Genomic DNA, 105,338 nt, shown 5'->3' on the forward strand with positions numbered 1-105,338 from the left:
GATTGGGAGTGGGAGGGGGAGTTGAAATGCTGAGCCACTGGGAGATCAGGTAGGTTAAGACAGACACTTTCCTACACATTCTGTGCTCTCCAGAGCTTGGCGAAGAAGTCAGTAATTCGTCTAGAGAAAAACTTATGAATCTTAAGAGCAAAGGTTCAGGAAGGGAGCTTTAATTAAAAGGATAGGACAGGACAGGACAAGTTTAGAGGGATATGGGCCAAACGCAGGCAGGTGGGACTAGTGTAGATGGAACATATATAGGAATCTGAGAGGTGACCTTTTCACACAAAGGGTGGTGGTGCATGGAACAAGCTTTCAGAGGTGCTAGTTGAGGCAGGGACCATACCAACATTTAAGAAACAGTTAGACGGGTATATGGATAGGACAGGTTGGGGGACATGGGCCAAATGCAGGCAGGTGGGACTGGTGTAGATGGGACACGCTGGTTGATGTGGGCATGTTGGGCTGTTTCTACGCTGTATGACTCTATGACTCTAGACGAGATCAAGGATGAAGAGAGCAACAAGGATGAGAACTGGATGAAGGGGGAGGGACAGACTTCTAAGGCGTTTGACGTGACAAAAAAGCTGATTCCAAGTGGTTTGGAGGAAATGGGAATATCAAGAGGTCGAGTGATGTTGGGTGCTGGACTGCTTGGGGAGTTTAATGCACATACTGAATGATATTAAATGTTTATTTTTATAGAATCATCCATGACTCTGCCTATAAAATAAATACTTAAGTAGAGAGACTGGCATGGTGGTGTAGTGGTAGAGTTGCTGCCTTTCAGCGCCAGAGACCCGGGTTCGATCCTGACTATGGGTAGTCTGTATGGAGTTTGTATGTTCTCCCTATGACCACGTGGGTTTTCTCTGGCTAATTGGCTTCTGTAAATTGTAAATTTAGATTTAGATATAGATTTAGCGATACAGCACGGAAACAGGCCCTTTGGCCCACCGAGTCCGCGCTGCCCAGCGATCCCCGCACATTAACACTATCCTACACACACTAGGGACAATTTTTACATTTACCTAGTCAATTAACCTACATACCTGCACGTCTTTGGAGTGTGGGAGGAAACGGAAGATCTCGGAGAAAACCCACGCAGGTCACGGGGAGAACGTACAAACTCCGTACAGACGGCGCCCGTGATCAGGATCGAACCTGAGACTCTGGCGCTGCATTCGCTGTAAGGCCGCAACTCTACCGCCGCGCCACCTTGCCACCCTTGTCCCTAGTGTGTGTAGGATAGTGTTAGTGTACGCCGATCGGTGGTCGGCACGGGCTCGGTGGGCCGAAGGGCCTGTTTCCGCGCTGTATCCCTAAACTAAACTAAACTAAACTGGACATTTAAAAGATTGTAGCAACTTGACAAACTGAATATTAATGGATAAGCTGATTAAACGTGAGGGAGTTAGAGGCTAGGGGTCTTCATAATTTTTTTTAAATGTACGTGCTTGATGGGGCATGAGGCATGGAATGTTTGAGGTATCACAGGCAATGAATTCTATCATCTGACATTTAGATTTTAAGTGGTAAAGGTGTAACACTCCTTCCATGGAAGGTGGAACGAATGTCAAAAGATTTGATTGAGTGGACGAGCTGCTGGCATGTTTTGTTTATCTATGTGAATTTGATTTTGGGAAGCAGCATAAAAATTTATGGGCCCGTTAAATGTTGATCGTTTCTCTCAGTCGGTCTCGCACCAGTTTGTGATTGTTGGCAACCCACTGATGTCGGCAGGGAGAGAGGAAGACCAAGCGTGCAGGGTTGGTACAGCCCAGAGAAATAGAGTGCCATTGTTCATTCTTTCAATTTAGTTTAGTTTAGTTTAGAGATACAGCGCAGAAACAGGCCCTTCAGCCCACCGAGTCTGCCTTGACCAGCGATCCCCGCACATTAACACTCGGGACAATTTTTTTGGGCTTAATAAAATGGTAGTCCAAGCCAGGAGGTTAATTGCTAAACTTTAGATTAGTTTAGTTTGGAGATATAGCGCGAAAACAGGCCCCACCGAGTCCGCACCAACCAGCGATCCCCGCACATTAACACTACCCTATTTATTCACAAAATTCTGGAGTAACTCAGCAGGTCAGGCAGCATCTCGGGAGAGAAGGAATGGGTGACGTCACCCATTCCTTCTCTCCCGAGATGCTGCCTGACCTGCTGAGTTACTCCAGCATTTTGTGAATAAACACCTTCGATTTGTACCAGCATCTGCAGTTATTTTCTTATATTAACACTACCCTACACACATATTCAGCACAATTTTACATTGATACCAAGCCAATTAACCGACAAACCCCTTCGTCTTTGGAGCGTGGGAGGAAACTGAAATTCTCTGTGAAAACCCACACGGTCGCGAGCCGAGTGTACAAACTCCGTACAGACAAGCACATGTGGCCAGGATTGAACCCAGGCCTCCGGTGCTGGAAGCGCTGGAAGGCAGCAACTCTACCGCTGCACCACCATGCTCTTCCTTGAGCTCCTTATTATTTACAGAAGAATTGAGGGCGGCACGGTGGCGCAGCGGTAGAGTTGCCGCCTTACAGCGAATGCAACGCCGGAGACTCAGGTTCGATGCTGACTACGGGCGCCGTCTGTACGGAGTTTGTACGTTCTCCCCGTGACCTGCGTGGGTTTTCTCCGAGATCTTCGGTTTCCTCCCACACTCCAAAGACGTACAGGTATGTAGGTTAATTGACCGGGTAAATGTTAAAACAAATTGTCCCTAGTGTGTGTAGAATAGTGTTAGTGTGCGGGGATCGCTGGGCGGCGCGGACTCAGTGGGCCGAAGGGCCTGTTTCCGCGCTGTATTCAACCATGCAAGGATAGAAAGTGATTGCTAGTTTAGTTAAGTCTAGTTTAGAGATACAGTGTGGAAACTGGCCCTTTGGCCCACTGAGTCCATGCTGACCATCGATCACCTGTACACTAGTTCTATGTTATCCCACTTTCGCATTCCGCACACTAGGGGGCAATTTGCAGAAGCCAATTAACCTACAAACCTGCAAGAATCTAGAATGTGGGCTGAAACCGGAGCAAACCCACGTCTCACAGGGAGAACGTACAAACCCCACACAGACTCGCGGCAAGGGGTGATGTGGTAAACTTTCCGGGAGACATAAACCAGGATAATTATACCCAGATCAGGGACTCTTTATGTTTAGTTTAGGATTGAATTTCTGCTTACAGGGAAATATGCTTGCTATTTTCAATATTGCATGGAAGCAATAAACTTGCAGCAAATCACTATTCATTATTTAATATTTGCTACTTTTATCTGTATGCTCTAAGATGTTAGCAGCAAATGTTACATGTGCCTTCAGCCAATTGGCAACAAAAACAAAATAGTCCTGTTGCACTAATGACTAGTCCCTGCGGTGGCGCGGCGGTAGAATTGCTGCCTCACGGCGCCAGAAACACGGGTCGAATCCAGATTGCAGGTGCTGATGTATGTACGGCGTTTGTACGTTCTCCCCGTGACTTTTTCAGTCAGAGAGTTGTGAATCTGTGGAACTCTCTGCCTCAGAAGGCAGTGGAGGCCAATTCTCTGAATGCATTCAAGAGAGAGCTAGACGGAGCTCTTAAGGATAGCGGAGTCAGGGGGTATGGGGAGAAGGCAGGAACGGGGTACTGATTGAGAATGATCAGCCATGATCACATTGAATGGCAGTGGTGGCTCGAAGGGCCGAATGGCCTACTCCTGCACCTATTGTCTATTGACTGCGTGGGTTTTCCCCGGGTGCTCCGGTTTCCTCCCTAATTCAAAAGACGTACAGGTTTGTAGGTTAACTGGCTTTGGTAATAATTGTAACTTGTCCCTAGTGTGCAGGATAGTATGGAGATCGCTGGTCGGTGCAGTCTCGGTGGGCTGAAGGCCCTCATTCCGTGCTGTATCTCTAAACTAAACTAAACTAAGCCGATATTGATGATTTTTTAAAAAGACACAAAGTGCTGGACTAACTCAGTGGGTCAGGCAGCATCTCTGGAGGACATAGATAGGTGACGTTTTGGGTCGGGACTTCTTCAGACTGATTTTGGTGGGGGGGGGGGTGAGGAGAAAGCTGGAAGAGAGGAGAGCAGGACAAAGCTTGGCGAGTGATAGGTGTATAGTTGAGGTGGGGTGGGGGGGTTGGTTCATAGTTGGACAAAGGCCATAGATGAAAAGACAAAATGTGTGAGGTAAGGATAAAAGAGCTACAAATTGTAAAGCTAGATAAAGGAATATCGGTGGAAGGGGAGGGAGAAGGGGGGAGATGGGTGTGAGTCGAGGTGGGGTAGAGGGAAGTGGGGGGAGGGGGAAATGGTTGGTCGGTAGGCTGGTTACCTAGAATTGGAGAATTCAATGCTTATACCATTAGGTTGTGTTGACCCAAGTTGTTCCGGCAGTTTAAGTGTAGTCTCCTCATCAGCCAATATTGCTGATGGCCTTCAGATCTAGGGTTGCCAACAGTCCTGTAGTAGCCGGGACATTCCGTATTTTGGGCTAAATTGGTTTGTCCCACACGGGACCGCCCTTGTCCCGTATTAGGCCCCGGGGGGGCGCTGTAGGCCCGGACGCTGTAGGCCCGGGAAGCGCTGTAGGCCCGGGGAGCGCTGTAGGCCCGGACACTGTAGGCCCGGACGCTGTAGGCCCGGACGCTGTAGGCCCGGACGTTGTAGGCCCCGACGCTGTAGGCCCGGACACTGTAGGCCCCGACACTGTAGGCCCGGACACTATAGGCCCCGACACTGTAGGCCCGGACGCTGTAGGCCCGGACACTGTAGGCCCCAACACTATAGACCCCGACACTCTAGGTTTCCAACATTTTAGCTCCAGACACTGTAGGCCCGGACACTGTAGGCCCGGAGGCCCGGGCGCCGCCTAACGGAGGTCGCGTAGCAACCTGCCTCCCGACCCGGGCGGCCGCCATTGGTGGAGCGGGAGCATATGGCCGTTGGCTGGGTGAGGTCACATGGGGCGCGGGGCGGTGACGTCACCTTGTCCCGTATTTGGGAGTGAGTTAGTTGGCACTCCTGTGCAGATCTGTGGCCAGACCTCAAATCATTTCATCCCTCTGCTTACAAAAGAGGCTCATTTTACCAACACAATTTCAATTTTATAAATGTCCATCAAATAAGTAGAGCAGAATAGGTAAACATCAGTGTGGAATAATTGTGAAACCAGCATTACATTTGGTACTTAAACTCTGAGCCGCACATACAGTGACCCTGCTGTTCATACTGCCCTGCCATTGCAGCCTATCCATTGTCCAAGGACTCACCAATAAGTTTATTTACTTCACAAAATGCTGGAGTAACTCAGCAGGTCAGGCAGCATCTCAGGAGAGAAGGAATGGGTGACGTTTCGGGTTGAGACCCTTCTTCAGACTGATGTCAGGGTGGGCGGGACAAAGGAAGGATATAGGTGGAGACAGGAAGATAGAGGGAGATCTGGGAAGGGGGAGGGGAAGAGAGGGACAGTGGAACTATCTAAAGTTGGAGAAGTCAATGTTCATACCGCTGGGCTGCAAGCTGCTGTTCCTCCAATTTCCGGTGGGCCTCACTATGGCACTGGAGGAGGCCCATGACAGAAAGGTCAGACTGGGAGTGGGAGGGGGAGTTGAAGTGCTCAGCCACCGGGAGATCAGGTTGGTTAAGGCGCACTGAGCGAAGGTGTTGAGCGAAACGATCGCCGAGCCTGCGTAAATAAGTTTATTTACTTAATTTTTTTTAATGACCCCAAACTCGTGAGATTTGGATTATTTTATAAAATGTTTTTCCTCAGGGCAACAATGTCAGGGACAGTTTCTTCCCAGCTGTTATCAGGCAACTGAACCGTCCTCTCACCAACCAGAGAGCAGTCTGCACACGGAAGACCAACAGCATATTACGCAGGTGGTCATAATGTTGTGTGTTATCCAGTCAGCGGAAACATGACAAATGATCGCAGTCAAGCTGTCCACAGTATACAGATGTGTAGGGAGGAACTGCAGGTGCTGGTTTGTACCGAATATAGACACACAATGCTGGAGTAACTCAGCGGGACAGGCAGCATCTCTGGGGAGAAGGAATGGGTGACGTTTCGGGTCGAGACCCTTCTGAAGCCAAGACTGAGACCCAGCCTGAAGAAGGGTCTCGACCCGAAAGGCGAAGTGAACACACAACAAAAAAGCTTTCAACGGAACCTCGGTACACGTGACAATAAACACGTGAAGGACATGTGGTGCAACGTTTCGTGTTGGGAGCCTTCTTCAGGCATATCTTTGTTTTCTTTAATTCAGCATACTGGGTGAGTGTAAAGTAAACCCTTAGTATCAGAGCCTAATGGAAAACTACGATACCAGACAATACGATAGAACTTTATTTATCCCAGGAGGGAAATTGATCTGCCAACAGTCATAAAAACACAAGATACATGAAATTAAAGTGACAAGTGGAAAAGATTGGGGATGTGCAAAGTTGGGGGGGAGAGGGGAGTCAGTCTCAGTCTACCCCACGACAGAAGGGGGAGGAGTTGTACAGTTTGATAGCCACAGGGAAGAAGGATCTCCTGATGTGTTCTGTGTTGCATCTCGGTGGGACCAGTCTGTTGCTGAAGGTGCTCCTCAGGTTGGCCAGTGTGTCGTGGAGAGGGGGTGAGCCGTATTGTCCAGGATGCTCCAGAGTTTGAGGATGATCCTCCCCTCCAATACCACCTCCCATGAATCTAACTCCAACTCCGCCCCCAGGCCGGAGCCACTGTAACTTGACACACGGCTAGCTTTGCAATATTGTCCATCGTGGGTGACTGATGCAAACTCAGCAAAGTGATTAGCACATTGATCTACTTAACCTTGATAGAGTGCACCTTGATAGGCCCGGACGGATAGAGTAAATGTGGAGAGGATGTTTCCACTAGTGGGAGAGTCGAGGACCGTGATAAGAATAGATCTTATCCATTCACCTGCCCAGAGCAGGTGATTCGAGGACCAGAGGACATGGGTTTAAGGTGAAGGGGAAAATATTTATTAGAAATCTGAGGGGTAACGTTTTCACACAAAGGGTGGCGGGTGTGGGGAACAAGCTGCCAGAGGAGGTAGTTGAGGCTGGGACTACCTAGCTGGGACTATCTCCCTACCTAGCAGGGACTGTTTAAGAAACAGTTAGACAGGTATGTGGTTAGGACAGGTTTGGAGGGATATGACTCTATGACCAGAGGCTATAACCTCAGAATAAAAGGAGAGAGGAGATGAGAAGACATTTCTTAACTCAGAGGGTGGTGAATCTGTGGAGTTTATTGCCACAGATCGATGCAGAAGCCAAGTCAATGAACATTTTTAAGGGTGAGATTGCCAGATTTTTGATTAAGCGGATGTCAGGGGTTATGGGGAGAAGGCAGGAGAATGGGGTTGAGAGGGAGAGATAGAGGCGGGTTGCTAAGCAACCTCCGTTAGGCGGCCTCCGGGCCTACAGTGTCTGGACCTACACTGTCTGGACCTACACTGTCCGGACCTACAGTGTAGGTCCGGACACTGTAGGCCCGGAGGCCGCCTAATGGAGGTTGCTTAGCAACCCGCCTCCCGGCCCGGGCGGCCGCCATTGGTGGAGCGGGAGCACGTGGCCGTGAGGTCACGTGAGGCGCGGGGCGGTGACGTCACCTTGTCCCTTATTTGGGAGTGAGATAGTTGGCAACCCCTAGTGTGGGTGTAAGTGCAGGGAGGGGGGGGGGGAAACGAGTGGTTTGAGGGGAACATTTATTTGTGCTTTGCATGGGGGAGCAGCGTTATTACATTCCTTGTGTCTCAGATACTATGTAAGGCAAACCTCGATTGCTGCAACTCGACCCCCCCCTCCCCCCTCCCCCCTCCCCTCCCCCCCCTCCCCCCTCCCCTCCCACTCCACCAGACGCTTGTCAAGAAGCCAAGAATAGACACAAAATGCTGGAGTAACTCAGCGGGACAGGCAGCATCTCTGGAGAGAAGGAATTTGTGACGTTTCGGGTCGAGACCCTTCTTCAGACCCAAAACGTCGCCCATTCCTTCCCTTCGGAGATGGTGCCTGTCCCGCTGAGTTACCCCAGCATTGTGTGTGTGACGATCGACGGTGTAAATCGGCATCTGCGGTCCCCTCCTACACACGAAGGCAAGAGGTCCTGGCCGGATCGCCGCTGATCAGGAGGTGAAGTAGGAATGCTGCATGGAGTACAGACGGTCGATGGGATTTCCCACTCTTGCAGGCAGCAGGTTGGAGTCGGACGGGGCCGGGAGACATCCACGCAAGTGTCCGAGAGAACCATCCCGATCCACGCCAGGAAAGACTGCCTCCGAATCTAAGGGGTGGAAAGGAAAATAAACTCTTGAGATGGCACTTTTCCAAGGCTTGTTTGATTATTGGGTTCCTCATGATGTCCTCTAACTCCTAAACTCTTAGAAACATAGGAAATAGGTGCAGGAGTAGGCCATTCGGCCCTTCGAGCCTGCACCGCCATTCAATATGATCATGGCTGATCATCCAACTCAGTATCCCATACCTGCCTTCTCTCCATACCCCCTGATCCCTTTAGCCACAAGGGCCACATCTAACTCCCTCTTAAATATAGCCAATGAACTGGCCTCAACTACCTTCTGTGGCAGAGAATTCCACAGACTCACCACTCTCTGTGTGAAGAAATGTTTTCTCATCTTGGTCCTAAAAGACTTCCCCCTTATCCTTAAACTGTGACCCCTTGTTCTGGACTTCCCCAACATCGGGAACAATCTTCCCGCATCTAGCCTCTCCAACCCCTTAAGAATTTTATATGTTTCTATAAGATCCCCCCTCAGTCTTCTAAATTCCAGCGAGTATAAGCCCAGTCTATCCAGTCTTTCTTCATATGAAAGTGCTGCCATCCCAGGGATCAATCTGGTGAACCTTCTCTGTACTCCCTCTAAGGCTAGATCTCTGTCCCCCAGGTCCGCAGAACCTGGCGGACTGGTGCTCTGATAACAACCTGTCCCTAAACACCACCAAGACCAAGGAGCTGATCATCAGCTTCTGTAGATCACACAACGGGGAATACGCCCCGATCTTTATCAATGGGGTCAGTGTGGAGAGAGTGTCCAGCTTCAAGTTTCTGGGCACTCACATTTCGGAGGACCTAACATGGTCCAATAACACTGCTGCGCTTGTCAAGAAGGCACAGCAACGACTGTTCTACCTAAGAACACTGAAAAAGTCTGGTCTACCCCAACAGCTGCTGACGACCTTCTACCGCTGCACCATAGAGAGCATCCTAACGCATGGCATCCCTGTGTGGTATCTCAGCTGCACGGAGGCAGAGAGGAGAGCTCTTCAGCGGGTAGTCCATAGAGCTCAGAGGACCATCGGAACACAGCTACCAGCCTTGGAGGGCATCTACAACACACGATGCCTCAGAAAAGCCACCAGCATCCACAAAGACTCTTCACACCCCTGCAACAGTCTGTTCGAACTTCTACCATCGGGCAGACGATACAAGGCCTCCTACGCCCGCACCTCCAGACTCAGGAACAGCTTCATCCCCAGGGCCATAGCTGCTATGAACCGGTCCTGCTGAGCCGGATGGTCACATCGCACAGTGAACCGGCACAGATCTACTTGCACCTTATTCTGTTTTAAAACTGTTACAATTTTGTTTCACTGGGTTGTATAAATTTATACTGACTAGCTAATTAATTTATTGCATCGTATGGGAGGCGCATTCCCAATCTCGTTGTACCCCTGTACAATGACAATAAAGATATATTGTATTGTATTGTATTAAAGCGTTGGGCAGCACAGTGGCAGAGAGGTAGAGTTGCTGCCGTACAACTGGGTTCCATCCTGACCACGGGCGCCGTCTGTACGGAGTTTGTACGTTCTCCCCGTGACCTGCGTGGGTTTTCTCCGGGTGCTCCGGTTTCCTCCCACACTCCAAAGACGTGCAGGCTTGTAGGTTAATTGGCTTAAGTTAAAATTATAAATTATCCCGAGTGTGTGCTTAAGTTTAGAGATACAGTGCGGAAACAGGCCCTTTATCCCACTGGGTCCGCGCCGCCCAGCGATCCCCGCACACTAACACTATCCTACACACACTAGGGACAATTTTTACATTTACCAAGCCAATTAACCTACAAACCTGCAGGTATTTGGAGTGTGGGAGGAAACCGGAGCACCCGGAGAAAACCCACGCAGGTCACGGGGAGAACGTACAAACTCCGTACAGACAGCGCCCGTAGTCAGGATCGAACCTGGCTGGATCAAATCCACCTCGTTTCCTGTGTGTGGCTGAGTGTGTCGGTGTGTGTCTGTGTTTGTGTGTGTGCTTTCAAGTGTGTCTGTCTGTGTGTGAGAGTGTGTATGTGTGAGTGTGTGTGAGTAAGTGTGTGAGTGAATGAGTGTGAGTGTGTGTGTGTGTGTGTGAGAGTGTGTATGTGTGTGACTGTGAGTGTGTGTGTGAATGAGTGTGAGTGAGTCTGTGAGTGTGAGTAAGTGTGTGTGTGAGTGAGAGTGTGTATGTGTGAGTGTGTGTGTGAGTGAGTGTGTGTGTGTGTGAGTGTGTGTGAGTGAGTGTGTGTGTGAGTGTGTGTGAGTGAGTGTGTGAGTATGTGTGTAAATATGCGTGTGTGAGTGTGTGTATGTGGGTGAATGTGAACGTGTATGTATGTGAGTGAGTGTGTGTGTATGTGTGTGTGAGTGAGTGAGTGTGTGAGTGTGCGTGAGTGTGTGTGTGAGAGTGTGTGTGTGAGTGTGTGTGTGAGTGAGTGAGTGTGTGTGTGTATGTGTGTGTGGGTGAGTGAGTGAGTGTGCGAGTGTGTGTGAGTGTGTGTGTGTGTGAGTGTGTGTGTGAGTGAGTGTGAGCGTGTGTCCTGTCCCTGGACTCGGCCCTTCCCTGCCTGGGTCAGGTACTCACCATGAGGGTGCATGTGGTCACCCGGCAGCTGTGGTGGAGTCAGCCCCCGGCTGTAGTGGTCCGTGCTGTAGCTGCTGTGATCCATCGGCCTCAGCTGCTGGTGTTGCAGAGAGGAATAAGGAGGCATCATCCTCTCCAGTCCCGGGGCACTCTCTGCATCTGCACAGCCAGGGTGAGGGAGAGAGAGAGGGAGAGAGAGGGGGAGAGAGGGGGAGAGAGGGGGAGAGAGGGGGGGAGAGGGGGGGAGAGAGGGGGGGAGAGAGGGGGAGGGTGAGGGAGAAAGAGGGAGAGAGGGGGAGAGAGAGGGAGAGGGGGGGAGAGAGAGGGAGAGAGAGGGAGAGAGAGGGGGAGAGGGAGGGGGAGGGAGGGGGAGAGAGAGGGAGAGAGGGGGGAGAGAGAGGGAGAGAGAGGGAGAGAGAGGGAGAGAGAGGGAGAGAGAGGGAGAGAGAGGGAGAGAGAGGGGGAGAGGGAGGGGGAGAGAGAGGGAGAGAGAGGGAGAGAGAGGGAGAGAGAGGGAGAGAGAGGGGGAGAGAGAGGGGGAGAGAGAGGGAGAGAGAGGGAGAGAGAGGGAGAGAGAGGGGGAGAGAGAGGGAGAGATCTGGAACACCTGGAGCAGTCAGCAGTTGATGGTGTTAATGCCTGGTGTGCCAGAGTGGATCATTGCCAGCTGAGGCAAGCTCACCATCAGCATCCCTACAAGCACTTTGTACTTTGTGACTTTAGTTTTGTTTAGAGATACAGCCTGGAAACAGGCCATTCGGCCCACCGGGTCCGCACCGACCAGCGATCCCCACGCACACTGACACTATCCCACACACGCTGGAGACAATTTATAATTCTACCAAGCCAATTAACCTCCAAACCCGCACGACTTTGGAGTGTGGGAGGAAACCGGAGCACCCGGAGAAAACCCACGCAGGTCACGGGAAGAACGCAACTCTAGCGCTGTGCCACCGTGCTGCCTAACTTGGTCGGTGCCCTGTACGAGTGGCGCAGCGGTAGAGCTACTGCCTTACAGCGCCAGAGACCCGGGTTCAATCCTGACTGTGGGTGCTTGTCTGTACGGAGTTTGTACGTTCTGGGTTTGTAGGTGGATTGGCTTGGTGCAAATGTACAATTGTCCTCAGTGTGTGTAGGGTGGTGGTAATGTGCGGGGATCGCTGGTCAGTGTGGTCTCGGTGGGCCGAAGGGGCTGTTTCCGTGCTATCTCTAAACTAAACTAAAAACTATAGATGGTGACTGTTTGCATATCTTGTGTATGGTATGTGATAAATCATGTGATAATAATGTTTATCTATCTGTCTATCTATCTATCTATCTATCTATCTATCTATCTATCTATCTATCTATCTATCTATCTATCTATCTATCTATCTATCTAGTCTGAAGAAGGGTCTCGACCCCAAAAGTCACCCATTCCTTCTCTCCTGAGATGCTGCCTGACCTGCTGAGTTACTCCAGCATTTTGTGAATAAATACCTTCGATTTGTACCAGCATCTGCAGTTATTTTCATCCATCCATCCATCCATCCATCCATCCATCCATCCATCCATCCATCCATCCATCCATCCATCCATCCATCCATCCATCCATCCATCCATCCATCCATCCATCCACCTATCTATCTATCTATCTATCTATCTATCTATCTATCTATCTATCTATCTATCTATCTATCTATCTATCTATCTATCTATCTATCTATCTATCTATCTATCTATCTATCTATCTATCTATCTATCTATCTATCTATGTAACATTTATGCTATTAGCTATTGAGGTTTCAACGTCCATTTTTTAAATCTGTTTAGAAAGTCTTTTCTATGCCATTTAATTAAAAAAGGCTTCTTAAAATATTTCCAAAACCTTTTCTTTAAATCTTAGTTGAGTACACTGCACAAGGTCCTTCAGGTTAGTGTCCGTGACTGAGGACAAACTGAGATGGGCTTAAATGTACTGTATTTCCTCATGGCAGTCATTTCAAGACACACCAATGAGTCTCAACCTGAAACGTCACCCATCCCTTCCCTCCAGAGATGCTGCCTGTCCCGCTGAGCTACACCAGCATTTTGTGTCTGTCTTCGGTGTAAACCAGCATCTGCAGTTCCTTCCTACACAAGAATATTTAATTGTCCTACGTACCGAAACAGGACAATTACATTCTTGAGTCTTGACTCTCACGGTGGTGCAGTGGTAGAGTTGTTGCCTTACAGCGCCAGAGACCCGGGTTCAATAGACAATAGATAATAGGTGCAGGAGGAGGCCATTCGGCCCTTCGAGCCAGCACCGCCATTCAATGTGATCATGGCTGATCATTCTCAATCAGTACCCCGTTCCTGCCTTCTCCCCATACCCCCTGACTCCGCTATCCTTAAGAGCTCTATCTAGCTCTCTCTTGAATGCATTCAGAAAATTGGCCTCCACTGCCTTCTGAGGTAGAGAATTCCACAGATTCACAACTCTCTGACTGAAAAAGTTTTTCATCATCTCAGTTCTAAATGGCCTACCCCTTATTCTTAAACTGTGGCCCCTTGTTCTGGACTCCCCCAACATTGGGAACATGTTTCCTGCCTCTAACGTGTCCAACCCCTTAATAATCTTATATGTTTCGATAAGATCCCCTCTCGTCCTTCTAAATTCCAGTGTATAAAAGCCTAGTCGCTCCAGACTTTCAACATACGACAGTCCCGCCATTCCGGGAATTAACCTAGTTCGATCCTGACTATGGGTGCTGTCTGTACGGAGTTTGTGCGTTCTCCCCCTGGACCATGTGGGTTTTCTCCGGGTGCCCCGGTTTCCTCGCACACTCCAAATGAAGCTTGCTCACCTTCGCTGTCCTGGTCGCCGTGTCTGGACACTCGGTTGGCATGTCGTCTGGAGCCCCCGTGCTGGTAGTTCAGATGCTCCTGATCCTGCTGCTGTTGCTGCTGCCTCCGTGCTAGCTTCTTCATCTGCAAGTGGCAAGCAGAATTCCAGGAACAACTTTTAAGGTTCAAACTGAGCTTCTGTGCAGGAATCTAGAGCTCGAAAATATGGTTTTTCTCTGAGATCTTCGGTTTCCTACAGGTTTTCAGCTCAGAATTAATTTCAGCAGAAGGGGATCGTTCGGACTAGCCAACCATCCACCATTAGGCTCTCATTCACAAAATGCTGGAGTAACTCAGCAGGTGAGGCAGCATCTCAGGAGAGAAGGAATGTGTGACGTTTCGGGTTGAGACTCATTGTCGTGTCTTGAAAGGACTGCAATGAGGAAATACAGTACATTGAAGCACATCTCAGTTTGTCCTCATTCACAGACACTAAACTGAAGGACCTTGTGCAGTGTACTCAACTAAGATTAAACGTCACCCATTCCTTCTCTCCTGAGATGCTGCCTGACCTGCTAAGTTACTCCAGAATTTTGTGAATAAATACCTTCGATTTGTACCAGCATCTGCAGTTATTTTCTTACACCATTAGGCTCTCGAACACTACAAACACCAACTGAACTATAAGTTATGAACTATGTTTTTTTAATTTAGTTTAGTTTAGAGATACAGCGCGGAAACAGGCCTTTCGGCCCACCGGGTCCGCGCCGACCAGCGATCCCCGCACACTAACGCTATCCTACACACACTAGGGGCAACTTTTAACATTTACCAAGCCAATTAACCTACAATTAACCTGCACGTCTTTGGAGTGTGGGAGGAAACCGAAGATCTCGGAGAAAACCCACGCAGGTCACGGTGAGAACGTGCAAACTCCGTACAGACGGCACCCGTGGTTGGGATGGAACCCGGGTCTCCGGCGCTGCATTCGCTGTAAGGCAGCAACTCTACCGCTGCGCCACCGTGCCGAATTGTGTAGGAAGGAAGAATGAGTCTGAAGAAGGGTCTCGACACGAAACGTCACCCATTCCTTCTCTCCCGAGATGCTGCCTGACCTGCTGAGTTACTCCAGCATTTTGTGAATAAATCGATTTGTACCAGCATCTGCAGTTATTTTCTTATATATGTGTAGGAAGGAACTGCAGATGCTGGTTTATACCAAAGATAGTCACATCTTTGGTATACAGGGGGTATGGGGAGAAGGCAGGAACGGGGTACTGATTGAGAATGATCAGCCATGATCACATTGAATGGCGGTGCTGGCTCGTATTGCCGAATGGCCTCCTCCTGCACCTATTGTCTATTATCTATTGTCTATTATCTGCCTCTCTCATATAGACACAAGGTCGACATCTTGTGTCCATATCGCCATTATTACTATTCTTGGAATTTTTTACATTGTTCCTCACCTGGCAGACATGTCTGATCGAGCATTATTACTTGGTATTGCTTGGATGATCGGATTGAGGGTGGCACGGTGGCACAGCGGTAGAGTTGCTGCCTCACAGCGCCAGAGACCCGGCGGGTGTTCCATCCCGACTACAGGTGCAGTCTGCACAGAGTTTGTACATTCTCCCTGTGACCTCGTGAGTTTTCACCAGGTGCTCTGGTTTCCTCCCACACTCCAAAGACGTACAGGTTTGCAGGTTAATTGGCTTTGGTAACAGTTATAAGTTGTCCCTAGTGTGTAGGATAGTGCTAGTGTACGTGGGCCGAGGGATCTATTTCCATGCTGTATCTGTAAACTAAACTAAATTATATACTGGGATTACTCCACTAACCCACCTCTGAAGGTTATGGAGTGGGATATGAATCCATAATGCTCAGAGGTGGGGGTTAGTTAGGGTTGCCAACTGTCCCGTATTGGCCGGGACATCCCGTATATTGGGCTAAATTGGTTTGTCCCGTATGGGACCGCCCTTGTCCCGTATTAGGCCCAGGGGGCGCTGTAGGCCCGGACATTGTAGGCCCGGGGACCTCTGTAGGTCTGGACAGTGTAGGCCCAGAAGCCCGGGCGCCACCTAACAGAGGTTGCGTAGCAACCCGCCTCCCGGCCCGGGCAGCTGCCATTGGTGGAGCGGGAGCACTTGGCCGCTGGCTGGGTGAGGTCACGTGGGGCGCGGGGCGGTGACGTCACCTTTTGTCCCTTATTTGGGAGTGAGAAAGTTGGCAACCTGAGGGTTAGTGGAGTATTAGACTTTCACTTCAACACTCCTCACTGGAGGAAGATTATACGGGCACAGTGGGATGGGGAGTAAAGATGCCAGGAGACAATGCACAAGAGATTGAGTGAGGCAGGATAAAAGCAAGTCGTGATAAAAGGCCCTCACCTTGGCTCTTTGGTTTTGAAACCAAACTTGTACAACCCGTACAGTGAGTCCTGCTTCTGCCGCCAGACTCTCCCGGACCTGAAACAAAACAAAAAGGCACTGATAGTGAGCATCGCTCCTTCTCACGAGTCCTCGGAACTCCGTCCAGACCAGCTGTTTACCAAGGACATCTTTAACCTCTCCCTACTCGCATCCGAGTAGAGTTGCCAACTGTCTCATATTAGCCGGGACATCCCGTATTTTTGGCTAAATTGGTTTGTCCCGCATAGGATCGCCCTTGTCCCGTATTAGGCCCGGGGGGCAGCTGTAGGCCCGGACACTGTAGGCCTGGACGCTGTAGGCCCGGGGGGCAGCTGTAGGCCGGGACAGTGTAGGCCCGGACACTGTAGGCCCAAACGCTGTAGGCCCCGGGGGGCAGCTGTAGGCCGGGACAGTGTAGGCCCGGACGCTGTAGCCCGGACGCTGTAGTCCCGGACACTGTAGGCCCGGACGCTATAGGCCCGGACGCTGTAGTCCCGGACACTGTAGGCCCGGGGGCCGCTGTAGGCCTGGACAGTGTAGGCTAATAGAGTGAGTTCGGGGAGCAGGTCCGAGTGTGTTGGCCTGACGGAGGTTGCAGAGCAACCCGACCCCCGGCCCGGGCCGCCGCCATTGGTGGAGCAGGAGCGTGTGGCTGCTGGATGGGGGAGGTCACGTGGGGCGCGGGGCGGTGACGTCACCTTGTCCCGTATTTGGGAGTGAGATAGTTGGCAACCCCACATCCGCGAATCCCACCTGCTTCAACCACCATCAACCCGAAGCCAAAAAATATCTAACACAGCGGAGGACGTGCTGGCTCTGGAGAGGGTCCAGAGGAGGTTTACAACAATGATCCCAGCAATGAGTAGGGTAACCTACGATGAGCGTTTGTCGGCACTGGGCCTGTACTCGCTGGGGTTTAGGGGGAACCTCATTGAAATGTACAGAATAGTGCAAGGCTTAGATAGAGTGGATGTGGAGAGGATGTTTCCACTAGTGGGAGAGTCTAGGACTAGAGGTCACGGCCTCAGAATTAAAGGACGTTCTTTTAGGAAGGAGATGAGGAGGAATTCCTTTAGTCAGAGGGTGGTGAATCTGTGGAATTCTTTGCCAAAGAAGGCTGTGGAGGCCAAATCAGTGGATATTTTTAAGGCAGAGATAGATAGATTATTGATTAGTACGGGTGTCAGGGGTTCTGGGGAGAAGGCAGGAGAATGGAGTTAGGAGGGAGAGATAGATCAGCCATGATTGAATGGCGGAGTAGACTTGATGGGCCGAATGACCTTATGACAGCGTGCCTTAATGACACCGGCCCATTTCTCTGACATCCATCGTCATGAAGTGCTTTGGGCCGGCACGGTGGCACAGCGGTAGAGTTGCTGTCTTACAGCAGCAGAGACCCGGGTTCCATCCTAACTGAGGGTGTTGGCAACGTGTAGTTTGTACGTTCTCCTTGTGACTGCGTGGGTTTTCTCCGGGTGCTCCGTTCACCTCTCACACTCCAAAGACGTACAGGTTTGTAGGTTAATTGGCTTCGGTAAATTGGCTGATGTGAGGTTGTGTGTGTGATGTGGTGTTTCCAGTTTCCTGGTCGAGATGCAGTGATAACTGTCCCAACTTTAATTTCATTCTGAAGAAAGGTCTCGACCCGAAACGTCACCCATTCCTTCTCTCCTGAGATGCCGCCTGACCCGCTGAGTTACTCCAGCACTTTGTGATTCCAACTTTAATTTATTTTGGTTTAGTTTAGTTTAGTTTAATTTGGTTAGGTTTAATTTAATTTAGTTTAGTTTAGAAACATAGAAAATAGGTGCAAGAGGAGGCCATTTGGCCCTTCGAGCCAGCACCGCCATTCATAGTGATCATAGCTGATCATCCACAATCAGTAACCCGTGCCTGCCTTCTCCCCATATTCCTTAATTCCACTAGCCCCTAGAGCTCTATCTAACTCTCTTTTAAATCCATCCAGTGAATTGGCCTCCACTGCCTTCTGTGGCAGAGAATTCCACAAATTCACAACTCTCTGGGTGAAAAAAGTTTTTTTCTCACCTCAGTTTTAAGTGGCCTCCCCCTTTATACTTAGACTGTGGCCCCTGGTTCTGGACCCCCCAACATTGGGAACATTTTTCGTGTATCCTTTTTTAATTTTGTCCAGTCCTTTTTTAATTTCATACGTCTCGATAAGATCCCCCCTCATCCTTCTAAATTCCAGTGAATACAAGCCCAGTCTTTCCAATCTTTCATCATATGACAGTCCCGCCATCCCGGGGATTAACCTGGTGAACCTACGCTGCACTGCCTCAATAGCAAGGACGTCCTTCCTCAAATTACCTGTTTAGTTTAGTTTAGTTTCTCCACAGTGATCTATGTGATCTATATCTACCAGATTGATTCCTGGGATGGCAGGACTTTCATATGAAGAAAGACTGGATAGACTCGGCTTGTCCTCGCTGGAATTTAGAAGACTGAGGGGGGATCTTATAGAAACTTACAAAATTCTTAAGGGGTTGGACAGGCTAGATGCAGGAAGATTGTTCCCGATGTTGGGGAAGTCCAGAACAAGGGGTCACAGTTTAAGGATAAGGGGGAAGTCTTTTAGGACCGAGATGAGAAAGTTTTTTTTTCACACAGAGAGTGTTGAATCTGTGGAATTCTCTGCCACAGAAGGTAGTTGAGGCCAGTTCATTGGCTATATTTAAGAGGGAGTTAGATGTGCCCCTTGTGGCTAATGGGATCAGGGTGTATGGAGAGAAGGCAGGTACGGAATACTGAGTTGGATGATCAGCCATGATCATATTGGATGGCGGTGCAGGCTCGAAGGGCCGAATGGCCTACTCCTGCACCTATTTTCTATGTTTCTATGTCTGGATGGTCCTCAGTGTCCACCCCACCGGTTCCTACCTTCCTGCAGGGTTTGGATGACACCTCGAAAGAAGCCTTGAAGGCCCGTCGCTGCTGGGCGTTGAGGATAGTCCGTGGCCGCTTGGACCTCTTGTGCGCTCTGCCCTTGCCATCGGCCTTGTCCACGGGCAGCCCCCGACGCCCCTCGCCCTCATCCTCGCTTTTCACTGGCGGAAACACACAGAGGGGAAAGAGTGAGGCCGCAGTGCCCCCTTTTACCTTCACTCTGAGCAGCGAACATCTGCGCTGTGGTTATGGAGTCATAGAGGAGACGGAAGGACATCAATGCCCCCCAATTTCAGTCTGAAGAAGGGCTCCGACCCGAAACATCACCTCTTTTCTCCAGAGATGCTGCCTGACCCGCTGAGTTACTCCAGCACTTTGTGTCTGTCTAGGAGAATAGATTGACCCTTGAGCCTCTCGTGACCCTTTGGCCCAATTCATCCGTGCTGACTAAGATGCCCCATCTAAGCCAGTCCCATTTGCCTGCGTTTGGCCCATCTATATACTAAAACTCTCATTAGTTTTGGGGAGGGGAGGGGGATGGAGGGAGGGGGGGAGGGGAGGGGGGAGTGGAGGGAGATGGGAGGGGGGGGGGGGAAGAGGCACGGTGGCGCAGCGGTAGAGTTGCTGCCTTACAGTGGAGACTCAGGTTCGATCCTGACTACGGGCGCCGTCTGTACGGAGTTTGCACGTTCTCCCCGTGACCTGCGTGGGGTTTTCTCCGAGATCTTCGGTTTCCTCCCGCACTCCAAAGGCGTACAGGTTTGTAGGTTAATTGGCTGGGCAAATGTAAAAATTGTCCCGAGTGGGTGTAGGATAGTGTTAATGTGCGGGGATCGCTGGGCGGCGCGGACCTTGGTGGGCCGAAGGGCCTGTTTCTGCGCTGTATCTCTAAATCTAAATAGGGGAGAGGGAAGATGGGAGGGGGCAGGGGGGGAGAAGGGAGGGGAGGGGAGGGGAGGGAGGGAGGAGAGGGTGCTGCACCAATACAGGAGAGGTTTGGGGCCAACAGGTCGTACTCTAGACACACTCCCCAGTGTGTGAAAAAAAGTTGTCCCTCAGGTTCCTATTAAATGTTTCCCCTATCACCTTAAACTTATGCCGACTAATTCCTGATTCCCCTCGGGAAAAAGACCCAAATGCTCCCATCATATCATATCATATCATATACAGCCGGAAACAGGCCTTTTCGGCCCTCCAAGTCCGTGCCGCCCAGCGATCCCCGCACATTAACACTATCCTACACCCACTAGGGACAATTTTTACATTTTACCCAGCCAATTAACCTACATACCTGTACGTCTTTGGAGTGTGGGAGGAAACCGAAGATCTCGGAGAAAACCCACGCAGGTCACGGGGAGAACGTACAAACTCCTTACAGTGCAGCACCCGTAGTCAGGATCGAACCTGAGTCTCCGGCGCTGCATTCGCTGTAACGCAGTAACTCTACCGCTGCGCCACCGTGCCGCCTATGTTTGTGAAACATAGAAAATTGGTGCAGGAGTAGGCCATTCGGCCCTTCGAGTCGAACCATGAAACCATTGAATATGATCGTGGCTGATCATCCAAAATCAGTACCCCATTCATAGAAACATAGAAAATAGGTACAGGAGGAGGCCATTTGGCCCTTCGAGCCAGCACCGCTATTCATTGTGATCATGGCTGATCATCCACAATCAGTAACCCGTGCCTGCCTTCTCCCCATACCCCTTGATTTCATTAGCCCCTCGAGCTCTATCTAACTCTCTTTTAAATTCATCCACTGAATTGGCCTCCACTGCCCTCTGTGGCAGAGAATTCCACAAATTCACAACTCTCTGGGTGAAAAAGTTTTCTCTCATCTCAGTTTTAAATGGCCTCCCCTTTATTCTTAGACTGTGTGGCCCCTGGTTCTGGACTTCCCTAACATTGGGAACATTTTTCCTGCATCTAGCTTGTCCAGTCCTTTTATAATTTTATATGTTTCTATAAGGTCCCCTCTCATCCTTCTAAATTCCAGTGAATACAAGCCCAGCCTTTCCAATCTTTCCTCATATGACAGTCCCGCCATCCCGGGGATTAACCTCGTGAACCTACTCTGCACTGCCTTAATAGCAAGGATGTCCTTCCTCAAATTAGGATGTCCTTCCTCAAATTCCTGCTTTCTCCCCGTATACCTTAATTTTGTTACTCCTCAGAGCTAAATCTAACGCTCTCTTGAAAATATCGCAGACAAGCCGAACATGGAAGTATCAACTTCAATGTTATATCTTCACACCAAATTTTCCACTCCTTTATCAATTATATGTGCACTGTTGTTGATTGTATTCACGTATAGTTTCCTCTTTGATTGTCTAGCACACAACCAAAAGCTTTTAATTGTAGTTTGGCACCTGTGACAATAATATACTAAACTAAACTGAATTAATCTAAACTAAAATAAACCAAAGCAAACGAAACTAAACTCAACCAAATTAAATTAAATTAAATTAAACCTAACCAAATTAAACTAAACTAAACCAGGCTAAATTAAATTAAATTAAACTAAACCAAAGTAAACCTAACCAAATTTAACCAAACTATACTAAATTAAACTATATTAAATTAAACCAAACCAAATCAATTTAAACTAAACTAAACCAAATTAACTTAAATTAAATTAAACAAAACCTAACCAAATTAAACTCAACTAAACTAGACCAAACTAAATTAAAATTAAACCAAACAAAACTAAACTATAAACTAAACTATCGATTCTGTCCCTACACACAGCTACACCAACACACGCACAATCCACACGCACGCAGAGCTGAAGGAAGTTATCCTTTCTCCCCTCTACTCTCCTCTAATCCTTCGATGACTCATCTGGTTGACTGGAGCACTGTGAGTGAGCTGCCTTCAGTAGCCACTGGATAGTGGTAATGCTTTACACCAGCTTACCTCAGTGACTGGAGGCAGCTCATGAGAGGCGTCTGAGATTTATCGCTAGTCCCAGGTTTAGAGACTAACCTCTCAGGGAGATGGGAAGGGTGCGGGGAGTGGCAGGATGGGGTTAGCTGCTGGGAGTTATGGGGTCATAAGTGATAGGAACAGAATTAGGCCATTCGGCCCATCAAGTGTGCTACAACATTCAATCATGGCTGATCTATCTCTCCCTCTCAACCCCATTCTCCTGCCTTCTCCCCATAACCCCTGACACCCGGACTATTCAAGAATCTATCTATCTCTGCCTTAAAAATATCCACTGACTTGGCCTCCACAGATTCACCACCCTGGAGTTTTGTGAGTTCTGGAAGCCATGTTGTATTTAATGACACAAAAAATGTTTTATACATTTTTGGCTTCACAGCCACACTGAAGATGGACATGTATGTGGCTAAGGTCAGGACAACATGAGTATCACCTTCTCCACAGCCAACAATGGACCATTGTGGGCTCCACCTTTCTTTGATCGTCGTTGCTGACTTTGATTTGTCCTTTCATCTTTCATTCATTTGTTCTATGTACCTTTTCATATCTCTCCTTTCCCCCTCCCCTGACCCTCAGTCTGAAGAAGGGTCTCAAACCGAAACAGCACCTCTTTCTTTTCTCCAGAGATGCTGCCTGAGCCGCTGAGTTACTCCAGCGTTAGGTGTCTATCTTCGGTTTAAACCAGCGTCTGCAGTTCCTTCCTGCTCTGCATGAGTTGTTTCGTTTTCTAGTTCTGAGATTCAGCGCGGAAACAGGCCCTTTCGGCCCACCGGGTCCGCGCCGCCCAGCGATCCCTGCACGTTAACACTATCCTACACCCACTAGGGACAATTTTTACATTTACCAAGCCGATTAACCTATAAACCTGTACGTCTTTGGAGTGTGGGAGGAAACCGAAGATCTCGGAGAAAACCCACGCAGGTCACGGGGAGAACGTACAAACTCCGTACAGACGGCGCCCGTGGTCGGGGTGGAACCTGGGTCTCCGGCGCTGCATTCGCTGTAAGGCGGCAACTCTACCGCTGCGCCACCGTGACCGCCCTATCGTTGTTGGTAAAGATGGGGAGCAGAGTTAGGTCAGATTCCTGGCAACATAGGGGTAAATAAACTCAGAGACACAGCACGGACACTGGCCCTTCGGCCCAATTCCTCCCTGCCTGCCAAGAAGCTCCATCTACGCCTGTCCCAGAGTCAAGAGTCAAAAGAGTCAAGAGTCGAGAGTATTTTATTGTCATATGTACCAAAGTGGAACAATGGTATTCTTAGATAGACACACAAAGCTGGAGGAACTCAGCGGGTCAGGCAGCATCTCTGGAGAGAAGGAATGGGTGACGTTTCGGGTCGAGACCCTTCTTCAGACTTTCTTATATTCTTACTTCCTTGTGCTTCCTGAGTTTGCCCATATGGGTAGGTCAGGGGAGGGGCAATATAGCAAAGGGTGGTGTTGGAATGGTTTAAAGTGCTGGAGTAACATCACTGCAATGTTTCTTTGCCTGAACATCTCAGACTAGGGTTTGGGAGGGACGGAGAGAGAGGGGATGCAAGGGTAACTCGACAAGGCCAGCAGCATAATCAAGGACCAGTCGCACCCCGGTCACTCCCTCTTCTCCCCTCTCCCATCAGGCAAGAGGTACAGAAGTGTGAAAACGCACACCTCCAGATTCAGGGACAGTAGCTTCCCGGCTGTTATCAGGCAACTGAACCATCCCACCACAACCAGAGAGCAGTGCTGAACTAATAGGTAGACACAAAATGCTGGAGCAACTCAGCGGGTCAGGCAGCATCTCAGGAAGGCAGATTATTATCTGAATGGTGTTAAGTTAGGAAAGGGGGACGTACAGCGTGATCTGGGTGTCCTAGTGCATCAGTCACTGAAAGGAAGCATGCAGGTACAGCAGGCAGTGAAGAAAGCCAATAGAATGTTGGCCTTCATAACAAGAGGAGTTGAGTATAGGAGCAAAGAGGTCCTTCTGCAGTTGTACAGGGCCCTAGTGAGACCGCACCTGGAGTACTGTGTGCAGTTTTGGTCTCCAAATTTGAGGAAGGATATTCTTGCTATTGAGGGCGTGCAGCGTAGGTTTACTAGGTTAATTCCCGGAATGGCGGGACTGTCATATGTTGAAAGACTGGAGCGACTAGGCTTGTATACACTGGAGTTTAGAAGGATGAGAGGGGATCTTATCGAAACGTATAAGATTATTAAGGGGTTGGACACATTAGAGGCAGGAAACATGTTCCCAATGTTGGGGGAGTCCAGAACCAGGGGCCACAGTTTAAGAATAAGGGGTAGGCCATTTAGAACAGAGATGAGGAAAAACCTTTTCAGTCAGAGAGTTGTGAATCTGTGGAATTCTCTGCCTCAGAGGGCAGTGGAGGCCAATTATCTGAATACATTCAAGAGAGAGCTAGATAGAGCTCTTAAGGATAGCGGAGTCAGGGGGTATGGGGAGAAAGCAGGAACGGGGTACTGATTGAGAATGATCAGCCATGATCACATTGAATGGCGGTGCTGGCTCGAAGGGCCGAATGGCCTACTCCTGCACCTATTGTCTATTGTCTATTGAGAGAAGAAATGGGTGACGTTTTGGGTCGAGACCCTTCTTCAGACTGATGTCAGGGGAGGGGGCGGGACAAATATTTCCCTCAGACTTACTTTGATTGGACTTTGTTGGTTTTATCTTACACTAAACGGGATTCCCTTATCATGCATCTGTACACTGAAAATGACTCGATTGTAGTCATGTATTGTCTTCCTGCTGACTGGTTAGCACGCAACAAAGTCTTTTCAATGTATGTCGGTACACGTGACAATAAACTCAACTGATCTTGAAGTTACTGGTTACTGGGGGATTTGGCACTTGCAAGATGCAGCGGTAGAGTTGCCGCCTTACAGCGCTTACAGCGCCAGAGACCCAGGTTCGATCCCGACTACAGGTGCTGTCTGTACAAAGTTTGTACGTGACCTGCGTGTGTTTTCTCCGAGATCTTTGTTTTTTTCCCACACTCCAAAGACGTTCTGGTTTGTAGGTTAATTGGCTTGGTGTAAATGTAAATTGTCCCTAGTGTGTGTAGGATAGTTTTAATGAGCGGGGATCGCTGGTCGGTGCGGGGTCAGTGGGCTGAAGGGCCTCTTTCCGCGCTGTATCTCTAACCTAAACTAAAGGTAACTTGAAAGTGAAGAGAATTAAGAGTGATATGTGGAAAAAGGAAAAAAGCCAGTATCTCTAAATTAAACTAAACTAAAATATGGAAAAAGTAACGATCAGCAAGGAAAGGTGGAGCCCACAATGGTCGATTGTTGGCTGTGGGCTAGGTGATAACGGGTTATGCAGACGGTGAAACTCAGTAGGACGACAGTGAAACTAGTACGTCGACTATGGTGGGGGAGGGACGGAGAGAGAGAGTTTAGTTTAGAGATACAGCTCGGAAACAGGCCCTTCGGCCCACCGGGTCCGCGCCGGCCAGCGACCCTCGCACATTAACACTATCCTACACACACTAGGGCCAATTTTTTACATTTATACCAAGCCAATTAACCTACAAACCTGTACGTCTTTGGAATGTGGGAGTAACTCAGTAGGTCAGGCAGCATCTCAGTAGAGAAGGAATGGGTGACGTTTCGGGTCGAGACCCTTCTTCAGACTGATCAAACGTATTATTGAAACGTATAAAATTATTAAGGGGTTTGGACACGTTAGAGGCAGGAAACATGTTCCCAATATTGGGGAAGTCCAGAACCAGGGGCCACAGTTTAAGAATAAGGGGTAGGCCATTTAGAACGGAGATGAGGAAAAACCTTTTTCAGTCAGAGAGTTGTGAATCTGTGGAATTCTCTGCCTCAGAAGGCAGTGGAGGCCAATTCTCTGAATGCATTCAAGAGAGAGCTAGATAGAGCTCTTAAGGATAGCGGCGTCAGGGGGTATGGGGAGAAGGCAGGAACGGGGTACTGATTGAGAATGATCAGCCATGATCACATTGAAGGTATTTATTCACAAAATGCTGGAGTAACTCAGCAGGTCAGGCAGCATCTCAACAACATCCGCGGGGCCTTCCATCGCCCGGCTCGGCCGCGGGATGTTTCAGTGCCCGGTGCGACTCCGCCGCGGGGACTTCCATCCCCTTGCGGGGACTGTGCGGGTCGGTCGGGGACGAGCTGTCTGTCCATGGGCGTGGGGAAGAGAGTGGAAGTTTTGTTGCCTCCATCACAGTGAGGGGGTGTTTGGAGTCACTGTGATGGATGTTTGTGTTGGGGTCATGTGTCTTGTGTTCTTTTTTTTTTGTGTGTGACTGCAATGTAATTTCGTTCGGTACCTCGGTACCGAATGACAAATAAAGCTCTGTATTCTGTATTCTGTATTTCTTACACTGGAATGTGGGAGGAAATCTTGGAGAAAACCCACGCGGGGAGAACGTACAAATTTTGTACAAACTTTTTGTAGAAACTTTGTACAAACTTTGTGTACAAACTTTGTACAAACTTTGTACAAACTTTGTGTACAAACTTTGTACAATTTTTTTTGTACAAACAACGTACAAACTTTTTTTGTACAAACAACGTACAAACTTTGTACAAACTTTGTGTACAAACATTGTACAAACATTGTACAAACATTTTGTACAAACTTTGTACAAACTTTTTGTGTACAAACAACGTACAAACTTTGTACAAACAACTTTGTAAAAACAACTTTGTACAAACAACTTTGTACAAACTTTGTGCAACTTTGTACAAACAACTTTGTGTACAAACTTTTTGTACAAACTTTGTACAAACTTTTTTTGTACAAACCTTTTTTGTACAAAGTTTTCTTGTACAAACTTTGTACAAACATTTTTTTGCACAAACTTTGTACAGACAGCACCCGCTGTCGGGATCGAACCCGGGTCTCGGGCGCTGTATCCGTTGCAAGGCGGGAACGCTAGCGCTGCACCACCGTGACCGGGCACGAGATGGCAGTTGCTGGCGGCCGCGCGCGCGCCTGCTGGCGGTACCTGACTCGCTGTGTCCGGGGCTGAGGCCGCCCAGTATCCGCCGCTCCCGCTCGTGCTCCCGCTCGTGCTCCCGCTCGTGGTCGCCGCGGCACAGCAGCCGCCCCTCCTTCAGCACGAACTCGTCGCCCCGCCGCAGGGCCCGCCCGCACTCGCAGCAGCGCAGGCACTCGACGTGGTAGACCTGGCCCCCAACACGCAGCACCAGCTCCGAGCGGCCCAGTGCCCCGTCACACCCACCACACCGGGCCACGAAGCGCCTGCAACACAACAAGGCAAGGTAATGTACTAAACTGAACTAAAACTGAACTTGTGGTGAATCTGTGGAACTCATTGCCACAGAGGGCTGGTGGGGCAAAGTCAGTGGATATTTTTTAAGGCAGAGGTAGACACATTCTTGATTAGAGCGGGTGTCAAAGATTATGGGGAGAAGGCAGGAAAATGGGATGAGGAGGCAGAAGTCAGCCGTGATTGAAAGGTGGAGTGGGCTCGATGGGCCGAATGGCCTCATTCTACTCCGAGAAACCTGTAAACCAAGAATCTATCTGACTCTGCCTTAAAAGCATTCATTGACTTGGCCTCCACATCCTGCTGTGGCAATGTATTCCACCGATTCAGGACCCTGCAGGAATGCAGGGCTTACTTGAAACTAGAGACATCGATGTTCATACTGCTGGGTTGAAAGCTGCCCAAGCGAAATATGGGTCCATGCCAGACCCTCCTGTACAGTAAATTACAGAATGTAATGTTGAGTACAATCGGGAGTGTGTCTTAATATGTTCCTTATGTCAGAAGGATATTCTTGCTATTGAGGGCGTGCAGCGTAGGTTCACTAGGTTAATTCCCGGAATGGCGGGACTGTCGTATGTTGAAAGACTGGAGCAATTAGGCTTGTATGCACTGGAATTTAGAAGGATGAGGGGGGATCTTATTGAAACATATAAGATAATTAGGGGATTGGACACATTAGAGGCAGGAAACATGTTCCCAATGTTGGGGGAGTCCAGAACAAGGGGCCACAGTTTAAGAATAAGGGGTAGGCCATTTAGAACGGAGATGAGGAAGAACTTTTTCAGTCAGAGAGTGGTGAAGGTGTGGAATTCTCTGCCTCAGAAGGCAGTGGAGGCCAGTTCGTTGGATGCTTTCAAGAGAGAGCTGGATAGAGCTCTTAAGGATAGCGGAGTCAGGGGGTATGGGGAGAAGGCGGGAACGGGGTACTGATTGAGAGTGATCAGCCATGATCGCATTGAATGGCGGTGCTGGCTCGAAGGGCTGAATGGCCTACTCCTGCACCTATTGCCTATTGTCTATTACATGACCCTCTCTATGACTTGCACGATTGGGCACCCCACCATTCTCTACATTACAGTTAATTTTCCAATCTATAAACCACTCTAGAATTTTCTCTTTAATCCATTCTGGAATCCACTCTGCAAGTTTCACAAGTTCATAAGTGATAGGAGCAGAATTAGGCCATTCGGCCCATCATGCCTACCCACGCCCTTCTCCGTGGGTCGTCACCGTGTGGTGGTGGAGAAGCTCGTGTGGTCCTGAGATCCTGAGAGCGATGCCGTCAGGAGCCACGCTCCTGGTAGGGTCACCCATGGCGGTAAGGTCGAGGGGGAGGTCCCTGACAAAGAGCGATCCAACCAAGACCTCAACGGTGGAGCAGGCGGAGGGAGGGTGACGGCTGACTTTAGTGGAGCGTCACAACGGCTGGGAAGGCGGATGGATGAAGACTGCAGCAGAAAAGGGTCCCCGGTCGTCTTGGACTCCATGCCACTGGATCCTGACCCAGATCTGTCAAGGACCGTGTGGTGGCTGTCTGTGCACCAGTCTCCCCACGTTAAACAAAGTCACGCACAGGGGTCCTAAATAAGGACAGCCATGCTCGCTTCGAGTGACTGCCGATGATGTCTACCCTGCCATTTAATCGTGGCTGATCTATCTTTCCCTCTCAAGCCCATTCTCCTGCCCATAGCCAGGTTGCTCTGCAGAATATCATACAACGTGCCCAGTCCACATTCTGTGCTGCGATGTACTCATTGTCCAGCGTGTGGCAGCTGATGCATGCATTACTCTGCGATCCATGCGACAATTCAATGTTCCAGCCTGCAGTTCACTCCACAAGGCCCTCTATGCAACGCATACCACTCACTGCATCATCCAGTCCACAGTCCACCCCACAATCTGAGCGATGTTCTCCTCTACATTCGACATCACAAAGCTTTGTCAACCAGTCTGCCACAGAAGGCAGTGGAGTCCAAGTCCATGGATGTTTTTAAGGCAGAGATGGCTAGATTCTCGATCAGTACGGATGTCAAGGGTTATGGGAAGAAGGCAGGAGAATGGGGCTAAACATAGAAAATAGAAACATAGAAAATAGGTGCAGGAGTCGGCCATTCGGCCCTTCGAGCCAGCACCGCCATTCAATATGATCATGGCTGATCATCCAAAATCTGTACTCCGTTCCTGCTTTTTTTCCCCATATCCCTTGATCCCTTAAGAGCCCTAAGAGCTACATCTATGCCTCTCTTGAAAGACAGATCAGCTATGATTGAATGCAGGAGTAGGCTTGATGGGCCAAATGGCATAATTCTGCTCCTGTCACTTATGAACTTATGAACAGTCTAGGGTGCAGACTATGTTTTTACTTTACGCAGCATCTCTGGAGAGAACGAAAGGGTGGTGTTTCAGGTCGAGACCTTTCTTCAGACTGAAATGTCAGCCGTTCCTTCTCTCCAGAGATGCTGCTTGCCCTGCTGAGTTATTCCAGCATTTTGTGTCTATCTTTGGTGTGAACCATCATCTGCAGTTCCTTCCTACACAAATGTTTCACTTCACATTCCACTTTACGATCCACGCTGTGTTCAGCTCTGGGTTCTAGATCCTGGGATTCCCCCTCGACTCAGTGCAGGCGGTGGGGGAGAGGAGGATGATGGGAAAGATAACATCGCTGCTGGACAACGACTCCCACCCCATGCAGGACACTGTCACGGCACTGAGTAGCTCCTTCAGTGACAGACTCCTTCACCCCAAGTGCGTGAAGGAGAGATATCGGAGGTCGTTCCTTCCCGCTGCTGAGAGACTGCACAACCAGCACTGCTCCCAGCAGAGGAGTCAACAATAACAGTAAAGGACACACAATAAATGATGACAATTTATCTTTGTCTTTACTTTTATTTATAATGAATGTCTTGCTATCCACTTTGCTGCTGTAACACTGTAAATTTCCCCGGTGTGGGACAAATAAAGGAATATATTATTATTTTCCAATCCATTCTATAGTGTATGTAACATTTCCATCTACAATGCACACCACAATATGCTCCAGTCAAATGATCAATGATCAATGTACACAATGCTCCCTAGGGTCCATTCTACAATCCATTACACAATCCACTTGGGCGTTCCCTCTACCAAATCTGCATGCTCAATCTCCAATCTGAATTGTACAAGAAGGGTCTCGACCCGAAACGTCACCCATTCCTTCTCTCCAGAGATGGTGCCTGTCCCGCTGAGTTACTCCAGCTTTTTGTGCGTATCTCCAATCTGAATTCCCCTCTTAATTCAGGAATGTAGGAAGGGCTATGGAGGGCGTGCAGCGTAGGTTTACTAGGTTAATTCCCGGAATGGCGGGACTGTCATATGTTGAAAGACTGGAGCGACTAGGCTTGCATACACTGGAATTTAGAAGGATGAGAGGGGATCTTATCGAAACGTATAAGATTATTAAGGGGTTGGACACGTGAGAGGCAGGAAACATGTTCCCGATGTTGGGGGAGTCCAGAACCAGAGGCCACAGTTTAAGAATAAGGGGTAGGCCATTTAGAACGGAGATGAGGAAAAACTTTTTCAGTCAGAGAGTTGTGAATCTGTGGAATTCTCTGCCTCAGAAGGCAGTGGGGGCCAATTCTCTGAATGCATTCAAGAGAGAGCTAGATAGAGCTCTTAAGGATAGCGGAGTCAGGGGGTATGGGGAGAAGGCAGGAACGGGGTACTGATTGAGAATGATCAGCCATGATCACATTGAATGGTGGTGCTGGCTCAAAGGGCCAAATGGCCTCCTCCTGCACCTATTGTCTATTGTCTAGAAATGTGTCGGAAAGAAAGGATTATTGAATGCTTTCGAGAGTGGATTGCAGCACAGAATGCAGAAGATTTTCCAGCTTGGATCATAGATGAACAGAGCACATTAAGAGGGGATAGACACAAAATGCTGGAGTAACTCAGCAGAACGGGCAACATCTCTGGAGAGAAGGAATGGGTGACGTTTTGGGTTGAGACCCTTGGGCATTTTACTCCACTTACTCCAGCATTTTGTGTCAACCATCTGCAGAGATATTGCCTGTCCCGTTGAGTTACATAGAAACATAGAAAATAGGTGCAGGAGTAGGCCATTCGGCCCTTCGAGCCTGCACTGCCATTCAATATGATCATGGCTGATCATCCAACTCAGTATCCTGTACCTGCCTTCTCTCCATACCCCCTGATCCCTTTAGCCACAAGGGCCACATCTAACTCCCTCTTAAATATAGCCAATGAACTGGCCTCAACTACCCTCTATGGCAGAGAATTCCACAGATTCACCACTCTCTGTGTGAACAAAAAAACGTTCTCATCTCGGTTACTACCGCATTTTGTGTCTGCCATCTCCAGAGATGCTGCCTGTCCCACTGAGTTACTCCAGCATTTTGTGTCTATTTTCAGATTTAATTGAGACCCCCCCCTCATCCATCTAAACATCCTTCTAAAAATTGATGGAGATGCAGGTTGTGAACGTGTTCGTGGTTGGGTCAGTTTGGGGTTGAGCCAAACTGGTGCCTGGTTCTTTATACACCTGAACAATGTGACTGAGCTGTCTGCTACTCCTGTGCTTCTCTCAGCAGAAGCCAGATGACTGCAGGAGTCAGCGATTCAGTGGATTAATAGTGAACACGGCTGTTAGCAACAGTCCTGAACACTGGAGGTATTTATTCACAAAATGGTGGAGTAACTCAGCAGGTCAGGCAGCATCTCAGGAGAGAAGGAATGGGTGACGTTTCGGGTCGAGACCCTTCTTCAGACTGATGTCAGGGGGGGGCGGGACAAAGGAAGGATATAGGTGGAGACAGGAAGATAGAGGGAGATCTGGGAAGGAGGAGGGGAAGAGGAACTATCTAAAGTTGTTTGGAGTAACTCAGCAGGACAGGCAGCATCTCTGCAGAGGAGGAATGGGTGATGGTTGAGGTCGAGAACCCTCCTTCCCTGACTACAACCCATTCTGAAGAATCCCAGTCTGAAGAAAGGTCTCGACCCGAAACGTCAACCATTCCTTCTCTCCAGAGATGCTGCCCGTCCCGCTGAGTTTAGTTTAGAAATACAGCGTGGAAACAGGCCCTTCGGCCCACCGAGTCCGCACCGACCAGCGATCCCCGCACACTAACACTATCCTACACACACTCGGGAGAATTTCAACTTACACCAATCCGATTTACCTACAAACCTGCACGTCTTTGGAGTGTGGGAGGAAACCGAAGATCTCGGAAACCGAAAACCCACGCAGGTCACGGGGAGAACGTGCCAAGTCCATACACACAGCACCTGTAGTCGGGATCGAACCCTGGTCTTTGGCGCTGCAAGCGCTGTAAGGCAGCAACTCGACCGCTGCGCCCGGTTACGGGAGTTACTCCAGCATTCTGCGTTTATCTTGGGTTTAAACCAACGTCTGCAGTTCCTTCCTACACATGATGGTCCTGCCCTTACTGCTGGAGGAGGGAAGTACCCACTAGGGATAAACCAGCCCTGTTGTGAAGATATTACACACCAGCTCCATGACAACTGCACAGTGCAGTTTAATCTGATGATCTTATTGTTATTAAATTCTCAGGATTTCTTCTTTATTAAAATGTTCCAGGAGTCACAGAGTCCCTCATTATGTGAAGCGGAGGCCGGCCGAGCCCAGACACAGACTGCAAACACACTGAATGGGGTGGTGGCAGTGTAGGAGCAATGGGATACCTTCCACAATCTCACAACCCCCTCCACACCCCACACACTCACACACACACACTTACTCACGCACACGCACACTCACACGCACACACGTATACTCACACTCACTCACGCACACACTCACTCCCACGCACACATACACTCAGCCCTGTACACCCTCCACCCCACACACACGCACACACACACACACACACACTCACTCATCCCTGTACCACCTCCACACCCCACACACACACGCACACTCACACACATATGCATACACTCATACACATACACCCACATACACGCATACATGCACACACATATAAACTCCATGAACACTATGAACATGGAGGAGGCCCAGGACAGAAAGGTCAGACTGGGAGTGGGAGGGAGAGTTGAAGTGCTGAGCCACCAGGAGATCAGGTTGGTTAAGGCGGACTGAGCGAAGGCGTTGAGCGAAGCGATCGCCGAGCCTGTGTTTGGTCTCACCGATGTAGAGAACTTGACATCTGGAGCAGCGGATACAATAGATGAGGTTGGAGGAGGTGCAGGTGAACCTCTGCCTCACCTGGAAGGACCATTTGGGTCCTTGGATCGAGGGAGGAGGTAAAGGGACAGGTGTTGCATCTCCTTTGAATCAAATCAAAATCAAATAATTGCAGTAAAGCTGCTGGAATAGGAGTGTTCTGGCCTTAACTCCATCCACTGGCTGTCTATTCAGCCCAGCCTTGTCACATTCCTCACTGATAACAACCAGAAAGGCCGTATCCCAACTGAAACCATGAGAAGACTTTGGAATGGGTGGTATTTCCACTGCTGTTCTTGAACTCAGCAGGAGATGGGTTCAGTTCAGTTTAGTTGAGAGATAGAGCGTAGAAGAAGGGTTCCCACCCCTAATGTCACCCATCTTTTTTCTCCAGAGATGCTGCCTGCCCCGCTGAGCTACTCCAGCGCTTTGTGCCCATCTATGGAAACAGCCCCTTCAGCCCAATGAGACCACAACACCATCGATCACCCGTTCAGACTAGTTCTGTGTTATCCCGGGGCCACAGTTTAAGAATAAGGGGTAGGCCATTTAGAACTGAGATGAGGAAAAACTTTTTCAGTCAGAGAGTTGTGAATCTGTGGAATTCTCTGCCTCAAAAGGCAGTGGAGGCCAATTCTTTGAATGCATTCAAGAGAGAGCTAGATAGTGCTCTTAAGGATAGCGGAGTCAGGGGGTATGATCACATTGAATGGCGGTGCTGGCTCAAAGGGCTGAATGGCCTCCTCCTGCACCTATTGTCTATTGTCTATTATCCCACTTTCTCATTCACTCCCTACACACCAGGGACAATTTCCAGAAGCCAATTATCCTGGGGAAGTCCAGAACCAGGGGCCACACAGTCCAAGAATAAAGGGGAGGCCATTTAAAACCGAGATGAGAAAAATACTCTTTCACCCAGAGAGTTGTGAATTTGTGGAATTCTCTGCCACAGAATTTAAAAGAGAGTTAGATAGAGCTCTGGGGGCTAGTGGAATCAAGGGATATGGGGAGAAGGCAGGCACGGGTTACTGATTGTGGATGCGGCACGGTAGCGCAGCGGTAGAGTTGCTGCTTTACAGCGAATGCAGCGCCGGAGACTCAGGTTCGATCCTGACTACGGGTGCTGCACTGTAAGGAGTTTGTACGTTCTCCCCGTGACCTGCGTGGGTTTTCTCCGAGATCTTCGGTTTCCTCCCACACTCCAAAGACGTACAGGTATGTAGGTTAATTGGCTTGGTAAATGTTTTTTTAAAAATTGTCCCTAGTGGGATAGTGTTAATGTACGGGGATCGCTGGGCGGCACGGACTTGGTGGGCCGAAAAGGCCTGTTTGCGGCTGTATATATATGATATGATATGATATGATCACAATGAATGGCGGTGCCGGCTCGAGGGGCCAAATGGCCTCCTCCTGCACCTATTTTCTATGTTTCCATGTTTTTCTATGTTAACCTACAAACCTGCACGTCTTTGGAATATGGGAGGAAACCGGAGCACCCGGAGGGAACCCTTGCAGTCACAGGGGGAACGTGCAAACTCCACACTGCCAGCACCCGAGGTAAGGATCGAACCTGGGTCTCTGGCGCTGTGAGGCAGTGGCACTACCTGCTGCGCCACTGTGCTGCCCCAATTTCTCCAGCATTTTGCGTCTTTTCTTCTCCATATATCGATGTGTTCTCAGGGTGTGTTTACTGGCAATTGGCTGCTGATTAACCACTCAATGTACATCCCAGTTGTGCAATATTAACAAGGAAAATCCTACCAAAACATTTAGAAACATAAGATTCATTGGCCATTCCTGAATTCCTACACTAATCATTTATGTCCTGGACTCCAGACAGCTTGAGGTTCCTGGGATCCAACAAGGAAATTTGGGGGGAAATTTCCTGCTCATTTGCGAAAATGGAACATTTCGCCGATCTTGATAAATCAGCCTCCTGTGGTCAATAATACTCCTCCAGCTGATTCTATTACTACAGGGAAGAGATTGCGTAGGAAGGTAGACACAAAATGCTGGAGTAACTCAGCGGGTCAGGCAGCATCTCTGGAGGGAAGGAATGGGTGACGTTTCGGGTTGAGACTCATTGTCGTGTCTTGAAATGACTGCAGTGAGGAAATACAGTACATTTAAGCACATCTCAGTTTGTCCTCAGTCACGGACACTAACCTGAAGGACCTTGTGCAGTGTACTCAACTAAGATTTAAAGAAAAGGTTTTGGAAATATTTTAAGAAGCCTTTTTTAATTAAATGACATGGAAAAGACTTTATAAACAGATCAAAAAAATGGACGTTGATATCTCAATGGCTAATAGCATAAAAGATAGATAGATAGATAGATAGATAGATAGATAGATAGATAGATAGATAGATAGATAGATAGATAGATAGATAGATAGATAGATAGATAGATAGATAGATAGATAGATAGATAGATAAACATTATTATCACATGTGACGTCACGGTGAAAGTCTTTGTTTTGCGTACCATACACAAGGTATGCAAAGAGTCGCAATGTGTAGTTGTAAGTTTAGTTTAGTTTAGAGATAGCACGGAAACAGCCCCTTCGGCCCACCGAGACCACACTGACCAGCGATCCCCACACATTAACACCACCCTACACACACTGAGGACAATTGTACAGATTTCGGGTCGAGGCCCTTCTTCAGAAGAGGTTTTTGCTTTTCATCAAAGGGACAGCTCCTTGCCTTGGGGGGGGGGGGGGAAGGGGGGGGAGGGGGGAGGCAGGGGGGGGGAGGACAAACAACACTGGGGCTGACTCCGAGATCAACAACTAGGCTCAGAGTTAATGTGCAGTGGCACAGAGCCTCCTCCTTTCAGAATCAGAATCAGAATCAGAATTGCCTTTATTGTCATCCAAAAAAACCCCAAGTCTTTTGGACGAAATTCCGTCACCCACAGTCCAACAATAAGAGCAATAAAAATAAGCAATTACACACACAATCACAAACCAACACAAAACAGAGAAAAAAGAAACATCCATCATAGTGAGTCTCTTCCAGTCACCTCCTCACTGTGATGGAAGGCCAGAATGTCTTTTCTCTTGCCCTGCCGTCTTCTCCCGCGGTCAGGCTGTTGAAGTCGCCACGTCGCGGCGGTCGGGGCTCCTGACATTGAAGCCCCCGCCGGGCGGTGGAAAATCCCACGGCCTATTCCAGGCCGCGCCGGACGGTGAAAGGTCCGCGGCGGGCCGACGCAAGCCCCGCGATTCGTGGCGGGCGAAGACGCTGCCGCTGCCGGAGCTTACTTTACTTTAGCAACTAACTTACTTTAGTTTAGAGATACAGCGCAGAAACAGACCCATCGGCCCACCGAGTCCACACCGACCAGCGATCCCCGCACATGAATATCCTACTACGACTTGGGGAATTTACAATTATTTTACCGAAGCCAATTAACCTACAAACCCTTTGGAGTGTGGGAGTAAACCGAAGATCTCGGAGAAAACCCACGTGGTCTCGGGGAGAACGTACAAACTCCGTACAGACAGCACCCGTAGTCGGGATCGAACACGGGTCAATAGAGAATGGACAATAGACAATTCGAGCCAGCACTGCCATTGAATGTGATCATGGCTGATCATTCTCAATCAGTACCCCGTTCCTGCCTTCTCCCCATACCCCCTGACTCCGCTATCCTTAAGAGCTCTATCTAGCTCTCTCTTGAATGCATTCAGAGAATTGGCCTCCACTGCCTTCTGAGGCAGAGAATTCCACAGATTCACAACTCTCTGACTGAAAATGTTTTTTCCTCATCTCAGTGTTAAATGGCCTACCCCTTATTCTTAAACTGTGGCCCCTGGTTCTGGACTCCCCCAACATTGGGAACATGTTTCCTGCCTCTCTGGCGCCCAAGGGGAACCAACTCTACCGCTGTGCCGCCCTGACACCATCATTGCGTGGCTTGACTGCATCCCCACTTTAGACTTTAGAGATACAGCGTGGAAACAGGCCCTTCAGCCCACCGAGTCTGTGCAACCAGCGATCACCCTGTACACTAACACTATCGTACATACTAGGCACAATCTAACAATTTTTACCGAAGCCAATTAATCTACAAGCCTGTACGTCTCTTGAGTGTTGGAGCAAAACAGAGCACCCGGAGAAAACCGGGAGAACGTGCAAACTCCGTACAGACAGCACATAATCAGGATGGAACCCATGACTCTGGCGCTGTAAGGCAGCAACTCTACCGCTGCACCACCGTTCCGCCCACTCTCACCAGCCTTTTTAGCGGACAAACGCTAAGATTTCTCCATGACTAATTCTAAGGACAGAGCATTCTACCCAAAGACCGAAGTGATTTGGATTCATGTCCCTGAAGACTGTTTCTACTAGAACTTCAGTCGAGGACCAGCTCCCAGTTTCTAACCTAGCCTCTTATTGTGATCGATGGTGCAAAGACGACTTATTCCAACTCAAAAGGTCCTGGAGACACAAGAGGCTACAGATGCTGGAATCTTGGGCAAAACACAAAGAGCTGGAGCAACATGGTGGCAGAGTAGCACAGCAGTAGAGTTGCTGCCCTACAGTGCCAGAGACCCGGGTTCAATCCTGACAATGGGTCCCTATCTATGCAGAGTGTGAACCTTCTCCCTGTGACTGCATGGACTTTCTCCCAATAGACAATAGACAATAGGTGCAGGAGGAGGCCATTCGTCCCTTCGAGCCAGCACCGCCATTCAATGTGATCATGGCTGATCATCCACAATCAGTACCCCGTTCCTGCCTTCTCCCCATACCCCCTGACTCCGCTATCCTTAAGAGCTCTATCTAGCTCTCTCTTGAAAGCATCCAGAGAATTGGCCTCCACTGCCTTCTGAGGCAGAGAATTCCACAGATTTACAACTCTCTGACTGAAAATGTTTTTTCCTCATAGAAACATAGAAAATAGGTGCAGGAGGAGGCCATTCGGCCCTTCGAGCCAGCACCGCCATTCATTGTGATCATGGCTGATCATCCACAATCAGTAACCCGTGCCTGCCTTCTCCCCATATCCCTTGATTCCACTAGCCCCTAGAGCTCTATCTAACTCTCCCCATACCCCGTTCTAAATGGGGTATACCCCGTTCATCTCCGTTCTAAATGGCCTACCCTTTATTCTTAAACTGTGGCCCCTGGTTCTGGACTCCCCCAACATTGGGAACATGTTTCCTGCCTCTAACGTGTCCAATCCCTTAATAATCTTATATGTTTCTGTGTGCTCTGTATCCTCCCACATTCTTTAATGCATTCGAGAGAGAGCTAGATAGAGCTCTTAAGGATAGCGGAGTCAGGGGGTATGGGGAGAAGGCAGGAACGGGGCACTGATTGAGAATGATCAGCCATGATCACATTGAATGGCGGTGCTGGCTCGAAGGGCCGAATGGCCTCCTCCAGCACCTATTGTCTATTGTCTAAAGATGGAAAGGTTTGTAGGTAAATTTGGCTTTGGTAAAAATTGTAAATTGTCCTTAGCGTGTCGGATAGTGCTGATGTACGCGGTAATCACAGGTCGTCGTGGACTTGGTTGCCTGTAGGGCCTGTTTGCGCGCTGTATCTCTAAATTCTAAAATGGGGCCTGAAACGCCATCTTGAATCTTGAATCTTGAATCTTGAAACGCCATCTAAAAATCTAGCGACAAGAATCTGCAGATGCTGGTTTACAAAAAAAGACACAACGTGCTGGAGTAACTCAGTGGGTCGCGCAGTATCTCTGGAGATCACGGACAGACAACATTTCTGGTCGGGGTGCTTCTGACTGGGGTCTGAGGAAGGGTCTCGACATCAAATGTCATCTATCCTAATTTGAGGAAGAACGTCCTTGCTATTGAGGCAGTGCAGCGTAGGTCCACAAGGTTAATCCCCGGGATGGCGGGACTGTCATATGTGGAAAGATTGGAAAGACTGGGCTTGTATTCACTGGAGTTTAGAAGGATGAGAGGGGATCTTATAGAGACGTATGAAATTATGAAAGGACTGGACAAGCTAGATGCAGGAGAAATGTTCCCAATGTTGGGGGAGTCCAGAACCAGGGCCACACAGTCTAAGAATAAAGGGGAGGCCATTTGGAACTGAGGTGAGAAAAAACTTTCACCCAGAGAGTTGTGAATTTGTGGAATTCTCTGCCACAGAGGGCAGTGGAGGCCAATTCACTGGATGAATTCAAAAGAGAGTTTGAAAGAGCTCTAGGGGTTAACGGAATCAAGGGATATTGGGAGAAGGCAGGCATGGGTTACTGATTGTGGATGATCAGCCATGATCACAATGAATGGCGGTGCTGGCTCGAAGGGCCAAATGGCTTCCTCCTGCACCTACTTTCCATGATTCTATGTTTCTATGTTGTTCATATTCTCCAGAGAAGCTACCTGACCCACTGAGGTACTCCAGCAGTTTGTGTTTTGCTCAAAGGGCCATGAGTTGACTGCTTCTGTTTTAAATCCAGTGGGAACAGACGCTGAAGTAAGATTTTTCAAGTCATATCCCAAAGTGGCAAAAGCACTGCACTGTACCAGTGGTCGGGTATTCATGATGGGGATACAGGGATTAGGAACTGCAGATGCTGCACGGTGGCACAGCGGTAGAGTTGCTGCCTCACAGCGCCAGAGACCCCGGTTCGATCCCGACTACGGGTGCTGTCTGTACGGAGTTTGTACATTCTCCCCGTGACCTGCGTGAGTTTTCTCCAGGTGCTCCGGTTTCCTCCCACACTCCAAAGACGTGCAGTACAGGTTTGTAGGCTAATTGGCTTGGTAAAAATTGTAAATTGTCCCAAGAGTGGGTGTGGGATAGTGTTAGTGTGCGATGATCGCTGGTCGGCACGGATTCGGTGGGCCGAAGGGCCTGTTTCCGCGCTGTATCCCTAAACTAAACGAAACTAACTGATGCTGGAATCTAGATGCGCCTGCTCACCTTGAGAGACGTGAATTCAAATCCCACCACAGCAACTAAAGAACTTAAATTTAGTTCATTAAAAAAAGCTACAATGAACAGACTTGAAATGTGTCGGAAAGAATGGATTATTGAATGCGTTCGAGAGTGGATTGCAGCACAGAATGCAGAAGATTTTCCAGATTGGATCATAGATGAACAGAGCACATTAAGAGGGGATAGACACAAAAAGCTGGAGCAACTCAGCGGGACAGGCAGCATCTCTGGAGAGAAAGAATGGGTGACATTTCAGGTCGAAAACCTTCTTCAGACTAAAGATACTAGAGGAGCAAGATGAACCACTCCGCCTATACTGAAGTGTAGTACGCAAAGGAGCGTAACAGCCGCCATTTTAGTAAGCAAACCCCGCCTCTCGCAGTGTAATCAGTGTTTTGGGGGAACAGTATGTGTGATGATACCATTAAAATGCAGAATATATCTCAAGTCAAGTCAAGTCACGTTTATTTGTCACATACACATACACGATGTGCAGGCCTACAATGTCCGGGCCTACAGTGTCCGGGCCTACAATGTCCGGGCCTACAATGTCCGGGCCTACAGTGTCCAGGCCTACAGTGTCCGGGCCTACAGTGTCCGGGCCTACAGTGTCCGGGCCTACAGTGTCCGGGCCTACAATGTCTGGTGCCTACAGTGTCCGGGCCTACAGCGCCCCCCGGGGCCTAATATGAAACAAGGGTGATATGCTATCTGGCTCATCTATCAATTCACAGAATTTTGTTATTTTTCTTTTTAAATGTTTCTCCAAGTTTCTGCCTACTAAAATGGCGCCTTGACATACTACGGTTTTTAGGGATGAGTGGTCTATCTTGCTCCTCTAGTATCTTTGCTTCAGACGGTCTACAACCCATTCTGAAGAATCCCAGTCTGAAGAAGGGTCTCGACCCGAAACGTCACCCATTCCTTCTCTCCAGAGATGCTGCCTGACCCGCTGAGCTACTCAGGCTTTCTGTGTCTATCTTCAGTTAAACCAGCATCTGCAGTTCCTTCTTACACATGAACAGACTGACACAGGGCTTACTGAATAATATAATGACACATCTGACCCGAGGAAGGAGATATGCTATCTGACTGATCAGTGACTCAGACCCACTGTGACAAGGTTAACTTTCCACTGCCGTCTGAAATGACTGAGGTAGTGACAAGTGAGATTTACATTTATGCAAGGTAAATAATGTTAGCATTGCTTAATCTGGAATTGATCGCATCCAAGTAGAGTGATTTGAATTGGTTGACAATGGTTGGTACAATAACAACATTTACCATTTAAAAGACATTTGGACAGGGCGTTTAGAGGGATCATAAGGTCATAAGGAACAGAATTAGGCCATTCAATCTATTTTCCCTCTCAACTCCATTCTCCTGCCTTCTCCCTGTAACATCTGACGCCCATACTAATCAAGAACCCATCAATGTCCGCTTTGAAAATACCCAATGACTTGGCCTCCACAGCCTGATTGTGGCAATGAATTCCACAGATTCACCACACTCTGGCTAATGAAATTCCTCCTCATCTCCATTCTAAAGGTACGTTCATTTCTGCTGAGGCTGTGACCTCTGGTCCTAGACTCTCCCACTAGTGGAAACATCCTCTCCACATCCACTCTGTCCAGACCTTTCATTATTCAGTAGTTTCAATAAGATCCCCTTGCCTAATCCTTCTAAACTCTAGCGAGTACAGGCCCGGTGTCGTCAAACGCATGAGATCACCTCCTCTGGACTCTCTCTAATGCCAGCACATACTTTCCCGGATATGGGAACTGTTCACAATAGTCCAAATGTGGTGTGACCTGTGACTAAGGTTGCCAACTTTCTCACTCCCAAATAAGGGACAAAAGGATGACATCACCGCCCCGCACCCCACGTGGCCTCACCCAGCCAGCGGCCACGTGCTCCCGCTCCACCAATAGTGGCCGCCTGGGCCAGGAGGCGGGTTGCTACGCAACCTCTGTTAGGCGGCGCCCGGGCCTCCAGGCCTACACTGTCCGGGCCTACAGCGGCCCCCGTTCCTACAGTGTCCGGGTCTACAATGCCCGGGTCTACAATGTACGGGCCTACAGTATCCGGGCCTACAGTGTCCGGGCCTACAGCGCCCCCCGGGCCTAATATGGAACAAGAGCGGTTCCAGACGGGACAAACCAATTTAGCCCAATATATGGGTTGTCCCGGCTAATAAGGGACAGTTGGCAACCCTACCTGTGACTTATAAAGCAATGGGCCAAATCCAGGCAGGGGTCATGAGCCACCTTGATCGGCATGGGCAGGTTGAGCCAAGGGCCCGGTTTCTGCGCTATGTGGCTCTAGGCCTCTATGACCCTGTCTTGCAACCCAAGCATGCACGCAGTGAAGGGACATTCTATGCACACGGGGACTAGAGGCTCTACTTCCTCTACTATGTCCACTGCTATGCCGATGACACTCAGCTTTACCTCCCCCTGAAACCCAACAACCAGTCAAATTTAAACAGCCTCTTACACTGCCTTGAGGACATAAAATGTTGGATGGCACAGAACTTCCTTCAATTAAATGAGAGCAAGTCTGAGGTCATCCTATTCGGCCCCCCCGACTCCATCAAATCGATAACAGGCAGTCTTGGAAGTCTATCCTGCCTAGTCAAACCGCATGTCAAAAACCTCGGCATGATATTTGACTCTGCATTAAAATTTGATAAGCAAGTCAACGCTGTGGTAAAAGCCAGCTTCTTCCAACTTCGAACCATAGCTAAAATCAAACCTTTCCTCCAATTCGACGACACAGAAAAAATCATTCACGCTTTCATTTCCTCCCGCCTAGACTACTGCAACTCCCTATACACTGGGATCAGCCAATCATCCCTGTCCTGCCTGCAACTGGTCCAAAACGCCGCAGCGAGACTCCTGACGGGTACCCGTAAAATGGACCACATCACCCCGATTATGGCCTCTCTCCACTGGCTCCCTGTACGGTACAGAATCAACTTCAAGCTCCTCCTATTCACGTATAAAGCCCTAAATGGACATTCCCCCCCCTACATCAAAAATCTTCTAACCCCCCTCTCTAACTCCAGGTCCCTCAGGTCGGCCTACTTGGGGCTACTCACTATCCCGCGGTCTAGGCTTAAGCTCAGGGGTGACCGCGCTTTTGCGGTTGCAGCTCCTAGACTGTGGAACAGCATCCCTCTCCCCATCAGAACTGCCCCCTCCATCGACATCTTTAAGTCCAGGCTCAAAACCTATTTCTACTCCCTAGCGTTTGAGGCTCATTGAGGAGGCGCTGTGAACTGTTTGCGTGCTACTGTATGTTTCATTTTTTTCCTTAGTACCTGAACTGATGTACAGCACTTTGGTCAACGTGGGTTGTTTTTAAATGTGCTATACAAATAAAATTGACTTGACTTGACTTGACTACTAAGGCCTCGAGGCTTTAGAAGGCTTAGGAAGCTCGGCAAGTCCCCAACAACTCTCACCAACTCCTACAGATGCGCCGCAGAAAGCGTTTTATCAGCATGCGCCACAACATGGTTTGGGAACAGCTCCATCTAAGACTGCAAGAAGTTGTACAGAATTGTGGACGTAACCCAAACCACATTCCCTGCCATTGACTCCATTTAAACCTAACGCTGCCTCGGCAAGGCCAGCAGCATAATCAAGGACCAGTCTCACCCCGGCCACTCCCTCTTCTCCCCTCTCCCATCGGGCAAGAGGTACAGAAGTGTGAAAATGCACACCTCCAGATTCAGGGACAGTTTCTTCCCAGCTGTGATCAGGCAACTGAACCATCCTACCACAACCAGAGAGTCGTTAAGTCAAGTCAAGTCAATTTTATTTGTATAGCTCATTTAAAAACAACCCACGTTGACCAAAGTGCTGTACATCAGTTCAGGTACTAAGAAACGAACATACAATGGCACACAAACATAACAGCACATACATAAACAGTTCACAGCGCCCCCTCAGAGGGCCTCAAACGCTAGGGAGTAGAAATAGGTTTTGAGCCTGGACTTAAAGGAGTGGATGGAGGGGGCAGTTCTGATGGGGAGAGGGATGCTGTTCCACAGTCTAGGAGCTGCAACCGCAAAAGCGCGGTCACCCCTGAGCTTAAGCCTAGACCGCGGGATAGTGAGTAGCCCCAAGTCGGCTGACCTGAGGGACCTGGAGATAGAGTGGTGGGTTGGTAGATTTTTGATATGGGGGGGGGGGGCAAGCCCGTTTAGGGCTTTGTATGTGAATAGGAGGAGCTTGAAGTTGATTCTGTACCGTACTGGGAGCCAGTGGAGAGAGGCCAGAATCGGGGTGATGTGGTCCCTTTTACGGGTACCCGTCAGGAGTCTCGCTGCGGCGTTTTGGACCAATTGCAGGCGGGACTGGGATGATTGGCTGATCCCAGTGTATAGGGAGTTGCAGTAGTCTAGGCGGGAGGAAATGAAATAAAGAGCGGTGCTGAACTACTATCTACCTCATTGGTGACCCTCGGACTATCTTTTAATTGAACTTTACTGGACTTTATCGTGCACTAAACGTTACTATTATTCCTTTCATCCCGTGTCTGCACACTATGAATAGGCACAAAACGCTGGAATAACTCAGTTGGATGACCTAAAGAAGGGTCTCGACCCGAAACGTCACCCATTCCTTCCCTCCAGAGATGCTGCCTGACCCGCTGAGTTACTCCGCCATTTTGTGCCTATCTTCGGTGCAAAGCATCATTGCAGTTCCTCCCTACACATTCTGTACACTGTGGATGGTTCGATTGTAATCACGTATTGTCATTCTGCTTTCTGGGTAGCATGCATCAACAGCTTTTCATTGTACACGTGACATTAAATTAAATTCACAAACTCATAGGGAGTCAATAGACAATAGGTGCAGGAGGAGGCCATTCGGCCCTTCGAGCCAGCACCGCCATTCAATGTGATCATGGCTGATCATTCTCAATCAGTACCCCGTTCCTGCCTTCTCCCCACAGCCCCTGACTCCGCTATCCTTAAGAGCTCTATCCAGCTCTCTCTTGAATGCATTCAGAGAATTGGCCTCCACTGCCTTCTGAGGCAGAGAATTCCACAGATTCACAACTCTCTGACTGAAAAAGTTTTTCCTCATCTCCGTTCTAATTGGCCTACCCCTTATTCCTAAACTGTGGCCCCTGGTTCTGGACTCCCCGAACATTGGGAACATGTTTCCTGCCTCTAACGTGTCCAACCCCTTAATAATCCTATATGTTTCGATAAGATCCCCTCTCATCCTTCTAAATTCCAGTGCATACAAGCCTAGTCGCTCCAGTCTTTCAACATATGACAGTCCCGTCATTCCGGGAATTAACCTAGTAAACCTACGCTGCACGCCCTCAATAGCAAGAATATCCTTCCTCAAATTTGGCGACCAAAACTGCACACAGTACTCCAGGTGCGGTCTCACTAGGGCCCTGTATAACTGCAGAAGGACCTCTTTGCTCCGATACTCAACTCCTCTTGTTATGAAGGCCAACATTCCATTGGCTTTCTTCATAGAGTGATGGAGTGATACAGTGTGGAGAAAGGCCCTTCGGCCCAAGTAGCCCACACCGGCCAACATGTCCCAGCTACACTAGTCCTACCTACCCCGTGCTTGGTCCATATTCCTCCAAACCTGTCCTATCCATGTACCTGTCTAACTGTTTCTTAAACGTTGGGATATTCCGAGGCCCAACTACCTCCTCTGGCAGCTTGTTCCATACACCCACCACCCTCTGTGTGAAAAAGTAACCCCTCAGATTCCCATTAAATCTTTTTCCCTTCGTCTTAAACCTATGTCCTCTGGTCCTCGATTCCCCTACTCTAGGCAAGATACTCTGTGCGTCTCCCCGATCTATTCCTCTCATGATTTTGTACACCTTTAGAAGATCACCCCTCATCCTCCTGCGCTCCAACGAATAGAGTCCCAGCCTGCTCAACCTCTCCCTATAGCTCAGACCCTCTGGTCCTGGCAGCGCCCTCCTAAATCTTCTCCGTACCCTTTCCAGCTTGACTGTACAGAAGGGTTGTCAAGGACACACCTCGCTCCCAGGAGCTGATAGCCCCAGCATCTCCTCACAATTTCCTGCTGCTGTTTGTCTCATTTCCGTTGTCTGTGGATTTCCCCACGGATTCGAGAGAGATGGCAAAGGCTGCTGTTTGACTGCAATCTTAATGCAGAGACGAGACAAGATTAGGAGCGAAATATTGCCTTCAGTTATTAGGAATGTAATTGAATCGGGAAGATGAGAAAGTGGAAATGTTATTGCACATTATTATGGAAATTAGCAATATGGAGCGGAGTTTTTAATAACATCTTCCAACAAGAAAATGAAGGCGATGTCTTGTGAAGAATCCAACTCAATATTGTAACTGGTTATTGATGTTCTTCGCTTTTAACCCCTTCATGCCCTGCTTTAGATTTAGAGATACAGCGCAGAAACAGGCCCTTCGGCCCACCGGGTCCGCGCCGCCCAGCGATCCCCGCACATTAACACTATCCTACACCCACTAGGGACAATTTTTTTAACATTTGCCCAGTCAATTAACCTACATACCTGTACGCCTTTGGAGTGTGGGAGGAAACCGAAGATCTCGGAGAAAACCCACGCAGGTCACGGGGAGAACGTACAAACTCCGTACAGACGGCGCCCGTAGTCAGGATCGAACCTGAGCCTCCGGCGCTGCATTCGCTGTAAGGCAGCAACTCTACCGCTGCGCCACCATGCCGCCCTTAGACTTTAGAGATGCAGCGTGGAAACAGGCCCTTCGGCCCACTGAGTCCGCGCCGATCAGCGATCACACGCACACTAGCGCTATCCAACACACGAGGGAGAATTTACAATTTACCAAAGCCATTTAATCTACAAACCTGCACGTCTTTGGAGCGTGGGAGGAAACCGGAGCACTGGGTGAAAACCCAGGCCGTCACAGGGAGAACGTAGAAATTCCATGCAGACAGCGCCTGTAGTCAGGATCAAACTATAGTCAGGATCAAACCTGGGCCTCTGTCGTCGTAAGGCAGCAACTCTACCGCTGCGCCACCGTGCCGCCCTGTGCTCTTACGGACAGATTAACACCCCACATCCATGTAGTTAGACAATAGACAATAGGTGCAGGAGGAGGCCATTCGGCCCTTCGAGCCAGCACTGCCATCCAATGTGATCATGGCTGATCATTCTCAATCAGTACCCCGTTCCTGCCTTCTCCCCATACCCCCTGACTCCGCTATCCTTAAGAGCTCTACCTAACTCTCTCTTGAATGCATCCAGAGAATTGGTCTTCACTGCCTTCTGAGGCAGAGAATTCCACAGATTTACAACTCTCTGAGTGAAAAAGATTTTCCTCATCTCCATTCTTAAACTGTGGCCCCTGGTCATGGACTCCCCCAACATTGGGAACACGTTTCCTGCCTCTAGCGTGTCCAATCCCTTAATAATCCTATATGTTTCAATAAGATCCTTCTAAATTCCAGCGTATACAAGCCTAGTCACTCCAGTCTTTCAACATACGACAGTCCTGCCATTCCGGGAATTAACCTCATGAACCTGTGCTGCACGCCCTCAATAGTAAGAATGTCCTTCCTCAAATTTGGAGACCAAAACTGCACACAGTACTCCAGGTGCGGTCTCACTAGGGCCCTGTACAACTGCAGAAGGTCCTCTTTGCTCCTATACTCAACTCCTCTTATCATGAAGGTCAACATACTGATGTAGTTCATGTTCATCAGGCTGCCTTAGGAAGGTGAAGGTCAAAACCAAGGAACGGATGGAAATAGGGGACAAAGGTAGCAAATGCTGATGACACTCAGGTGTTCTTGTACAGGTAAACAGAGCTAACCTTTCTGTGCAGACCCCCAAAACAGGTCCTCTGGTTTCCTCCCACACTCCAAAGACGTACAGGTTTGTAGGTTGTGTAGGAAAAATAACTGCAGATGTTGGTTTAAATTGAAGGTAGACACAAAATGCTGGAGTAACTTAGCGGGACAGGCAGCATCTCTGGAGAGAAGGAATGTGTGATGTTTCGGCCCGAAACGTCACACATTCCTTCTCGCCTGAGATGCTGCCTGGCCCACTGAGTTACTCCAGCATTTTGTGTCCACCAGGTTTAAAGGTTAATTGGCTTCTGTAAATTGTCCCTAGTGCGAATAAATGAATGAATGAATGAATGAATGAATGAATGAAAAGGAATAGGTGAGGTTTCGGGTCGAGACCCTTCTGCAGACTGAGGGTCAGGGGAAGGGGAAAGTAGAAAAATAAAGAGGTACAAAGAGCAAATGAATGAATGGATGAATAAGTTTATTGGCCAAGTATGTGCAGATACAAGGAATGTGCCTTGGTGCTCCGCTCACAAATGACAACACAAACATACAGTTAACAATTAAGAATAAAGCATAAACACATCAAAACAATGAGGATACAACATTACGGTCCAAACGTGTGTGGGATAGACCTAGTGACTGCTGTTGGGTGCGGACTCGGTGGGCCTGTTTCCCAGTAATATGTCAACATGGCCCACCGAGTCCATGCCGACCAGCGATCATCCCGTACACTAGTTCTATCCTACACACTATGGATTATATACGGGATCCAGTTAACCTAGAAACCTGCATGGTTGTATAAACATGCAGATCTCATGCCCCTCAAACCTCATTGCCCCTAAAGGGCGTGTTTCCATGCTGCATGTCTAAAACTGAAAGCAAACCCACACGGTCACTGGGAGAATGTGCAAACTCCACAACATAACATACATAACATAACATAACAACACTTTATTGTCACTCGGCACAACACCGAGCGAAATTTCAGCAGTCACACAAAACACAGCAAAAAAGAAAAGAACACAGGACACCCGACCCCAACACAAACATCCATCACAGTGACTCCAAACACCCCCTCACTGTGATGGAGGCAACAAAACTTCCCCTCTCTTCCCCCCCGCGCCCACGGACAGAGAGCTCGACCCCTACCGAGGCAAACGACACGCACAGCCCCCGCTGTATCAATCGATACAGAGTGGAAACAGGCCCTTTGGCCCACCGAGTCCACTCCGACCCTCGATCACTCGTTCACACTAGTCTTTGGGGTTGAGAGGTAAAGACTAGTGTGAACTAGCAGAAGCGTCCACATCGCGGGGCTGGAGGTGTCCTGAGCTAATTCTGCTACCACCATCATCTACTGTACAAGTGATGGCTCCCGCTGATTGTCGCCGGAAGATTGCGCCCTCTTCAGGACGGACGATGACAGTGATGTGACATTTGAAACAGGGACGATGGACACGAAAGAAGAAGAAGAAAAGAGGTAAAGATAGACCAGCTGTGAATCAACGGCGGAATAGACTTGATGGGCCGAACGGCTTAATCCTGCTCCTATGCCTTATGGTCCCTCTAGACTTATTTTATGCATGTACCTGTCTAAATGTCTTTTAAATGTTAAATGTTATTATAGTGTCAACCAATTCAAGTAACCATGGATGAGATCTATTCCAGATTAAGCCTAATTTAAACAAACGGAGAGCAAAATTTACATTGGTTACCTTGCCCCTAGAATTTAAGAACTTACTAGACCAAGTGGACCCGTTGGGCCCAAACCTCTCCTGCATTGGTGCAGCACCCTCTCCTCCCCCCCTCCTCCCCTCTCTCCTCAACCCCCCCCCCCCTCCCATCTCCCTTCTCCCCCCCTCCCCCCTTCCCCACTCCCTCCTCCCCTCCCCCTCCCCTCCTTTTAAACTTTAAAATGTGAATAACTTTTAAAATATAAGACCGATTTCAATAAAACTACTTGCATTATCACTAAAGTGACAATGGCGAGTAAGGTGGGCCTAAAATTGTGGCGCTATCGTGCACCGTTTTGGCTGAAGTTCAGTCACAAACAAGATAACAAACGAGAGCTTTAGTATATAGACTAGACCGTTGGGCCCGTTCCTCCTAGGGATTCCATTGTGACCTGGGGAAATCACGTTTTTCCTTTAAAATAAATTGTCTCTTAAAAAAAAAAAAATGAATCTCAATGGGGGGAGAGGAGGGGCGGATAATAAACGAGAGTTTATTATTTGTTATAAGGTAACAAACGAGAGTTTTAGTGTATAGATGACATGCGATTTTCCGTACAGACAGGCCCCGAAGTCAGGATCGAACACTGGGTCTCTGGCACAGTAAGGCAGCAACTCTACTGCTGTGCCACCGTGCTGCTGTGCATTGATTGAGCTTTTTTCTTTTATCATATCATATCATATATATACAGCCGGAAACAGGCCTTTTCGGCCCACCAAGTCCGTGCCGCCCAGCGATCCCCGTACATTAACTCTATCCTACACCCACTAGGGGCAATTTTACATTTACCCAGCCAATTAACCTACATACCTGTACGTCTTTGGAGTGTGGGAGGAAACCGAAGATCTCGGAGAAAACCCACGCAGGTCAAGGGGAGAACGTACAAACTCCGTACAGACAGCGCCCGTAGTCAGGATCGAACCTGAGTCTCCGGCGCTGCATTCGCTGTAAAGCAGCAACTCTACCGCTGCGCTACCGTGCCGTTTGCTTGTTAAATTATTTATTGAGTTTTGTGTTCGAAACTCCTGCACATTTGTTCCGCTGTTGCAAGTAAGAATTTTATTGTTCTGTTTTCGGTACTAAAACTCTCATTTGTTTGACCCTCGGACTATAATCGGCCTTTACTGGATTTAAACGTTATCCCCTTTATCCTGTATCTGCACACTCTGTGTGGCGTGATTGTAATCATGCATAGTCCTTCCGCTAACTGGATAGCACGCAACAAAATACTTTTCACTGTACCTCGGTACGCGTGACAATAATAAACCTAACTGCTGCCTGATTGCAGCAGTAAATGCATTGCCATTGTTCACAGGCTGATATAAGATTATATAAGAATATAAGATTATTAAGGGGTTGGACACGTTAGAGGCTGGAAACATGTTCGCAATGTTGGGGGAGTCCAGAACCAGGGGCCACAGTTTAAGAATAAGGGGTAGGCCATTTAGAACGGAGATGAGGAAAAACTTTTTCAGTCAGAGAGTTGTAAATCTGTGGAATTCTCTGCCTCAGAAGGCAATGGAGGCCAAGTCTCTGAGTGCATTCAAGAGAGAGCTAGATAGAGCTCTTAAGGATAGCGGAGTCAGGGGGTATGGGGAGAAGGTAGGAACGGGGTACTGATTGAGAATGATCAGCCATGATCACATTGAATGGCGGTGCGTACAGGCTCGAAGGGCCGAATGGCCTCCTCCTGCACCTATTGTCTATTGTCTATACTCAGTGTGAGCACACCCCTCTGTGTGCCTGGGTCCTGGACTTTCTCACCGCCAGGCCCCAAGTGGTCAGGATGGGAGAACACACATCTAGCTCCCTCACCCTGAACATAGGATCCCCCCAGGGCTGCGTCCTTAGCCCCCTACTGTACTCCCTGTACACACATGACTGTGTGGCCAGGTTCAGCTCAAACTCCATCATCAAGTTTGCTGATGACACTGTGGTGGTGGGCCGGATCTCCGACAACGATGAGAAGGCCTACCGGGAGGAGGTGGCTGATCTGGCACTCTGGTGTCAGGACAACAGCCTCCTCTTGAATGTCAAAAAAACTAAGGAGCTGATTGTGGACTTCAGAAGGGCTCAACATCCAAGGACGTACACGCCACTGGAAATAAATGGGTCTACTGTGGATAGGGTGAGCAGTTTTAAATACTTGGGAGTCCACATCACAGAGGATCTGACATGGACAACACACATTGCCGCACTGGTGGGTAAGGCAAAGCAGCGCCTTTACCACCTCAGACAGTTGAGGAAATTCAGAGTGTCTCTGAGGATCCTTCAGTGCTTCTACTCTGGGGCTGTAGAGAGCATCCTGTCCGGCAACATCACAGTCTGGTTTGGGAACAGCTCTGCCCAGGACAGGATGGCCCTGCAGAGAGTAGTGCGTTCGGCTGAACGCACCATGGGAACTACACTTGCCCCCCTGCAGGACCTATACATCAGGAGGTGCAGATCCAGAGCCAGCAACATTATGCGGGACCCCTACCACCCCAGCAATGGACTGTTCCAGCTGCTACGGTCAGGCAAACGCCTCCGCTGTCACGCTGTGAAAATGGAGATGATGAGACAGAGTTTCTTCCCACAGGCCATCAAGACTGTTAACTTTTATAACTCCAGGGACTAAATCTTGTCTTCTCTGTATTAACTTTTATTTATATGCTGTAACTGTAATTCTTTTTTGTGCACAATCCGCAGGCATTGCCATTTTCATTTCACTGCACATCGTGTGTGTGCATGTGACAAATAAACTTGACTTGAGAATGCAGGGTACATTTATAGTCCCCTGTTTGCAGTGCAATATGGTCAGTCACAATGTGATTACCAACCTCCACTCCCTGTGATCTTACACAGTCTAGTTACGCTCATGTACATTTGTTGCTGTTATACACATTGTGCCCAATATTGTTGTACACAATCATTTGAATCATATTCATAAGTGATAGGAGCAGAATTAGGCCATTCGGCTCATCAAGTCTTCTCCGCCATTCAATCATTGCTGATGTATCTCTTCCTCCTAACCCCATTCTCCTGTCTTCTCCCCATAACAATAGACAATAGACAATAAACAATAGGTGCAGGAGGAGGCCATTCAGCCCTTCGAGACAGCACCACCATTCAATGTAATCATGGCTGATCATTCTCAATCAGTACCCCGTTCCTGCCTTCTCCCCATACCCCCTGACTCCGCTATCTTTAAGAGCTCTATCTAGCTCTTTCTTGAAAGCATCCAGAGAATTGGCCTCCACTGCCTTCTGAGGCAGAGAATTCTCTACCCTCTGACACCCGTACTAATTAAGAATCTATCTATCTCTGCCTTAAAAATATCCACTGACTTGGCCTCCACCGTCTTCTGTGGCAAAGAATTCCACAGATTCACCACCCTCTGACAAAAGAAATTCCTCCTCATCACCTTCCTGAAGGAACGCCCTTTAACTCTGAGGCTATGACCTCTGGTCCTCGACTTAACATTGAGTGCCATAAGCAGTCCCACACATACTCTAAACTGCTAGATGCAGATACTGTAACCCTAGATGGTGCCATTATGTACAAAGCAGCAACAATTCTAAATGTACAGAAAGGAAATGCAGATGCTGGTTTACACCGAAGATAAGCGCAGAGTGCTGGAGTAACTCAGCGGGTCAGGCAGCATCTCTGGAGAAAATGAATTATTCAATTCAATGATACCTTGGAACAGTGAAGGTATCACAAAATGCTGGAGTAACTCAGCGGGTCAGGCAGCATCTCTGGAGAAAAGGAATGGGTGACGTTTCGGGTCGAGACCCTTCTTCAGACTGATGTCAGGGGAGGGGGCGGGACAAAGATAGGATGTAGTAGAAGACAGGAAGACTAGTGGGGTAACTGGGAAGGGGAGGGGAAAGAGGAACTATCTGAAGTTGGGGAAGTCAATGTTCATACCGCTGGGGTGTAAGCTGTCCAAGCGAAATATGAGGTGCTGTTCCTCCAATTTGAGGTGGGCCTCAATCTGACAATGGAGGAGGCTCAGGACAGAAAGGTCAGACTGGAGTGGGAGGGGGAGTTGAAGTGCTCAGCCACCGGGAGATCAGGTTGGTTCAGGCGGACTGAGCGAAGGTGTTGAGCGAAACGATCGCCGAGCCTGCGTTTGGTCTCGCCGATGTAGAGAAGTTGACTTCCTTGGCACAGTGAAATGCTTTGCTGTGCATACAAGCCGGTAGAATCATACAGGAGACCTCACCTAGGCAGGACACAAGTGCCGCCTCGTTTTGGCGCAGAAAAGTTGGGTGACGTTTCGGGTCAGAACCCTTCTTCAGACTGCCAATTCTAAATGTACTCAGCTGCAATACACCGTCCGGTTACAACGCCTCGTTGGTGTTGAATGCCTCATTATGGTCTCATGTACACAGTGTTATTATACAAAGGTGGCTATAACTCGCACAGTGCCATTATGCAAAGCCTGATTCAAATCTCACCCTGAGGGAACAAAGAACTGCTGACGCTGGTTAATGCACAAACGAACACAGAGTGCTGGAGTAACTCAGTGGGTCAGGCAGCATCTCTGAAGAACATGGATAGGTGACGTTTCACAGAGTGTTGGAGTAACTCAGCGGGTCAGGCAGCATCTCTGGAGAACATGGATAGGTGACGTTTCACAGAGTGCCGGAGTAACTCAGCGGGTCAGGCAGCATCTCTGGAGAACATGGATATGTGACGTTTCACAGAGTGCCGGAGTAACTCAGCGGGTCAGGCAGCATCTCTGGAGAACATGGATATGTGACGTTTCACAGAGTGCCGGAGTAACTCAGCGGGACAGGCAGCATCTCTGGAGAGAAGGAATGGGTGACGTTTCGGGTCGAGACCCTTCTTCAGACTGATGTCAGGGGAGGGGTCGGGACAAAGATAGGATGTAGTAGAAGACAGGAAGACTAGTGGGAGAAATGGGAAGGGGGAGGAGAAAGAGAGGGACAGAGGAACTATCTGAAGTTAGAGAAGTCAATGTTCATTCCGCAGAGGTGTAAGCTTCCCAAGCGAAATATGAGGTGCTGTTCCTCCAATTTGCAGTGGGCCTCATGGACAGGTGACGTTTCACAGAGTGCTGGAGTAACTCAGCGGGTCAGGCTGCATCTCTGGAGAACAGAGAACTAAGATACTCCAGCACCTTGTGTCCTTTGTACAATTTCACGGTTCTGTACACAGAAGCAGCCCAACGCTTTTATGCTCAATGCTGTAAAACACGGATTCATAACTCTCCTTTAAACCTCACGCTGCCTCGGCAAGGCCAGCAGCATAATCACGGACCAGTCTCACCCCGGTCACTCCCTCTCCCCCCCTCTCCCATCAGGTACAGAAGTGTGAAAACGCACACCTCCAAATTCAGGGACAGTTTCTTCCCAGGCTGTTATCAGGCAACTGAACCATCCTCTCACCAACCAGAGAGTGGTCCTGGGCTACCATCTACCTCATTGGAGACCCTCGGACTATCTTTAATCTGACTTTACCTTGCACTAAATATTATTCCCTTTACCCTGCATCTGTACACTGTGAATGGCTCGATTGTAATCGTGCATTGTCTTTCTGCTGACTAGTTAGGAAACAAAAGCTTTTCACTGTATTTCAATAGACAATAGACAATAGGTGCAGGAGTAGGCCATTCGGCCCTTCGAGCCAGCACCGCCATTCAATATGATCATGGCTGTTCATCCAGAATCAGTACCCCGTTCCTACTTTCACCCCATATCCCTTGATTCCAATAGCCCTAAGAGCTATATCCAACTCTCTCTTGAATACATCCAGTGAATTGGCCTCCACTGCCATCTGTGGCAGAGAATTCCACAGATTCACAACTCTCTGGGTGAAAACGTTTTACCTCATCTCGGTCCTAAATGGCCTACCCCTTATTCTTAAACTGTAACCCCTGGTTTTGGACTTCCCCCAACATTGGGGAATATTTTTCCTGTATCTAGCCTGTCAAATCCCTTAAGAATTCTGTATGTTTCTATAAGGTCCGCTCTCATCCTAAATGCCGGTGAATATAAGCCCAGTCGATCCAGATTGTCTCTCTCTTTTTCCCCCCTCCCCCCTCCCTTCCCAGTTCTCCCTCTATCTTCCTGTCTCCACCTATATCCTTCCTTTGTCCCGCCCCCCTGACATCAGTCTGAAGAAGGGTCTCGACCCGAAACGTCACCCATTCCTTCTCTCCCGAGATGCTGCCTGACCCGCTGAGTTACTCCAGCATTTTGTGAACTAAATACAGTCGATTTGTACCAGCATCTGCAGTTATTTTCTAACACTCCTAGTTAAATCAAATATAAATGTGCAAAGTGGACAGATTTGGTCAATTGGCTCCTTATTCTTGCTCTGTCGTTTCGTTTAGTTTGAGTTTAGTGCATTATTGTCGCGTGCACCGACGAACACTGAAAAGCTTTTTTAGACTTTAGAGGTACAGCGCAGAAACAGGTACTTTGGCCCACTGAGTCCACGCCAACCAGTGATCTCCCCGTATACTAGCACAATCTGACACACCGGGGGTCATTTACAATTTATTTTACCGAAGCAATAGACAATAAACAATAGGTGCAGGAGGAGGCCATTCGGCCCTCCGAGCCACCACCACCATTCAATGTGATCATGGCTGATCATTCTCAATCAGTACCCCGTTCCTGCCTTCTCCTCATACCCCCTGACTCCACTATCCTTAACAGCTCTATCTAGCTCTCTCTTGAATGCATTCAGAGAATTGGCCTCCACTGCCTTCTGAGGCAGAGAATTCCACAGATTCACAACTCTCTGACTGAAAAACGTTTTTCCTCATCTCCGTTCTAAATGGCCTACCCCTTATTCTTAAACCGTGTGGCCCCTTGTTCTGGACTCCCCCAACATTGGGAACATGTTTCCTGCCTCTAACGTGTCCAACCCCTTAATAATCTTATACGTTTCGATAAGATCTCCTCTCATCCTTTTAGCCAATGAACCTGTAAACCTGTAGGAAAAGAAAACTGCAGATAGGTCCCGAAACGTCACCCATTCCCTCTCTCCCGAGATGCTGCCTGACCCGCTGAGTTACTCCAGCATTTTGTGTTTAACCTATAAAACTGTAAGTCTTGTGTGTGGGAGGAAAACCAGAGCACACAGAGAAAGCCCACGCAGGTCACGGGGAGAACGTACAAACTCCATACAGACAGCACCCGTAGTGGGGATCGAACCCGAGTCTCTGGTGCTGGAAGGCAGCAACTCTACCTCTGCATCATTGTGCTGCCCCCAGTAGGCTATCCAGTCAGTGAAAGAACTATACATGATCTACAATTAAGCTGTCGACTATGTAGATACAGGATAAAAGGGGTGACGTTAAATGCTAGATAAAGTCCAGTAAAGTCCAATTAAAGTTAGATCGAATATCTCCAATTAGGTAAGTGGGAGATCAGGACCACTCTCTCGTTGGTGAGAGGACGGTTCAATTGTCTGATAATAAGATTGATAATTTAATAAGGTCACGGTGGCGCAGCGGTAGAGTTGCTGCCTTACAGCGAATGCAGCGCAGGTTCGATCCTGACTACGGGCGCCGTCTGTACGGAGTTTGTACGTTCTCCCCGTGACCTCTCACACTCCAAAGACGTACAGTTATGTAGGTAAATTGGCTGGGCAAATGTAAAAATTGTCCTCAGCGTGTGTAGGATAGTGTTAGTGTGCGGGGATCGCTGGGCGGCGCGGACCCGGTAGGAAAACACTGTTTCCGCGCTGTATCTCTAAACTAAACACAACTAATTTGACTGCAGCCCCAACTCCACATTCCCATCTACTCCAATAATCTGAAGAGAGGTCTCAACCCATAACGTCACCCATTCCTTCTCTCCAGAGATGCTGCCTGTCCCGCTGAGTTACTCCAGCATTTTGTGTCTACCCTAATAACCTTTCTCCCTCCTTGCTCAACTGCCTCCCTCTGTTTTAAAAACACTCACCCATCACCCTCGGACGTTCCAAACACCCACTGTAACTCTGAGGGGTGAAATTCCCCCTCCCTCTGTCTCACAGAGTTGACCCCTTTATTTTTCAACAGTGACCCCCTGTTCTAGATTCACCCAAACAAAGACATCCTCCCCACATCCACGCCATCAAGGTCCATCAGCATTTGTATGCCTCACTCAAATCCCCTCTCACACTCTCACGAATACAACTTTTCAATGTCGGGAAGTGGGAATAGTTTAGGGTTTAGTTTAGAGATACAGCGCGGAAACTGGCCCTTTTAGGCCCACCGGGTCCGCGCCGCCCAGCGATCCCCGCACATTAACACTATCCTACACCCACGAGGGACAATTTTTACATTTACCAAGCCAATTAACCTACAAACCTGCACGTCAATGTTCATACCGCTGGACTGTAAGCTGCCCAAGCGAAATATGAGGTGCTGTCATAGTGAGGCCCACCGGAAATTGGAGGAACAGCACCTCATATTTCGTTTGGGCAGCTTGTAGCCCAGCGGTATGAACATTGACTTCTCCAACTTTAGATAGTTCCTCTGTCCCTCTCTTCCCTTCCCCTCCCCTTCCCAGTTCTCCCACTGTCTTCCTGTCTCCACCTATATCCTTCCTTTGTCCCGCCCCCCTGACATCAGTCTGAAGAAGGGTCTCGACCCGAAACGTCACCCATTCCTTCTCTCCTGAGATGTTGCCTGACCTGCTGAGTTACTCCAGCATTTTGTGATACCTTCCTAGTGTATGAGGATCGCAGGTCTTCGCAGACCCGGTGGGCCAAAGAGCTTGATTCCACGCTGTATCTCTAAAGTCCAAAGTCGAAAGTCCCCATCACCGATCGCTGATTTACATTTTGCCAACCGTTCACATCTGTTCTCTATGTACCAGCTAGTCTTCTATCTATGACAAAACGTGACCCCCTTCAAACTAATCAGTGGCAGATGAAGAGTCCCACAGCATGGAAACAGGCCCTTCAGCCCACTAAGTCCACACCAGCCACTATTGTTGTTGTTGTTGTTGTTGTTCGTCCTTCGGGTTGGAAGATGATCATGACTTCACTTTCAGTTGGAGGATTGGTGACTGTGGGTCCGGAAGTGACTGGTGAGGCCAATCCGGGCCCACACGTAGGACACAAGTGGATGGGTGCTGCAGTGGAAGTGGAGGTAGCCCGGGCCTTGCGCGCGGTGCGTTTCCTCTGGGCCTCTGCAGTGCGTCTGTTCTCTGCTGCACGGGCTCCTGTGGTGAGCTTGCTACACCAGGTTGGACGGTCCAGAGCAAGAGACTCCCAAGTGCTGAGGTTGATGTCCAAGTCTTTGAGGGACACTTTGAGGCAGTCCTTCAACCCTTTCTTCTGCCCTCCTACTGAGCGCTTGCCCTGACACAGTTCTCCATACAGAAGCTGTTTTGGCAGTCGACTCTCGGGCATTCTGACGACATGGCCTGCCCATCTGGCTTGGGCTTTCCGTAGGAGGGTGTGGACGCTGGGGATTCCTGCCCAGCCACTACGCACCCATCTACACTCATCGTGCACTAATCCCACTTTATTCTTCCCCACATTCCCATCAACTTCCCCCAGATTCTCCCACTCACCAAAACACTGGGGGCAGTTCACTGTGTACAGTTAACGTACCAATCTGAAGATGGACATAAAGTGCTGGATTAACTCAGAGGGTCAGGCATCTCTGTAGAAAAAAAGGATGGGTGATGTTTCCCTTCTTCAGACGGGTCCCTTCACTAACCTACCAATCTGTATGTCTTTGGGATGTGGGAGGAAACCGGAGCACCCGGAGAAAACCTACGTGGTCACAGGTAGAACGTGCAAACTCCACACAGGCAGCAGAAAGGTTGTTATCGGACTGGTGCTCCGATAACAACCTGTCCCTAAACACCACCAAGACCAAGGAGCTGATCATCAACTTCCGTAGGTCACACAACGGGGATCCTTATCAATGGGGACAGTGTGGAGAGAGTGTCCAGCTTCAAGTTTCTGGGCACTCACATTTCGGAGGACCTAACATGGTCCAATAACACTGCTGTGCTGGTCAAGAAGGCACAGCAACGACTGTACTACGTAAGAACACTGAAGAAGTCTGGTCTACCCCAACAGCTGCTGACGACCTTCTACCGCTGCACCATAGAGAGCATCCTAACACAGGGCATCCCTGTGTGGTATCTCAGCTGCACGGAGGCAGAGAGGAAAGCTCTTCAGCGGGTAGTCCATAGAGCTCAGAGGACCATCGGAACACAGCTACCAGCCTTGGAGGGCATCTACAACACACGATGCCTCAGAAAAGCCACCAGCATCCACAAAGACTCTTCACACCCCTGCAACAGTCTGTTCGAATTTCTACCATCGGGCAGATGATACAAGGCCTTCTACGCCCGCACCTCCAGACTCAGGAATAGCTTCATCCCCAGGGCCATAGCTGCTATGAACCGGTCCTGCTGAGCCGGATGGTCACATCACACAGTGAACCGGCACAGATCTACTTGCACTTTATTCTGTTTTAAAACTGTTACAATTTGTTTCATTGGGTTGTTTAAATTAATACTGACTAGCTAATTAATTTATTGCATCGTATGGGAGGCGCATTCCCAATCTCGTTGTACCCCTGTACAATGACAATAAAGATATATTGTATTGTATTGTATTGGAGGTCAGGATCAAACCCGGGTCTCTGGCGCTGTGAGACAATAGACAATAGGTGCAGGAGGAGGCCATTCGGCCCTTCGAGCCAGCACCACCATTCACCGTGATCATGGCTGATCATCCACAATCAGTACCCCGTTCCTGCCTTCTCCCCATACCCCCCTGACTCCGTTATCCTTAAGAGCTCTATCTAGCTCTCTCTTGAATGCATTCAGAGAATTGGCCTCCACTGCCTTCTGAGGCAGAGAATTCCACAGATTCACAACTCTCTGACTGAAAAAGTTTTTCCTCATCTCCGTTCTAAATGGCCTACCCCTTATTCTTAAACTGTGGCCCCAGGTTCTGGACTCCCCCAACATCGGGAACATGTTTCCTGCCTCTAGCGTGTCCAACCCCTTAATAATCTTATACGTTTCGATAAGATCGCCCTCTCATCCTTCTAAATTCCAGTGTATACAAGCCTAGTCCCTCCAGTCTTTCAGCTCCAGGCAGCAACTCTACCAACAGTGCCACTCGCCTCCAGTAAATAAAGTTCAAAAGAGTCAAGGTGAGTCTACCTCCGCCTCTGAGACTCCGTGGCATCCAGCTGTTGCAGATGTGCAGTGGCCTCTGATCATCCCTCAACAAATACTGCAGGCACTGCACATCCGAAATAAAAGGCCGAAGATGCTGGAAACACTCAGCAGGTCAGGCAGCATCTGCGGAGAGAGAAACAGTCGATGATTCAGTTGATAATTAGATTTAGATTTTTTTTTTTAGATTTAGAGATACAGCGCAGAAACAGGCCCTTCGGCCCACCGGGTCCGCGCCGCCCAGCGATCCCCGCAGATTAACACTATCCTACACCCACTAGGGACAATTTTTACATTTGCCCAGCCAATTAACCTACAAACCTGCACGTCTTTGGAGTGTGGGAGGAAACCGAAGATCTCGGAGAAAACCCACGCAGGTCACGGGGAGAACGTACAAACTCCGTACAGACGGCGCCCGTAGTCGGGATCGAACCTTAGTCTCCGGCGCTGCATTCGCTGTAAGGCGGCAACTCTACCGCTGCACCACCGTGCCGGAAACAGGACACGACATTCGTTTGACTCCATGTTGCAATGTGAAACTATCCCTCAGCGCATTTACATTTTGTAGCACTAGAGCTGAACAGCAGGGAAACAGGCCCTTCGGCCCAACTTGTCCAATGTTGGCATTCTGGGTGGGTCCCATTTGCCTGCGTTTGGCCACATTCCTCAACGCTCCCGATCCATACGTCAGTCCAAATGTAAACCCAATCACATTGTGTTCAAGTTCATCGACAAACTAACCACATCCAGCGTCTCACTGCAGAATTGCTTCATTGAGAGTGCAGAATACTAGATATCGGAGTGATCCCAGGCACACTATAGTAGGGCCAAACGCAGCTGACAAGTTCAATTTCCCTTCAATGTGGGACCTCTAACTCTTCTGAGGCGCGGCGATAGAGTTGCTGCCTCACAGCGCCAGAGATCCGGGTTCTATCCTGACTACGGGTGCCGTCTGAACGGAGTTTGTACGTTCTCCCAGTGACCGTTTGGGTTTTCTCTGGGTGCTCTGGTTTCCTCCCACATCCCAAAGACACAAAGGTTTGTCGGTTAATTGGCTTCTGTAAATTGTCTCGAGTGTGTGTCGGATAGAACTAATGTACGGGCGATCATGGTGGGTGCGGACTCGGTGGGCCAAAGGGCCTGTTTCCATGCTGTATCTCATAGAAACATAGAAACATAGAAAATAGGTGCAGGAGGAGGCCATTCGGCCCTTCGAGCCAGCATCGCCATTCATTGTGATCATGGCTGATCATCCACAATCAGTAACCCGTGCCTGCCTTCTCCCCATATCCCTTGATTCCACTAGCCCCTAGACCTGTATCTAACTCTCTCTTAAATCCATCTAGTGATTTGGCCTCCACTGCCCTCTGTGGCAGAGAATTCCACAAATTCACAACTCTCTGGGTGAAAAAGTTCCTTCTCACCTCAGTTTTAAATGGCCTCCCCTTTATTCTAAGACTGTGTGGCCCCTGGTTCTGGATTCGCCCGACATTGGGAACATTTTTCCTGCATCTAGCTTGTCCGGTCCTTTTATAATTTTATGTTTCTATAAGACCCCCACTCATCCTCCTACACTCCAGTGAATACAAGCCGAGTCTTTCCAATCTTTCCTCGTATGACAGTCCCGCCATCCCAGGGATCAATCTCGTGTACCTACGCTACACTGCCTCAATTACAAGGATGTCCTTCCTCAAATTAGGAGACCAAAACTGTACACAATACTCTAGATGGAGATCTCTAAACGAAACTAAACAAAAAATCGGGGATCCAGAAATTCCAACTGGACAATCGCGGATGGATAACTCACTCCCCATCTCCTTAATTAAATCCCCAGTAAACACTATTACATTTGGAGGGCACAATCTTTTGCTTAAGAACACTGTTAATGGATGTCTTTTTCCCCAGTGACCAGGAAAGGTATTTCATACAGTTCCTTCCAGCTTTTGGTAAGCTATCTTTAGCAATGTAGAAAGCTATCTTTAATCAGACTTTTGAAACTATCTTTAACTGGACTTTAACTTGCACTAAATGTTATTCCCTTTACCCTGTATCTGTACATTAGGCAGCCTGATTGTAATCATCTATAGTCTTTCCGCTGACTGGATAGAACGCAATAAAAAGCTTTTCATTGCACCTCGGTATAGGTAACAAAACGAAAACTAAAACTAAAGTGAAAACTAAAACCAAAACGAAAATGAAAACTAAATGAAAACTAAAATCTATACACTAAAACTCTTGTATGTTTGTTTGTTTGTTCCTGAACTACAGCCAAAATGGTACACGATAGCGCGACAATCTTAGGCCCACCTTACTCACCGTCGTCCCTTTGGTGCTAATGGAAGAAGTTTCATTGAAATCGGTGTTGTATATATAAAGTTATTCACATTTTAAAGTTTAAATCTAAATCCTAGGGCGGGAGGGAGGGAGGGAGGAGGGAGGGAGGATAAAGGGTGTTGAGGGGGATGGAGTGGGGGGTTGGGGAAGGGAGGGAGGGGGAGGCGAGGGAGAGGGGGAGGGAGGGAAGGGGAGGGAGGAGGGAAGGGGGGGAAGAGGCGAGTGGGGTATGAGAGGGTGCTGCACCAATGCAGGAGAGGTTATGGTAACTTATTAACTTTATTTATATGCTGTAACTGTAATTCTTTTTTTGTGCACAACCCGCAGGCATTGCCACTTTCATTTCACTGCACATCGTGTATGTGTATGTGACAAATAGACTTGACTTGTTTGGGCCTAACTTGGTCTAGTAAAAACTAAAAGCAGATGCTGGTTAGCCAAGGAAAGACACAATGTGCTAGAATACTTCAGAGGTTTTGGCAGCGTTACTGGAGGACATGGACAGGTAACATTTCGAAACGAGAAGTGTACTGGCCTAAATGTTCTCCAGGGATGCTGCCTGACCTGCCGAGTTACTCTGGCATTTTGTGCCTTCCTTCCAGCATGGTTACCCCGGTAACCATGCCAAAATAGGGGGGGCCTTCTTGTAAGCCATCTCCTCCAGAGATGTTCCTGACCCATTGAGTAACTCCAGCACTTTCGTGCTTTTTGCAACTTGCTCTAATCTGCCTCTGCCACTGCCCTCTGCTATTTTCCTTGTGTTGTCCACCACACCTCATGTTATAATGAATTCCTTGCCAGCCATGATGCTTCGTTGCCCAGGTTAACTCTTGTACCTGCTGGGATAGATGAATTCAATTTGAAGAAGGGTCCCTACCAAAAACGTCATCCATCCTTTTTCTCCAGAGATGCTGCCTGACCGGCTGAGTTACTCCAGCACTTTGTGTTTAGTTTAGTTTAGAGACACAGCGCGGAAACAGGCCCTTCTGCCCACCGGGTCCGCGCCGACCAGCGATCCCCGCACACTAACACTATCCTACACCCACTAGGGACAATTTAAAAAAAAACATTTACCCAAGCCAATTAACCTACAAACCTGTACGTCTTTGGAGTGTGGGAGGAAACCGAAGATCTCGGAGAAAACCCACACAGGTCACGGGGAGAACGTACAAACTCCGTACAGACGGCGCCCGTAGTCGGGATGGAACCCGGGTCTCCGGCGCTGCATTCGCTGTAAGGCGGCAACTCTACCGCTGCGCCACCGTGTCTGTCTTCGGGATGCATGAAACTTTAGTAGGCGAGGGAGGTCAATGGAATTCATTTTCGTCAACATTTGACTTTGGTTCTCTTCCAGATGGCCAGACTAATGTTTAAACAAGGAGTTGCAGATGCTGGAAGCTTGCTGAGTGCTGGAGTAACACAGTGGGCCAGGCAGCATCTCTGGGGGAAATGGATAGGTGACGTTTCAGGTGAGGCTACGTCAGACTGATTGTGGTGGGGAACAGAGAGTTAGAACGAGTTATGGGTGGGACGAACCATTTGGATCGTCACCTTGTGGTGGTGGAGAAGCTCGTGTGGGTCCTGAGATCCTGAGAGCGATGCTGTCTGGAGCTAAGCTCCTGGTAGGGTCACCCATGGCGGTATGGTCGAGGTGGAGGGAGGTCCCTGACAAAGAGCAATCCAACCAAGACCTCAACGGTGGAACAGGCGGAGGGAGGATGATGGCTGACTTTAGTGGAGCGTCACAACGGCTGGGAAGGCGGATGGATGAAGGCTGCAGCAGAAAAGGGTCCCCGGTGGTCTTGGACTCCACGCCACTGGATCCTGGCCCAGATCTGTCAAGGACCGTGTGGTGGCTGTCTGTGCACCAGACTCCCCACGTTAAACAAAGTCACGCAAGGGGGTCTGACCCTATGGAGAGGACAGTCACACTCGCTTCCAGTGACCGCTGATGATGATGATAGGTCTCACCTGTGCACTACCCGGGCCATATCTCCCCAGTGGTGGGGGTCTGCAACATCTCCAGCCAGGTGTGGTCCACATAGCCCCCCCCCGTCCTTGAGGTGTGCAGGAAGGAACTGCAGATGCTGGTTTACACTGGCGATTGACACAAAATGCCGGAGTAACTCAGCGGGACAGGCAGCATCTCTGGAGAGAAGGAACGGGTGACGTTTCGGGTCGAGACCCTTCTTTAGACCTTGAAATGTCATCCTCTGGTGCTAACCTGGGCCCCTGGATAGTTGCGTGGCTGTTCGCCTGCACCTTGCAACCTGTCTCGGTGGGGAGAGAGTTTCAAACCATTGGCGCCATTGAGGCAGAGGTGCAATCCAGGACACAGAGTGATGGGAGGAAACAACTCACCGTTGATTGAGTACGGAGGTCTTTCAAAACCCGCTCTGCGTATCTCCGAACGCCATTTTGTTTCACACGGCACATCTCCTGCATAAAAGACTGGGACTTCACACGTACAGAGCAGTTATACACCATCAGGCATATTGATACACTCCCCCATGACACAATTCTGAACATGGCCATAATATTTGGAAACGCTGAACAATTCTCTATGGGTATGTGTGTGTGATATATGTACACACAGTATGGGTATGTGTGTGTGGTATATGTACACACAGTATGGGTATGTGTGTGTGATATATGTACACACAGTATGGGTATGTGTGTGTGATATATGTACACACAGTATGGGTATGTGTGTGTGATATATGTACACACAGTATGGGTATGTGTGTGTGATATATGTACACACAGTATGGGTATGTGTGTGTGATATATGTACACACAGTATGGGTATGTGTGTGTGATATATGTACACACAGTATGGGTATGTGTGTGTGATATATGTACACACAGTATGGGTATGTGTGTGTGATATATGTACACACAGTACGGGTATGTGTGTGTGATATATGTACACACAGTATGGATATGTGTGTGTGATATATGTACACACAGTACGGGTATGTGTGTGTGATATATGTACACACAGTATGGATATGTGTGTGTGATATATGTACACACAGTATGGATATCATATCATATCATATATATACAGCCGGAAACAGGCCTTTTCGGCCCTCCAAGTCCGTGCCGCCCAGCGATCCCCGTACATTAACACTATCCTACACCCACTAGGGACAATTTTTACATTTACCCAGCCAAGTCCGTGCCGCCCATATATGTGTGTGTGATATATGTACACACAGTATGGGTATGTGTGTGTGATATATGTACACACGGTATGGATATGTGTGTGTGATATATGTACACTGATGTTGTGATACAAGATCATAAGACATTGGAGCAGAATTAGGCCACTCGGCCCATCAAGTCTGTGCCGCCATTCAATGGTGGCCGATCTATCTTTCTCTCTCAACCCCATTCTCCTGCCTTCTCTCCGTAACCTTTGACCCCCGTACTAATCCAGAATCTGCCAATCTACGCCGTAGAAATATCCATTGACTTGGCCTCCACAGCCGTCTGTGGCAATGAATTCCACAGATTCACCGCCCTCTGGCTGAAGAAATTCCTCCTCGTCTCCCTTCTGAAGGTACGTCCATTCATTCCGAGGATGGGGGAGAAAGCCGCTTGGAAGAGGTGACGGGATCAGCCAATCATCCCTGTCCCGCCTGCAATTGGTCCAAAACGCCGCAGCGAGACTCCTGACGGGTACCCGTAAAAGGGACCACATCACTCCGATTCTGGCCTCTCTCCACTGGCTCCCAGTACAGTACAGAATCAACTTCAAGCTCCTCCTATTCACATACAAAGCCCTAAATGGGCTTGCCCCCCCCCCCCCCCCCCATATCAAAAACCTTCTAACCCACCACTCTATCTCCAGGTCCCTCAGGTCGGCCGACTTGGGGCTACTGACTATCCCGCGGTCTAGGCTTAAGCTCAGGGGTGACCGCGCTTTTGCGGTTGCAGCTCCTAGACTGTGGAACAGCATCCCTCTCCCCATCAGAACTGCCCCCTCCATCCACTCCTTTAAGTCCAGGCTCAAAACCTATTTCTACTCCCCAGCATTTGAGGCCCTCTGAGGGGGCGCTGTGAACTGTTTATGTATGTGCTGTTATGTTTGTGTGCCATTGTATGTTCGTTTCTTTGTACCTGAACTGATGTACAGAACTTTGGTCAACGTGGGTTGTTTTTAAATGTGCTATACAAATAAAATTGACTTGACTTGACTTGACCGGGGAAAGGTTGGGCAAGAATGGCTGGGGGACAGGTGGATACAGGTGAGGAGGGGGCAATTGGCAGGTGTGTTGGGAAGAGCCCTGACCCGAAATGTCATCAGTCTGAAAAAGGTTTCCAACCCAAAACATCGTCAGTTCTGAAGAAAGGTCCTGACCCAAAATGTCACCTAATCATGTTCTCCAGAGATGCTGCCCGACCCACTAAGTTACTCCAGCACTCCGTGTTCTTTAGACCAAAGAGCTCGTTTGTTTCTTAATGTTAACGGCTTCAAAATTAAGTTATATCTTATCGATACGTACTTACGTAATCTAAGAAAATAACTGCAGATGCTGATACAAATCGAAGGTATTTAGATTTTTAAACATTTTTTTAGATTTTTAGAGATACAGCGTGGAAACAGGCCCTTCGGCCCACCGAGTCCGCACCGACCAGCGATCCCCGCACACTAACACTATCCTACACACACTAGGGACAATTTTTACATTTACCCAGTCAATTAACCTACATACCTGTACGTCTTTGGAGTGTGGGAGGAAACCGAAGATCTCGGAGAAAACCCACGCAGGTCACAGGGGAGAACGTACAAACTCCGTACAGACGGCGCCCATAGTCGGGATCGAACCTGAGTCTCCGGCGCTGCATTCGCTGTAAGGCAGCAACTCTACCGCTGCGCCACCGTGCCGCTCATTTATTTCACAAAATGCTGGAGTAACTCAGCAGGTCAGGGAGCATCTCAGGAGAGAAGGAATGGGCGACGTTTCGGGTCTGAAGAAGGGTCTCGACCCGAAACGTCACCCATTCCTTCTCTCCTGAGATGCTGCCTGACCTGCTGAGTTACTCCAGCACTTTGTGAAATAAATACCTTCTTACGTAATCTTATTCTTTCTAAATTTATTCTTTCGCTGAGATTTTCCCCCCCCCCCCCCCCCTTCTTCCTGACTTTTTCTTTGTTTTTATGAATCGTTTTAAAATGTCAACCTCAAAATGTCAAAATAATCTGTCAAAATTTAGGTTAGAAGTTCAGGATAATGTCAAAATTTCTGGATGATGTCAATAATGTCAAAATTCCTCCAAATGTCAAAATAACCCTCTGGATGGTTGGCCTGATTCCCCACGATGCACCTCCTGAGGTTTAGTAGCTTTTGGATCGATCCCAGCAAGTTATGAATAGAAAGAATCTTAGCATAAATAGTGGACAAATTGTAGTGCGAGAGCATTAGCTTGAACCCTTAAGAAGAAGGGTCTCGACCCGAAACGTCACCCATTCCTTCTCTCCAGAGATGCTGCCTGACCCGTTGAGTTACTCCAGCTTTTTGTGTCTATCTTCGCCTTAGTTTGAACGTAGGTTAATAATACCATTGAGTGCTAGTTACAAATGTTATGTAAAGCATATTAAATTTAATAATAATAATAATAATAATGCATTTTATTTATATAGCGCTTTTCATATACTCAAAGACGCTTTACAGAGATTTTGAGAACATAGGGAAATGAATAAATAGATAAATAAGTAAATAAATAAATGAACAGAGAAAGGAGACAGAAGGTGAGGTGACCTTCAGTGGTTGAAGGCAGTACTGAACAGGTGAGACTTCAGCGATGTTTTGAATGTGGTGAGTGTGGAGGAGTCTCTAACGGTTTGGGGTAGTGAGTTCCATAGGGTGGGAGCAGCGATGGAGAAAGCCCTGTCCCCCCAGGATCTGAGTTTGGTCCGGATGTGGGGGGATAGGAGATTGGCAGCGGCAGAGCGGAGGGTGCAGGTGGGAGTGTGCCTGTGGAGGAGGTCTGTCAGGTAGGATGGGGCCAGGTTATGGAGGGCTTTGTAGGTTATGAGGAGGATTTTGTACTGGATTCTCTGGGGGATGGGGAGCCAGTGGAGTTTATAAAGGACGGGGATTTAGTTTAGTTTAGAGATACGGCACAGAAACAGGCCCCTTCAAGTCCAAGCCGACCAACGATTCCCACACTCCAACACTATCCTGCATACACTAGGGACAATTCTACACAAATGCAATTTTACCGAAGCCAATTAACCTACAAACCTGCACGTCTTTGGAGCGTGGGAGGAAACCGGAGCACCCGGAGAAAACCCACACAGGTCACGGGGAGAACGTACAAACTCCGTACAGACGGCACCCGTAGTCAGGGTCAAACCTGGGTCTCTGGCGCTGTAAGGCAGCAACTCTACCACTGAGCCACACGGATGTAGATTACTTACAGCATGCAGAATAACTTGCTATAAAACTTAAGCGAGCTTTTATTAACCATATCAGTAAAATAAATGGAGAGCAGTTAATATAACATAAAGCTGGCTAAAATATTTTGAACCACAGTGATAATTTAGAAATAACACAGACTAACAGCTCAATGTGAATAACGTAGTTAGAAATCATTATAAATAATATTGCCATTAAAAAGCTGGAGTAACTCAGCGGGACAGGCAGCATCTCTGGAGAGAAGGGGTGGGTGATGTTTCGAGTCGAGACCCTTCTTCAGTCTGAGACGAGCTGTTAAGGCTGTATTATTTCTAAATTATCACTGTTCAGTCTGAAGGAGGGTCTCGACCCGAAATGTCATCCATTCCTTCTCTCCAGAGATGCTGCCTGACCTGCTGAGTTACTCCAGCATTTTGTGAACAAATACCTTCGATTTGTACCAGCATCTGCAGTTATTGTCTTATACATAAATGATTCCAGTATCTGCAGTTCAGTTTAAAGTTTTACTTTAATTTGGATTGGGTTGGATTAGCTTGGGTTAGCTGGCTTTAAGTTAGACGGTACAGACTGGTTCAATTTAGCATGGATCCAATATGATGGACTTTGGTTCAACATACCATACATACATGTAAGGCCCAGAGCACAAAACAAAGTGTTGGAGGAACTCATCGGGCCAGTCGGCATCTGCAGATCAACATGGACAGACAAGGTTTTGGACTGGGTTTGGGTAAGTAGTTACCTGTATCTATGCACTGTGGACGGCTCGATTGTAATCATGGATTGTCTTTCCGCTGACTGGCTAGCACGCAACACAACAAAAGCTTTTCACTGTACCTCGGTACACGTGGCAATAAACTAAACTGACGGGCGGCACAGTGGCGCAGCGGTAGAGTTGCCGCCTTACAGCGAATGCAGCGCCGGAGACTCAGGTTCGATCCTGACTACGGGCGCCGTCTGTACGGAGTTTGTACGTTCTCCCCACGACCTGCGTGGGTTTTCTCCGAGATCTTCGGTTTCCTCCCACACTCCAAAGGCGTACAGGTATGTAGGTTAATTGACCGGGTGATATGTTTTTTTTAAAATTGTCCCTAGTGTGTGTAGGATAGTGTTAATGTGCGGGGATCGCTGGGCGGCGCGGACTCGGTGGGCCGAAGGGCCTGTTTCCACGCTGTATTTCTAAATCTAAAAATCTAAAAATCTAAAATCTGAAGCTAAAATTGGAGAAGTCAATGTTCATACCGTAAGTTGCCCAAGTGGAATATGAGGTGTCGTTCCTCCAGTTTGCGTGTGGCATCACTCTGTCAAAGGAGGAGGCCCAGGACAGGAAGGCCCAGTGTGGGAAAAGGCAGGAGGAGTCACAAACACATAGGTGACAAGAACAGAAGTGAGCGCTGCGAAATTGGGCCATAAAACCTCTGGGCTTGGTCTGTGACTCAGTACGTTTCAATGGCCAGCTGTGAATTCAAGCCACCGAGTGAAATCTTGGGAATCGGCGACTTCACTGAGTCTTTGACTCAGAAATGAACTCGTGCAGCTGGTAAATGCTCGCAGGGTAATTAAATTGGCTGCGTTTCTATACAATTATGAAACCCGCAAAGAGAACGAAGAGACCAACGGAATCCAAGGATCTGACAACCAGACTCTGACTGATGAAGATGTCTCTGACCCTTTGACTTTCTGTTGTAAGAGACTTTTTGAACCACTATGTTATAACGTTCAAACCTGCTCAGAAACTGCAGCCAGAGTTTCGACTTGCAGATAAGAAACAGGCGATTCATCGTTGGGCTGGAGGACAACTGAAGGTAAATCATTCAATTCACTGGGGAGATTATTAATGCTGGCAGGGTTGTATATTGGGCTTTGCAAGGATACTGACATTAGACAGAGGATTGTGTGGGAAGGAACTGCAGATGTTGGTTTAAACCGAAGATAGACACAAAACACTGGAGTAACTCAGCGGGTCAGGCAGCATCTCTGGAGAGAAGGAACAGGCGATGTTTTGGGTCGAGACCCTTCTTCAGATCAAGGATTGATCCAATCTTGTGGTTACACACAGGACTCCAGGCAATCTTGATTCATAGAATGATACAGCATGGAAACAGGCCCTGTGGCCCAATTTGCCCACACCGGCCAACATGTCCCAGCTACACTAGTCCCACCTGCCCACATTTGGTCCATATCCCTCCAAACCTGTCCGATCCATGTACTTGTCTTAAACATTGTTTCTTAAACAGTGGGATAGTCCCAGCCTCAACTACCTCCTCTGGCAGCTTGTTCCATTCACCCACCAACCTTTGTGTGAAAAAGTTACCCCTCAGATTCCTATTAAATCTTTTCCCCTTCACCTTAAACCCATGTCCTCTGGTCCTCTGGTCCTCGATTCACCTGCTCTCGGTAAGAGGCTCTGTGCATCTACCCGATCTATTCCTCTCATGTGTTCATACACCTCAATAAGATCACCCCTCATCCTCCTGCGCTCCGAGGAATAGAGTCCTAGCCTCTTCGACCTCTCCGTGTAGCTCAGACCCTCTAACCCTGGGAACATCCTTGTAAATCTTCTCTGTACCCTTTCCAGCTTCACAACGTCTTTCCTATAATATGGTGCCCGGAACTGAACTATTTTGGTGAGGGATGCTGGTGCTCATAATGATCTTGGCACCACATTGCAGACATGCAGTGCACAGGGCAAGTTTGTACATCACTCCATCATCAGCATCTCTTTGTGGGGGTTCCAGATTCCCACAATCCCACTTACGCTTAGGTGGCGCAGCAGTAGAGTTGCTGCCTTACAGCGAATGCAGCGCCGGAGACCCGGGTTCCATCCCGACTACGGGCGCCGCCTGTACGGAGTTTGTACGTTCTCCCCGTGACCTGCGTGGGTTTTCTCCGAGATCTTCGGTTTCCTCCCACACTCCAAAGATGTGCAGGTTTGTAGGTTAATAGGCTTGGTAAATGTATAAATTGTCCCTAGTGTGTGTAGGATAGTGTTAGTGTGCGGGGATCGCTGGGCGGCGCGGACTCGGTGGGCCGAAGGGCCTGTTTCCGCGCTGTATCTCTAAACTAAACTAAACTAAACATCCCCATTCCCCCATCCCCTCCACCTACATCCCATCCTCTGGCTTCACATTTCTTCCCTTGTCTCTCCTTATCTTACCGTCTTTAGACTTTCGAGATACAGCGCGGAAACTGGCCCACTGGCCCATCGGCCCACTGAGTGCACACCGACCAGCGATCCCCCTCCACACTTGCACTATATCCTACACACTAGCGGCAATTTACAATTTGCAGAAGCCAATTAACCTTCAAACTGCACGGCTTTGGAGTGCGGGAGGAGGGCTAAAGTCTAAAGTAAAGTCTCAAGAGGATCCAGGAAATCTGAGACAAAAACAGAGAACACTGGAGAAAGAGTTGATATTTCAGGAAGGTCTCACGTACGGCCTTCACCCTGAATCATTGACTGTTTCTCACAGCACCGGAGGTGGATGACAATAGACAATAGACAATAGCTGCAGGAGGAGGCCATTCGGCCCTTCGAGCCAGCACCACCATTCAATGTGATCATGGCAGATCATTCTCAATCAGTACCCCGTTCCTGCCTTCTCCCCATACCCCCTGACTCCGCTATCCTTAAGAGCTCTATCTAGCTCTCTCTTGAATGCATTCAGAGAATTGGCCTCCACTGCCTTCTGAGGCAGAGAATTCCACAGATTAACAACTCTCTGACTGAAAAAGTTTTTCCTCATCTCCGTTCTAAATGGCCTACCCCTTATTCTTAAACTGTGTGGCCCCTTGTTCTGGACTCCCCCAACATTGGGAACATGTTTCCTGCCTCTAACGTGTCCAACCCCTTAATAATCTTATAGATGGATGCTGGAAAAAAGGAGGGAATGGAGGTCTTACCTTCCTGGAGCCCTGGAGGACGGCTACTGGGGAACGATGGCTGAAGAGGGCCGGGCGAGGAGAGGGAGGGAGGTTGGCAGGATGATCGGAGTGGAAGCTACGGCTGCAACGGGCCTTTGTGGCCAAGTGCAACTGGGACTAAAATGGTGGCAAAATGGCACCTCCTGCATATGGAATCTGTGGGCTGTTTTTTACATTGTGTACTAACTGGGGGATGGAAACATTTGGCCTTTCCACAATCAGTAACCCGTGCCTGCCTTCTCCCCATATCCCTTGATTCCACTAGCCCCTAGAGCTCTATCTAACTCTCTTTTAAATTCATCCAGTGAATTGGCCTCCACTGCCTTCTGTGGCAGAGAATTCCACAAATTCACAACTCTCTGGGTGAAAAAGTTTTTGTCTCACCTCGGTTTTAAATGGCCTCCCCTTTATTCTTAGACTGTGGCCCCTGGTGATTATGTGTGGGGATAGTGTTGTTTGATCTGTATACAAAAAATGTTTTTCACTGTATCTTGGTAAAGGTGACAATAAAGAAACCATTGAACCAGTGAACCATTGAAACGATGGAGTCAAAGGCTTTTGTGAGGTTGAAGAAAGTTTACATACAATCTCTGATGCTGCTACCTGTATTTCTCTTGTAGGGCCCTGGTGAGACCACATCTGGAGTATTGTGTGCAGTTTTGGTCTCCTAATTTGGGGAAGGACATCCTTGCTATTGAGGCAGTGCAGCGTAGGTTCATGAGGTTAATCCCCGGGATGGCGGGACTGTCATATGAGGAAAGATTGGAAAAACTGAGCTTGTCTTCACTGGAGTTTAGAAGGATGAGAGGGGATGTTATAGAGACGTATAAAATTATGAAAGGACTGGACACGCTAGATGCAGGAAAAATGTTCCCAATGTTGGGGGAGTCCAGAACCAGGGGCCACACAGTCGAAGAATAAAGTGGCCATTTAAAACTGAGGTGAGAAAAAACATTTTCACCCAGAGAGTTGTGGAATTCTCTGCCATAGAGGGCAGTGGAGGCCAATTCACTGGATGGATTTAAAAGAGAGTTAGATAGAGCTCTAGGGGCTAGTGGAATCAAGGGATATGGGGAGAAGGCAGGCACGGGTTACTGTGCTAATGTGCGGGGATCGCTGGTCGGTGCGGACTCGGTGGGCCGAAGGGCCTGTTTGCACGCTGTATCTCTGATCAAAACTATTCCTCTCGTGATCTTGCACGCCTGTATACTCCAGCACTTGTTAGTGACTCCTGCCTGTGAATGTAAATGTAAAACACTCTCCTTAGTTACTGCTTGCGATCGTTTAAAATGGTCAACGCTAGCCTCCTGGAATCTGGGATGTGCCCTTTGGAGGTTACTCATTCTGTAATGTTAAAACACGCACTGAACCTTCAGCTCCAGTGGTCTGTGTGACAGCTCTATCAAGGCTCTGAAAGGCTTCATCATTCTCAGAAACCACATGGATTAAACATTGATTGCAACAGGCAAAGAGCCCAATCAACGTCAAGGAACAATTAACAAGAATAGTGGGGTATAATAGTGAGCCAGGACTGAGATATGTGGCCCGAAGGCAATACTAGGGGGTTTAGGTCACGTTATAATCTATGACAATGGAGGAGCTGTTCATAAACCTATCAGCCTCTGAGACCTTACTGGCACGTTCTCAAGCAAGCATTCAGCTCAGATTTACAACACAGTTAGCGATTCAAATTAGCTTCTCCCTTCTGGAAGGCCTTACAGAGCCAGAACGTCGAACATAGAACAGTACAGCACAGGAACGGGCCCTTCGGCCCACAATGTTTGTGCTGAACATGATGCTTAACTGAACTGGTCTCATAAGCCTGCACATGATCCACATCCTTCCATTCCCTGCACTTCCATGTGCCTAACTACTAAAAGCCTTTGTAAGGCCACTATCGTGGCTGCCTCTGCTACCCACCACCTGCCAGTGTGTTCCAGGCCTCCTTCTTCCTCTGTGTAAAATATTGTCCCACACATCTCCATTAAACTTCCCCCCTCTCACTTCGTAGCTATGTCCTCCAGTGTTGGATCTTTGCAGGTCCTTCTGCAGTTGTACAGGGCCCTAGTGAGACCGCACCTGGAGTACTGTGTGCAGTTGTACAGGGCCCTAGTGAGACCGCACCTGGAGTACTGTGTGCAGTTGTACAGGGCCCTAGTGAGACCGCACCTGGAGTACTGTGTGCAGTTGTACAGGGCCCTAGTGAGACCTCACCTGGAGTACTGTGTGCAGTTTTGGTCTCCAAATTTGAGGAAGGATATTCTTGCTATTGAGGGCGTGCAGCGTAGGTTTACTAGGTTAATTCCCGGAATGGCGGGACTGTCGTATGTTGAAAGGCTGGAGCGGCTAGGCTTGTATACACTGGAATTTAGAAGGACGAGAGGGGATCTTATCGAAACATATAAGATTATTAAGGGGTTGGACACGTTGGAGGCAGGAAACATGTTCCCAATGTTGGGGGAGTCCAAAACAAGGGGTCACAGTTTAAGAATAAGGGGTAGGCCATTTAGAACTGAGATGAGGAAAAACTTTTTTAGTCAGAGAGTTGTGAATCTGTGGAATTCTCTGCCTCAGAAGGCAGTGGAGGCCAATTCTCTGAATGCATTCAAGAGAGAGCTAGATAGAGCTCTTAAGGATAGCGGAGTCAGGGGGTATGGGGAGAAGGCAGGAACGGGGTACTGATTGAGAATGATCAGCCATGATCACATTGAATGGTGGTGCTGGATCGAAGGGCCGAATGGCCTCCTCCTGCACCTATTGTCTATTGTCCCTGTCTAAATGTTTCATAAACATTGTGATTGAACCTGCCTCAACTACCTCCTCCAGCAGCTTGTTCAATATACCTAGCACACTTTGTGTCAAAAAGTTACCCCTCGGGATCCTATTAAATCGTTCATAAAGTTCATAAGTTATAGGAGCAATATTAGGCCATTCAGCCCATCAAGTTGAATGAGCGTTTGTCGGCACTGGGCCTGTACTCGCTGGAGTTTACAAGGATGAGGGGGGACCTCATTGAAACTCACAGAACAGTGAGCGGCCTGGATAGAGTGGATGTGGAGAGGATGTTTCCACCAGTGGGAGAGTCTAGGACCAGACACAGCCTCAGAATAAAAGGACGTACCTTTACAAAGGAGATGAGGAGGAATTCTTTCAGTCCGAGGGTGGTGAATCTGTGGAACTCATCTGTGGAGGTCAAGTCAATGGATAATTTTAAGACAGAGATTGATAGATTCTTGATTAGTGCGGGTGTCAGGGGTTATGGGGAGAAGGCAGGAGAATGGGGTTAGGAGGGAGAGATAGATCAGCCATGATTGAATGGTGGAATTGACACGATGAGCTGAATGACCTAATTCTGCTCCTCTAACGTATGAACTTACAAACAGGAAGAGTGGAGAGAAAACTAATAGAAAACAGAAGGTAGACACAAAGTGCTGGAGTAACTCAGCGGGTCAGGCAGCATCTCTGGAGAGAAGGAATGGGTGACGTTTTGGGTCGAGACCTTTCTACGGACTTTTGCGTCAAGTCTGAAGAAGGTTCTCGACCTGAAACGTCACCCGTTCCTTTTCAACAGAGATGCTGCCTGTCCAGCTGAGGTACTCCAGCGTTTTGTGTCTGCCTTTGGTTTAAGCCAGCATCTGCAGTTCTTTCACGCACATTAGAAAACAGAATACAGGTTCTCAGCATTGTGGCACAGTAGTTCCAGGGAAAAGGCCCAATGTTCGCAGGTAGGCTGGGAAATCGGGTAGGCTTATGGAAGGACCGTTCACAAGTCTGGTAACAGAGGGGAAGGAGCTGTTCCTGAGTCTGGTGGTGCGTACATTTAAACTTTTGTAACTACCGCTGGACGGGAGCAGGAGAAGAACTTTCTAGAGGCAGCTTGAAGTGTAGATGGAGTCAATGGTAGGGAGTAGGGTTGCCAACTGTCCCGTATTAGCCGGGACATCCCGTATTTTGGGCAAAATTGGTCTGTCCCATAAGGGGCCACCCTTGTCCCGTATTAGGGCCGGGGGGGGGGGGGGGGGGGTGCTGTAGGCCTGGACACTGTAGGCCCGGACGATGTAGGCCCAGACGCTGTAGGCCCGGACGTTGTAGTCCCGGACAACGTAGGTCCGGAAAGTGTAGGTCCGGACAGTATAAGTCCAGAGGCCGCTGTAGGCCCGGCCAGTGTAGGCCCGGGGCCCGCTGTAGGCCCGGCCAGTGTAGGCCCGGGCGCCGCCTAACGGAGGTTGCATAGCAACCCGCCTCCCGGCCCGGGCGGCCGCTATTGGTGGAGCGGGAGAACATGGTGAGGTCACGTGGTGACGTCACCTTGTCCCGTATTTGGGAGTTAGAAAGTTGGCAACCCCTCGGTGGTGTGTACGTTTAAACTTTTGTAACTACAGCTGGACGGGAGCGGGAGAAGAGGTAGTTGGGCAAGTCCTTGGTTATATTGGCTGCCTTCCAGAGGCAGCTTGAAGTGTAGATGGAGTCAATGGCAGGTAGTCCGGTCTGTGTGATGGACTGGAGTATATCCACAGCTCTCTGCGATTTCATGCAGGGTTTGGGCAATGCCCTTGTCAAACCAAGCTGTGATCCCACACAACACGGTGGCGCAGCGGTAGAGTTGGTGCCTTACAGCGAATGCAGCGCCGGAGACCCGGGTTCCATCCCGACTACGGGCGCCGTCTGTACGGAGTTTGTACGTTCTCCCCGTGACCTGCGTGGGTTTTCTCCGAGATCTTCGGTTTCCTCCCACATTTCAAAGACGTACAAGCACATAGGTTAATTGGCTTGGTAAATGTAAAAATTGTCCCTAGTGGGTGTAGGATAGTGTTAGTGTGCGGGGATCGCTGGGCGGCGCGGACCCGGTGGGCCGAAAGGGCCTGTTTCCGCGCTGTATCTCTAAACTAAACTAAACAACAGCACATTCTCTATGGTGCATCTGTAGAAGTTGGTAAACATTGGAGAGCGTACAAAATGATGAGAGGGGTAGATCGAGTGAACACACAGAGTCTCTTGCCCAGAGTAGGGGAATCGAGAAACTGAGGACATAGGTGGGGGGGTCTCGACCTGAAACATCACCCATTCCTTCTCTCCTGAGATGCTGCCTGACCTGCTGAGTTACTCCAGCATTTTGTGAATAAATATCTTCGATTTGTACCAGCATCTGCAGTTATTTTCTTATACTACATAGGTGGGGCATAGTGTAGATGGGGCATGTTGGCCGGTGTGGGCAAGTTGGGCTGAAGGGCCTGTTTCCACGCTGTATCACTCTAGGACTCTATGACGGTCGCGGGTTCGGGGGTCACGAGCTGCGTTCCGAGTTTGGCCTCCCTTGTGTTCGTTCATCCAAGCTTGGCCCGGTCGAACTGAGCCACCGCCAAGTTCCTCTCTGCCTCCTACAGATTTATTGGTGTCTTTCAATAGTTGCTTCGCGTGACGTCCTGCCCTTTGAAATGCCTGAGTGTGGGCAGCCTGGGAACCATAGCCCACAGGCGATATCGTGGGCTACTCCTACAACACAGTATCATGGAGTTCTGCTCCAGTGAAGGCAGGGGAATGCAAAGCAACCGTGTCTGTGCGCAAACCGCCCCACGCCAGCAGTTCCAAAACATTAAAACAGAGACAACGAGCTGATTGAAAAGTCCCTCCTTTGCTCTCCTTCAAGAGCAGGGGAGAATAACGTTTATTTTTAAATGAGCTTAAAACAAAATTAATTTGTCCCCCAAACTTGGGATGGCACGGTGGCGCAGCGGTAGAGTTGCCGCCTTACAGCGAATGCAGCGCCGGAGACCCGGGTTCCACCCCGACTACGGGCGCCGTCTGTACGGAGTTTGTACGTTCTCCCCGTGACCTGCGCGGGTTTTCTCCGAGATCTTCGGTTTCACTCCCACACTCCAAACACGTGCAGGTTTGTGGGTTGATTGACCTGGTGTAAATGTAAATTGCCCCCGGCGGGTGTAGGATAGTGTTTAGTGTGCGGGGATCGCCGGTCAGCGCGGACTCGGTGGGCCGAAGGGCCTGTTTCGGCGCTGTATCTCTAAACTAAAGGAAGCTCGAAATCTTCTCCCCAGGCAGGCGGCTCCCCCTTCACTGGGATAGAAACCAGAACATTTCTCGGAGTTCAGTTCCAAGGAGAGTTCAGGACATGTCGGGGGGGGAGGGGGGGGGGGGGAGGGGGGAATGGGCACAGATAGAGGGGGAGAGGTGTGGAAGAGGCTACAGGACGCAGAGCCAATGATTCAGACAACTCCCGACAGTCCCAGCCATCCTCCGCTCCCCCTCTTACTGCACTTCAAAGCTCTTGGGAAGTGTTTGTCTGCACTCTGTTATCTTGTTGTTGTTCAGCTTTAAGGCAGCAGCTAACACAATCAGAATGTTGGTGATGTCTCAGTTTAATTTAGTCTAGTTCAGTTTAATTTAATTTAGTTCAGTTTAATTTAGTTACTTGAAGTGAAGTTCAGTTTACTTTACATTACTTTAGTCTAGTTTAGAGACACAGCATGGAAACAGGCCCTTCGGCCCACCCTGTCCGCACCGACCAGTGATCCCTGAGGAAGGGTCTCGACCCGAAACGTCACCCATTCCTTCTCTCCTGAGATGCTGCCTGACCCGCTGAGTTACCCCAGCTTTTTGTGATACCCCAAACAGCTGGGAAGAAACTGTCCCTGAATCTGGAGGTGTGCGTTTTCACACTTCTGTACCTTTTGCCTGATGGGAGAGGGGGGGAAGAGGGAGTGGCCAGGGTGAGACTGGTCCTTGATTATGCTGCTGGCCTTGCCGAGGCAGCGTGAGGTGTAGATGGATCTATGGAAGGCCAGTTGATTTGTGTAGGAACAAAACCTGCAGATGCTGGTATAAAATCGAATGTAGACACAAAATGCACTATCCTACACGAGGGACAATTTACAATTCTTGCCGAAGCCAATTAACCCACAAGCCTGCAAGTCTTTCGAGTGTGCGAGGTAACCGGAGCACCCGGAGAAAACCCACGTGGTCACAGGGAGAACGTACAAACTCCGTACAGACAGTGCCCAAATTTAGGATCGAACCAAATTGGAGGAACAACATCTATTTCACTTGGAAGATACAAAATGCTGGAGTAACTCAGCGGGACAGGCAGCATCTCTGGAGAGAAGGAATGGGTGACTTTTTGGGTCGAGACCCTTCTTCCGACTGATGTCAGGGGAGTGAGCGGGACTCCAACCTTCCTGAGGTCGTCTATTGTTTCGGGACGAGACCCTTCGTCACACGCCGAAAATGACTCGACCCGAAACGTCACCCATTCCTTTTCTCCAGAGATGCAGTCTGACCCGTTGAGTTTAGATTTTTAGATTTTTAGATTTAGATTTAGAGATACAGCACAGAAACAGGCCCTTCGGCCCACCGGGTCTGCGCCGCCCAGCGATCCCCGCACATTAGCACTGTCCTACACCCACCAGGGACAATTTTTCCATTTGCCCAGCCAATTAACCTACAACCTGTACGTCTTTGGAGTGTGGGAGGAAACCGAAGATCTCGGAGAAAACCCACGCAGGTCACGGGGAGAACGTACAAACTCCGTACAGACGGCGCCCGTAGTCAGGATCGAACCTGGGTCTCCGGCGCTGCATTCGCTGTAAGGCAGCAACTCTACCGCTGCGCCACCGTGCAGTTACTCCAGCATTTTGCGTCTATCTTCGGTGTAAAGCAGCATCTGCAGTTCCTTTCGGCACAGGGTCCATGCAGGATATAGAACTTATTGGAATTGTGTTGAGGGGGGACAAGAGCCTTCCTTTCACAGTGAAAGATCAGAGGATGGAGTCCAAGTGACAATGTTGCAGAAATAATCAAGTCAGAAGGTTACAATACCCGGAAGCACGAACAGAAATTTAAAACTTTTATAAAAAGATTTATCAAGTCATCGGACCATCAGACCATATAAAATCATCACACAAATCAACTGTAGACACACAATGCTGGAGTAACTCAGCGGGTCAGGCAGCATCTCGGGTGAGAAGGAATGGGTGATGTTTCGGGTCGAGACCCTTCTGAGTTACTCCAGCATTTTGTGTCTACCAGATTGATTCCTGGCATGGCAGGACTTTCATATGAAGAAAGACTGGATAGACTCGGCTTGTACTCGCTGGAATTTAGAAGATTGAGGGGGGATCTTATAGAAACTTACAAAATTCTTAAGGGGTTGGACAGGCTAGATGCGGGAAGATTGTTCCCGATGTTGGGGAAGTCCAGAACAAGGGGTCACAGTTTAAGGATAAGGGGGAAGTCTTTTAGGACCGAGATGAGGAAGTTTTTTTTCACACAGAGAGTGGTGAATCTGTGGAATTCTCTGCCACAGAAGGTAGTTGAGGCCAGTTCATTGGCTATATTTAAGAGGGAGTTAGATCTGGCCCTTGTGGCTAAAGGGATCAGGGGGTATGGAGAGAAGGCAGGTACGGGATACTGAGTTGGATGATCAGCCATGATCATATTGAATGGCGGTGCAGGCTCGAAGGGCCGAATGGCCTACTCCTGCACCTATTTTTTATGTTTCTATGTTTCTATGATTTAAACCAGCATCTGCAGTTCTTTTTCCTACACAAATCAACTGGCCTTCCGTAGATCCACCTACACCTCACGTTGCCTCGGCAAGGCCAGCAGCACAATCAAGGACCAGTCTCACCCCCGGCCACTCCCTCTTCTCCCCTCTCCCATCGGGCAAGAGGTACAGAAGTGTGAAAACGCACACCTCCAGATTCAGGGACAGTTTCTTCCCAGCTGTTATCAGGCAACTGAACCATCCCACCACAACCAGAGAGCGGTGATGAACTACTATCTACCTCATTAGAGACCCTCGGACTGTCTTTGATCACACCTTACTGGCTTAATCTTCCACTAAATGTTATTCCCTTTATCATGTGTCTGTAAACTGTGGACGGCTCGATTGTAATCATGCATTGTCTTTCCGCTGACTGGTTAGCACGCAGCAAAAGGTTTTCACTGCACATGTGACAATAAACTAACCCTAAACTCAAACTCTACTCAAATCATGGGAAGAAAGTGAGCATTTAGGAGGCCATTCGTGTATATACCTGACCCCAACAGTAACAATCGTTCGCACACATGCGATTGAATCCCAAAAGGCAGCAGAAGTGATTTTGAAAATGAACACTAGTCCTTGTTTAGTGGAAGTAACCTGAATCGAGATATCACCCACATTGGGCAGCAGGATGGCAGAGTAGGTAGAGCTACCCCCTCAAAGCACCAGCGATCCGGGCTCCATCCTGACTACTGGTGCTGTCTGCGTGGAGTTTGCACGTTCTCCCCGTGACCTCGTGGGTTTCCTCCGGGCGCTCCGGTTTCCTCCCACATCCCAAAGACGTGCGGGTTTGGGGGTTAATCGGCCCCTCTGTAGATTGCCACTGGGTGTGGATGAGAAAGTGGGATAACGCAGAACTGGTGTGAACGGGGGGTCGATGGTCAGCGTGGACTCGGTGGGCCGAAGGGCCAGTTTGCCTGCTCGATCTCTCGATCAACCAATTCAATCAAATGCTAGGAGGCCTTTTGACAGGCCACAGAGCTGGCCGAGAATGGATCCTTGTTCAGTCCGAAGAAGGGTCTCGACCCATTCCTTCTCTCCGGAAATGCTGCCCCTGAGTTACTCCAGCATTTTGATTTTGTGCCGATCACCTGCAGTGAATGGCGATCATGGCAGATGCAGTTTAATGTGGATAAGTGTGAGGTTATCCACTTTGGTGGTAAGAATAGGAAGGCAGAATGTTATCTGAATGGTGTCAAGTTAGGAACAGGGGACGTACAATGAGATCTGGGTGTCCTAGTGCATCAGTCAGTGAAAGGAAGCATGCAGGTACAGCAGGCAGTGAAGAAAGCCAATGGAATGTTGGCCTTCATAACAAGAGGAGTTGAGTATAGGAGCAAAGAGGTCCTTCTGCAGTTGTACAGGGCCCTAGTGAGACCGCACCTGGAGTACTGTGTGTAGTTTTGGTCTCCAAATTTGAGGAAGGATATTCTTGCTATTGAGGACGTGCAGCGTAGGTTTACTAGGTTAATTCCCGGAATGGCGGGACTGTCATATGTTGAAAGACTGGAGCGACTAGGCTTGTATACACTGGAATTTAGAAGGATGAGAGGGGATCTTATCGAAACGTATAAGATTATTAAGGGGTTGGACACGTTAGAGGCAGGAAACATGTTCCCAATGTTGGGGGAGTCCAGAACAAGGGGCCACAGTTTAAGAATAAGGGGTAGGTCATTTAGAACGGAGATTAGGAAAAACATTTTCAGTCAGAGAGTTGTGAATCTGTGGAATTCTCTGCCTCAGAAGGCAGTGGAGGCCAATTCTCTGGATGCTTTCAAGAGAGAGCTAGATAGAGCTCTTAAGGATAGCGGAGTCAGAGGGTATGGGGAGAAGGCAGGAACGGGGTACTGATTGAGAATGATCAGCCATGATCAAGTCAAGTCAAGTCAAGTCAATTTTATTTGTATAGCACATTTAAAAACAACCCACGTTGACCAAAGTGCTGCACATCTGATTAGGAAAAAAAAAAGAAACATACAGTCACATTGAATGGCGGTGCTGGCTCGAAGGGCCGAATGGCACCTCCTGCACCTATTGTCTATTGTCTATTGAATGGGAATAGCAGGGGTTGGCAGGTTTGCTGAAACCACGTTACTTTCTCTTTGACTTAAACCTGCATCTGCAGTTCCTTCCTGCACATTTGTACCACCTCCGTTGCCCTTGGTAACTGGAACTCTGCGGGCAGCTACAAAACTGCGGATTGGATCTCGTCGTGCTGAGCCACCGCGGTCGAAACACCCACGGCTGGATCAGTGCAGGGGTGAGTGATGAACGACACACTTGGGCTGGTCCTTCCACCCACAATGCAAGTGTCTGAAGTGATGCATTGTGCCTCTCCGCTTGGCTGACTTGCGTGTATGGCCCAAGGTCAACAGCATTCACAGATTCCAACGCAACCCTCCCTTCCCCATCACACCACACATCAGCAACGCCCCGCTTCACACCGGCACTTCGCAAGCTCAACCTGATCCCAACATTGTGCCGCTCAGCGTGGCCGCATCTGGATTGGCCACCTTTCCCCGTCCGGCGCGGCCTGGTACGTGGCAACTACAACAGCCTGACCACGGGAGAAGACGGCAGGGGAAGAGAAATGACATTCTGGCCTTCCATCACAGTGAGGAGGTGGCTGGAGGAGACTCACTGTGATGGATGTTTCTTTTTGTTTGATTGTGTGGGTGTGTTATTGCTTATTTTTATTGCTCTTATTGTTGGACTGTGGGTGATCTTTCATTTCGCTGCACATTTATGTGTACGTGACAAATAAAATTGACAATTGATATTGACTATTGAGACCTCGATAGACATAAAAATGCCGGAGTAACTCAGTGGGACGGGCAGCATCTCTGGAGAGAAGGAATGGGTGACGTTTCGGGTCGAGAACTTCCTTCAGAATCAGCCTTCTCTCCAGAGCTGCTGCCTGACCCAGCCAAGATACTCCAACAATTTTTTTTTAAAATTGTGTCTATCTTCAGTGTAAACCAGCATCTGCAGTTCCTTCCTACAGATTTAGTCTGAAACCTTGAGCAATGTTGGAGGAATAGTGTCGGGTAGACACACAGATTCTCTTGCTTGTAATCAAGAACCAGAGGTCATAGGTTTAAGTTGTGGGAGGAAAGATTTAACAGGAACCCGAGGGGTTACTTTTCCACACAGAGGGTGGTGGGTGTATGGAACGAGCTGCCGGAGGAGGTAGTTGAGGCAGGGATTATCGCGACGTTGAAGAAACATTTGGACAGGCACACGGATAGGACAGGTTTGGAGGGATATGGACCAAACGCGGGCAGGTGGGACTAGTGTGGATGGGGCATGTTGGCCGGTGTGGACAAGTTGGGCTGAAGGGCCTGTTTCCACGCTGTATCACTCTATGACTGTATGGAGCTTCAAGTCTGGAGGACATGGATTGGCGATGTTTCTGGTTGGGACCCTTCTTCACATGCTGCCTAACCGGTTGAGTTACTCCAGCATGTTGTGTCTTTTTTTTTTGTAAATCGTCGTCTGCAGTTCCTTCTTTCCACATTGTGCAATAGTTTCTCTCCATGGTGAAGAATGAACATTATGAACAGAGAATACAATTGCTCCACAACACCTGTCCCTTTACCTCCCCCCTCAACTCCATCCTCGGACCCAAACACTTTCCAGGTGAGGCAGAGGTTCACCTGCACCTCCTCCGACCTCATCTACTGTATCCGCTGTTCCAGATGTCAACTTCTCTACATCGGTGAGACCAAGCGCAGGCTCGGCGATTGTTTCACTGAACACCTCCGCTCAGTCCGCCTTAACCTACCTGATCTCCTGGTGGCTCAGCACTTCAACTCCCCCTCCCATTCCCAATCTGACCTTTCTGTCATGGGCCTCCTCCATTGTCAGAGTGAGGCCCAACGTAAATTGGAGGAACAGCACCTCATATTTCGCTTGGGCAGTTTACACCCCAGCGGTATGAACATTGACTTCTCTAACTTCAGACAGTCCCTGCTTTCCCTCTCTATCCTCTCCCCTTCCCAGTTCTCCCACTAGTCTTCCTGTCTCCGACTACATTCCATCTTTGTCCCGCCCCCTCCCCTGACATATCAGTCTGAAGAAGGGTCTCGACCCGAAACATCACCCATTCCTTCTCTCCCGAGATGCTGCCTGACCCACTGAGTTACTCCAGCGTTTTGCGTTTACCTTCGATTTAAACTAGCATCGGCAGTTTTCTTTCCAATACAATTGCTCCGCTTGGCAACTGTGAAAGGTTGGGAACATTATTCCCAATCCCTGAATAATCTGTACAGAACAACAGCTGAATAATCAGTGAAGAAATGCAGAAAAATCACTGGATCATCCCTGAAAAATCAATGCAGATTATCTCTGAATAATCAGTGCAGAACAATCACTGAATAATCTGTATAGAACAACAGCTGAATAATCAGTGAAGAAATGCAGAAAAATCACTGGCTCATCCCTGAAAAATCAATGCAGATCATCTCTGAATAATCAGTGCAGAACAATCATTGAATAATCTGTATAGAACCACAGCTGAATAATCAGTGAAGAAATGCAGAAAAATCACTGGCTCATCCCTGAAAATTCAATGCAGATCATCTCTGAATAATCAGTGCAGAACAATCACTGAATAATCATGTGCTATTCCTGAACAATCAGTGCAATCCAAATCCTTAATATCCAGTGTTGAACAATTCCTAAATAATCAATGCAGATCGTCTCTGAATAATCAGTGCAGAACAATCACTGAATAATCAGCAAATCATCATTGTCACAGTAATAAACAATAACATTTCAGAATGGGCCAACTCATAATCGAAAAACCCTCAAAAAATGTTGGAAGAAACTTTAACCTATTAACATGTTTGATTAACCTGAAACCCAACACAAATGAAGCATTCTGATTAATATTAAAATTCCAGAATAATTGCCTATTCATCATAATCAATAACAAAGCATGAATAATTTTTAGCAGCCCTAATAAAATCAGATTTTCAGGTAAACAATTGTTCTTTGTAATGCCAGAATAATTAGCAAGCACCATCTATTCAGAAAATGTTCACAAAATCCTACGTAATTAATTCATTGCAATCAGTCAGGATATTGAGTATAGAAGTTGGATGCTAGTTGGTCACAGTTGTTCTTGACGTGAGGCCGCATTTGGAGTATCGTGTTCAGTTTTGGTGACGATGTTAGGGACAGCATTGTTAAACTGGAAAGAGTGGAGAGAAAATTTACAAGGATGTCACCAGGACTTGAGGGTCCGAGCTGTAGAGAGAGAGAGAGGTTGAGCAGGCTGGGACTTTATTTCTTGGAGCACAGGAGGATGATGGGTGTTCTCATAGAGGTGTATAGGATCGTGAGGGGAATGCACAGAGTATTTTATTCTTCAAAAAGACTAAACGTTCTTAAAGTAGGGGAATCGAGAACCAGAGGACTTCGGTTTAAGGTGAGAGGGGAAAGATTAAATAGGAAATTGAGCAGCAACTTTTTCATTCAGAGGATGGTGGATATATGGACTAGGCTGCCAGAGGAAGTAGTTGAGGTACGTACTATAACAATATTTAAAAGACATTTGAGCAGGTACATGGATAAGAAAGATTTAGAGGGGTGACGGGCAAATGTGTGGCAGGTGGGACTGGTGTAGATGGTACTGTCTTGGTCAGTATGGGTTAGTTGGGCTGAAGTGCCTGTTTCCGTGCTGTGTCACTCCAAACGGCCAATCCAATATAATCAATAGTAGAAATTGACACAAAATGCTGGAGTAACTCAGCGGGTCGATAGGTTATTTATCAACCCTGAAATGACGGGTTGGACAGGCTGGATGCAGGAAGATTGTTCCCGATGTTGGGGAAGTCCAGAACAAGGGGTCACAGTTTAAGGACAAGGGGGAAGTCTTTTAGGACCGAGATGAGAACTTTTTTTTCACACAGAGAGTGGTGAATCTGTGGAATTCTCTGCCACAGAAGGTAGTTGAGGCCAGTTCATTGGCTATATTTAAGAGGGAGTTAGATGTGGCCCTTGTGGCTAAAGGGATCAGGGGGTATGGAGAGAAGGCAGGTACGGGATACTGAGTTGGATGATCAGCCATGATCATATTGAATGGCGGTGCAGGCTCGAAGGGCCGAATGGCCTACTCCTGCACCTATTTTCTATGTTTCTTTGATCAACAGAATCCCCACAATCCCAAACGCATCAACAGAAAAATTGCAGTCCCAAATAAGGCAATAAAGAACCACATTTTCACACAAGCAATTCAAAAGTCCAGCATAACCAATATATCACAGTCCCAAAGTACGGAACAAGTTCATTGGCATTCCAGAGAAATGATCCATCCTTTAAAAAAATGAACAAAAAAGAGCAAATACCAGGGTAACCATCAAACTAGTAAAATAACAGCACCAGAGGCTAGGTTGGAGATGAATGAGAAGAAATGTAGTCCTTAAATAATCACGGTATTTATTCACAAAATGCTGGAGTAACTCAGCGGGTCAGGCAGCATCTCAGGAGAGAAGGAATGGGTGACGTTTTGGGTCGAGACCCTTCTTCAGGGTCTGAAGAAGGGTCTCGACCCGAAACGTCGCCCATTCCTTCTCTCCTGAGATGCTGCCTGACCCGCTGAGTTACACCAGCATTTTGTGATACCTTCGATGTCAGAATAATGATCAATGTTAAAAAAAACACGCTAATTCGTTTCAATTACAAAATAATGGCAATCTTAGAATAATCATTTTATCAAAGCCCCGACATTTATCAGTTCATCATGATTTTATATTCTGTATCTCAATCCCAGAATAACTGGCACCTCATTATATTCGCAGATCAAACTGGTTTGGCGGTGAACTGCTGATTGATTAAACTTACCGAATAGTGAGAGGCCTGGATAGAGTGGATGTGGAGAGGATGTTTCCACTAGTGGGAGAGTCCAGGACCAGAGGCCACAGCCTCAGAATTAAAGGACGTACCTTTAGCAAGGAGATGAGGAGGAATTTCTTTAGCCAGATGGTGGCGAATCTGTGGAATTCATTGCCACGGAAGACTGTGGAGGCCAAGTCAATGGATATTTTTAAGAGATTGATAGATTGTTGATTAGTACGGGTGTTAGGCAGGGCCATCTTTACAGCATTATGGGCCCCGGGCAAAGCAGTGTACTGGGGCCCCTACGACAACTACTCACAGGAATAAAAATGTAAATGGTCGATAAAATTAAACATATATTTATTTTATTGGCACTTCCAACAAAAGCACTTAGCGATGGACTTAGGGTGCTACATTGTTGCGAAAAGCACTTACAGGTCGCTGTGAGAAGCACTTAGGGATGGAAAAGCAAAGCACTTAGGGAGCTCATTGTTGCGAAACAGATCGCTGTGAGAAGCACTTAGGGATGGAAAATGTTGCGAAAAAACACTTAGGGACCGAAAATGTTGCGAAAAAAGCACTTATTGAACCTACATTTTTAAAGTAGTATTTATTTATTGCAAGTCACTTAACATACACAGATCAGCATGGGGCCCCTATGCTCGTGGGGCCCCGGGCAAGTGCTCATCAGGCCCATGCGTTAAGACGGCCCTGGTGTTAGGGGTTATGGGGTGAAGGCAGGAGAATGGGGTTGAAAGGGAAAGAAAGATCAGCCATGATTGAATGGCGGAGTAGACTTGAGGGGCCAAATGGCCTAATTCTGTTCCTATGATCTTATGCTCTTATGATAACATGAATTTATGAATTTGTTGATTGCAGGAACATGATGAAGTAAGCCACCAGAATCCTTGCCTAATGATAAATGTCCACAATCTTGCATTAATCAAGATTTTACAACAATCCGAGAGTAATGAACAATATGACAAAATTGTATTAGTAATTGAATCAGCACAGATCCTGATGAAGTAAATGGATCATCTGTAATAATCCTAGAAAAATCAATTAGCAACCCAATATGAACCACTTCTATAAAAATAAACCTTCCATAAAAGTCCAGTAACCAATTCCAGATCATTGACAATGTGTCAAAATCCCAGGTTAATTCAATGTTACATTCCTACACATGGTAATAAAGCTTCAAATACCCACACAAATCAACAAAATCTCACAATAAGAGGACATCGCGATCATCAAATAACCACAAACCATTAAAATAGACAATAGACAATAGGTGCAGGAGGAGGCCATTCGGCCCTTTGAGCCAGCACCGCCATTCAATGTGATCATGGCTGATCATTCTCAATCAGTACCCCGTTCCTGCCTTCTCCCCATACTCCCTGACTCCGTTATCCTTAAGAGCTCTATCTAGCTCTTTCTTGAATGCATTTAGAGAATTGGCCTCCACTGCCTTCTGAGGCGGAGAATTCCACAGATTTACAACTCTCTGACTGAAAAGGTTTTTCCCCATCTCCGTTCTAAATGGCCTACCCCTTATTCTTAAACCGTGGCCCCTGGTTCTGGACTCCCCCAACATTGGGAACATGTTTCCTGCCTCTAACGTGTCCAACCCCTTAATAATCTTATACGTTTCGATAAGATCCCCTCTCGTCCTTCTAAATTCCAGTGTATACAAGCCTAGTCGCTCCAGTCTCTGAACATACGACAGTCCCGCCATTCCGGGAATTAACCTGGCGATCCTACGCTGCACGCCCTCAATAGCAAGAATATCCTTCCTCAAATTTGGAGACCAAAACTGCACACAGTAAAATAAATCGAAGAGAAGTCATATAAGGACAACTTTGCTGTACAGGTTCAGCAGGGTGGTGCAGCTGGTAGAGCTACTGCCTCACAGTGCATAGGGACATGGTTCGATCCTGACCTCGGGTACTGTCTGTGTGGAGCTTGCACGCTCTCCCCGTGTCAGCGTGGGTTTCCTCCCACATGCCAAAGACGTGTGGGTTTGTACGTAGGTTAATTGGCCCTCTGTAAAATGCCCCTAGTGTGTCAGGAGTGGATGAAAAAGTGGAATACCATCGAACTAGTGTGATCAATGGACTCGGTGGGCCAGGGGCCGGTTTCCTTGCTGTGTCTCTCAACTAAACTAAAAGCACAATCTCCGATTAATAAAATGACTCTTTAAAACCTCAGAACAATCAGGTCACGTTTCCCACAAAAAATAAATCATTTAAATGTTTAAATTTTTTTTTAAGTAATCAATGATTTCTCACTCTAGATACATTAAATATGCATTAAAACATCATAATAATTAATAATTCAACACCAACTGAGGAGAATCAGAATTCCCTCATGCCAGAATCACCAAGTGTTGCTTAATGCCAGATTAATTTCAACTCAGCACATCCCAGGAGAGTGAAAAATTCTTCAAAATCTCATTAAAAAACAGCAAATCTCAATTCCCCAATCCCAATACAATCCAGTCCATCCCGGGAATACTCAATAACTCATTAACATTGTAGAATAATCAATAATTATCAAACAATAATTACAGTGAAGGCTTTTCACTGTACCTCAGTACATGTGACAATAAACTCAACTAAACTAAACTTACTAAATCATTTATTCAAAGCTCATACTCTACAGAACCCCAGATTGTAATCCCTGAATTTTCACATCCCTGAATTATCAACATTCTGCTTCAATCAGAGAACAACCATCAAATGTTCACAATCTCCGCAATTCATTCCTAATTTGTGTAATCAGAGAGACCTCAATGTCTCAGAGTAATCATTGGTTTGGGATTCAAAGTGCTGGAGTAACTCAGCGGGTCGGGCAACATTGGGGACGACATTGAAAACTGTGTAACTTTGTCCGCGCCCTTTATGTGGTGACTCTTTGCATACCTTGTGTATGGGTACGCAAAGCAAGGAATTCCACCGTGACATGACACATGTGATAATAAAGACCTGGAGTACTGTGTGCAGTTTTGGTCTCCAAATTTGAGGAAGGATATTCTTGCTATTGAGGGCGTGCAGCGTAGATTCACTAGGTTAATTTCCCATCGGAAATACTTTCCCAAAATGACCCAAAAGTATCAATCAATCAATCAATCAATCAATCATTGGAGAACATAGATAGGTGATGTTTCCCAAAATGTTCCAAAATGTCACCTATCCATGTTCTCCAGTGATGTTGCCTGACCTGCTGAGTTACTCATGGATGAACTACAACAAGTGTTCATCCCAGTTTGGCAAAAGAACAAACCAGGAAAGGAAGTGCATCCGTGGCTAACAAGGGAAATCAAGGATAGTATTAAAACAAAAGATGAAGCATACAGATTAGCCAGAAAAAGTAGCATACCAGAGGACTGGGAGAAATTCAGAGTCCAGCAGAGGAGGACAAAGGGCTTAATTAGGAAAGGGAAAATAGACTATGAGGGAAAACTGGCAAGGAACATAAAAACAGACTGCAAAAGCTTTTATAGATATGTCAAGAGAAAAAGATTAGTTAAGGCAAATGTAGGTCCCTTGCAGTCGGAAACAGGTGAATTGATCATAGGGAACAAGGAGATGGCAGACCAATTAAACAAAAACTTTGGTTCTGTCTTCACTAAGGAAGACATAAACCGTCTGCCGGAAATAGCGGGGGACCGGGGGTCTAATGAGATGGAGGAACTGAGGGAAATCCAGGTTAGTCGGGAAGTGGTGTTAGGTAAATTAAATGGATTAAAGGCAGATAAATCCCCAGGGCCAGATAGGCTGCATCCCAGAGTGCTTAAGGAAGTAGCTTCAGAAATAGTGGATGCATTAGTGATAATTTTTCAAAACTCTTTAGATTCTGGAGTAGTTCCTGAGGACTGGAGGGTAGCTAATGTAACCCCACTTTTTAAAAAGGGAGGGAGAGAGAAAACGGGGAATTATAGACCAGTTAGCCTAACATCGGTAGTGGGGAAAATGCTAGAGTCAGTTATTAAAGATGTGATAGCATCACATTTGGAAAGTGGTGAAATCATCGGACAAAGTCAGCATGGATTTACCAAAGGCAAATCATGTCTGACGAATTTTATAGAATTTTTCGAGGATGTAACTAGTAGAGTGGATAAGGGAGAACCAGTCGATGTGTTATATCTGGACTTTCAGAAGGCCTTCGACAAGGTCCCACATAGGAGATTGGTGTACAAACTTAAAGCACATGGTATTGAGGGTTCAGTTTTGAGGTGGATAGAAAAATGGTTGGCGGACAGGAAGCAAAGAGTAGGAATAAACGGGTCCTTTTCGGAATGGTAGGCAGTGACTAGTGGGGTACCGCAAGGCTCAGTGCTGGGACCCCAGTTATTTACAGTGTATATTAATGATTTGGACGAGGGAATTGAATGCACCATCTCTAAGTTTGCGGTTGACACGAAGCTGGGTGGCAGTGTTAGCTGCGAGGAGGATGCTAGGAGGCTGCAGAGTGACTTGGATAGATTAGGCGAGTGGGCAAATGCATGGCAGATGCAATATAATGTGGATAAATGTGAGGTTATCCACTTTGGCGGCAAGAACAGGAAAGCAGACTATTACCTGAATGGTGACCGGTTGGGAGAAGGGGAGATGCAACGTGACCTGGGTGTCATGGTGCACCAGTCATTGAAAGCAAGCATGCAGGTGCAGCAGGCAGTGAAGAAAGCGAATGGTATGTTGGCATTCATAGCAAGAGGATTTGAGTTTAGGAGCAGGGAGGTTCTGCTGCAGTTGTACAGGGCCTTGGTGAGACCGCACCTGGAGTATTGTGTGCAGTTTTGGTCTCCTAACCTGAGGAAAGACGTTCTTGCCTTAGAGGGAGTACAGAGAAGGTTCACCAGATTAATCCCTGGGATGGCGGGACTTGCATATGAGGAAAGACTGGATAGACTGGGCTTGTACTCGCTGGAATTTAGAAGACTGAGGGGGGATCTTATAGAAACATATGAAATTCTTAAGGGGTTGGAGAGGCTAGATGCGGGAAGATTGTTCCCGATGTTGGGGGAGTCCAGAACCAGGGGTCACAGCTTAAGGATAAGGGGGAAGTCTTTTAGGACCGAGATGAGAAAACATTTCTTCACACAGAGAGTGGTGAGTCTGTGGAATTCTCTGCCACAGAAGGTAGTTGAGGCCAGTTCATTGGCTATATTTAAGAGGGAGTTAGATGTGGCCCCTTTTGCTAAAGGGATCAGGGGGTATGGAGAGAAGGCAGGTACAGGCTACTGAGCTGGATGATCAGCCATGATCATATTGAATGGCGGTGCAGGCTCGAAGAGCCGAATGGCCTACTCCTGCACCTATTTTCTATGTTTCTATGTTTCTATGTTTCTACTCCAGCACTCCAGCACTGGAGCGACTGGGCTTGTATACGCTGGAATTTAGAAGGATGAGAGGGGATCTTATTGAAATATATAAGATTATTAAGCAATTGGACACATTAGAGGCAGGAAACGTGTTCCCAATGTTGGGGGAGTCCAGAACCAGGGGCCACAGTTTAAAAATAAGGGGTAGGCCATTTAGAACGGAGATGAGGAAAAACTTTTTCAGTCAGAGAGTTGTAAATCTGTGGAATTCTCTGCCTCAGAAGGCAGTGGAGGCCATTTCTCTGGATGCTTTCAAGAGAGAGCTGGATAGAGCTCTTAAAGATAGTGGAGTCAGGGGGGGTATGGGGAGAGGGCAGGAACGGGGTACTGATTGTGAATGATCAGCCATGATCACATTGGATGGATCTGCTGGCTCGAAGGGCCAAATGGCCTCCTCCTGCACCTATTGTCTAAAGTATCAATCAATCAATCAATCATTGGAGAACATAGATGACGTTTCCCAAAATGACCCAAAAGTATCAATCAATCAATCAATCAATCAATCAATCATTGGAGAACATAGATGGGTGATGTTTCCCAAAATGACCCAAAATGTCACCTATCCATGTTCTCCAGTGATGTTGCCTGATCTGCTGAGTTACTCCAGCACTTTGTATCCTTTTGTGTGTTAACCAGCATCTGCAGTTCCTTATTTCTTCTCAATCACTGGTTTATCCATGAGTAATCAGATTCAGGCAATTCAGAGTTTGAATCATATCAGTTTGTTTTGGCAAACATCCTAGTCTGGCAATCATACTGTGTTGCACATTGAAAGTGGATGAATAATCCATGGTCTTACTTTTCGTAGTCTCGCCGGCAGTACAACAGTTTGTTGCGGCAGAAGCAGGTACCGTAGAGCGGCTGCAAACACGCCGTGCATTTCAAGCATCCTTCGTGCCAGGACCTCTCGTTGGCGCGCAGGAGAAAGCGGTCTGTGATGGCGCCGTTGCAGCCCGCACACGCCAGCCCCGGCTCCTGCCCACCGCCTAGACAACAACGTACCACAGTGAGCTTGCAGGATAACCTTGCCTCCCCGCCCCTTCATTACCGCCTGCCCTCACACACCAATGCAGCGCCGGAGACTCAGGTTCCATCCCGACTACGGGCGCCGTCTGTACGGAGTTTGTACGTTCTCCCCGTGACTTGCATGGGTTTTCTCTGGGATCTTCGGTTTCCTCCCACACTCCAAAGACGTACAGGTTAATTGGCTGGGCAAATGTAAAAAAATTGTCCCTCGTGGGTGTAGGATAGTGTTAGTGTGCGGGGATCGCTGGGCGGCGCGGACCCGGTGGGCCGAAGGGCCTGTTTCCGCGCTGTATCTCTAAATCTAAATCTAAAACCACCTACGGCCTCACACTCTCTCCACCATCAATACAAGAGAGAGACCAAAGGAGGTCCCAGGGTGGGAGAACTGCCGTGATCTAAGGGGGGACCCACAAATGGAACGTGTAAAAAATGGTTTGTGTTAAAATAGGATACTTTTTAGTTTTAGAGATACCAGGCCCTTCGGCCCACCGAGTCCACATTGACCAGCGATCCCCGCACATTAACACGCACTAGGGACAATTTTTTTACACATACACCAAGCCAATTAACCTACATACCTGCACGTCTTTGGAGTGTAGGGGGAAACCGAAGATCTCGGAGAAAACCCACGCAGGTCACGGGGAGAATGTACAAACTCCGTGCCCGGAGTCGGGATTGAACCGGGGTCTCCGGCGCTGCAAGAGCTGGAAGGCAGTAACTCTACCACTGCGCCACCGTGGACGCAGTAATAACACAATGGACGTTACTTAACACTGGAGAATTCAATATTCATAACGCCACCGTGGCTGCCCTCTACTTTGTAACTTTGTGGGCGCCCTTCATGTGGCGACCCTTTGCATACCGTCCCTGCCCCTTGATTAGCGTCTGCCCTCACCCACCACCTTAAGCTCCCACCCTCTCCACCGCGACTAAAGGAGGGTGAACAAAGGAGGAACCAATGTGAAATAAAGGGGGGATTACAAATGGGATGTGTTAAAAATGGTTTGCGTTAAAATGGGATATTCGTAACTTTGTCGGTGCCCTTTATGTGGTGACTCTTTGCATACCTTGGGTGTACAAAACAAGGAATTTCACTGCAACTTGCCAGTTACTGTGACAGTAAAGTATCATTCATTCATTCATTCATTCATTCATTCATTCATTCATTCATTCATTCATTCAATCATTCATTCATTCATCTTGTGACCAAGTGTCCAAACCATGATTGCGCTTCTCGAAATCTTCACAATCTCAGCAATTCGTTCCTAATTCATGTAATCAGAGATGCCTTAATGTCACAGAGTAATGAAGAAGGGTCTCGACCCGAAACGTCACCCATTCCTTCTCTCCCGAGATGCTTCCTGACCTGCTGAGTTACTCCAGCATTTTGTGAATAAATACCTTCACAGAGTAATCAATGGTCTGGGATACAAAATGCTGGAGTAACTCAGCAGGTCAGGCAACATGAAAGCTCCACTGAGGTGCTAATCATTGGCAATTAATTCAGCATTAAGGCTCCTGCATATCAATGGTTTCTCATCTTTATCCCCAGAGCAGTGGGATAGCGAGAGTTTAAGGGCTGTTTACCATTTCCAGTGTTGCCCATTAGCCCACAATGCCCTGTGAAGAAGGTTAGCACCAGGGCCAGGAGTTGCTAATCCTCCCTGCCCCACAGACTGTGACCTAGAAGGCTGGGGGTCACAGGTGTATATGAGCCCACACTTGTCCCATCCCATGTGTTGTTGTGTTCCTACCAAGGGTAATCCTTAGAAGGATGAGAGGGGATCTTATCGAAACGTATAAGATTATTAAGGGGTTGGACACGTTAGAGGCAGGAAACATGTTCCCAATGATAGGGGAGACCAGAACCAGGGGCCACAGTTTAAGAATAAGGGGTAGGCCATTTAGAACGGAGATGAGGAAAAACTTTTTTAGTCAGAGAGTTGTGAATCTGTGGAATTCTCTGCCTCAGAGGGCAGTGGAGGCCAATTCTCTGAATACATTCAAGAGAGAGCTAGATAGAGCTCTTATGGATAGCGGAGTCAGGGGGTATGGGGAGAAAGCAGGAACGGGGTACTGATTGAGAATGATCAGCCATGATCACATTGAATGGCAGTGCTGGCTCGAAGGGCCGAATGGCCTCCTCCTGCACCTATTGTCTATTGTCTATTGTCCGTGGGTCGTCACCTTGTGATGGTGGAGAAGATCGTGTGGTCCTGAGATCCTGAGAGCGATGCCGTTTGGAGCCACGCTCCTGGTAGGGTCACCCATGGCGGTGAGGTCGAGGGGGAGGTCCCTGACAAAGAGCGATCCAACCAAGACCTCAACGGTGGAGCAGGCGGAGGGAGGGTGATGGCTGACTTTAGTGGAGCGTCACAACGGCTGGGAAGGCGGATGGATGAAGGCTGCAGCAGAAAAGGGTCCCCGGTGGTCTTGGACTCCACGCCACTGGATCCTGACCCAGATCTGTCAAGGACCGTGTGGTGGCTGTCTGTGCACCAGACTCCCCACGTTAAACAAAGTCACGCACAGGCGTCCTCCATAAAGGGAATTGAGAGGACAGTCATACTCACTTCGAGGACCGCCGACGATGATCAAGGGATATGAAGGTAGATGGTAAACAAAAGATCCTCAGTACAGTGACTCCAGCTTCAGAAACACCTTCTTCCCAAAAACAATCAGGCTACTAAACAATACAAACTCCAACTAAATTTCAAACTATGAACTTTCTTGGTTGCATTAAGGACTTCAGGATTTGTTTTACACTAATTGAGTCATAGAGTCATAGAGTGATACAGTGTGGAAACAGGCCCTTCGGCCCAACTTGCCCACACCGGCCAACAATGTCCCAGCTACACTAGTCCCACCTGCCTGCGCTTGGCCCATATCCCTCCAAACCTGTCCTGTCCATGTACCTGTCTAACTGTCTCTTAAACGATGGGATAGTCCCAGCCTCAACTACCTCCTCTGGCAGCTTGTTCCATACACCCACCACCCTCTGTGTGGAAAAAGTTACCCCCCGGATTCCTATTAAATCTTTTCCCCTTCACCCTGAACCTATGTCCTCTGGTACTCGATTCCCCTACTCTGGGCAAGAGGCTGTCCATCTACCCCATCTATTCCTCTCATAATTGTGTACAACTCTATAAGATCACCCCTCATCCTCCTGCTAAAAAAATATTTAAATCTATTTATTGAATTTATTTTTAAAATGTGTTTTTATTCTGTTGTCTACTGTATTGAGTACCGTGTTAACAGACCTGTTGTGTTCCTGCAAGTGGGAATTTCATTGTTCCATTTTGGTACATATAACAATTAAACACTCTTGGCTCTTGAATCTCTTGTGATACTGACCAAGATCCAAAGGAGGCGCTGTTTTCTTCAAACACATGGATACCTCTTCTGTTTTCATGTTGCCTGGCGCTTTTAGTGACATAAGCCTGTCAAATTAACACAAACATATCCAATTAATTAGTTTAGTTTAGTTTAGAGATACATTGTGGAAATAAGAAACTCAGCCCACCCAAACCATTTATCTTCCATTCACACTAGTTCTAAGTTATCCCCCTTTCCCACCCAATTAATACCACCAATATGTGTGGGAAGGAACTGCAGATGCTGGTTTACACTGAAGATAAAGACAAAATGCTGGAGTAACAGGCGGCATCTTGGGAGGGAAGGAATGGACAGCCTGAAGAAGGGTCTCGACCCGAAACGTCAGCCATTCCTTCCCTCCAGAGTGTCCCGCTGAGTTACTCCAACATTTTGTGTCCACCTTCCCAGAAATGGGCAATTCGTCACCCAGCTGTGATTTGGAAAAGGTGTGTAATAACACCAATGGGTCTTCTAACTCCAAGCAAGAAACAGGCCTCAGGATAAGGTGAGCCATTCTTTGGAAAGTGAACCAAAAATGTCACACACGTGACCATACCTCATCACATAAAGTCGTGCAGGAAAATAACTGCAGATGCTGGTGCAAATCGAAGGCATCTCAAGATGCTGGAGTAACTCAGCGGGTCAGGCAGCATCTGAAGAAGGGTCTCGACCTGAAACATCACCCATCCCTTCTCTCCTGAGATGCTGCCTGACCTGCTGAGTTACTCCAGCATTTTGTGATATCTTCCTCACGTAAAGTATTACATAAAAAAATTCTGGTAAGAGATTAATCTTATTCATTGCTATTTTCCTACCTTTAGAACTATAATGCACGTCTTTTTTGAAATTCACAGAGTTTGTAAGATAAAACTGAGTTATGAAAAAAATGCTTGCGTGTGAGGTCACACACGTGACCAGTCATATTTGACCTCAGACCCTAAACAAACATTGTCAGCTTAACATACAAAAACTTTGCTTGATAAAGTTTGACATATAAATGTCATATATACAGTACAAAACAATATACCTGTAATGCTTTCAGAATTAGAAGAGATGTATTCCACAATTAAGGTCATATTTAAGGTCACACACATGACTAAGAACATCCTAGAAGCTGATGTGGGATAGATCACAAACTATTCAATAGACAATAGACAATAGGTGCAGGAGGAGGCCATTCGGCCCTTCGATCCAGCACCGCCATTCAATGTGATCATGGCTGATCATTCTCAATCAGTACCCCGTTCCCGCCTTCTCCCCATACCCCCTGACTCCGCTATCCTTAAGAGCTCTATCTAACTCTCTCTTGAATGCATTCAGAGAATTGGCCTCCACTGCCTTCTGAGGCAGAGAATTCCACAGATTCACAACTCTCTGACTGAAAAAGTTTTTCCTCGTCTCCGTTCAAGAAACATTGCCCTGTTTAGCTCCCGACTTTATACCACACACAGTCACACTGATGGAAAAACTACAAGACCAAGTGGACCCGTTGGGCACAAACCTCTCCTGCATTGGTGCAGCACCCTCTCCTCTCCCCTCCCCCCTCCACTCCGCTTCCCTCACCCTCTCCCTCCCCCCTCTCCCCCTCCCCCTCCTCCCCTCCCCCTCCTCCCCTCCCCTCTTCCCCTACCCCACTTCCCCAACCCCCTTCTCCTTCCCCTCCCCCCCTCTCCACTCCGCTTCCGTCACCCTCACCCTCTCCCTCCCCCCTCCTCCCCTCCCCTCTTCCCCTACCCCACTTCCCCCAACCCCCTTCCCCTCCCCCCCTCTCCACTCCGCTTCCCTCACCCTCACCCTCTCCCTCCCCCCTCCTCCCCTCCCCTCTTCCCCTACCCCACTTCCCCCAACCCCCTTCCCCTCCCCCCTCTCCACTCCGCTTCCGTCACCCTCACCCTCTCCCTCCCCCCTCCTCCCCTCCCCTCTTCCCCTACCCCACTTCCCCAACCCCCTTCCCCTCCCCCCCTCTCCACTCCGCTTCCCTCACCCTCACCCTCTCCCTCCCCCCTCCTCCCCTCCCCCCTCTTCCCCTACCCCACTTCCCCCAACCCCCTTCCCCTCCCCCCCTCTCCACTCCGCTTCCCTCACCCTCTCCCTCTCCCTCCCCCCTCCTCCCCTCCCCCCTCTTCCCCTCCCCATCCTCCCCTCCCCTCTTCCCCTACCCCACTTCCCCCAACCCCCTTCCCCTTCCCCTCCCCCCCTCTCCACTCCGCTTCCGTCACCCTCACCCTCTCCCTCCCCCCTCCTCCCCTCCCCTCTTCCCCTACCCCACTTCCCCCAACCCCCTTCCCCTCCCCCCCTCTCCACTCCGCTTCCCTCACCCTCACCCTCTCCCTCCCCCCTCCTCCCCTCCCCTCTTCCCCTACCCCACTTCCCCCAACCCCCTTCCCCTCCCCCCCACTCCATCCCCCTCAACCCCCCTTATCCTCCCTCCTCCCCCCTCCCTCCCGAGGAGATAGATTTAAACTTTAAAATGAGAATAACTTTAAAATTATAACACCGATTTCAATGAAACTTCTTCCATTAGCACCAAAGGGACGACGGTGAGTGAGGTGGGCCTAAAGTTTTCGGGGTATCGTGTACCGATTTGGGTGTAGTTCAGGAACAAACAAACAAACAAACGAGAGTTTTAGTATAGCGATGTTGCTGCTGTGTCCTGAGGATCATGTTGATGGGGGGACATCTTTAACTGGTTGCGCAAGGAACTGCAGATGCTGGAACCTTGAGCAAAAAAACAAAGTGCTGGAGTAACTCAGCGGGTCGGGCAGCATCTGTGGAGGGAAAGGACAGGTGACGTTTCAAGGCCAGGGCCCCCCCTTTGGGCTGGAGAAAGGTCTCAACCAAAAACATCGCCTACCCAAATCTCCTCGGATGCTGACAGGAAGGAACTGCAGGTGCTGGATATACACAAAGTGCTGGAGTAACTGGGTCAGGGAGCAAATCTGGAGAAAAAGGATGGGTGATGTTTCGGGTCGGGAGCCTTCTTGAGATGGAAGAGGGGTTTGTGAAAGGTCTGTGTTGAGTTGTGCAGTGACCAGTCTGAAGGTGGGTCCTGACTCGAAATGTCACCGTCACTTTTTTCGAGATACTGCCTTACCCGCGCTGAGGGACTCCAGAATTTGTGTCTATCCTGCACAGATGTTGCCTGACCTCCTTGTGGAGTCAAAGTCCTGTCCTCATAGTGAAGGTATCTCCATTGTGTTGGCTGGTACTGTTACAGTTGTGTTGAATAGTGCTGACCTGAACTCATCAAGGAGATGGTGCAGGTCACAAGCAGAACAACAGTGGCGTAAGATTTAGTCCATTGGTGATCTTATAAGGCAATGAACAAGAGCTACTAGGGCGGTCACGGTGGCGCAGCGGTAGAGTTGCCGCCTTACAGCGAATGCAGCGCCGGAGACCCGGGTTCCATCCTGACTACGGGCGCTGTCTGTACGGAGTTTGTACGTTCTCCCCGTGACCTGCGTGGGTTTTCTCCGAGATCTTCGGCTTCCTCCCACGCTCCAAAGACGAGCAGGTTTGAGGGTTAATTGGCTTGGTAAATGTAAAGAAATGTCCCGAGCGGGTGTAGGATGGTGTTAATGTGCGGGGATCGCTGGGCGGCGCGGACCCGTTGGGCCGAAGGGCCTGTTTCCACGCTGTGTCTCTAAACTAAACTAAACTAAACATGGGATACAACCCACAGTGAAAATACAAACACAGTAGATGTTGTGCTGGTGGGAAAGGAAAAATGGACCTGCAACCCCAGGGCTGGGACAGACAAGAGTTGTCAGTGGTGGTATCACACTGAAGTTGGCAGATATTGCAGAGGGCGAGTGTGGAGTGTGGTAGGCGAGACAAGAGAGAAATCTATCCTTCCTCGGGATGGGAGAGGGCTGAGAGCAGGGCCAGAGACATTTTCCACAAGCGTCTTAATTTATCAAATAAGTTGTGCCGATCTTTACAATCTGCCTCGATTGTAATCATGTGTTTGTCTTTCCACTGACGCAACAGAAGGGGGCAGCACTGGGGCAAAGCGGTAGAGTTGCTGCCTTACAGCGCTGGAGACCCGGGTTCGATCCCGACCACGGGTGCTGTCTGTACGGAGTTTGTACGTTCTCCCCGTGACCTGCATGGGTTTTCTCTGCGATCTTCGGTTTTCTGACCCCTTCTACATCCCCGCTCTCCCTGACGCACTCACCGCCTCTAAGGCCTCGCTCTCCCTGGCCCACATTTTTAAATTTAAAATTAAAAAATAAAATAATATGATTTAAAAAAATAAAATTATTAGGCAATAGACAATAGACAATAGGTGCAGGAGGAGGCCATTCGTCCCTTCGAGCCAGCACCGCCATTCAATGTGATCATGGCTGATCATTCTCAATCAGTACCCCCGTTCCCGCCTTCTCCCCATACCCCCTGACTCCGCTATCCTTAAGAGCTCTATCTAGCTCTCTCTTGAATGCATTCAGAGAATTGGCCTCCACTGCCTTCTGAGGCAGAGAATTCCACAGATTCACAACTCTCTGACTGAAAAAGTTTTTCCTCATCTCCGTTCTAAATGGCCGACCCCTTATTCTTAAACTGTGGCCCCTGGTTCTGGACTCCCCCAACATTGGGAACATGTTTCCTGCCTATAACGTGTCCAACCCCTTAATAATCTTATACGTTTCGATAAGATCCCCTCTCATCCTTCTAAATTCCAGTGTATACAAGCCTAGTCGTTCCAGTCTTTCAACATATGACAGTCTATTTTTATTGCTTTTTCAAATAATATACAAAAACTTTTAACATAACATAAAATAACTTAACATAACAAGGCACATCAACTGCAAGGTCACTTTTAAGCACCTAAAGGCAAAATGAAGAGGGTACAGAGGAGATTTACTAGAATGTTGCCTGGGTTTCAGCACTTAGGCTAGAGAGAGAGGTTGAACAGGTTGGGTCTTATATATATATATATATATAAACTGCTCCCACCTTTAATAACCTAACCAGACAATAATCACAATGAAAATAAAGACAGTCAGCAGTTCACTATAAGGCCTCAGTAAAATCTTTCCCCTCCAGAAATTTCATAAACGAGCCCCAAATCTTTTCAAAAGTGTCGTATTTCCCCCTTAACTATATATGTAAGTTTCTCCAAAGCAAATTTTTAAAAAAATAATTTAAAAATTTTGGTTTCCTCCCACACTCCAAAGATGTACAGGTTTGTAGGTTAATTGGCTTAGTATAAATATAAATTGTCCCTAGTGTGTGTAGGATAGTGTTAATGTGCGGGGATCGCTGGTCGGCGCGGGTTCAGTGGGCCGAAGGGCCTGTTTCCGCGCTGTATCTCTAAACGTAAACTAACCTAAAAGCTTTTCACTGTACCTCTGTACACGTGACAATAATAAGCTAAACTAAACCATCCAGTACAAAGGAGCCATCCACTCAATGTTTAGAGTTTAGAGGTGCAGTGTTGAAACAGGCCCTTCGGCCCATCGAGTCCACGCCGACCACCGAACACCCATTCACTAGTTCATAGAAACATAGAAACGTAGAAAATAGGTGCAGGAGTAGGCCATTCGGCCCTTCGAGCCTGCACCGCCATTCAATATGATCATGGCTGATCATCCAGCTCAGTAACCTGTACCTGCCTTCCCTCCATACCCCCTGATCCCTTTAGCCACAAGGGCCACATCTAACTCCCTCTTAAATATAGCCAATGACCTGGCCTCAACTACCTTCTGTGGCAGAGAATTCCACAGATTCACCACTCTCTGTGTGAAAAAACTTTCTCATCTCGGTCCTAAAAGACTTCCCCCTTATCCTTAAACTGTGACCCCTGGTTCTATGTTGTCCCAACTTTGCAAGGGTCAATTTACAGAAGCCAATTAACCTAAAAAACCTGCAAATCTTTGAATTTAAATCTCTTTCTTGATAAATCACTGTGGCAACCAGCTTTAATTAAACATTCTTGATACATTGACCATTACCATGGTTTGTAACAATGTTAATTTTCATCTTGTTCTGTAGTGTTCTCAATTAATCATAAAAGTAGCACGCCATTATACGTGTCTGAAGAAGGGTCTCGACCCTAAACGTCACCCATTCCTTCGCTCCAGAGATGTTGCCTGACCCGCTGAGTTACTCCAGCATTTTGTGTCCAAATGCCATTATGCCTCCTGGTCAGTTTCTAAAGTTGGACAATATTTGAGGAGTTGTTTCACTGATTTTCTTTTATTACACTCACTTGGGTTGTAGTTGCAGGTAAATCTGAGAACTTCTTTAGACTTTAAACATTAGAGATCGAGTGCGGAAACAGGCACTTTGGCCTCTCGGTGAATGCATGTTCTCCCTAAACAGTATCAGTCCGAAGAAGGGTCTCGACCCGAAACGTCACCCATTCCTTCTCTCCAGAGATGCTGCCTGACCCGCTGAGTTACTCCAGCATTTTGTGT

At 48.2% G+C, this 105,338-nt stretch overlaps 1 protein-coding gene across 1 annotated transcript; it reads right to left on the reverse strand.

Annotated features, from left to right (window-relative positions):
* Positions 1 to 8,135: 8,135 nt before the first annotated feature.
* Positions 8,136 to 98,980, reverse strand: lmx1al (LIM homeobox transcription factor 1, alpha-like). Its single transcript, XM_078429405.1, has 8 exons — positions 98,899 to 98,980; positions 95,318 to 95,504; positions 26,935 to 27,191; positions 18,991 to 19,157; positions 16,072 to 16,149; positions 13,702 to 13,825; positions 10,874 to 11,026; positions 8,136 to 8,293 (listed from the first exon to the last, which is right to left on the reverse strand). Exons 1-8 carry the CDS (start codon positions 98,978 to 98,980, stop codon positions 8,136 to 8,138), a joined length of 1,206 nt encoding a protein of 401 aa, XP_078285531.1.
* Positions 98,981 to 105,338: the final 6,358 nt, after the last annotated feature.

Source organism: Rhinoraja longicauda, chromosome 37 (genome assembly GCF_053455715.1).
Source record: "Rhinoraja longicauda isolate Sanriku21f chromosome 37, sRhiLon1.1, whole genome shotgun sequence".
Taxonomy (NCBI): domain Eukaryota; kingdom Metazoa; phylum Chordata; class Chondrichthyes; order Rajiformes; family Arhynchobatidae; genus Rhinoraja; species Rhinoraja longicauda.

Bases quoted from the DNA above. Each gene is read 5' to 3' on its own strand.
- lmx1al (XM_078429405.1), bottom strand. From the start codon at position 98,980: ATGTCACTAAAAGCGCCAGGCAACATGAAAACAGAAGAGGTATCCATG. The intron at 95,505-98,898 runs GTCAGTATCACA...GTTGTTGTCTAG, and splicing joins AGCGCCTCCTTTGGATCTTG to GCGGTGGGCAGGAGCCGGGG. The intron at 8,294-10,873 runs GTGAGTACCTGA...TCCACCCCTTAG, and splicing joins TGACCACATGCACCCTCATG to ATTCGGAGGCAGTCTTTCCT.